Below are 117,853 nucleotides of genomic sequence, written 5' to 3' on the forward strand. Positions count from 1 at the left end.
CAGAGGCTCCACCTACAGTTTCCTAAATTGTTGCAATCAAGTGACAAGTTTGTGAATCTGTTCAAAATATTTCCACCCAAATGATGTCACCGGACTTCCGATTCTGGACTGGGTTTATTTCCAATATAGTGAACTGGCCTTTAAATAATATCTAAAAGATATATAACAAGCTGAGTTGAAGTATTTAAGGTCACTAACACACTGGATAAGAGAGTGTCTGAATGAATAGTGTACATTCCCTTCACTCTAGAATCTTGAAGCGTGCAGTTATTATGTTTTAAAGTCAAAAAGCACAAACAAGGCAGAAGCGAATGGAACAGAAGCATGTTCACCAGGCGGCCTGATTTCAGCAAGGGAATTGTTTCAAATACACCTTCCCTTCGTTGTCCGCACAATGAAAATTAACTCTCAATCTCACTTTGATTGTATGCAGCAGTGCTGTAATAAACTTGTCAAAATAAAACAAAACATTGCAGATGCTGGAGGTTGGAAAACAGGAATTGCTGGAGAAACTCAACAGATCTGGCAGCGTCAATGGAAAGAAAACACAGACTGAGTGACCACTTTGCGTAACACTTAAGTTCTGTCCATAAAAATGATCCTGAGCTTCATTTTGCCTTCCACTTCAGTACACTGCCATGTTCCCTGGCCACCGTCTCTGCCTTGGACTTGCTGCAGTGTCCTGAAGCTCAGAGGAAAAACTAGAAGAACAATTCCTCATTTTCCACTTGGAGACTCTGCAGCCTGTAAAACTCAACATCGAGTTGAACAATTTTAGAGCATGACCATCTCTTTCCTGTCTATTACCCACCCTCCCTAAACACAAGCCTGCGCCTCATTCCTGATGAAGGGCTTCTGCCCGAAACATCGATTCTCCTGCTCCTCGGATGCTGCCTGACCTGCTGCGCTTTTCCAGCACCACATCTTTCAACCCCACACGCAGGCCTATCATGGAATGGGTCCCTTTCTGCACAGCCAACCCATTTTCACCCACTCATAGCCCCCTTATCACCTAACTAGCTTCTCTTTAACTCTGGCTCATTATCAGCAATCCTATAATCCATCTCCCTTTTGCACTCTCTCTCTCTCTCTCTCTCTATCTCTCTCCCCCCACCTCCCCCCACCCTTCTCTCTCTCCCCCTCGTTGGGCTCCCTCTCCATCTTTCTGCTTACTCCTTTCACCTCCCAGCCTCTGTCATCAGCGTAAATACTACATTTGCCTAGTTGTTGTCAGTTCTGATGAAGCATCACTGGGCTCATATCGTTAACTCTGCTTCTCTCCACACATGCTGATATAGTTCCCCCAGCAATTTCTGTTTTTGTATGTTTCTTAAGTTGTTAATCTGTCAGCTCAGTTTTGAAATGTGGAAACTTTCACAAGAATTAAAAATTCAGCAAGATTTCAAATGGTTCATTTCTGTTGAAATAAGACTAACACAGATTGTAACATTTACCTCAAATATATAACCAATGAACAAGACAACTATTTGCTGTTTTTTAATAGATATATGTATGTATGTAAAATGATACATGTACTGCAAATTATTCATATTGACATGTAATTTGTTTAAGTGATTATTGACCATTTGAACTTCAAGTTGGTTTGATTTTGCAGAGCTTAATGAAACGGTTAAGTGTCAATTCCTTATGAGATGTTTCTTTGCTGTTAATTATTGACTGCTGTAACGTAGAAAACAGTAAACACAGGAAATATAATCAGAGAGTCTCCCTCCCGGGTGACTCACTTGTTAAGATCAGTTTCTTATCTTTAAGTTTTTCACACACCTGCACCTTGGCGAAGTTAGCAGTCACTGAGTAAAACTGCGTAGGTGTGGCTGCTAATCCCCAGAGACTTAGTAACTCTCTATGAGTTCAGCACAAGCACTTTACAAAGCAGAATAAATGTTTCACAATCACCGATTATCACCCTGCTCAAAACACACAAAATGCTACATATACGTGACAAGAAATAAAATAAATATTACACCATTCTCCAGAGGCAGAAGTCGTCACTTGTTCGGAGGAAGGGTCACTGGATCCGAAAGGTCAACTCTGATTTCTCTCCACAGATGTTGCCAGACCTGCTGAGCTTTTCCAGCACGTTTTGTTTTTGACTCTGATTTGCGGCAGAAACAGTTCCTTCGGTTTTTCCTCCTTACCCTTGATGTGAAGGATGGTGACTTGCAAAGGAAGCTGGGAGAAAGCAGCAGGGTTTTGAATCCCTCCTGGTGATGGTGATGACAGACAGTGGTGCATGGTCCATTGGGATATCCATGGCTTTCCAAGATGAGTATCAACACAGTCAATTGTGGTTTGTTAACAATAAACCCACAATGCTGGGAATGAGAGAGGAGTGTAGCAATGAAAGATGCTTCTTACTTGTTTTTCAGGATATGGAACTCATAAACAGCCACAGTCCTAACCAGCCAGGAGCAGGACCCTCCCACATAGGGGTGAGGAGCAATATGTTGGGCAGTTGTCCTGGCTCTCTCTGCCCTATTGTGGGCCATTTACTCCTGCAATAAGGCAGCGTGAGGCACTGAGTGAGATAGAAGTGGCTGGTATGGCTGGTATTGCTGGTGGGGAGATGTCCCCACAGTATAGAGGGCACATGGGATTCGTGGTTTGGGGGTTTGGAATGAGTGAGACTGTATAATGGAAGACACTGCATACAATAGTGAAAATGGTGAGCATAGTGGGAGGTGTGTGTAGGAGCAGAGATACAGCAGCTGACAGTGATCCTAAAGGCGAAAGTGAGGTCTGCAGATGCTGGATATCAGAGCTGAAAATGTGTTGCTGGAAAAGCGCAGCAGGTCAGGCAGCATCCAAGGAGCAGGAGATTCGACGTTTCGGGCATAAGCCCTTCTTCAGGAATGAGGAAAGTGTGTCCAGCAGGCTAAGCACTGAAATCCTTGTAGAGGGAGGAAGAGAGCTTCTTCAAGGAAGGCATCCTTGCAAGAGGATTCGCAGTAGGTTAAAATCTTCGAGGAGAAAGTGAGGTTTGCAGATGCTGGAGATCAGAGCTGAAAATGTGTTGCTGGAAAAGCGCAGCAGGTCAAGCAGCATCCAAGAATCCTAAAGGTCAGACCAGTTTAAACACACATTTGCCTTCATCGCTGAATATCATGACCATGTTCTCAACTGCAAGCTGCCTATGAATCCCATCACAAGACATTATCAGAGGCGAAAACAAAACCAGAAATTGCTGGAGAAACTCAACAGGTCTAGCAGCATCTGTGGGGAGAAAGCAGAGCTAATGTTTTGAGTCCAGTGACTCTTTCCTGGATTGGAGACATGAATAGTGTTTTCTCTCCACAGATGCTGCTAGACCTGCTGAGTTTCTGTAGTAATTTCTGCTTCTGTTTCAGATCTCCAGTATCGACCGTTCTTTGTTTAATTTTACATAAGGCTCAAGCTGAGCTTTGACTGAGATGAATAGGTGCACGTCTAATATCGATAACGTGCTTATCCACCATTTAACTCAGGTATTTTAACAAGTAAAAACTTGCACTGAAACAGGAATCTAATGAATATCTTACAAGCATAACAAATATCGTCAACAGTGAAGTATTTTTGAAGAGTTTAACTTGCTGCTCCCAATTTAAATGATAAAGATCTTCCATTAGCAATTATGTGTGTGCACTACATTGTAAGATTAACAACAAAAGACCTTTGCTGCAGGATAGAGCACAGTCATTTCCACTGCTACAACCATTTGGTCGATTACTAATCGATAACTAGGAAGGATCAAGCTTCTGGTTACAATACAACTGATGTCACATAATATTGTTTTGGACTCTAACATACAAATCTCCTATTACAAATTAGGATTTAATTAGGAATAAATTATATAGTGAGAATTATGATCATAGTCTGCTAACATACAACTTGTTTATTATTCAATTGAGATATAAAGCTAATTATGAAATCTGTGCCTCATGGTCAATAAAATATCCTGCCAAAAGACCAAACCAACAATGACACTATTAAATCCCATCTGTTACATTCTGTTATAATATATTTCATAAATTGTTGAGTAACATAAGAGTGAACAGGAATGCACCGTCTGTCATTAGAAGGTCAGAGAAACAACCATTAAAGGAAAGGCTCTTTATAGAGTCTAACACATCGAATGTTCAATGCAAAGACACAGTTAATGTGAGCACTGCCGACAACTCACTGGAGTATTCCATGGGAGAGAGATAAATAAATCATGGGGAAATCCATTACACAGTTTGTTAGATAATAATGGCCCAGGTATTCCAATTAAGTTTAGAAAACCCATTTCTGACCATAATGAGATTAAAAAATTACACATTGACCACTTCCCCGTGGCCATGGTTGGGTCCTGTCACAGGCAGTGTCGGGTCAGGTCGGGGTGGGGTTTGCGCGGAGGGGTGCTCTCAGTTCAGATTGGGGCAGGAGGTGTTAGTTGGGATCTGGTTATGAGATGCCAGATCAGCTCAAATGTTGCTGTGCCGGGTCAGGGTGTAGGTCTATCAGGTCTGGTAGGGTCAGCTGGGGGAACGATTGCTACCGTGGATGGGCAGAGGATGTGTGGATGTTGGGTCCAGTAGGATCGATAGGTTTGAGGGGTCAATGTGAGGCATGACTGGGAAGGGTAAGTAGCAGTTTTTGGGTCAATTTAATTGTTATCCAGGGGCCAGAGAAATTATTTAGTCTTCAAACTCTTGGGGGTAACCATTAAGCTTAATTGAGTTGTAACCTCTCCCAAATTTCTGCTCTCACTGGATACTTTCAGAGCATTTCAGACACATGGGAAACAAAAACAGGAATTACTGGTGAAACTCAGCAGGTCTGGCAGCATCTGTGGAGAGAGAAACAGAGTAAACATCTTGGGTGCAGTGTCTCTTCAGAAGCAGACAGAAATTGCCCAGACAAGTCCCATGGAGACTGCTAGACTAGGGATTCTACAGAACATCAACTTCATAAAGGGCTATTTCCCTTCACTGGCGAGTCGAGGAGCAGAGGGCATAGTCTCAGAATGAAGGGGCACCATTTTAAGACTGAGATGAGGAGAAATTTCTTTTCTCAGAGATTGAGAGTCTTTGGAACACTTTGCCACAGAGAGTTATGAGGGTAGAGCCCTTATGTATATTTAAGATCACTAGATTCTTGATCAGTTGGGGAATCAAGGGGATGGAAAGTGATGTGAGAAATGTCAGATCAGCCATGACCCTATCGGATTAGGGAGCAGATGCAAAGGGTGGGCCCATCAGCTTACACCTGATACTATTTCTTATGGTTGATGATCTAATTACAGTCTACGTTGCTCCATTGGAATAGCTGGGCTCTGGGAATGAAATTGTCCATGAAAATGATTCAGGGGCACATATTGCAATGTCACTTGATTTACATATTCATTGTCTGCCATAAAAGAATGCGTTGGTGTAAGACTGGCTACTGATTAACTATTACTCACCTTTCAGCATTGCCAAAGAATAAAATCACCCCCACAAAATGTTGATCTTTGGGTAGTTTGTACTTCCTGCTCCATGAATTAATAATTTAGTCAGATTTATCCACCTTCAAATTCTGTAAAATCCGATTGAATGATATGTGGTTTGACCCCAGTAATTATGGAAGTGACTATACTTGCACACAGTTTATTGGGAATAATTGCTATTAAGGGAACTCAAATTGAAATGTTCGCAACTAGACAGTATGTTCCAAGCTGGGCACGTTTAAAGGTGTATCCATCCAGAAGTACACTTGGAGACTTTTACTGTCACCCATGACTCTTACATCAGTCACCGATGTTTACCTCTCATTGTCTCCCAATGTGGAATGGAACAGAAATAACTCTTTGGCACTTGTCAGATGACTGATAGCAGGCTTAATCGAAACATCTTCTCTTTGACATTCCTGTCAGAAAAAGCATCCACATGATTCACCTTGAACTACAAAGGTTATTGCTGAAATTCTTTCTCCTACTTTGACCTGAGATAAAGGAAGGCAGATGAAGGAAATACAGGTGAAGCTGCCAGTTGGATCAAGATCAAACTCATACCAGAGAAAGATATTCTGAAAGTTTAAGAGGGCAATTGCACAATGCTAGGCCGACAAACATGAGAATTAAAGGAGGCCATAACTTGAATCAATTACACAAGAAATAAAGTCATAGACCTTTGGAAGGAAATGGGATTAGACAGTTAAAGAGGGTATGGAGATAAATTTGAGTTTTCAGATTTGGCCAACCAGTTTCATCACAGATTTATACTTAAGAAGTCTTCCAAAGCTAAAGCAAACAGCCTGTGAGGGGGGTTTTACACAGTGACTCTGTGAGGGGGGTTTTACACAGTGACTCTGTGATACGTGTTAGATGATCTCTCCCACAGTTGAGGAAATGTTTTGAACATCCTTTCAGGTCTGTTGGTGACATTTTCATGGGCTTGTCAATGAATTGATGGAGCATGAGATGGTTATTTGAATAGAAATAGCCCCATGATGCAACACTGATACACATATATTGCTGCAGCTCCTGACAGCACCCAAATCCCTCCTGCCTCCTACGTTTGACTGATGACTGTAAGCAGCCAATGAGATTTGAATTGTTGAGTGACTGGACGTCCCAGCTGGAGGCCCACAGCTGTGTGACCACAGCACCATTTAACACTCGCTAAGGTCTACCCAAGCCAGACCGCACCTCAGAAAGGGAAGATGCATTCACTCTGAAACAAGCACATTAACTGCTTGTGGATGAGAGAGGGATTGGGAGGAGTAGTGAATTGCTGAAAATGTGTTGCTGGAAAAGCGCAGCAGATCAGGCAGAATCCAAGGAACAGGAGATTGGACATTTCGGGCATAAGCCCTTAATGTTGAATCTCCTGTTCCTTGGATGCTGCCTGACCTGCTGCATTTTTCCAGCAACACATTTTCAGCTCTGATCTCCAGCATCTGCAGTCCTCACTTTCTCCTCAAGGATTAGTGAATTATACTGCAATGGGTTGGTAACATGCTCCGAGGTTCTCTGACATTGCATTGGGTAGGGAAAGGGAGAGGAGAATTATCATGGCCGGTGAATTCCTCTTAACATCTTACCAATTCCAATACTAGCCTCAGATACTGCTCAGTACACCACACCCCATCACTCACTCATTAACAATCTCGACCACTGATGACTCAGACTTTACATTCATCTCAGCTTCAGACATCGCAACCTGCTGCAAACCTCATGGCCACATCCTCCAAGATACATAAGATGATGTTGCTTGATGTATAGAATGTGCAATGAGCTGTGGTTTTGATCTGCACTTTGCCGTTGGTGGCAACGACAGTTCTCAAATACTAGCAAGCTGCTGCAGCCCTCAGGAGCAACTTCCAATCTGAATTCCCACTCTAGCCAGTACCACCGGGCTCGTCTACAGCAAGGGAGCCAGCAAACCAGTTTCCCAGTCAGCTCTTCACCATGTCACCTTGTGCAGAGAAAACATTTTTTTCATTGGTGTGTGAGTTGAGTGCCGAATGCATGAGCCACATGGTCAGTAGATATTTAAAGGGGAGATGATGTTCTCACTAGATTATTAACTCAGAAAGGCAGGTAACAGTCTGCTGACCCAGGTTCAAATCTCATCACAGCACATGGTGGAAGTTGAATTCAATAAAATCTGGAATATAATGGGTGGCATGGTGGCTCAGTGGTTAGCACTGCTGCCTCACAGCACCAGGGACTGAGGTTTGATTCCAGCCTCAGGCAACTGACTGTGTGGAGTTTGCACATTCTCCCCGTGTCTGCGTGGGTTTCCTCCGGGTGCTCCGGTCTCCTCCCACAGTCCAAGGATGTGCAGGTTAGGTGAATTGGCCATGCTAAATTGCCTCATAGTGTTCAGGGAAGGGGAGGCTAGGTGCATTAGTCAGTGGAAATGCAGGGGAATGGGTCTGTGCGGGATTTTGTTCAGAGGGTCGGTATGAACTTGTTGGGCCAAATGATCTGTTTCCTCTCCTATGATTCGGAGAAAGTGAGAACTGGAGATCAGAATCGGGACCATGTTGCTGGAAAAGCACAGCCAGTCAGGCAGCATCCGAGGAGCAGGAGAATCGACATTTCGGGCATAAGCTGATGAAGAGCTTGTGCCTGAATATCAATGCTCCTGCTCCTCGGATACTGCCTAACCGGCTCTGCTTTTCCACACTTTTCAACTTGGATCCTATGATATCCCTTGTTGCCCAGTAGACATCCTTTGCTTTTCCAAGATGACTCAAATCTTGTAGAATAGAATCTGTACCTTGATCTGTAGGACACCGATTAGATGGTGAGTTAGTGAAGCCCCTTCCAGTCCAGTTCAGTTCCAAAGTTCAGTTATTGCCTGCAACTTGTGTCTACTCAATAGTACCAATAAGGAAAACTTCAGTCATTGATAACCACGTTCCCATTAATCCCACTTCTCTCAACCAAAAGCTTATGATTTCTATACCACTACCTATTCCACAGACCCTTAATGACCTTTTTTTGAACCTTTTTATACAAATGGGAAGATGTCGTAAATATTACCTACTTCAATCTAAAAGAGTCAAGAGTGTGTTGCTGGAAAAGCACAGCAGGGCAGGCAGCATCTGAGGAGCAGGAGAATCAATGTTTCAGACATAAGCTCTTCATCAGGCTAGGGGAAGGGCTAATGCCCGAAACGTCAATTCTCCTGCTCCTTGGATGCTGCCTGACCTGTTGCCCTTTTCCAGCCCCACACTCTCGACTCTGATCTCCAGCATCTGCAGTCCTCACTTCCTCCTCCTCGATCTAAAGGAGGTCAGATATGTAACATTTCATTGTCCCGGTCACTGGGTGTCCTTGTTGTCCTCACCCACAGTGGGTGTTATAGCCACAGGTTTCACTGAGGACTACCTTGGTGAAGAGCAGATATGTGATGGACAGTTCCCAACTCAGGTGCAGGGAGGAGCTGTGCTTTCTGAACAGCCTGGGACAATATGATCTCCTCAGAGAGGAAACTGTAGATCATAGCTGGAGGTCAGAGTCGAAAAGTGTGGCACTGGAAAAGCACAGCAGGTCAGGCAGCATCAGGAATTCCTGATGAAGGGTTTATGCCTGAAAGATTGACTCTCCTGCTCCTCAGATGCTGCCTGACCTGCTGGACTTTCCTAGCGCCACACCTTTTGACTCTGATCTCCAGCTGAGAAAGCTCCTCCTCTTCCACCTGCTCCAACAAATTGCCCCGCAATCTGTCACCTCTGCTCATTCTCTACCAGGAAGTGGCAGAGAGCACGTTACTAAACTGGTCACTGAGAGAAACGGGCATATGGGTCACAGGCATTAATTCAAATCCCATTATAGTGCTGGGTGGTTCAAGAACTAAGAGTCCAGGATTGTACCCTTCAGTAATATAAAATTCAGAATGAGAGTGCAAAGTGCAGACCTAAAGCAACCCCAACTATCTTCAGTCAGAAATACTGCGTGAATGATCCACTACAGTCTTCCCTTGAGATCCCCAATCTGTCAATCTCCAGCCAATTCACTCCACAAGTTATGATGATGTGGCTGAGCAAACTTAATCTCTAAAAGATAATGAGCCCCAGCTAATGAGCTAAAGATAAATCCAAAGTTTGTGAGAAGATTTGTAGCTCGGGTGCTTGTTGTTGTGGTTCTGTTCGCCGAGCTGGGAGTTTGTGTTGCAGACGTTTCGTCCCCTTTCTAGGTGACATCCTCAGTGCTTGGGAGCCTCCTGTGAAGCGCTTCTGTGATGTTTCCTCCGGCATTTGTAGTGGTTTGAATCTGCCGCTTCCGGTTGTCAGTTCCAGCTGTCCGCTGCAGTGGTCGGTATATTGGGTCCAGGTCGATGTGCTTATTGATTGAATCTGTGGATGAGTGCCATGCTTCTAGGAATTCCCTGGCTGTTCTCTGTTTCGCTTGCCCTATAATAGTAGTGTTGTCCCAGTCAAATTCATGTTGCTTGTCATCTGAGTGTGTGGCTACTAGGGATAGCTGGTCATGTCGTTTTGTGGCTAGATTAGATTAGATTAGATTAGACTTACAGTGTGGAAACAGGCCCTTCGGCCCAACAAGTCCACACCGACCCGCCGAAGCGCAACCCACCCATACCCCTACATTTACCCCTTACCTAACACTATGGGCAATTTAGCTTGGCCAATTCACCTGACCCGCACATCTTTGTGACTGTGGGAGGAAACCGGAGCACCCGGAGGAAACCCACGCAGACACGGGGAGAACGTGCAAACTCCACACAGTCAGTCGCCTGAGTCGGGAATTGAACCCGGGTCTACAGGCGCTGTGAGGCAGCAGTGCTAACCACTGTGCCACCGTGCTAGTTGGTGTTCATGGATGCGGATCGTTAGCTGTCTTCCTGTTTGTCCTATGTAGTGTTTTGTGCAGTCCTTGCAAGGAATTTTGTACACTACATTGGTTTTGCTCATGCTGGGTATCGGTTCTTCATCCTGGTAAGTTGTTGTCTGAGAGTGGCTGTTGTTTGTGTGCTGTTATGAGTCCTAGTGGTCGCAGTAGTCTGGCTGTCAGTTTGGAAATGCTCCTGACGTATGGGAGTGTGGCCAGTCCTTTGGGTTGCGGCATGTCCTCGTTCCCTTAGGCATCTGTTGATGAAATTGCGTGGGTATCCGTTTTTGGTGAATACATTGTATAGGTGTTCTTCTTCCTCTTTTTGCAGTTCTGGTGTACTGCAGTGTGTTGTGGCCCTTTTGAACAGTGTCTTGATGCAACTTCTTTTGTGTGTGTTGGGGTGGTTGCTTTCATAGTTCAGGACTTGGTCTGTGTGTGTGGCTTTCCTGTATATCTTTGTGGTGAATTCTCCGTTCAGTGTTCTTTGTCCCATCACGTCTAGGAATGGGAGTTGGTTATCCTTTTCTTTCTCTCTCGTGAATCGGATTCCTGTGAGTGTGGCGTTGATGATCCGGTGTGTGTTCTCTATTTCAGTGTTTTTAATGATTACAAAGGTGTCATCCACATATCTGACCCAGAGTTTGGGTTGAATTTGCAGTAAGATTGTTTGCTCTAACCTTTGCATTACGGCTTCTGCTATGAGCCCAAAGATGGGTGAGCCCATGGGTGTGCCGTTGATTTGTTCATATATTTGGTTGTTGAATGTGAAGTGTGTTGTGAGGCACAGGTCCAGTAGTTTGAGTATGCTGTCTTTGTTGATCGGTTCCCCGTCTTGTTGTCTGTTCTGTATGTCCAGCAGGTTGGCTATTGTTTCTCTGGCTAGGGTTTCGTTGATAGAGGTGAACAGTGCCGTTACATCGTACACCCGAGCTACAAATCATCTCTCAAACTTTGAACACCTATGGGCAAGAGACGCTAAGACAAGCCAGGAAATGGGAATCATGTGCCAACCACCTAAGCGCCACATACAAACAACTCCGGGTCCTGCATGAACGCTGAAAGAATCGAATCCTTCCACCATGTGTCAGATACAGACCTCCAGTGAACAACCACAAGCCAGGGACACAGCCAGACAGAACGGATTCAGGATGATACAGGTAATGATTACAGACGCATACAACAGACTACACAAATACAGACAAGAAATTGCACGCCAAAAATTGTTAATTTCAAAAACCACCAATCAGGAATGGACCTGGACCATAGAACAGGCCGTCACCATAGGACAGAACAGGACCACACACTGCAAAAAAATGGCACTAAAAGAAAAAATGGCCAAACTAACACACAACAGAGAGGACACCACAACACACTCCTGAACTGACAGCCAGACTACTGCGACCACTAGGACTCATAACAGCACACAAACCAACAACCACTCTCAGACAACAACTCACCAGGACAAAGGACCCGATACCCAGCATGAGCAAAACCAATGCCGTGTACAAAATCCCATACAAGGACTGCACAAAACACTACATAGGACAGACAGGAAGACAGCTAACGATCCGCATCCATGAACACCAACTAGCCACGAAGCGACGCAACCAGCTATCCTTAGTAGCCACACATGCAGATGACGAGCAACATGAATTTGACTGGGACAACACTACTATTATAGGACAAGCCAAACAGAGAACAGCCAGGGAATTCCTAGAGGCATGGCACTCATCCACAGATTCAATCAATAAGCACATTGATCTGGAGCCAGTATACTGGCCACTGCAGCGGACAGCTGGAACTGACAACCGGAAGCGGCAGATTCAAACCACTACAAATGCCGGAGGAAACATCACAGAAGCGTTTCACAGGAGGTTCCCAAGCACTGAGGATGTCACCTAGACAGGGGACGAAACGTCTGCAACACAAATTCCCAGCTCAGTGAACAGAACCACAGCAATAAAGATAAATCCTTCAGGCGATACAGAGCACTGGTGAGATTGCGTCTGGAGTACCGTGCACCATACTAACAACTTCATTAAGGAAGACCATAAATGTATTGGAAGCAGCTCAGAGGAGGTTTACCAGACTAACAGCTGGAATGGGTAAGTTGCCGACTGAGGAGAAGTTGGACATGTTAGGGTTGTATTTACTGGAGTTTCAAAGTGTAAGAACCAAATAAATTCCTGAAGGGTGTTGACATGGGGGATGTGGAGAGGACTTTTCCTTTAATGGGAGAATTCAGATCAACAGGTCACTCTCTGAAAATCAGGAGCCACCCATTTAAGTCAGAGATTAGACAAAGGTTTTTTTTTCTCAGAAAGGGCTGAGTCTTTGGAATTCACTTCATGGAAAGGTGGTGAAGACAGATTCCTTGAATATTTTAAAGGCAGATGAAGATAGATACTTGTTTAGCAAGGGGAAGAAAGTTTACCATTGGGTAAGCAAGAATGTGGATTTAAAGTTACAGTTAGATCAGCCATGGTTTTAATGAATGAGAGAGTATTAATGGGGGGCTGAATGGCCTTCTGTTACTCATGATTCCCAGGTTCACAATGTACCATCTGCAGATGCACACTAACAATTCCCCAAGCTTCCTCTGGCAGCACCTTTTCAACTACAGCCTGCAAGAACAAGGAGAACCAGTACATGAGAATATCGCCTCTTGAAACTTCCCGTCCAAATCACACACCAAACCAATTTGGAAATATTCCCTTGTTGCTGTATCATTATTATGTCAATGTCCTGGCACTTGCTACTTAGTAGAACTGGGATATTTTTGAACTGCAAGGTCTGCATTGTTCAAGAAGGCAGGTCAACATCACCTTCTCAAAAGAAATCAGGGATGGGTGATAATTGCTGGCAACCACATCCTATAAGTTACTCAAAGAAACATTCTCCCTGTCATGCTGTAATCCAACACTCATGTCTGGGATCTCTGAACAAAGTCTTTCAGTCCTTTAAACCCAGTAATGTAAATAACATTGTCAACTCGAGAAACCACAAAATACTCCTCCAATTACAGCAACAGTCGGAAGAAAGCAATCAACAATTGACCTGAAAGTCTCTTTATGTAGCCTGGTGGTTCCTTGCTCCTGCTGACTCCATGGCCAGTTGTATATATTTAAGAGACAATGTGGGGCATTGAGCTTCCAGCTGGCAATGCTGATTGGTAGTGAACTCATCTCACCTGCCGTTTGATGCCATCGCTCCATCACTCTGCATTATATTACCAACCATTCCTTGTGTGCACTAATGGACCCATTAAAATGGCATGGAACAAGACTGACACCAGCCTCGAAATCATTACCAAGCAATAAAGCACCCCTCACACCAAAACAAACTACCTGGAAGGAAAGCTGAAAGTGTGTTGCTGGAAAAGCGCAGCAGGTCAGGCAGCATCCAAGGAGCAGGAAATTCAACGTTTCGGGCATGAGCCCTTCTTCAGGAAAGAGAACTACCTGGAAGGAGATGAGGCTTGTCACCATAAAGTGAGATATCAGTACTCTGCAATGTTACTTACCTGCTCATTTTATGACAATCTTTCCCTTAATATTTTTATGTTAGAATTCCTTCACAAAGGGCACTCTGTGATGCTTTGTGCTGTGATTTGATTAACTTCTAAACAAATATAATGATGTGTTCAATATTGGTTACAAAGTTTATTATGTCATCAAAAAGCTTGGAATCAGATGTTCTGCAACAACTTAAAGGCTGGGGGTGGGGGTGGTGGTCATTGGGTCTGGCAGTAAATAGAGGAGCCACACAAATTTGGGGATGACATTCCTACTGCTCAAGGTTTGGAAGTATGGCCACCAGTGGTGAAGCTATTACAATCAGGGACACACAATGGGCCGGAAGTTTCTTTATTCACTCACAGGATGGGATTGATTCGAATTACACAAGCATTTATTGCCCATTCCTAAGTTTTTAAGAGTCAGCTACATCACCGTGGGTCTGGAGCCACATGTAGTCCAGACCAGGTAAGGATGACACATTTCCTTCTCTGAAGGATATTAGTGACTCAGATGAGTTTTTTTCCCCAACAATGGATTCATACTTATCATTAGACCCTTAATTCAGATTCCTTATTAAGCTCAAATTGCACCATCTCCCATGGTCAGATTTGAATCTGGGTTCCCAGAACATTAGCTGAGTTTCTAGATTAATAGCCGAGTGATAATACCACTAGGCCATCATCTCCCCATGTGTGTAGACCATGCAGAAGATGACAAAGTTAAGGAAAAATGAAGCCATAGAGGAATTTGAAAACAAGGATGGGAATTGTAAAATGGGAGCCAATGGAAATCAGTGAGCACTTGACAATGGAAGGTGAAGACTTGGTGTGAGCAAGGATATGGATTGCAAATATTTATATAATGTCAAGTTATGGATTTACATTGGAATAGTCCAGAGTTAGCAAACGCGTTAATGAAAGTTTTCACAGTTGATGAGCTGAAGGTGTTAGCATAGAATTGAATAGTATTCATTTCCAGCTGATAGCTTATCTGTTCAATTTGAACTGAAGATCAGATTGGTTTCGGTCTTTCAAAAGTGTCATAATCAATTCATCTCCTACTGCCCACCCCTGCAAATCTTCCACACCAAAATCAAATGTTGCCTAGCAGTCGTTTTATCACAATCATAAAATCCCTACAATATGGAAGCAAGCCATTCGGCCCATCAAGTCTGCACCAACGCACCCCCCTACCTTATCCCTGTATCCCTGCATTTCCCATGGCCAATCCACCTAGCTTGTACATCTTTGGATTGTAGGAGGAAACCAGAGCACCACTGAGCCACCATGCTGCCATTTTGCTCCCTGAGTCAGTGTACATTAAGAGTCCTTAACAACAGGCACTTTATGGTGCTCTTATACTGGGATTTCATTAAATTCTACAGGAATATAATTGATTGCTCAATATCATTTATAGAACAGATGTGCAGAAGTTTTGAAAAGTTCACTCCAATTTCAGGAACAGTTTATTAGTCTAACCCTCTCTATGCTGATTATAATGAAATTGTGTAGATTGACCCATAGGGTAAAAAATGAGGTCTGCAGATGCTGGAGATCAGAGCTGAAAATGTGTTGCTGGTTAAAGCACAGCAGGTCAGGCAGCATCCAAGGAACAGGAAATTCGACGTTTCGGGCATAAGCCCTTCATCAGGAATGAAGGGCTTATGCCCGAAACATCGGATTTCCTATTCCTTGGATGCTGCCTAACCTGCTGTAGATTGACCCATATACAACATTTAATGTGGTCTGACTACTTCCTGAACATTGATTTATAAATCTCTGACTTACTGGCAAATACATACTTTGCTAATTATTTGAAAATTTCCCACTTTATGGGAAAGGGAATTGTAGCAACTGAACGTTATTGTAACCCTGTAATTAATATAAAGCCTTAATGTTACTGTAACCTAGTGTAGGTACTGAAGAAAGCGAGCCATTACAGAAATCGACAAGGTTCTTTCACTAGCAAAGCAAAAAGCAATGCAGCATGGTCATGATAAATGGGTTAATGATGGAGATCCTGCATTTGTTTGAGGATTGTAAAGAAACTCATGGAGCACAGAGGAAAGTTCGACAGAGGTACTTTTCTGCTTATGCTTCTGAACAGTAAAAACATATACATGTGTTTAAAAGTCTTGACATTGCATTTCCATGCATTGAACATTGCTAACACGTGCTTATTCCTCAGTGAGTTTGTGTAGAACCTTTCTGCACTTGTACATATGCAGCTTATAATCATAAATACATTTAAGAGCAAATAGACAATAGACAATAGGTGCAGGAGTAGGCCATTCAGCCCTTCAAGCCTGCACCACCATTCAATGTGATCATGGCTGATCATCCTTACTCAGTATCCTGTTCCTGCCTTATCTCCATAACCCTTGATCCCACTATCCTTGAGGGCTCTATCCAACTCTTTCTTAAATGAATCCAGAGACTGGGCCTCCACTGCCCTCTGGGGCAGAGCATTCCACACAGCCACCACTCTCTGGGTGAAGAAGTTTCTCCTCATCTCTGTCCTCTGGTTCGGCACTCACCCATCAGCGGAAACATGTTTCCTGCTGCCAGAGTGTCCAATCCTTTCATAATCTTATACGTCTCAATCAGATCCCCTCTCAGTCTTCTAAACTCAAGGGTATACAAGCCCAGTCGCTTCAGTCTTTCAGTGTAAGGTAATCCCTCCATTCCAGGAATTGAACTCGTGAACCTACACTGCACTCCCTCAATAGCGAGAATGTCTTTCCTCAAATTTGGAGACCAGAACTGCACACAGTACTCCAGGTGTGGTCTCACCAGGGCCCTGTACAGCTGCAGAAGCACCTCTTTTCATCTATACTCAATCCCTCATGTTATGAAGGCCAGCATGCTATTAGCCTTCTTCACTACCTGCTGTACCTGCATGCTTGCCTTCATTGACTGGTGTACAAGAACACCCAGATCTCTCTGTACTGCCCCTTTACCTAAATTAATTCCATTGAGGTAGTAATCTGCCTTCCTGTTCTTGCCACCAAAGTGGATAACCATACATTTATCCACATTAAACTGCATCTGCCATGCAACTGCCCACTCACCTAACTTATCCAGGTCACCCTGTAATCTCCTAACATCCTCATCACATTTCACCCTGCCACCCAGCTTTGTGTCATCAGCAAATTTGCTAATGTCATTGCTGATACCATCTTCTATATCATTAATATATATTGTAAAAAGCTGTGGTCCCAGCACGGATCCCTGCGGTACCCCACTGGTCACTGCCTGCCATTCCAAAATGGAGCCGTTTATCACTACTCTTTGTTTCCTATCAGCCAACCAACTTTCAATCCAAGTTAGTACTTTGCCCCCAATACCATGCGCCCTATGTTTACTCACTAACCTCCTGTGTGGGACTTTATCAAAAGCTTTCTGAAAGACCAGGTACACTACATCTACTGGATCTCCCTCGTCCATCTTCAGAGTTACATCCTCAAAAAATTCAAGAAGACTAGTCAAGCATGATTTCACCTTCATAAATCCATGCTGACTCTGTCCTATCCTGTTACTACTATCCAGATGTGTCGTAATTTCATCCTTTATAATAGACTCCAGCATCTTTCCGTAAAAAATGAGGTCTGCAGATGCTGGAGATCACAGCTGCAAATGTGTTGCTGGTTAAAGCACAGCAGGCCAGGCAGCATCTCAGGAATAGAGAATTCGACGTTTCGAGCATAAGCCCTTCATCAGGAATAAGAGAGAGTAGCCAAGCAGGCTAAGATAAAAGGTAGGGAGGAGGGACTAGGGGGAGGGGCAATGGAGGTGGGATAGGTGGAAGGAGGTCAAGGTGAGGGTGATAGGCCGGAGTGGGGTGGGGGGCGGAGAGGTCAGGAAGAGGATTGCAGGTTAGGAGGGCGGTGCTGAGTTGAGGGAACCGACTGAGACAAGGTGGGGGGAGGGGAAATGAGGAAACTGGAGAAATCTGAATTCATACCTTGTGGTTGGAGGGTTCCCAGGCAGAAGATGAGGCGCTCCTCCTCCAGCCGTCGTGTTGTTATGTTCTGGCGGTGGAGGAGTCCAAGGACCTGCATGTCCTCGGTGGAGTGGGAGGGAGAGTTAAAGTGTTGGGCCACGGGGTGATTGGGTTGGTTGGTTCGGGCGGCCCGGAGGTGTTCTCTGAAGCGTTCCGCAAGTAAGCAGCCTGTCTCACCAATATAGAGGAGGCCACATCGGGTGCAGCGGATGCAATAGATGATGTGTGTGGAGGTACAGGTGAACTTGTGGCGGATATGGAAGGATCCCTTGGGACCTTGGAGGGTAGTGAGTGTGGAGGTGTGGGCGCAAGTTTTACATTTCCTGCGGTTGCAGGGGAAGGTGCCGGGGGTGGAGGTTGGGTTGGTGGGGGGTGTGGATCTGACGAGGGAGTCACGAAGGGAGTGGTCCTTGCGGAACGCTGATAGGGGAGGGGAGGGAAATATATCCCTGGTGGTGGGGTCCGTTTGGAGGTGGCGGAAATGGCGGCGGATGATACGTTGTATGCGGAGGTTGGTGGGGTGGTAGGTGAGAACCAGTGGGGTTCTGTCTTGGTGGCGGTTGGAGGAGCGGGGCTCAAGGGCAGAGGAGCGGGAAGTGGAGGAGATGCGGTGGAGGGCATCGTCGATCACGTCTGGGGGGAATCTGTGGTCCTTGAAGAAGGAGGCCATCTGGGCTGTGCGGTGTTGGAATTGGTCCTCCTGGGAGCAGATGCGGCGGAGACGAAGGAATTGGGAATATGGGATGGCGTTTTTACAGGGGGCAGGGTGGGAGGAGGTGTAGTCTAGGTAGCTGTGGGAGTCAGTCGGTTTATAATAGATGTCTGTGTTGAGTCGGTCGCCCGAGATAGAGATGGAAAGGTCTAGGAAGGGGAGGGAGGAGTCTGAGACAGTCCAGGTGAATTTCAGGTCGGGATGGAAGGTGTTGGTAAAGTTGATGAACTGTTCAACCTCCTCGTGGGAGCACGAGGCAGCGCCGATACAGTCATCGATGTAGCGGAGGAAAAGGTGGGGGGTGGTGCCAGTGTAGTTGCGGAAGATGGACTGTTCCACATATCCTACGAAGAGGCAGGCATAGCTGGGGCCCATGCGGGTGCCCATGGCAACTCCTTTAGTTTGGAGGAAGTGGGAGACCATGTCCAGCATCTTTCCCACCACTGAGGTCAGACTAACTGGTCTATAATTTCCTGCTTTCTCTCTCCCACCTTTCTTAAAAAGTGGTACAACATTAGCCACCCTCCAATCCTCAGGAACCGACTCCGAATCTATCAAACTCTGGAAAATAATCACCAACGCATCCACGATTTCCCGAGCCACCTCCTTCAGTACCCTGGGATATAGACCATCAGGCCTCGGAGACTTATCAACCTTCAGACCTAACAGTCTCTCCAACACCAAATCCTGGCAAATATAAATTCCCTTAAGTTCAGGTCCTTCAGCCACTGTTACCTCAGGGAGATTGCTTGTGTCTTCCCCAGTGAACACAGATCTGAAGTATCCATTTAATTCTTCTGCCATTTCTTTGTTCCCCGTAATATATTCCCCTGTTTCTGTCTTCAAGGGCCCAATTTTAGTCTTAAAAAAACTTTTACTATCCTCCTTTATATTTTTGGCCAGTTTACCTTTGTACCTCATTTTTTCTCTGCGTATTTCCTTCTTAGTAATCCTCTGTTGTTCTTTAAAAGCTTCCCAGTCCTCTGTTTTCCCACTTATCTTTGCTATGTTGTACTTTTTCTCTTTTAACTTTATATGTTTCTTAATTTCCCTCGTCAGCCACGGCCGCCCATACCTCCTCCTGGGATCTTTCTTCCTTTTTGGAATGAACTGATCCTGCAACTTCCGCATTACACACAGAAATATCCGCCATTGTTCCTCCACAGTCATCCCTGCTAAGGTATTGAACCATTGAACTTTGGCCAGCTCCTCCCTCATAGCTCCATAGTTCCCTTTATTCAACAGAAGTACTGTCACTTCCGACTGTACCCTCTTCCCTCTCAAATTGCAGATTGAAGCTTAATATATTATGGTCACTACTTCCCAATGGCTCCATCACTTCGAGGTCCCTGACCAATTCTGTTTCATTACACAATACCAGATCCAGAATTGCCTTCTCCCTGGTCAGCTCCAACACCAGCTGCTCTAAGAATCCATCTCTGAGGCATTCCATAAAGTCTCTTTCTTGAGGTCCAATACCATCCTGATTCTCCCAGTCTGCCTGCATGTTAAAATCCCCCATAACAACTGTAGTAACATCTTTACCACAGGCCAATTTCAGCTCCTGATTCAACTTACATCCGACATCCAGACTACTGTTTGGGGGCCTGTAGATGACTCCCAAGAGGGTCTTTTACCCTTAGTATTTCGCAGCTCTATCCATACTGACTCTACATCCCCTGACTCTAGGTCCCCCCGCGCAAGGGACAGAATATCCTCCTTTACCAATAAGGCCACCCCACCCCCTCTGCCCGTCAGTCTGTCCTTACAATAGCACGTGTAGCCTTGAATATTCATTTCCCAGGCCCTGTCCACTTGAAGCCATGTCTCAGTTATCCCCACAATATCGTATCTGCCAATTTCCAAAAGAGCCTCAAGCTTATCCATCTTATTTCTAATGCTTCGTGCGTTCATATACAGTACTTTTAATTTGTTACTGCTCTCACCCTTCCCATCAACCCCTATTTTCTGCCTCATTGATACAGTTGTCTTTCTTGCCTTCTCTTGTTCTAACTTTCCCTTCAATTTCCTTTTTAAACATCCAGTTTGTCCCCTTTGCAGGGCAGTCATGTCTTCACCCTCTTCAACTGTGGCGTAATCACTTCACTCAACCTCCTTGTCAAAGACTCCTGAGCTGAAGCCTCACTCTTCAATACAAACTTCCTTAGACCATCTTTTTGTGGCAAGTCTATGGACTCTTAATTTAGGTTAGAGGAGGAGATTAGATTAGATTACTTACAGTGTGGAAACAGGCCCTTCGGCCCAACAAGTCCACACCGCCGAAGCGCAACCCACCCATACCCCTATATTTACCCCTTACCTAACACTACAGGCAATTTAGCGTGGCCAATTCACCTGACCCACACATCTTTGTGACTGTGGGAGGAAACCGGAGCACCCGGAGGAAACCCACGCAGACACGGGGAGAACGTGCAAACTCCACACAGTCAGTCGCCTGAGTCGGGAATTGAACCCGGGTCTCTGGCGCTGTGAGGCAGCAGTGCTAACCACTGTGCCACCGTGCCGCCGGAGGGAGGGAGACCCTACTTTGTAGGACCTGGGGTTTAGAACACACCCACTCTAATAGCAATCACTTACCTTCCCAACCGGCTTTGCGCTCCGCCTGAACTTCCGCCCAGCTCCCGCCGCTCTCTGCTGCGAAAAGAAAATCTGGTCTGGAGCTATGCTTCTGAGGTTATGATGAATTAGGGCTGCCAATTTTGGTTGGAGTGTTGGTCACATGACATTCCAACTACAAGCAATCAGATCACATGACTTCTTACAACCATGACAACTGCTACCAGCTAACAGGTGAGATTCCTATCATTAAGAATTTCTCTTCACCATTTTGTGACAGGGGCTTTTGCCCGTCAAATTCCAAAATTGAGAGAGCCACGAGAGACAAAGGGGCTTTGCAGGTGGACAGGTGACAGGAAATGAAAGTGTTGGAGGGAAGAGTGGAAAGGAATCAGTAGAGATATTGAGGGGCTGGAGACTTGGAGGAACCGCAGCAGGAGGGGAGCAAGAATAGGGGAGGCATAATCAAGAGAATTCACACTCTCAACAAACAGTATTTCAATTCCATCTCAAACATCAAAAACTGTAAGTACAACAAACTTTTATCTACCCACCTCCATAACCAGCACTCCCCAAACATTCCAGAAGATTCCCCTGGCCTCGGAAAATACTCTGACGCCATTAGCCATGCAGCTGCCACCCCCACACTGATTGATGATGTCACTTCTGCCCCCATCATGGCCACTTCCGCCCCTCACAATTCCTCATGCATCACACGCGACATCACTTCCACCTCTCACATCATCGCTGATGCCTCACGCTCAGTGACTTCCGCCCCCACCCCACCCCCCCACCCCCCCCTACTGCCGTGGTCACCACCACTTCCACCCCCACCAGCACCACGCACCTGCATTCTGCTGTCACACCCCCCACAGACCCCACTGTCACTATCCCCACCCCCCAGAACCCTGAGGGGAACACTTCACCTGCTCATGACTCCACCCCCATTCCCCCCACCATCACACCCACTCTAGTTACAGGCTCCGCCCCCACTCCCAGCTCCACACCCACACCAGATCCCAGATCCCAGCTCTGCCGGGTTTTCACCATCCCTCCAGACCTCCCCCTCACTGAGGACAAATGATCAGTCCTCAGCAAAGGACTCACCTTCATCCCCCTCCGTCCATGCATCAATGAATTTAATACACACCGTGACGTCGAACAATTCTTGCGCTGCCTCCACCTCCGAGCTTACTTTCACAATCAGGATCCCCGCCCACCTTCTGAGGACCCCTTTGCCCACCTCCAACACACTGCATCCACCTGGATACCCCGTGCTGGCCTATTACCCACCCTTGACCTCTTCATTTTCAACTGTCGTCGGGATTTAACTGCCTCAACCTGTCTACCCCCTCCCCCACTCCAACCTCTCACCCTCACAACGCGCAGCCCTCCAATCCCTCTGCTCCAATCCCAACCTCAATATCAAGCCAGCTGATAAAAGGGGGCGCAGTGGTAGTCTGGCGCACTGACCTCTACACCGCTGAAGCCAAACGCCAACTCGAGGACACCTCTTCCTACTGCCCCCTCTACCATGACCCCACCCCCCATCACCAAACCATCATCTCCCAGACCATACAGAACCTCATCACCTCAGGAGGTCTCCCACCCACAGCTTCCAACCTCATAGTCTGGGAACCCCGCACTGCCCGGTTCTACCTCCTTCCCAAGATCCACAAGCCTGACCACCCTGGCCGACCCATTGTCTCAGCATGCTCCTGCTCCACTGAACTCATCTCTACCTACCTCGACACTGTCCTATCCCCCCAGTCCAGGAACTCCCCACATACGTTCGAGACACCACCCACGCCCTCCACCTCCTCCAAGTCTTTCGTTTCCCCGGCCCCCAATGCCTCATCTTCACCATGGATATCCAATCCCTCTACACCTCCATCCGCCATGACCAGCACCTCCAAGCCCTCCGTTTTTTCCTCTCCCGACGTCCCCAACAGTACCCTTTCACTGACACTCTCATTCATTTGGCCGAACTGGTCCTCACCCTCAACAATTTCTCCTTTGAATCCTCCCACTTCCTCCAGACCAAAGGGGTAGCCATGGGCACACGTATGGGCCCCAGCTATGCCTGTCTCTTTGTTGGCTACGTAGAACAGTTGATCTTCTGTAATTACACCGGCACCACTCCCCACCTCTTCCTCCGCTACATTGATGACTGCATTGGCGCCACCTCGTGCTCCCATGAGGAGGTTGAGCAATTCATCAACTTCACCAACACATTTCACCCTGACCTTAAATTTACCTGGACCATCTCTGACACCTCCCTCCCCTTCCTGGACCTCTCCATCTCCATTAATGACGACCAACATTTTTTACAAACCCACCGACTCCCACAGCTACATGGATTACACCTCTTCCCACCCTACCTCCTGCAAAAATGCCATCCCGTATTCCCAATTCCTTCGCCTCCGCTATATCTGCTCCCAGGAGGACCAGTTCCACCACAGAACACACCAGATGGCCTCCTTCTTTAGAGACCGCAATTTCCCTTCCCACGTGGTTAAAGATGCCCTCCAATGCATCTCGTCCACATCCCACACCTCTGCCCTCAGACCCCACCCCTCCAACCGTAACAAGGACAGAACACCCCTGGTGCTCACCTTCCACTCTACAAACCTTTGCATAAACCAAATCATCCGCCGACATTTCCGCCACCTCCAAATAGACCCCACCAGCAGGGATATATTTCCCTCCCCACCCCTTTCCGCCTTCCACAAAGACCGTTCCCTCCGTGACTACCTGGTCAGGTCCACGCCCCCCTACAACCCACCCTCCCATCCTGGCACCTTCCCCTGCCCCCGCAGGAATTGCAAAACCTCTTCCTCACCTCTATCCAAGGCCCTAAAGGAGCCTTCCATATCTATCAAAATTTTACCTGCACATCCACTAATATCATTTATTGTATCCGTTGCTCCCGATGTGGTCTCCTCTACATTGGGGAGACTGGGCACCTCCTAGCAGAGCGCTTTAGGGAACATCTCCGGGACACCCGCACCAATCAACCACACCGGCCCGTGGCCCAACATTTCAACTCCCCCTCTCACTCTGCCGAGGACATGGAGGTCCTGGGCCTCCTTCACTGCCGCTCCCTCACCACCAGCTGCCTGAAGGAAGAACGCCTCATCTTCCGCCTCGGAACACTTCAACCCCAGGACATCAATGTGGACTTCAACAGTTTCCTCAATTCCCCTTCCCCCACCTCACCCTAGTTCCAAACTTCCAGCTCAGCACTGTCCCCATGACTTGTCCGGACTTGTCCTACCTGCCTATCTCCTTTTCCACCTATCCACTCCACCCTCTCCTCCCTGACCTATCACCTTTCATCCCCTCCCCCACTCACCCATTGTACTCTATGCTACTTTCTCCCCACCCCCACCCTCCTCTAGCTTATCTCTCCATGCTTCCAGCTCACTGCCTTTATTCCTGATGAAGGGCTTTTGCCCAAAACGTCGATTTCGCTGCACCCTGGATGCTGCCTGAACTGCTGTGCTCTTCCAGCACCACTGATCCAGAATCTGGTTTCCAGCATCTGCAGTCATTGTTTTACATAATCAAGAGAAACCAGTTGTGAGAGGGGTTTGTTAAGCTGAGGGTGGGGAAGGGTGGAAGAACTGTAAGCAGTGACATTGAGGGTGGGGGTTAAGTGGAAAACTGATGAAGCACAAAAGGTTGGAATAGTCAGGAGTATTGAAGGAGGGAGAGGGTGAGGGAAGAATTGAGGACAATGGGAGCATAACGATGTTCTGCAAAGGGCTGGCTCATGGCAGAATCAAAGATAGAAGAAGAAAATACAGCTCCCTGCAGAATTCCACATCCTGCCCCACCATCAAGACTCTGTTTCCTGTTCCAGTCTCTCATTTGATGCACTGCCCTTCAATTGCCCGACTGAAAGCATCTCCATCAAAACACAAAAACAGGAGGTGTCTGCATGTTGGCGCCTGGCTTCATCAAACCCTCATCCAAGGTGGGGGGCACAGTGGTAGTTTGGCGCACCAATCTCTACACCACTGAAGCCAGGCAACAACTCATTATCTCAGCCTGTTCCTGTTCCACTGAACTCATCTCTGCATACCTTAACACAGTCCTGTCCCCCTTAGTCAATGAATTCCTCACCTATGTCACGGACACCACCCACACTCTCCACCTCCATGACTTGCTTTTTCTCAGCTCCCAACACCTTACCTTCACCATTGATAGTCCCTAAATGCCTCTATCCACCATGATGAAGGAATCCAAGTCCTCAGTTTCTTCCTGGAGAAAGTGAGGACTGCAGATGCTGGAGATCAGAGCTGAAAATGTGTTGCTGGAAAAGCGCAGCAGGTCAGGCAGCATCCAAGGAGCAGGAGAATCAACGTTTCGTGCATGAGCCCTTCTTCAGGAATGAGGAAAGTGTGTCCAGCAGGCTGGTCCTCACCCTCAACAACGTCTCCTTCCAATTGTCCCATTTCCTCCAAACCAAATGGGTAGCCATGGGCATACACATGGGCCCCAGCTATGCCTGCCTCTTCATCAGATACATGGAACAGTCCATCTTCCACAGCTACACCGGCACCAACCCCAACTGTTCCTCCAATACATCGATGATTATATCGGTGCTACCTCATTCTCCCACTAACAGGTTGAATAGTTCATGATTTCGTTGCTCGTTGGCTGCTGCCTGAACTGCTGTGCTCTTCCAGCACCACTGATCCTGAATAGTTCATCAACTTCACCAACATGTTCCACCCTGACCTTAATTTCACCTGGACCATCTCAGACACCTTCCCCTTCCTGGACCACTCCATCTCCATCTCTAGCGACCAACTAACCACTGACATCTATTACAAGCCTACCAACTCTCACAGCTACATGGACTACCCCTCCTCCCATCCTACCTCCTGTTAAAACACCATCCCTTATTCCCAATTCCTCTGCCTCTGCCGCATCTGCTCCCAGGAGGACCAATTCCACCACAGAGTGTCCCAGATGGCCTCCTTCTTCAAAGACTGCAACGTCCCTTCTCATGTGATTGACGATGCTCTCCAGCACATTTCATCCACTTTCCACACTTCCACCCTTGAACTCCACCCCTCCCAATGCAACAAGGACAGAATCTCCCTGGTCCTCACCTTCCACCCCACCAACCTCCGCATACATCACATCATCCCCCACCATTTCCGCCACCTACAAACAGACCCCACCTCCAGAGATATATTTCCCTACCCACCCCTAAAGGCGTTCTGGAGACACCACTTCCTCAGTAACTCCATTGTCAGATCCATGCTCACCCCCACCAGCCCCCACCCAACTCCCGGCACTTTCCTCTACCACCACAGGAATGCAAAACCTGCGCCCACACCTCCCTCCTCACCTCCATCTGAGGCCCCAAAGGATCCTTCCACATCCAACAGAAATTTACCTGTATCTCCACAAAGGTCACCTACTGTGTCCGTTGCACTCAATGTTGTCTCCTCTACATCGGGGAGTCAGGACGCTAACTTGTGAATCATTTCAGACGGCATCTCTAGGGCATCTGCACCTACCAACCCCACCGCCCCGTGGCTAAACACTTCAACTCCCCCTCCCACTCTGTCAAGGGCATGCAGGTCCTGGGCCTCCTCCACCACTGGCCTCACCTTCTGCCTTGGGACCCTGCAACCACGTGGGATCAATGTGGATTTTACCAGTTTCCTCATTTCCCCTCCCCCCCATCTTATCCCACTCCCAAGCCTCCAACTCGGCCCCGCCCTCCTGACCTGTCCACCTTTCCCATCTATCCATTCCACCCCACCGACCTACCACTATTACCCCCATTTCCATCTACCTATCACATTCCCAGCTCCCTTCCCCCCAGCCCTACCCCCCTCCCATTCATCTCTCAGCCCCCCCTGACCTGTAAGTCTTATTCCTGATGAAGGGCTGTTGCCCGAAATGTTGATTCTCCTGCTCCTCAGACGCTGCCTGACCTGCTGTGCTTTTCCAGTGCCACACTCTCGACTCCAATCTGATATAGAACTATATTGCCATCTCTTTACTTTTGCTGAGACAAAAATTTGGAATGACCTCTTTAACTGCAGTGTGAGCACACCCTCACCATGTGGTTCAGGAAATTCAGTCAACACCACCGTCTCATCAGCAATTAGAGAATAATAAATACTGGCATTGTCAGTGACACTCAACCCAAGGGAATCATTTTAAAATATTTGATAAATATTTATATTGAAAACCATCTATTGAACTTACAGTGAAGTATAATTATTGGAATTGCTGAGAAAAGTTCTGAGAATTACCATTTACATGATATTCCCTACAGTAAACAAATCCCGTTCCATTGACTGAGAGAGTAAATCCAGTGAATAGTGTAAACCATGCACTACATTTATATAGAAAAGTTTGTCTATTTACAAACAGTTGTGTAATATCCAGTAAATATGTTTTAAAATGAAATGCTGTTTATATATAAGATGTTTTATACTTAAGCATTTATTTTTTTGTTAAATGTCAGAACTTTGACCATACTCTATTCCATAATAATGTCTTCCTTTTGAGTAAGGTCCTTATGGTACATACATACAGGGACAGGGCTAAATCAGTTCAGCAAAATGATCTGCTTCTGTTTTGTATAAGTCAGTATAATAATAAGAGGAATGTCTGTGTGGCGTGGGTAATGGAGAGGAAGGCAGGGAAATATACTGAGAATAGAAAAATCTGGTTTGACGCATCAAGAAAAAATTTTCTCACGTTTCCTCTCAAGCTAGAAATGGTGACTTTAGAATCTTGACATTGGGTATTATTTCACATGTTTGCACCTCATTAAAACCCTAACTCATTTTATTTATACTCCATTTCCAATTCCCCACTCCTTGCCCAGGTACCTGACACATAGACCACAGCGGGCTCGCAGCTGCAGCTCACTCAGTGCTTGCCCTGGGCAGCGTGCACCTGCTCCTGGTCTTCCATACCCACCAGCATTGACAATCCTCTCCACATCACCACATCTGCTCTCAGACCAATTCAGATGCCACTTCCACCCTTCAACACTTTACTTTGGGGTTCAGGGACATCCAGTTGCAATGTTGTGCTCTATGACTCCTGGCTTCCTTACTTGGAGTTTTAGATTAGATTACTTAGATTAGATTACTTACAGTGTGGAAACAGGCCCTTCGGCCCAACAAGTCCACACCAACCCGCCGAAGCGCAACCCACCCGTACCCCTACATTTACCCCTTACCTAACACTACGGGCAATTTAGCATGGCCAATTCACCTGACCCGCACATCTTTGTGACTGTGGGAGGAAACCGGAGCACCCGGAGGAAACCCACGCAGACACAGGGAGAACGTGCAAACTCCACACAGACAGTTGCTCGAGTCGGGAATTGAACCCGGGTCTCAGGCGCTGTGAGGCAGCAGTGCTAACCACTGTGCCACCGTGCCACCCACCAGTTCTCTCACTTCACCACTTAGTCAGAAGCTGCTCGCCTCTCTATATCGGCCTTCGTTTCCTTAGTGTGCACCACTGACTTCAGCACTGACTTCAAGGCTGGAGACCTCCAAGAATTGAATTGATTTTTAACAAAGAGGGAGAAGCAAGGGGGTAATGGTTAGGAACAATAAATAAACACACAGCCCGTGCTTTCGGGAAATGGCTATGTTTGAAAGTTAATGGGAGCAGCAGTTCTTAATGTGGTGACAGGGGACTGCAATCATTCAGGGGTCTCACCACAATAAACCAATGGCTCAATGGATTCGACAAAGGGGGATTGGCCACAGTCAGCTTGGCACTCGCTATAATGAGAGTGGGCCATAGTCATTTGTACAGGTCAGAATAAAGGAGATAGGGCCAGTCAGGAAGCTGATGAGATTATATTCCCTACTGTATGGAAACAGGCCTTTCAGCCCAACAAGTCCACACCGACTCTCCGAAGGGTAACCACCCAGACTCATTCCCCTACATTTACCTGAACACTATGGACAATTTAGCATGGCCAATCCACCCTAACTTTGGACTGTGGGAGGAAACCAGAGTGCTGGAGGAAACCCACACAGACACGGGTAGAACGTGCAAACTCCACACAGTCATTCGCCCCATGTCGGGAATCGAACCCGGGGCCAAGGCGCTTTGAGGCACAGTGGTTAGCGCAGTGGTTAGCGCTGTGCCACCCCTGATAGCAGTCTCTGGAGGTGGGTCAATTTTTCATAGACTGAGTCCAAGGGAGGGGCTGATCATGATGGAAGTGAATGGAAGAGCAGGTAGTGGTCCCTCTTGACCAGGAGGGGTGGTGACACGTTGATGAATGCAGAGGCCAGGAAGAGTTAGTTTGAAATGGGTGGATGTGAGTTGACATATACATGTAACAGTGAGAGCGATAACCAACAGGTAATGCTGAGATATGTGCAATGGCAGATCTAGAGCGAAGGATCTCAAAACCTGGTTCTGCAATTAATAAGCTGCAGACGGGAAGATAGTGTGAGAATCCTCACTCTGAGCTAGGTCAGGCTGGATCCAAGGAATCACACTCAACAGAACACTAACCACAAGTGAGAAAATTACACCTAGAATAAACAGGGGGAATTAAAAAAAATTTTAAAAGAAGGTTACGTAATGATGAACGGCTGGCCAAGTCTACACAGGAAACAGCAGCTGCACATTCACAGCAAACCTCAGAAATCTGACTCCTCCAAAGAGAAAACACAGACATTGTGAAAGCAATTACTTTACTTAGATGGAGTCATGCTATTGGTGTCTGGGTTTAATTTTGAAAATTTCTAGATGGGGCACACGGAAACTAGCCTGTTCATAACCCTAAACCCTAGACCATTCTCTCATTCACATGTAATCTGATAGATGTTCATCCATTACAAAAACTAACATTGCAGGAAAAGCTCAGCAAGTCTGGCGGTATCTGTGGATAGAAATCAGAGTTAGTGTTTCAGGTTGAGTGACCCTTCCACAGAACTGATGGGAGCTAGAAAAATGGTGGTTAAATGTGGGAGATGGTGTGGGGAGAGGGGGTGAGGCATAAATGATGAGTCTGCATAGAGCCCAGAGAGAGAGAAGAACAGTTGGACAGGCAAAGGAGTGGATAGCAATCAGGCTAGGAGGATGAATAACTGGTAATGGAGACTGTTTGTGGCTAACAATGGGTTGTGTATAATGGCGGACTATGTGGTAACAATGCCTGATGTGTGGGGTTGGGGTAAGGACATGGGAGAGCTCAAATCCTCAAGCTAATGAACTCAAGATTGAGTCCTGAAGGTTGCTTGGTCATCGATATTAACCTAATATACAAGATCACATCCACAGAATAGAAACAGACCATTCAACCCATGAGGTTGATATACTCTGCATGGCCTCCTCCAACTCTAATTACCTATTTCGTCTATACCCCAACCTTTCTATTGCTGCCTTCTTAAATATGTATTTATGAAGGTGAGCTGGTGTAATGGTCATGGAACTGGACAACTCAGCCAGAACTCCCAGACTAATGTTCTGAGGTTATGGGTCCAAATACCACATTGTGAAATTTAACTCAATAAAAACTAAAACAGAAAAAAATTAGTCTAATGGTGACCATGTTAACACCGTTGATTGTCACTGATGTCCTTGAAGGAAGGAAGTTTGCCATCCTTACCTTCCATGTGACTCTAGACCCATAGCAATGTGGTCGACTCTTCATTGCTGTCTGAGCAAATTAGGAAATGGCAAAAAATGCTGACCTAGTCAGCATAGAGTCCTACAGTCCTGGAGATGTACAGCATGGAAACAGACCCTTCGGTCCAACCCGTCCATGCCAACCAGATATCCTAACCCAATCTAGTCCCACCTGCCAAGCACGCGGCCCATATCCCTCCACACCCTTCCCATTCGTGTACCCATCCTGATGCCTCTTAAATGTTGCAATTGTACCAGCCTCCACCACATCCTCTGGCAGCTCATTCCACGCACATACCACCCTCTGCATGAAAAATTTGACCCTTAGGTCTCTTTCATATCTTTCCCTTCTCACCCTAAACCTATGCCCTCTAGTTCTGGACTTCCCGACCCCAGGGAAAAGACTTCGCCTATTTACCCTATCCATGCCCTTCATGATTTTGTAAACCTCTATAAGGTCACCCCTCAGCCTCCGACACTCTAGGGAAAACAGCCCCAGCCTGTTCAGCCTCTCCCTGCAGCTTAGATTCTCCAACCCTGGCAACATCCTTGTAAATCTTTTCTGAACCCTTTCAAGTTTCACAACATCTTTCCGATAGGAAGGAGACCAGAATTGCATGCAATATTCCAACAGTGGCCTAACCAATGTCCTGTACAGCAGCAACATGACCTCCCAACTCCTGTACTCAATACTCTGACCAATAAAGGAAAGCATACAAAACGCCTTCTTCGCTATCCTATCTATTTGCGACTCCACTTTGAAGGAGCTATGAAGCTTCACTCCAAGGTCTCTTTGTTCAGCAACACTCCCTAAGACCTTACCATTAAGTGTATAAGTCCTGCTAAGATTTGCTTTCCCAAAATGCAGCACCTCGCATTTATCTGAATTAAACTCCATCTGCCACTTCTCAGCCCATTGGCCCATCTGGTCAAGATCCTGTTGAATTCTAAGGTAACCCTCTTCGCTGTCCACTACACCTCCAATATTGGTGTCATCTGCAACCTTACTAACTGTACCTCTTATGCTCGCATCCAAATCATTTATGTAAATGACAAAAAGTAGAGGACCCAGCACCAATCCGTGTGGCACTCCACTGGTCACCGGCCTCCAGTCTGAAAAACAACCCTCCACCACCACCCTCTGTCTTCTACCTTTGAGCCAGTTCTGCATCCAAATGGCTAATTATCCCTGTATTCCATGAGATCTAACTTTGCTAATCAGTGTCCCATGGGGAACCTTGTCGAACGCCTTACTGAAGTCCACATAGATCACATCTACTGCTCTGCCCTCATCAATCTTCTTTGTTACTTCTTCAAAAAACTCAATCAAGTTTGTGAGACATGATTTCCCATGCACAAAGCCATGTTGACTATCCCTAATCAGTCCTTGCCTTTCCAAATACATGTATGTCCTGTCCCTCAGGATTCCCTCCACCAACTTGCCCACCACCGAGGTCAGGCTCACCGGTCTATAGTTCCCTGGCTTGTCTTTACCGCCCTTCTTAAACAGCGGCACCATGTTTGCCAACCTCCAGTCTTCCGGCAGCTCACCTGTGACTATTAATGATACAAATATCTCAGCAAGAGGCCCAGCAATCACTTCTCTAGCTTCCCACAAGAGTTCACAGTTACACCTTATCAGGTCCTAGGGATTTATCCATCTTTATAACCATTTCAAGACATCCAGTACTTCCTCCTCTGTAATCTGGATTTTTCAAGATGTCACCATCTATTTCCCTACAGTCTATATCTTCCATATCCTTTTCCACAGTAAATACTGGTGCAAAATATTCATTTAGTATCTTCCCCAATTTCTGTGGCTCCACACAAAGGCCGCCTTGCTGATCTTTGAAGGGCTATTCTCTCCCTAGTTACCCTTTTGTCCTTAATATATTTGTTCAAACCCTTTGGATTCTCCTTAATTCTATTTGCCAACACTACCTCATGTCCCCTTTCTGCCCTCCTGATTTCCCTCTTAAGTATACTCCTACCTCCTTTATACTCTTCTAAGGATTCACTCGATCTATCCTGTCTGTACATGACATATGCTTCCTTCTTTTTCTTAACCAAACCCTCAATTTCTTTAGTCATCCAGCATTTCCTATACCTACCAGCCTTTCCTTTCACCCTGACAGGAATATACTTTCTCTGGATTCTTGTTATCTCATTTCTGAAGGCTTCCCATTTTCCAGCCGTCCCTTTACCTGCGAACATCTGCCCCCAATCAACTTTCGAAAGTTCTTGCCTAATACCGTCAAAATTGGCCTTTCTCCAATTTAGAACTTCAACTTTTAGATCTGGTCTATCCTTTTCCATCACGATTTTAAAACAAATAGAATTATGGTCGCTGGCCCCAAAGTGCCCCCCACTGACACCTCAGTCACCTGCCCTCCCTTATTTCCCAAGAGTAGGTCAAGTTTTGCACCTTCTTGAGTACTTCCGTGAAACTAAATCAGATAGAGGAGCAAAAGGATCTGAGAAAAGAGGTACATAACTTGTTAAACGCAGCAGCACACGTTGATGAGGATATTATGAATATAAAGAAGCACAGAGGCTCATTTCTGGAGGAATGGGAGACAACAAAGTAACGAAACCAAATATACCAAAACCTAGTTAGACCACCTTGGGAGGACTCTGCAGCTTTGATTTCAATGTTGCCAAAAGAATATCGAAGCACAAGTGATGGTGCTGAAAAACCTGACAGGATTGTTGAGTTTAAAGAATACTACTTTCAGGAAAGATTGAGCAGCTGTCACTAGAGAGAGAAAACTAAAACATGTAATAAACTGAATCGATTATATCGAAGTGTGGTTGAATCCAAAATGAAGGTAGTCACTAGTAGATTAAAAGATAACTTAGATCTGGTAGATATTTATTTATAATAGACATTTATAAGTATGGAATCCTGCAATGCACAGTGTTGATTAATTTATGGAGAATCGTTCTTTATTTGTTCAATTTGTAAAATTTGTATTAGTGCACAAAAAAACATTCAGCCCAAGCTTATGACCTTCCAATTATTTCTCGTTCCAAAACACAGCCTTGCGTTTTCCAATTGCAACAGCAAAATATTGGAAATGCTGACAATGTGAAATATAAAGAGAAAATGCTGGAAACAATCAGCTGATCAGGAAGTGTAGTCAGAAACTGCGTTAATGTTTCAGGTTGCTGATCGTTTATATGGAATGATTTTTCAACTCCCTGTCAGTGTGGAGATAGTGTAAAGCTAAATAATTCAAATAATTTGAAGTTGCCCCATGCATATTATCTAGTACTGACACAACGGCATACTGTCATGTTATTGATAATGTCTAACAATAAATCACTCATCAGACTGATTAACTCTGTGGGTTAGTTTATTCAAAACACTAAGACACATTATAAGTTAAGAAGACATCGTAGAAAACTGATTGATTTCTGTACTTGTCAGTATTGTCACTACGCTAGTCTCAACTGGGCAGAAACATACTGACACTGACACTAAGATGGGTTGAAGGAAATGTTCCGAACACTGGGAATGTTAACAGGAGAGAAGTGGATATGTCCATGGAGCAACAAACTCACTACAACAATGGCAACAATGACAGTGGCACCTCCACTCCACCACAGTACAGCAGTGGATAGGGAACTGGAGACAACTGTCATTAGAGTTATAGAGATGTACAGCACAGAAACAGATCCTTTGGTCTAACTCATCCATGTCGACCAGATATCCCAACCCAATCTAGTCCCACCTGCATATCCTCCAAACCCTTCCTATGTCTTTTAAATGTTGCGATCACACCAGCCTCCACCACTTCCTCAAGCAGCTCATTCCTCTGTGTGAAAATGGTACCCCTCAGGTCTCTTTTATATCTTTCCCCTCTCACCCTAAACTTATGCCTTCTAATTCCGGACTCCTTCACCCCAGGGAAGAGGCTTTATCTATTTACCCTATGCATGCCCTTCATGATTTCATAAACCTCATTAGGTCACCCTTCAGTCTCCGACGCTCCAGGGAAAACAGCCCCAGCCTGTACAGCCTCTCCCTGTAGCTCAAATCCTCCAACCCTGGTAACATTTGGGTAAATCTTTTCTGAACTCTTTCAAGTTTCACAACATCTTTCCGGTAGGAAGGAGACCAGAATTGCACGCAATATTCCAACAGTGGCGTAACCAATGTCCTGTACAGCCGCAACATGACCTTTCAACTCCTGTACTCAATACTCTGACCAATAAAGGAAAACATACCAAACGCTGCCTTCACTATCCTATCTACCTGCAACTCCACTTTCAAGGAGTTTCACTTTGTCCAGTATAAAAGCTGTACCTGAAATTCCCATTTAACAAGAGTGAGCCGTGTTTGTGTAAAACATATATGGCATCTGTGGGCAACCACACAACTACTTAGCTGATCAGTCTCTGGCAAGCGGATGTGGCAATGTTTAACTCAAATGGCATCACTCAGTGTTGGAAAGGACCATCTAGTGTGACAAAGTCCAGTATCTCTAAAGCTCAGGCTGTTAAAGCAATCTCTCAGTATCCCTTTAACAAATTATTAACACCATCCTTATTGGTCCAGTCGCACGAGCAAGCAGTTGGGTAGGAATGTAATTTTATTACTGCATTGAATGTTTTGTAGTCTGTGCAGAATTTAATTGAACCACCAGGTTTAAACACTAAAATGACTGGAAACCTCCAGCTACTTTGACTAGGTTCAATTTATTTGTTGGCCAACATGTAATGATTTCTGCATTCACCTGGGCATGTTACTCTGGCCCTAAATGATATGGATGATGTTGGATAAGAGAGAATTTTCCTATGTCTTGTATGGTTATCATTGTGCACCTGTCAAGAGAGTGGGGCTGGAAAAGCACAGCAGGTCAGGCAGTATCCGAGGAGCAGGAAAATCGATGTTACAAGCAAAAGCCCTTCCTCAAGAATGAGGCCTCATTTGATTCAAAAGCGTTGATTTTCCTGCTCCTTGGATGCTGCCTGACCTGCTGTGCTTTTCCAGCACCACTCTAATCTTGACTCTAACCTCCAGCATCTGCAGTCCTCAATTTCGCCTACTGTGCACCCTATACTGTTGTTAAAGTCTCCTTTAAACTCTGTCAGTAGGTTTGTTCAGGTTACGTCATTGTTCTGGCTCCAAATATAAAACACATGGTGTCTAATCTCACTAATAGCTAGCTAACCAAATAGTAGAGTACTCATTTTCAGGATTGTTTAGGTTTCTCTATGTCTCATTCTCAATGCCATTTTATCATCCACTGTCTTTACTCTCTGATATACTTACTTTTGCTAATCCTTCCCTCAGTGTGCTACATCTTCAGTATATTTGTTTGATAAGTCCAATTCTTCCTCCGGTGATCCGAGGCGTCAATCAAATAATTTATTTCACCAATCCTTGTGGTTACCCTGAATGGACCTACTGAACTTTACTTTCAATGATCAAACTGCAGTTATCCTGACAACTCCTTCCCTGGTTGAAATGTTCAGGATTTGACACACTTTGTGGTCTATTCCGTCCTGTTCTAGGGTTAGGGTTAGGGTTAGGGTTAGTGTTAGGTGTAGGATTAGGGTTAGGGTTAGGGTTAGGGTTAGGGTTAGGGTTAGTGTTAAGGTTAGGGTTAGGTTTCGGGTTAGGGTTAGGGTTAGGTTTAGGGTTACTGATAGGGTTTAGGGTTAGGGTTAGGTTTAGGGTTAGGATTAGGATTAGGATTAGGTTAGTGTTAGTGTTAGGGTTAGGGTTAGGATTAGGTTTAGGGTTACGGATAGGGTTAGGGTTAGGGTTAGGGTTAGGATTAGGATTAGGTTAGTGTTAGTGTTAGGGTTAGCGTTAGGATTAGGTTTAGGGTTACGGATAGGGTTAGGGTTAGGGTTAGGGTTAGGGTTAGGGTTAGGATTAGGATTAGGTTAGTGTTAGTGTTAGGGTTAGGGTTAGGGTTAGGATTAGGATTAGGTTTAGGGTTACGGATAGGGTTAGGGTTAGGGTTAGGATTAGGATTAGGTTAGTGTTAGTGTTAGGGTTAGCGTTAGGATTAGGTTTAGGGTTACGGATAGGGTTAGGGTTAGGGTTAGGGTTAGGATTAGGATTAGGTTAGTGTTAGTGTTAGGGTTAGGGTTAGGGTTAGGATTAGGTTTAGGGTTACGGATAGGGTTAGCGTTAGGATTAGGTTTAGGGTTACGGATAGGGTTTAGGGTTAGGGTTAGGTTGAGGACTAGGATTAGGATTACGGTTAGGGTTTAGGGTTGGGATTAGGTTCAGGGTTAGGATTAGGGTTAGGATTATGGTTAGGATTAGGGCTAGGGTTAGGATTAGGGCTAGGGTTAGGGTTAGGGTTAGGGTTAGGGTTAGGGTTACTTGGCAGGATCCTATAAGCTGCTTTAGGAACATGGCTGCATTAGCAAATGTGGACGATACATCCATCTGTCCGAAGAATGTTCCTTTGATTAATTTTAGAGGATGTCTTTGCTTAGATGCATTATCTAATTCAAAAGGAAGTCCATTGGGTACCCATTGGGTGAATTTCAGAGTAGAAAATGTGTTGCTGGAAAAGCGCAGCAGGTCAGGCAGCATCCAAGGAGCAGGAGAATCGATGTTTCAGGCATGAGCCCTACTTCAGGCCCGAAACGTCGAATTTCCTGTTCCTTGGATGCTGCCTGACCTGCTGCGCTTTTCCAGCAACACATTTTCAGCTCTGATCTCCAGCATCTGCAGACCTCACTTTCTCCTTGAATCTCAGAGTATCAAACAAAAGAAATACTAGCCCTTTGTCCCAGTTGTGAGTTGATCTTCATGACAACAACCCAAAAATTATCATTCTGAGAGAGTGGAAACATCTTTCTAAAGCTCGTTTTGTTTGTGAGTGGGATGCTGCAGACATTTGCTGAGTTTTGCCCAGACGCTGCTTTCTGTGTTTGCTAAATTTGAACTTCAGGTTCAATTTTTTCGTGCCTTGTGGTTTAGCTGACATGAAAAGGAGGTGATTAATGTACAAAATGGAATGCTGCAATTATTTGAAACTGTCTTGGATGATGAATGACCTGTCGATGAAGCCAGTTGTTGTGAAAAGGTAGCACTTCGCTTGCTAGAAAAATTGGAATGTGCTGCAGCCATTGACCTGTTTGTGGAGAATTCGTGCTGTTGTGTTTCCCTGTAAAGGAGGAGAATTTGAAGGGTTTTCTTAATATGGTGGGTTGAGGTTCTAATGAATGGAAATTAATGACTGCTCAATGGTGTGATTCCAAAGTTGTCATTTAAGGCTTGCAGGGAAAATCAGGAAAATGTTTCTCAGTGTTGAGATCCTGATTTTTTTCACCACACACCAGTGAGTGAATCCTGATGAAGGAGCAGCGCTCCAAAAACTTGTACTTTCAAATAAACCTGTTGGACTATAAGTGGTGTTGTGTGATTTTTAACTTTGATCAGAGAGGGGGAAATTCTGACTAATTAATTAAATGTAATGTTTTAAATGTAACAGTGGCTATCACCCCCATTTATTATCACAATACAATACTGTTATAATAAGCAATTAAGCTACCAATCATTTCCTAAGTAACTTTTAATTTAGATCAATCTAATGTCAAGCAAAGCCTCAGATAAAGCAGCAGAGGGCACTTGTGTTCATTCCTGGAATTTGTAACTCAAGCTTAGTTCCACAATACTGTAGTTGTAAAAATATTTATTTACATAAAGAATGGTTTTATTTGCTCATAGATTGTTAATATTTAACTGATAGAGTTCAGTTTTCAAATGATTTTGCATTTTCTTGGACAGTTTGTTGATAATTATTCTCCTCATTTGTTTAGGATGCTGAATGCAACAATGAGAATTAAGTTTAAGAACGTCATATTCCTGGCTCATGGTGCTGTCTACTTTGACATTTTACCTTCCACAAATAAAATGTTACTATTTAATAAATATTTTATTCCTTACCACTGAATAGTCCTTCTTTTGAAATTTATTGCTGACTTTGAAGCCTCCTCTAACTGATGAACCAAAAGGCGTATCAGACAGAATCTTCCTCCCCACTCCCATGCAGGATTACCAAAACTATTTGAATAATTCTTCCATTATCTCCTGACAAAGAAAGAAAGAACAATACAACACAGGAACAGGCCCTTTGGCAGACCCTGCCTCTCGATTCGCTGCCAAGACAAGTGTCTATCGAGGTGCAGCCTAAATGTTGTGATTGTATCTGCTTCTATTGCTGTTGTATCTGGCAGCACATTCCAGGCACTTATCACCCCTTTATACTTAATGTATCCATAAAACAACTGAGGATTTTCCTTCAGTTAGCCTGCCTGTATCTTTTCATGTCCCACTTCTAGTTTTCCTCTGTCCTCTTTCAGTTCCCTCTAACACATTTGAATTTAAATCATTTATTGCCACATGTATTCAGTATAAACTACAGTGAAAAATGTGCAGTGTTGCCATGGCTTCATTCTCATGAAGTTAAAATAAAATAAAATTTAAAGAAGGATAATTTAAAGAGAGTCTAACATTTCCTTGTCTGCTGCTCCAGACCTCACAGGCCAGCGGACTCTGGAATCATGCTGTCTCTGAAGACACTGTCAGTGCTCCACGTTCCTCAAGGGCTTCTGCTGTGTTCAGGCATTGGCAACTTCCAGAAGCTTCCCTTCCTCTCTGAATCCAATACTGTACATCCCTCAATATCCAGGGGTTACCGGATTTGATGGTCCTGCCCTTTAACTTTATTGGAATTTGTTGGTCCTGTACCCCTACCTTAAATGGGTCTAAGTGTCTGAGGTACATTTACCTGACAGCACGCTCTGGCCAAATCATATCTCATGAAAATTCACCTTTGATCCTTGTCCTTCTCCACACCGATCCGGAATGTAAAGGCACAATGTTGCCCCACTTGCCAGGATTCCTTACCTAGCATTACATTAAGGACCTCCCTCTCCCTCATTGAGACTTCTACAAACCATCTTCAAAAGTGGGAGAAAGTGAGGACTGCAGATGCTGGAGATCAGAGTCAAGAGAGTGGTGCTGGAAAAGCACAGCAGATCAGGCAGCAACCGAGGAGCAGGAGGCTTGTCAGTTTGGACATAAGCCCTTCATCAGGAATTCGGGCTTATGCCCAAAACATTGATTCTCTTGCTCCTCTGATGCTGCCTGACCTGCTGTGCTTTTCCAGCACCACTCTCTGGTGTTCAAAAGTTGCCCTGGCTGCATTTCTTTAAAAATCCTCTAAACTTTTCGCACTATAACAATCACAGTTACTGTTAGAGAAGTTGAAATCCCATTTAATCATGACTCTGTTACTTTTACACTGCCTGGAAATGCTAGCTCCTTTGTACCTTAACTGGCCTGTACAGACTTTATCTTTCTGATTCACTTGTTAGTTCTTCTAATTTTTGCTGCTCCTCTTACTGGTTTAAACATTCTCTCTGGATTGCACTTCCCTGCCAAGCTAATGTAAACCCTCCACAAAAATCCCAAAATACTAATTAACCCTCACCACCAACACACCCCCCCCACCCCTCCCCCCACACTCCCCCTCCCCCCAACCCCCCAACATGGACTCTGCTCCCATTTTGGTTCAGGTGCAACCTGTCCACAGACTAGTATTTGCCCCTGTGTACAGAATCCCGAAGGTGCATTATATTTCCAGCATCCCACACTATCCCTCACTCAGGCAGTGCTTTCTCCAGCCTGGGGTGTGAAGAGTCCTGATCGGCTCATTCTGAGCGACAAAATCACTCCAGGAAGTCCCTGTGCCTGTTGGAGGGGAGAATGGAGGACATGGGAGGTATGGAGAGCCTTCCTGAACAACCTGCCCCAGAGATACCAGGAAGCGTTAAGTACCAGAGATGTAACAGAAAGCTGATTTACATTATTCTATCACATGTAATCAGTGTTTACAACCACCATCAGAAAGAGGCCCTGAACCCATATAGATAACAATAGCATCGAAAACCAATTCCTACAGTTAAATGAGAACTCCCCCGTGATGTACCAGAAAACCCCCTTTCCCACACTGAGCAGATGGACAGTCCCTACCCAGTGTGAATGTGTTGATGTCTCCTATGTTGTGATCATTTCCTAAACCTGCCAATCTTGGCGCTTGACTTCCACATGATTAAAATCTTAATTTTCTGTGTCCCTTGTTCCCACATCCATAAATCCTCCTTTATTTCAGTCACCTCATATCTAACCTATTGATATATCATGGGTATTACATCAATCCCTCACTCCGGTAAGACATGTCACTGCCTCAAGTCCCCTCATCCTAGACCCTTCAATCAATGGGTTTATATTCACTTTGTCATATGTTAGACAGCTCTATCCATTCACTTCATAATCTCAGCTGTTCTAACAGCAACAATCTCAAATTTTTCTGTGCATTTTGTGTATCCTCCTTTCAGGCAGTATCCTGGTGAAGTATAAACATGCACACAACTGTATGAATATTTTATCTACAATATCAGCACCTTAAATTGAGCAAAGATTAATAACATCAGTACAAATGACCCAGAGACCATGGTTTACTCCTTGATGTGAGTCAGAGTATTGTGGTTCTTTGTGAATTTGCTGATGTTTTTGCAAACAGCAAAGCCTTCTCCACAGATGGAGCAGGTGAACAGAGTCTATCCAGCATGAACCTGCTGGTGTGATAACAGTTTGGATGACAGACTGAATTCTTTTCCACACAAGGAGCAAGTGAATGGCCTCCCCCCGGAGTGAAGCTGCCTGTACTATGTTCTTTCCAATCTCTGCTAACGACTACAAAAATCATCTGAAATGTCCCCCTCTGTCTCTGATGGCTGTGGTTTTCTAGACTCCTGCGACACTGCACCTTGGGATGTGTTCGTTATTAGCATTGAACAGCCTTTTGGAGCAGGAGTCCCTGCTAGTTCCTCCAAGTTGGTTTTACAGACCGTCGGTATAATTTGAAGAAAGGCACGGGATTTAACATTTAACCATGAACTAGCATAATTTAAACAGTTTAACTGGTCATTTTCCTGATTGCTGTTGTGGGAATTTACTGTGTGCAAATTGACTCTTGTGACCACAGTTTTTGTTATGGCTGACTCAAATACATTTCCTGTCAAGGGCTTTGGAGATCTTAGCGGTGGATGACTCAGCAATGATGATGGTATTAAATGTCAGAGAGTGAATTTTCTTTTTCCAGTTATAAATGGTCATTCAATTTTCCCCGAAGCCTCAATAGAATGCAAGGACTCAAAAGGAAATTGGAACATGGAGACAGGCCCAACCAGTGTATGTTGGTGTTTGACTTCCACATGATTAAAATCTGAATGTTCTGTGTCCCTTGTTCCCACGTCCATATGTACCCCTTTATTTCTGTTATCTCATGTTTAACCTACTGATATCCCATAGGTATTACTTCAGTCACTAACGCTGGTAATACATGTCACTGTCACAAGACCTCTTCGTTCCTGTGTCCTACAGCTTCTCATCCTAGACTCTTCAATCAATTGGTTTATTTTCACTTTGTCATATTCCTCCTTTATGTTAGACAGCTCTACCCATTCACTCCATAACCTCAGCTGTTCTAACAGTGACAATCTCAAATCATTCTGTGCATTTTGTGTGTCCTCCTTTCAAGCAGTATCCTGGTGAACAAAAAACAGCAAACATTGGAATCACTCAGACCCATGAGGCAACATCTGTGGAGTGAGACAGAGAGAGAGAGACTGGGAGAAAGAGAGAGAGAGAATGTTTCAGGTCAACAACCTTTCATCAGAGTTAGTGAATTTATATTACACCCTTAATTGCTTCAAATTCCAACTGACAGTACATATTGAGGCAAGCCCAAAGCTACACACGAATCCCAGATCTAATTTTATTGAGAATAAGTCAAACACCAGCTTATATTTATATCCCATCTTTATCAGATGAAACTATCCCAAGGTATATCATAAAACCAATACAGGATAAATTATAGCACCAAACTACAATGAGACATTACATCCAACGACCATAAGCTTGATCAAAGAGGAAAGTTTTAAGCGATGTCTCAAAGGACAAAGCCAGAGAACTGAAGGGAGGAAATTCCAGATCTTGGGAGCAACACAACTGAAGGCCTGGCCATTAATAGTGCATCCAGGAATGAGCAACAGACCACAATGAGATAAATACAATATTCCAAAGGGTTATGGAACTGAAAGAAACCAAAGAGGCAGGGAAGAGGAAAGACTACACAAAGATTTGAAAACCAGAATGAGAATGTTGAAATGAAGATGTTGCTTATGTTAGTCAGTGAGTCCAGTTGTGACAGAGGAATGATGCGTGCTGTGAGTTAAGTTTAAAAATGACACAATACCAGGTTATAGTCCAACAGGTTTATTTGGAAGCACTAGTTTTCGAAGCGCTGCTCCTTTATCAGATGGTGCCTGTTGGATTATAACCTGGTGTTGTGTGATTTTTTAACTCTGTGAAACTGAGGACTGCAGATGCTGGCGATTAGAGTTGAGAGTGTGGGGCTGGAAAAGCACAGTAGGTCAGGCAGCAGCCGAGGAGCAGGAGAATCGATGTTTCAGCCAAAACGCCTTCATCGGGAATTCCTGATTGTCCTGCTCCTCGGATGCTGCCTGACCTGACTTTTAACTGTGTCCAACAGTGCAACATCAGCTCCTCCATATCATGGCCGTGAGTTTTGAATAATCTGAAAATTACAAATAGCAGAATATCTGAGACTACCTGGGGCTGTCTTGGAATTGTCAACTGTCGATGCACCAAAAGCAGGGTGAAGGGGTTCAGCAGCGAATGGGCCGAGAGGAGAGTCAGGAGATGATACAAAATGGAAAAAAGCCTTTTTAGCAAAATTACAAATTGTGATGGGAAGCTCAGCTTAATATCAAACATGATATCAATGTCACAGGCAGAAAAGACACAAGTGATAGGTAGAGATCAGAGTTCATTGAACAGACTGTAAAACAATTACTTCTGCATTTCCAATATAAAACTACAAGAAAATTCTGTTCACACAACACTGGGTATCAGCAATGCAGCCTGACCAATGTAGCCTGACCAATGTAGCCTGACCAATTTAGCCTGACCAATGTAGACTGGGCATTTAGCAATAGGTAGAGTGAAGGAGATTGGAGAATCACCAATGCCACCATGTAAAAACTACAACTGGGCTAAACCTGGTAACGTGCAAGTTATAGACAGGGGATGGTGATGGTTCACTGTGCAGGTTATAAACAGGGGATGGTGATGGTGCAGTGTGCAGGTTATAAACAGGGGATGGTGATGGTGCAGTGTGCAGATTATAAACAGGAGATGGTGATGGTGCAGTGTGCAGGTTATAAACAGGAGAAGGTGATGGTGCAGTGTGCAGGTTATAAACAGGAGAAGGTGATGGTGCAGTGTGCAGGTTATAAACAGGGGATGGTGATGGTGCAGTGTGCAGGTTATAAACAGGAGAAGGTGATGGTGCAGTGTGCAGGTTATAAACAGGGGATGGTGATGGTGCAGTGTTCAGGTTATAAACAGGGGATGGCGATGGTGCCCTGTCCAGTTTATAAACAAGGGATGGTGATGGTGCAGTGTGCAGGTTATAAACAGGGGATGGTGATGGTGCAGTGTGCAGGTTATAAACAGGAGAAGGTGATGGTGCAGTGTGCAGGTTATAAACAGGGGATGGTGATGGTGCAGTGTGCAGGTTATAAACAGGAGAAGGTGATGGTGCAGTGTGCAGGTTATAAACAGGGGATGGTGATGGTGCACTGTGCAGGTTATAAACAGGGGATGGTGATGGTGCAGTGTGCAGGTTATAAACAGGAGAAGGTGATGGTGCAGTGTGCAGGTTATAAACAGGGGATGGTGATGGTGCAGTGTTCAGGTTATAAACAGGGGATGGCGATGGTGCCCTGTCCAGTTTATAAACAAGGGATGGTGATGGTGCAGTGTGCAGGTTATAAACAGGAGAAGGTGATGGTGCAGTGTGCAGGTTATAAACAGGGGATGGTGATGGTGCAGTGTTCAGGTTATAAACAGGGGATGGCGATGGTGCAGTGTGCAGGTTATAAACAGGGGATGGCGATGGTGCAGTGTGCAGGTTATATACAGGGGATGGTGATGGTGCACTGTGCAGGGAATAAACAGGGGATGGTGATGGTGCAGTGTGCAGGTTATAAACAGGGGATGGTGATGGTGCAGTGTGCAGGTTATAAACAGGGGATGGTGATGGTGCAGTGTTCAGGTTATAAACAGGGGATGGCGATGGTGCAGTGTGCAGGTTATAAACAGGGGATGGTGATGGTGCAGTGTTCAGGTTATAAACAGGAGATGGTGATGGTGCACTGTGGAGGTTATAAACAGGGGATGGTGATGGTGCAGTGTTCAGGTTATAAACAGGGGATGGTGATGGTGCACTGTGCAGGGAATAAACAGGGGATGGTGATGGTGCAGTGTTCAGGTTATAAACAGGAGATGGTGATGGTGCACTGTGCAGGTTATAAACAGGGGATGGTGATGGTGCAGTGTTCAGGTTATAAACGGGAGATGGTGATGGTGCACTGTGCAGGTTATAAACAGGGGATGGTGATGGTGCAGTGTGCAGGTTATAAACAGGGGATGGTGATGGTGCAGTGTGCAGGTTATAAACAGGGGATGGCGATGGTGCAGTGTGCAGGTTATAAACGGGATGGTGATGGTGCAGTGTGCAGGTTATAAACAGGGGATGGCGATGGTGCAGTGTGCAGGTTATAAACGGGATGGTGATGGTGCACTGTGCAGGTTATAAACAGGGGATGGTGATGGCGCACTGTGCAGGTTATAAACAGGGGATGGTGATGGTGCAGTGTGCAGGTTACAAACAGGGGATGGTGGTGGTGCACTGTGCAGGTTATAAACAGGAGATGGTGGTGGTGCACTGTGCAGGTTATAAACAGGAGATGCTGATGATGCACTGTGCAGGTTATAAACAGGGGATGGTGATGGCGCAGTGTGCAGGTTATAAACCGGGGATGGTGATGGCGCAGTGTGCAAGTTATAAACAGGAGATGATAATGGTGCAGTGTGCAGGTTATAAACAGGAGATGATAATGGTGCAGTGTCCTGGTTATAAACAGGGGATGAAAAAAGAGGTCTGCAGATGCTGGAGATCACAGCTGAAAATGTGTTACTGGTTAAAGCACAGCCTAACCTGCTGTGCACACTCTCCTCATTCCTGACGAAGGGCTTATGCCCGAAACGTCGAATTTCCTATTCCTTGGATGCTGCCTAACCTGCTGTGCTTTAACCAGCAACACATTTTCAGCTATAAACAGGGGATGGTGATGGTGCAGTGTGCAGGTTATAAACAGGAGATGGTGATTGTGCAGTGTGCAGGTTATAAACAGGGGATGGTGATGGTGCAGTGTGCAGGTTATAAACAGGGGATGGTGATGGTGCAGTGTGCAGGTTATAAACAGGAGATAGTGATGGTGCAGTGTGCAGGTTATAAACAGGAGATGGAGATGTTGCACCATGGAGGTTATAAACAGGGGATGGTGCAGTGTGCAGGTTATAAACAGGGGATGGCGATGGTGCAGTGTGCAGGTTATAAACAGGGGATGGTGATGGTGCACTGTGCAGGTTATAAACAGGAGATGGAGATGTTGCACCATGGAGGTTATAAACAGGGGATGGTGATGGTGCAGTGTGCAGGTTATAAACAGGGGATGGCGATGGTGCAGTGTGCAGGTTATAAACAAGGGATGGTGATGCTGCGGTGAGCAGGTTATAAACAGGGGATGGTGATGGTGCAGTGTGCAGGTTATAAACAGGAGATGGTGATGGTGCAGTGTGCAGGTTATAAACAGGGGATGGTGATGGTGCAGTGTGCAGGTTACAAACAGGGGATGGTGATGGTGCACTGTGCAGGTTATAAACAGGAGATGGTGATGGTGCAGTGTGCAGGTTATAAACGGGGATGGTGATGGTGCAGTGTGCAGGTTATAAACAGGAGATGGTGATGGTGCAGTGTGCAGGTAATAAACAGGAGATGGTGATGGTGCAGTGTGCAGGTTATAAACAGGAGATGGTGATGGTGCAGTGTGCAGGTAATAAACAGGAGATGGAGATGTTGCACCATGGAGGTTATAAACAGGGGATGGTGATGGTGCACTGTGCAGGTTATAAACAGGAGATGGTGATGGTGCAGTGTGCAGGTTATAAACAGGGGATGGCGATGGTGCAGTGTGCAGGTTATAAACAGGAGAAGGTGATGGTGCAGTGTGCAGGTTATAAACAGGGGATGGTGATGGTGCACCATGGAGGTTATAAACAGGGGATGGTGCAGCGTGCAGGTTATAAACAGGAGATGATAATGGTGCAGTGTCCTGGTTATAAACAGGGGATGGTGATGGTGCACTGTGCAGGTTATAAACAGGAGATGGAGATGTTGCACCATGGAGGTTATAAACAGGGGATGGTGATGCTGCGGTGTGCAGGTTATAAACAGGGGATGGTGATGGTGCAGTGTGCAGGGAATAAACAGGGGATGGTGATGGTGCACTGTGCAGGTTATAAACAGGAGATGGTGATGGTGCAGTGTGCAGGTTATAAACAGGGGATGGCGATGCTGCGGTGAGCAGGTTATAAACAGGGGATGGTGATGGTGCAGTGTGCAGGTTATAAACAGGGGATGGTGATGGTGCAGTGTGCAGGTTATAAACAGGAGATGGTGATGGTGCACTGTGCAGGTTATAAACAGGAGATGGTGATGGTGCAGTGTGCAGGTTATAAACAGGGGATGGTGATGGTGCACTGTGCAGGTTATAAACAGGGGATGGTGATGCTGCGGTGTGCAGGTTATAAACAGGGGATGGTGATGGTGCAGTGTGCAGGTTATAAACAGGAGATGGTGATGGTGCACTGTGCAGGTTATAAACAGGAGATGGTGATGGTGCAGTGTGCAGGTTATAAACAGGGGATGGTGATGGTGCAGTGTGCAGGTTATAAACAGGAGATGGCGATGGTGCACTGTGCAGGTTATAAACAGGGGATGGTGATGGTGCAGTGTGCAGGTTATAAACAGGAGATGGTGATGGTGCAGTGTGCAGGTTACAAACAGGGGATGGTGATGGTGCACTGTGCAGGTTATAAACAGGAGATGGTGATGGTGCAGTGTGCAGGTTATAAACAGGGGATGGTGTTGGTGCAGTGTGCAGGTTATAAACAGGAGATGGTGATGGTGCAGTGTGCAGGTTATAAACAGGGGATGGTGATGGTGCACTGTGCAGGTTATAAACAGGGGATGGTGATGGTGCCCTGTGCAGGTTATAAACAGGGGATGGCGATGGTGCAGTGAGCAGGTTATAAACAGGGGATGGTGCAGTGTGCAGATTATAAACACGAGATGATGATGGTGCACTGTGCAGGTAATAAACAGGGGATGGTGATGGTGCAGTGTGCAGGTTATAAACAGGGGATGGTGATGGTGCAGTGTGCAGGTAATAAACAGGGGATGGTAGTGGTGCAGTGTGCAGGTTATAAACAGGGGATGGTGATGGTGCACTGTGCAGGTTATAAACAGGGGATGGCGATGGTGCAGTGTGCAGGTTATAAACAGGAGATGGTGATGGTGCAGTGTGCAGGTTATAAACAGGGGATGGTGATGGTGCACTGTGCAGGTTATAAACAGGGGATGGTGATGGTGCAGTGTGCAGGTTATAAACAGGAGATGGTGATGGTGCAGTGTGCAGGTTATAAACAGGGGATGGTGATGGTGCACTGTGCAGGTTATAAACAGGGGATGGCGATGGTGCAGTGTGCAGGTTATAAACAGGAGAAGGTGATGGTGCAGTGTGCAGGTTATAAACAGGGGATGGTGATGGTGCAATGTGCAGGTTATAAACAGGAGATGGCGATGGTGCAGTGTGCAGGTTATAAACAGGAGATGGTGATGGTGCAGTGTGCAGGTTATAAACAGGGGATGGTGATGGTGCAGTGTGCAGGTTATAAACAGGGGATGGTGATGGTGCAGTGTGCAGGTTATCAACAGGGGATGGTGATGGTGCACTGTGCAGGTTATAAACAGGGGATGGTGATGGTGCAGTGTGCAGGTTATAAACAGGGGATGGTGATGTACTGTGTGCAGGTTATAAACAGGGGATGGTGATGGTGCACTGTGCAGGTTATAAACAGGGGATGGTGATGGTGCACTGTGCAGGTTATAAACAGGGGATGGTGATGGTGCAGTGTGCAGGTTATAAACAGGGGATGGTGATGGTGCACTGTGCAGGTAATAAATAGTAGATGATGATGGTGCAGTGTGCCGGTTATAAACAGGGCATGGTGATGCTAACACAAGCGTCCTTTGGAACAGTGAGCTTGCATCACCCGGCACCCTGCTCTAACATTGATGTGAATATAGTAACCAGGATTATCGCTATTACCCTTGATGAAAAATGACCAAGCTGAAAACATTAGTATATTGTGCCATTATCATTTTACTATCCCATCAGCTGTATCATTTGGTAATTTAACTCAGGTGATATCTCCAGATATCTCAAACTATAAAAACAGAAAATGCAATGGCAATCGGATGTAACCCTTTAAAGAGTGGAATCATATTTCTGCACCATTGTTTTTAAAAGCTGTTATTTTATTGCTGTGTTTTACTCAACGAAATCTCTGGAAAATGTCATGCTGATCTTCATATAAATCATCCTATTGTATTTGTATAAAGTTCCTGTACCCAAACAGATCTGTTAATCCATTAAATTATTTTGGGGCTTTTGTTAAAGGAGCAAGCAACTATGGAACAGACATGTGCAAAATCAAATTACTTATATGTTCTTCTTTTTATCTCCCCTGATATGGAGCCAGGCTTTTGAAGTTGATAACATTTTGATTGCTTTTTCATTTAAGTTGACGTGAAGAGTATGTAACAGTGGGGCTCAATATTGTCCCCCTCTGGGCTACCCTGTCCTCTGGAAACTAATTAATTTATTTGGGGAAAATCATTGAAGAATTTGCAACATTATGATCCCATTTGACTCCAATCTCAAACTGTTGTGCCAATTCCTGCACATGCAGCTTCTTCCAAAATGCCTTTTGTTTTTTTATTATTGTGGGAGTATTGAAGCAGTTCCATTTTATGTGCATATATGTGAGCAGAAAATGTGTTGCTGGTTAAAGCACAGCAGGTCAGGCAGCATCCAAGGAACAGGAAATTCAACGTTTCGGGCCAGAGCCCTTCATCAGGAATGAGGAGAGGGTGCCAGGCAGGCTAAGATAAAAGGTAGGGAGGAGGGACTTGGAGGAGGGGCGATGGAGATGTGATAGGTGGAAGGAGGTCAAGGTGAGGGTGATAGGCCGGAGTGGGGTGGGGGCGGAGAGGTCAGGAAGAGGATTGCAGGTTAGGAGGGCGGTGCTGAGTTCAAGGGAATCGACTGAGACAAGGTGGGGGGAGGGGAAATGAGGAAACTGGAGAAATCCGAGTTCATCCCTTGTGGCTGGAGGGTTCCCAGGCGGAAGATGAGGCGCTCCTCCTGAGCAGGCTGGTAGTACTTTTGTTATCTCGTTCCCAATTTATAACTAACATTTTGTTTTGACTGAACATTGCAAAATTAGCTTGTAGCTCCTGTCAGGCAAGTGTCAATGACTGTAAGTGTTCTGGAGCAGCTGCTCTCCCTGATACCTGCTCCATCAGATGAGTAGCATAAGGTTAGACCTGAGCTGGAGTGGAAGCTGAGATATTGACTGTCACGGTTGGTCAGCCTCGATTCTGATGGATGTGGTTGGAAAGTGCCAGTATCGAGTTCTGCCCGAAGCTCCCTGTCAAGTTGATGGTACCTCCACGCTCCCCAGTAATGACAGTCAGCGTCCAGGCTGCCTTGTTCATACACCGGCCATTTCTATGCACACACTTGTCAACGTTTCATCAGAAGAAAGTGAGGTCTGCAGGTGCGGGAGATCAAAGTCGAGAGTGTGGTTGCTGGAAAAGCACACCAGGTCAGGCAGCATCTGAGGAGCAGGAGAATCGATGTTTCAGGCAAGAGCATCTCATCAGCCCTTCATCACTCAATACTCCCACAATAAAAGCCCAAAAGGCATTTTGGCAGAAGCCGCAGGTGCAGGATTTGGCATAACAGTTTGAGATTGGAGTCAAATGGGGATCATAATGTTGCAAATTCCTGGCAATGATTTTCCCCTTCATCGTCATTCCTGGTGAAGGCCTCCAGGCCAAAACATCGATTCTCCTGCTCCTCGGATGCTGCCTGGCCTGCTGTGCTTTTCCAGCAACACACTCTGGCCGATGTTTTATTCGAGGCAGTCCCGATGACCCCCCTTTCTGTGAGCCCTCTGCCCCAGGAGCCTGGTGTGACTGTCTGTCTTGGCTGTAGGATCCTCATGTCTCATGTTCACTTGCTACCCTCCGCAATACCTCAGTCCCAGTTTGTGAGTGTCAGAGTGACTGGCTGCATTTCTTCATCATAAAATCGCTTTTTTCTTCCACCGGACCCTGTTCCTGTGCCATTGCCTGGTCAGGTGTAGTTTTTGGAGAACTGAAAGAGCAGGTACAGTAGGTGCATCATTCCTGATGAAGGGCTCTGGCCCGAAACGTCGAATTTTGTGTTCCTTGGATGCTGCCTGACCTGCTGTGCTTTAACCAGCAACACATTTTCAGCACAGTAGGTGTGTGCTAAGGATAGGACAAGCAGTTTATACTGAGACCATTCACAGCTTATAAATCAAAGATCTTAGGATGAGAGAGAAGTGAGAAAGAGCAAAAGGGATGAACACATCATCATGGAGTCAGACAGCACGGAAACTGTCATACAGTCCAACCAGCCCGTGCCAATCATAATCCCAAACTGAAGTAATCCCACCTGCCTGCTCCTGGCCCATATTCCTCCAAATCTTTCCTAATCATGTGCTTTTCCAAGTGTCTTTTAAACATTGTAATTGTACACACATCCACCACTACCTCAGGAAGTTCATTCCACACGCAAACCACCCTCTGTGTAAATAAATTTGCCTCTTATGTCTTTTAAAATCTCTCTCCTCTCACCTTAAAAATGTGCCCCTAAGGAAATCACAACTATTTTTAATGCTATCTACACCTCTTGTTATTTTATAAACTTCCATAATTAGATTACTTACAGTGTGGAAACAGGACCTTTGGCCCAACAAGTCCACACCAACTCCCCTACACCTAACACTACAGGCAACTTAGCATGGCCAATTCACCCTGACCTGCACAATTTTGGATTGTGGGAGGAAACTCACGCAGACACGGGGAGAATGTGCAAATTCCACACAGAGAGTCACCTGAGGCAGGAATTGAACCCGGGTCTCTGGCGCTGTGAGGCAGCAGTGCTAACCACTGTGCCACTGTGCCACCGACCAATCATTTCAGCCACAACAAAGCATCTCAGATGTGGTTATGGCAAAAATGCATCTCTGCCTGCCCCCCTGCTACCTGCACTTGTGTGTCACCTTGTCCTGTAAGATAGACAAGGAGATCTGTCAATCAGTCTTGGACATGTCGGACATGCTGGCAGAATCTGCAAGCCTTGAGTTGTGTGGGACTTGCAGTAGTGAGGCATGAGTCATTTGTGAAAGATGTTGTTAAGGGGTGAGTGATATGGGTGTGGTGAACTGAACACTGTGTAAGGCTAGTGGTTCTATAGTAACCGGATGGCATTTGTGGATGCATTTATTGACCTTGTCCACTCTTGTGAGACCAGTAAACCTCTTCCTCCAATATATCCAAATCCTTCGATGATACACATCAGCATGGATCAGTTGGTGATCTGTTTCTATTACCTTTGGCTGGATTGCTTGAAGACCTCTCTGTATTAGAGAGGTCTCTCTCCTTCAATCCAACTTTCTTCATCAAGGACTCCTTAGCTGTGTCAGAGAACTAGAAGGTGTACTCTGCCATGTGACAGAACATGAACTGTTCTTGAAGATATGAAGCACCTTTCTAGCCTTCTCCAATCAGACTTTCACCAGCTACTGCACCACAACACACCCACCTCTGGGAAGGTGCAGACTGGATCGATATGTTGAATAAACTTGGGCTGAGCCAATCAACCATTGCACAGCACATTTGGAGCTGTGTTGGTGTCTCTAACTATTGTGTAAATGTGCAGACAGTGTGATATTTCAATGTTGTCTACATGTAAAGGGAAAAGTGCAAGCTAATGCTTCATCATGAGTCCCATGTCAGTTTTTGCCGGTGATCAAATATAGCCTCCATGGTATTTTTCCAATTACAGAAGAGATCAGTAGATTTCAGGGAAATTGCACAATCTGTCTGATTTTGCAGCCATCCTTGAACTATGCTTAAATCGATTGCATGCATAAAGTTGGGTTTGATTTATAAGATGACAGGCTTAATTTCAAAGAAGTTCAAACCCTAATGATCTTTTAAATCTCAGCAATGGTGAGAATGTGGAATTATTAGAAGGGAATCATTTAAAGTAATTTAAGGAAAAACCAGACAAGGGTGGAAGAAGGGAGTAAAAGGTAGATGGGAGATTTCGTTGAGGAAATATGTAATCCAGTAAATTAAAACATGTTCTTAAATGTTGCATATGTTCTATCCCTAATGAGTAATTCAAATGCTTTATATTTATGAGAAAATACTTTTGCAGCTCATACAGCACTTTGAAAGCTAAATCAAGTCATGAAGAGGGTTAACAATATAATTACACTCATATAATGCTGACGATCATTTCTGCATATTTCCAATGGCCAACCTATAAAATATGAGTAAGTGTTTATAACATTTTTATTGCTCTCCAGCTTTATTAAAGGCAAATTCATATTCAGTTCCTTCTCTTTACACTCAAGCTACTGAGCAGATCGTCTCCAAGTTCCTTACATCTGTTTGTTTTTGACAAGACCGACTGTTGAAAGGGTTGTGATCCTGAGAGGATGGGAGAAGCTATGGCTTTGAAAACCGTGAAAAGCCTTTCAATGATTTATTCGTTCTGTCCTGAACATGCCACCAACTGCAATGACACGTCCTGTCTGTTGCCTATTGATAATTTTAACCAGTCTATGAGTCTTATTTTAAGTACTGTGCTGACAATCCTGTTGGCGCTGGTGATGTTTTCCATGGGTTGTAATGTCGAAGCCAAAAAGCTCTGGGGTCATATTAAGAAGCCGTGGGGAATATGCGTGGGCTTTCTTTGTCAGTTCGGCATTATGCCCCTGATTGCCTTTCTGTTGTCAACGGCCTTTCGAATACACCCTGTCCAAGCTGTGGCAGTATTAATAATGGGATGTTGTCCAGGTGGAACAGGTTCCAACATTATGACTTACTGGTTGGACGGAGACATGGATCTTAGGTAAGTTGATAATTTCTCTCTAATATTATCTCAGATTGTTTTCCAACATGCTCCTGAGTAAGCTACTACATTAGGGTGGCACAGTGGTTCAGTGGTTAGCACTGCTGCCTCGCAGTACCAAGGTATCCCTAGTTCAATTCCAGCCTTGGGCGACTGTCTGGGTGGAGTTTGCACATTCTCCCTGTGTCTGTATGGGTTTCCTCCCACAGTGATGAATTGGCCATGCTAAATTGCCCATAGTGTTAGGTGTATCAGTCAGAGGGAAATGGGTCTGGGTGGGTTACTCTTCAGAGGGTTGGTGTGGACTTGTTGGGCTGAAGGGCCTGTTTCCACACTGTAGGGAATCTAATTCTTAACTCGATATTCTAGCAAACTATTACATGCAGTTAACACATTTCTGTTTTCCGTATGTTATTGCCATCTAACATAAGCTTGTTGCTTCTGGAGGATTTCTACAATAATAGAAATTGTTACTAATAAGAAAACTGCTATAAAATATAAATTGATTCATTGGGTAGCTTCTCTATTGTCCTGGTCACACATTGATGATGTTTGAAAAGGTGAAAATTGTTAACAATATAGATCACAAAGTGTTTTTTACCCAAGGGAACCCCTAGCTCATTCGTCAAGCAGTGCTACCTCCCTCTGTGTCAGTCAGTCTGTGACCCCCCCCTCAGTGTTACCCCCTCCCTCTGTGTCAGCCAGTCTGTGACCCCCCCTCAGTGCTACCCCCTACCTCTGTGTCAGCCAGTCTGTGACCCCCCCCTCAGTGCTACCTCCCTCTGTGTCAGCCAGTCTGTGACCCCCCCTCAGTGTTACCCCCTACCTTTGTGTCAGCCAGTCTGTGACCCCCCCCCTCAGTGCTACCTCCCTCTGTGTCAGCCAGTCTGTGACCCCCCCCTCAGTCATTGCAAACGGCTGAGAATCACTAACTGGTGACTGTAGGACACCTCAATCAGCAATGCCACATGTATCAGGTATAGTTTATATACTTCCACATGTAGGAGTTATACATACTTCATCAGTGTTAAAAATCACACAACACCAGGTTATAGTCCAACAGGTTTATTTGGAAACACTAGCTTTCAGACCACTGCTCCTTCACCAGGTAGTTGTGGAGCAGGATCATAGGGCACAGAATTTATACAAAAGGTCTTAGTATCATGCAATTGAAAAGATGTATTGAACAAACCTAAATTGTTGTTAAGTCTTTCATCTTTTAGAATAGGCTGCTGGTTTCCGTCCATTAATATGTAAATCCTAGAATTTACTTCCAGTCTTATTCTTGAGATAATTTAAGATTGTATAAAGAAAAGTGACATCTCAGCTCAGACCATACATTAAAGGTATGAGGTTAGAGTCTGTCTGTATCCCAGTCTGTATCTCTGTCAAAACACTGATAACCAGACACCTCCTGCCCTGGACACCCCCATAATATTATATATATACATACAATATCATCATATAATATTTACAGTATCATTCCAAATGGAAAATTAGGATATAAAGAGACTATTCGGCTCATCATGTCTGCATTGTGGGAGGAAACCCACACAATCACAGGCAGAATGTGCAATTGTGTAGGTTAGGTGCATTAGTCAGGGGTAAATGTAGAGTAATAGGGTAGGGGTCAGGGTCACTGTGGACTTATTCAATCAAATGGCCGGTTTTCACACTGCAGGGATTCTATGAACATGGAAATGCCACACAGTCACCCAAGACTGGGGTTGAACCCAGATTCCTGGTACTAGGAGGTGGCAGTGTTAACCACTCTGACACCCTTTTAATTGGTTAATTATACTCAGCAGTAAGATGTATTTTGTAGCAATGTGCTGTAAAAGTAAAAGTTAAACGATCAGAATTTCACTGTTAGCTGTCTGTCTGAACTCTGTGTCATTTCAGAAGCAGCTTTCTGTTCTTTTCCTGTCCTCAGACCCTGCCACCCAATGGTGCTCCACACTCTTCATATCCATACCCTCACAGTGTTAACTCTATTCTGTATTTTACACCATCCACATTATCAATTTTTTTCTAGCAGGGGTCACTGAATGACAGGGAACAGTTGCAAACTAAATCCAAATATAATTGGAAGAAAGTAAGGACTGGCAGATGCTGGAGACCAGGGTCGAGGGTGTGGTGCTGGAAAAGCACAGCAGGTCAAGCAGCATCCAAGGAGCAGAATAATTAATATTTCGAGCATAAGCTCTTCATCAGGAAGTTCTGGGATTAATGAACTGATCCCTGCAACCCATCCTGATGAAGGGCTCTTGCTTGAAACGTAAATTCTCCTGCTCCTCAGATACTGCCTGACCTTCTGTGCTTTTCCAGCACCACACTCTCAACTCCAAATATAATTGGTCATTTCTGAAGTAAATAGAAATGGACAGGTATATTTTGATCAGCGTTCCTACAACTGTGTGTCTTTAAATCTAATTCTAAGATCATGATTATGTATGAATTTTATTCTTATATGTGGCCTAGCCAACCCTCTCCCCAGGAGATGGGCTTATCATAGAGTCATGGAAACAAACCCTTCGGTCCAACCAGTCCATGCCAAACATAATCCCAAACTGAACTAGTCCCACCTAATCACATTACAATCAAGACACATTTGAAAAGTTTGTGTTTTAGAAACGGTGTTCCCAATTCATCAATCGCGTTAGGGGAGAATTTGATTGAACAAAACGTGTTATAGCAGAACAACCTGCATTTGTTCCTATTAAATTTCAATTACCACCTGTCTACGCAACTTCAGACATGAATTGTTTCCATTGCTCTCCGTATTTTAACCCAAATGTGTATCATTGAAACAAAAGACACGTACCACAATGAAATGTCTAAACTGTTATTAATGATGTTTTTTGGTAAGTCAAACTTGTGCAATAATTGGAGTGTTTTACATCATTAGGAGCTATCGGCCAATGGTGATATTTGATGAAGTGGCCTCTGGAATTATAGAAAATTTAAAGCAGAGAACCTTATAGAGGTTTGTAAAATTGTGAGGGGTATGGCTAGGGTAAATAGCCAAGGTTTTTTCCTAGGGTGGGGGAATCCAAAACTAGAGGGCATTAAGCTGAGAGGGGAAAAGAATTAAAAGGGACCTAAGGGGCAATGTTTTCATGCAGAGGGTGGTGTGTGTGTGGAATGAGCTGCCAGAGGAAATGGTGGAGGCTGGTTCAATTATAACATTTAAAAGGCATTTGGATGGGTATATGAACAGGAAGGGTTTGGAGGGATATGGGCTGGGTGCTGGCAGATGGAACTAGATTAGGTTGGGATATCTGGTCAGCATGGACGAGTTGGATCGAAGGGTTTGTTTCCATGCTGTACATCTCTATGACTCTATGACTGAATGTTGAAGGCAGCCTAAGATCGAGCTGCTGATCTAATCCCCCTTTTTTTGGCATTTACCCAATAGTCCCACAGGCTGCATTTCCCGAGGGGCATGTCAATACATCTAAGTTACATTTCTAACATGATCAATATTCAAATGTACTGAGTAACATGAATGAAATGTAAACACCATCACTATTTAAAATCTGTGACGACTCAACAAGTTGGATATAAAATGAAGGGGACTCGGGGGCTGTGGTGAATGGCAGGAGAGTGGACATGAGGAATGTCAGATTAGCCATGATCCTATTGAATGGCGGAGCCATCTTGAAGGGCCAAATGGCCTACTCCTGTTCCTATTTCCTTTGGTCTTAAAACGAGTCAAATTGACCTTGGATAATAACACAAAATGGGTGATAACATGTCAGCAACTGTTCTCAATGCCAACTTTAAGAACATTTAAACGGTCAATGGATAGACAAATGGAAAAAAACCTAATAGTGTAGGTTAGATAGGCTTCAGATTGGTCTCACAGGGTGGCGTAACATCGAGGGCCGAAGGGCCTGTACTGTGTTGCAACGTTCTACGTTCTATGTTCTAAAATGAAATCAGATATGGTGCAAAACAAGGTCACCCAAACTACTATCGCCCAGTTTGTTCTGTCAATTTCAACTTCAGAGAGTGTCTCAATTTTGTTCGGAAAGTATTGATAGCAATTACCATGTTCAGTGAAAAATTATGTGCCGCATCAATTTAAATACCACCAAATACTGCTTCTCCATAGATTGGTTGATACTTCTTTATTATTTTCCTGTTTTTTATTTAAAATTAATATCAACAGTTACATCCTAATAATTACATTAATCAATGCATTAGAAACATCACCCAGACAAAGTTAAATAAATGATTACCTGCTATGACCTGTGGAATACTTTATTATCGAAAATAGCCTGTTTGCAAATTATTTAGAGCAGAAAATGTAAAGAATTGGCAATTGGATATTGCAAGCAAATTGACTTTCCAAAGGCAATTATTTGGTGAAGTATTATCTAGTGTATCCTTCAGTTATTTCCCATTATTTACAACGTCAAAACACAATCTTTCGATTGGAGCTTTGACTGGTTTAACCTTCATTTAATTAGCAAATTCAAACTGAAAACCGCACTTGATCAATGCAACAGATTTAAGTTCTTCTCTGCTGATATACTAACAATATAACTTTAAGGACATTCCATTGTTATATTAAAATATTTTTGCTTTCAGCATAAGTATGACGACATGCTCGACAGTGCTGGGGATGGGAATGATGCCTCTTTGCCTTTTCATCTACACTAAAACCTGGGTGGACACAGATTTTGTCCAGATTCCTTACGACAGCATAGGTAATTTCTGAACACCAAATTTCATAAGAATGGTCAGACTTTGTTTTAACATGTTCACTTATAGGAATTGAATAAAGCTGACATTTCCATATCCTAGGTATTACCTTGGCAAGCCTTCTCATTCCTGTTGCAGTTGGGGTTTATACGAACTACAGGTGGCCACAAAAGGCCAAGCTCATATTGAAGGTAAGTGACTTCCAACAATTGTGAAACAAGAACATTTTGTGGAGCCTACAATTCCTCTGGGTCTTCTTTGAATGATTTGCTAACGTTTTAGAAGAACACCAGGTGAACTGGTGGAAATGCTGTCAGTGTGATACAACTGTAAAGTTTTGCTGTAAATTCTGTGCCTTACAATCTTATTCTCCACAACCACCTGATGAAGGAGCGTCGCTCCGAAAACTAGTGCTTCCAAATAAACCTGTTGGACCATAACCTGGTGTTGTGTGATTTTTAACTTTGTACACCCCAGTCCAACACCAGCACCTCCAAGTCATTTTATATATTTGAAATGTTTGGGTTTTTCTTTAGAAAAGTTGTTTTATTTCAGAATAGATTACATCTATATTCACCACATGAATCTGTGTCATTGTTTAATATAAAATATTTAAAAGTTATTTGATCTTAGTGTTCTTTGTGTCATGTGTATGTGTGTCATTAAAGTTCTTTAATACTGTCTGAGCACCCTGATGTCATAATTCCAGCTACACAATGAGAATGCCCAGTTGAATGACACTCACTCCTGCCATCGAGCAGAAAGGTGGTAGGTACAGTTACTCTGATTAACTCGTCCTACATTACAGCTGTTTGAGCAGCACGGTGGCTCAGCAGTTAGCACCACTATCTCATAGTACCAGGGGCCCAGATTCAATTCCATCCTGGGGTGCCTGTCTATGTGGAGTTTTCCCATTCTTCCTGTGTCTGTATGGGTTTCCTCTGGGTGCTCCAGTTCTCTCCCACAGTCCAAACATGTGTGGACTAAATGAGTTGACCATGCTAAACTGTCCATAATGTGCAGGCTGGATGGATTAGCCACAGTAAATGCAGGGTTGCCTGGGTGGGATGCCCTTCAGCGGATTTTGAGTGGAGCCCCCTTAAACTAGTTTTGTTGTGTTAAAGCTCTGTGCAGGAAATCTCAATGTAATTCCGTTTGTAGATCATTAATCTCAGGCTCATCCTTTTAGGTGCCATATTATAATTTCATTTTCTTCAATATTTCAGTGAATTTTATTTTAGTCTTTTACTAAAAGTGTCCTTAAATATTACAATGAACTCTCTAAACTGGAAGATGAGAATTTCATTTACTGAAGTAACCTGTTTATATGCTCACATCATTAATTGAATCACGGTGGCTCAGTGGTTAGCACTGCTGCCTCACAGCACCAGGGACCTGGGGTCCATTCTACCCTCAGGTGGCTGTCTGTGTGGGTTTGCTCCGGTATCCTCCCGCACTCTAACGATGTGCAGGTTCGGTGGATTGGCCATGGGAAATTGTTCCATACTGTTGGGTGGGTTAGCCATGGGAAATGCAGAGTTACAGGGGTAGAGGAGTGGGTCTGGATTGTATGCTTGTCAAAGGGTTGGTGTGGACTCAATGGGCTGAATGGTCTGCTAACACACTGTAAGGATTCTACATTCATCAAAATTGTCTTTTACAGAAAGAGTAGCTGATAACTAGTGGGTGGACTAGATAGCTGCGTAATTTGAATTTTTATTGTCTACATAAAGCCAGTTTGGTTTTTTTTGATACACGGACCTAGCAGTCTGACGCTGAGAGTGAAATGTGTACACTGCTTTCCCTGCTGTTGCAGGGTGGACAAACACAGCCACCAACCTTCAATGCATTTCCTGAACCAATGTGATCGACCAAAGAACAAAGGAAAGGCTGAGAAGGGTGAATAAGTGGGGAAATTCAATGTTATGAAAGACATTTGATACAGAGAGAGAAATATTTTCGTGTGAGAAAAAATATAGGAAGAGAAAGAAAAAAAAGACAGAATTTATGATTTAGAAAATCTCAAACAATTCATTCTGAAGGACCAAACTCCACAACTCTTTTTAAACATTCTGGGCAGGGGAATTCGCTGGCTGGTATTAAAATTATTATATTGTTACAAGGATACTTACATTAGTAATTGTTGGATTTCATGTTCGATGACAAGGTTGTTGCTAAATTCTTCAGCAAATAAACTTAATGTCAAGAAATTTGTGGGGAGGTTAAGGATGGTATGTTACTTTTGTGAAGCTAGCCATGAAGTGATGCAAATTGTCTGAAATTGTGATGATTCACAAGTCATGGGTACCTCTCACTTGCCCCAAATTGCAGCTGCTTTGCATATTAATAAAAAAAGCTTTTCTTGTATATGTGTTTTTTCTCAGAACTACCTACAGTGCTTGGGTGGATTCACTGCACTTGTCCTTTTTGTTGGTATCAGTCTAACTTACTGACACCCTATAGGGAAGAATGGTCGCACAATTACTTCAGCAGAAGCTGAGCTCAATATTAATGGTTACATCTCACTTGTTAGTTATGTGACATATGAAACTCAATACTGGTACTGATCCTGCCCATCAGTGATGCTTCTAACTCAGACTTGTTCTCAATATGATACAATATTCAGAAACAATTCTTCATTCTTAAAAACTTGTGTTTTTTATTGCTTTATATTGGATGGAGATTGTGTGGGTACTTGATGGAAATACATTTTCAGAGCTAAGAGGGTGGAGATTGAGTGGAACGGGACAAGCCGGTCTATGGAGAGTGTGCATGGATTTGATGGGCTGAAAGGCCTCCTTATGTGCTTTGGTGAATCTGACTCTGTCATTTTAATATAACCCTTTCACCTAGATTGGATCTATCACTGGAGCGTTCCTTATAGTTGCTACAGCTGTAACTGGAGCTCTGCTGTACAAAGGTTCCTGGGCTACCTCACCTTACCTGTGGATCATTGGGACAATCTATCCAGCTATTGGATATGCACTCGGATTTATTTTAGCTCGTATTGCTGGCCAGCCTTGGTTCAGGTAAAACTTTTTGTGAAGTCCTGAATGAAATGTAGTCACTGCTGTAAATTATACTTTATCAGAGAGGAAAAACAAAACTAGACACAGCTGGAAGGACAGGAACATGTAAGAATGCAGTTTGAGATTAAGAGAAAAACAGGTGTTAGAACCACAACAGGTGGATCCACACAGATCAGACCCAATTTTAATTCTGTCTCGGTGAATGAGTTTTGAATGAGTAAAATTTCTGCTGAAGCATCAGTGGTGGTTGGATGATGTAACAATTATCTCAGACAACTAATGGCCATAAGCATTTTGGAGAATACGTGGGTGAGATGTGAAACTTGTTGGCACTTGTCTGCTGGGAACTGTGCGTGCCCCTTGAATGCCCAACATGCCATCTTTAGCCCTCTTACCTTCACGTGGGCGAATTGTTCTAGAAGCCACATTGCTGAGTACATTGCTCATGTACTGTCAGCTTCTGCCAGATGTAAGCAGGAAGGCAGATAATGAAGTCACACAGGATGCATACTGATTTAATGACAGCGGTTTCACTTCCATGTTCAAAATGCCCACTAACACAGTTCCTTAGTGTTGTGTCCCTGAACTATATAACCAATGTCACAACTGATGATAGCAAGTGTCCCATACATCTTCTTAACCCTCCCAGCCATGTGCTCTGCCAACTTCAGTAATCTTTGAATAATTACTCCAAGGTCCCTTTGTTCATCCAAGCTACCCAGTGTCCTGTCATTCAATAAATACTCCCTCATCTTGGTGCTTCTTCCAATGCACATCACCTCACACTTACCAAGGTTAAATACCATCTGTCACTGGTCTGCCCACCTCAGCAATTCACCTACATTTTCATACAATCAACAACCATCTTCTTCATTATTATTCACTCTACCAATCTTGGCATCACATGCAAATTTGCTTAACAATCCCCCACATTTTCATCAATGTCATTTAGATTACCTACAGTGTGGAAACAGCCCCATCAGCCCAACAAGTCCACACCGACGCGCAACCCACCCAGACCCATTCCCCTACACTTACCCCTTCACCTAACACTACAGCCAATTTAGCATGGCCAATTCACCTAACCTGCACATTTTTAGACTGTGGGAGAAAACCGGAGCACCCGGTGGAAACCCACACAGACACGGGGAGAACGTGCAAACTCCACACAGTCAGTCGCCAGAGGCAGGAATTGAACCTGGGTCCCTGGCGCTGTGAGGCAGCAGTGCTAACCACTGTGCCACCGTGCCACCGATTTATGTATACAACAAACACGAAGGGTCCCATCGCTGGACACTGGCCTCCACTCACTCAAACAGCCTTCTAGCACAACTCTTTGTTTCCTATTACTAAGCCAGTTTCTGATCCATCTTGCTAAATTTCCCTCATTTCCACCTGCTTTAACCTTCTCAGTCAATCTCCCATGTGGAACTTTGTCAAAAGTTTTGCTAAAATCCATATAATCTACATCAACTGAACTGCCCTCCTCCACAAACTTGATCACATTTTTAAAAAATTGTACCCGATTTCTTAGACAGACCTCCCTTTCACAAAGTCATGCTATCCCTAATTAACTCACTTGTCTGTCATTTCCTGGTTCATCTCTACCATCTCCCTTAAAATGTGGAACCACCCTAGCCACTCTCCAGTCCTCTGGCACCTCCCTGTGGCTAGAGAGGAATTTACAATGTGTGTCAGAGCCCCTGCAATTCCCTGCCTCACATCCCATGGCAGTCTGGGATTAAATTCACCTAAACCAAGGAATTTGTCTGTTTTTAAGCTTGACAGAACTTCCAATATCTCCCCATTTCCTATGTCAAACTGCACAGGTTCCTCACAGTCCCTTTTCCTGAACTCCATATCTATGTTCAACTCTCTTAGAGAGAAGACTGAAGAGAAGTTTTCATTCAATACCCTTCCAATATCCTGCTGCATCACACACAGGTTTCCTCCTTAGTCCCTAATGGGCTTTACTCATTCCCTGGTTAACCTCTTCCCTTTAATATATTTATATAAGTTGGTCTTGTTACTTGTTTTGTGAAGTTACAAATCAAGAAAAATATTATAACTTTCTCCATAGGTGCACTCTTAAAATTCATTCCCACAAGGAAGAAAAACTATTTTAAAAAAAGGTAATTTTTGGAAATGAATATACTGGTTGCGCTGGATCTCCATTTTGAAATACTCAAGGCTAGTCGAACCAGTATGTTTCATTCACCAGTTTCACTGGTTTTATTTCCTGGGTGACAGGATGTAACCATCATTGGCTCAGCCATCATTTATTGCCAATCCCAAATTACCGTTGAAGGTAATGGTCAGCTGTTTTCTTGAACCACTGCAACACCTACAATACTGCTCAGAAGGGAATACAGGATCTTGACCCAGCATCAATAAAGGAACAGTAATATAGTTCGGATGGCATGTGGTTCGGGGGAGAGCTTGCAGGGGCTGATGTTCCCACGTACCCACTGTCCTGGCCCTTCTAGATGGTAGAGGTCACATGTTTAGAAGGTGCTAAGGAGCCTTGATGAATTGTTGCAATGCACCTTGTAGATGATACACACTGTTACAAGTTGTGGAGGGAGGTAATATTAAAGGTGAAGTGCGAAAGACACTCTCTTGGATAGCAATCTCAAATTTTCTTGGGAGTTGCATTCGACCGGTCAGTGCTTGGATGAGATCTCAAATACTTTACTTATTGCAGATTTTGCATTTTAGTAGTTTGTGTCAATTATTTTCAGACGCAGGTTAGTAATAAGACACAATTACCAATTAACACCATGGAGTAAAACATTTTCCAGTTTTTAGAACATCTTGTTAAGTTACATCCCTCTAATAAAGTCTTCAGTCAACCTTGCTGAAAGTAAGTTGGCTAGATGACTGGTTTGCAATGCAGAGTGATGCCCACCACTTGGGTCAATCCCATACTGGCTGAGCGTACCATGAAGGACTCTCCTCAACATCTGTCCTCTCCCAGGCATGGTGACCCTCAGGTTAAACTAGTCCTGATTGGGGTTGTTTCTAATGAGAGAGCAGCAACGTGCCCGACTCTACATTGCCCTCTGCGCAATGTGGGAAACGCAATAAATGCTGGATCAGCCAGTGACATTCACACCCCACGAATGAATTAAAATAAAATTCTTAGAGTCATAGAGGCATAGAGATGTACGGCACGGAAACAGACCCTTCGGTCCAACCCATCCATGCCAACCAGATATCCCAACCCAATCTCGTCCCACCTGCCAGCACCCGGCCCATATCCCTCCAAACCCTTCCTATTCATATAACCCATCCAAATGCGTCTTAAATATTGTAATTGTACCAGCCTCCACCACTTCCTCTGGCAGCTCATTCCATACATGTCCCACCCTCTGCATGAAAAAGTTGCTCCTTAGGTCTCTTTTATATCTTTCCCCTCTCACCCTAAACCGATGCCTTCTAGTTCTGGACTCCCCAACCCGAGGGAAAAGACTTTGTTTATTTATCCTATCCATGCCCCTCATAATTTTGTAAACTTCTATAAAATCACCCCTCAGCCTCCAACGCTCCAAGGAAAACAGCCCCAGTCTGTTCGGCCTCTCCTGTAGCTCAAATCCTCCAACCCTGGCAACATCCTTGTACATCTTTTCTGAACCCTTTCAAGTTTCACAACATCTTCCTGAAATGAAGGAGACCAGAATTGCACGCAATATTCCAACAGTAGCCGAACCAATGTCCTGTACAGCCGCAACTTCACCTCCCAACTCCTGTACTCAATACTCTGACCAATAAAGGAAAGCATACCAAACGCCTTCTTCACTATCCTATCTACCTGCGACTCCAATTTCAAGGAGCTATGAACCTGCACTTCAAGGTCTCTTTGTTCAGCAACACTCCCTAGGACCTTACCATTAAGTGTATAAGTCCTACTAAGATTTACCTTCCCAAAATGCAGCACCTCGTATTTATCTGAATTAAACTCCATCTGCCACTTCTCAGCCCATTGGCCCATCTGGTCCAGATCGTGTTGTAATCTGAGGTAGCCCTCTTTGCTATCCACTACACCTCCAATTTTGGTGTCATCTGCAAACTTACTAACTGTACCTCTTATGCTTGCATCCAAAACATTTATGTAAATGACAAAACATAGAGGACCCAACACCGATCCTTGTGGCACTCCACTGGTCACAGGCCTCCAGTCTGAAAAAACAACTCTCCACCACCACCCTCTGTCTTCTACCTTTGAGCCAGTTCTGTATCCAAATGGCTAGTTCTCCCTGTATTACATGAGATCTAACCTTGCTAATCAGTCTCCCATGGGGAACCTTGTCAAAGGCCCTACTGGCGTCCATTCTACTGCTCTGCCCTCATCAATCCTCTTTGTTACCTCTTCAAAAAACTCAATCAAGTTTGTGAGACATGATTTCCCACGCACAAAGCCATGTTGACTATCCCTAATCAGTTGCTGGAAAAGCGCAGCAGGTCAGGCAGCATCCAAAGAGCAGGACAATCGACGTTTCGGGCATGAGCCCATGAAGGGCTCATGCCTGAAACATCGATTCTCCTGCTCTTTGGATGCTGCCTGACCTGCTGCGCTTTTCCAGCAACACATTTTTCAGCTCTGATCTCCAGCATCTGCACTCCTCACTTTCTCCTATCCCTAATCAGTCCTTGCCTTTCCAAATACATTTACGTCCTGTCCCTCAGGATTCCCTCCAACAACTTGCCCACCACCGAGGTCAGGCTCACTGGTCTATTGTTCCCTAACTTGTCCTTACCACCCTTCTTAAACAGTGGCACCACGTTTGCCAACTCCATCTTCTGGCACCTCACCTGTAACTATCAATGATACGAATATCTCAGCAAGAGGCCCAGCAATCACCTCTCTAGCTTCCCACAGAGTTCTCGGGTACACCTGATCAGGTCCTGAGGATTTATCCACCTTTATCCACTTCAAGACATCCAGCACTTCCTCCTCTGTAATCTTTAACTTTACAGGTTATTTCCCTTTGCGGCAGAGGCCATAGTCTCAGGATATGGGATCAGACATTTAAGATACAGATGAGGAGGAATTTCTTTTCTCGGGGGTTAGTGTATTTGTAGAATTCTTTGCCACTGTGGGCTGTAGAGGCTGTGTCGTTAAGAATATTCAAGGCTAAGATAGACAGATTTTTAATCAGTAAGGGAACCACAGTAATGAGGAAAAGGCAGAAAACTAGAGATGAGGTAACTGATCCACCATGATCTCAGTGAAGGCAGAACACTTGCAATGGACTGAATGGCCTCCTTCTACTCCTATATCTTATGGCCTCATGACTTCAATTTACATTTAACAAAATGAATAGACAGTAAACAAATTTACACGTAGTTGAAATGAAAGATTTTCCAAAGGAATCTAACAATCTAACCTAATCATCCACCACACTTTACAAATCACACAACACCAGGTTATTTGGAAGTACAGTATTAGCTTTTGGGGCGCTCCTCCTTCATTAGGCAGCACTCCAAAATCTGATACTTCCAAATAAACCTGGTGTTGTGAGAGTTTTAACTTTGTCCATTCCAGTCCAACACCGGCTCCTCCACATCATGACCACAATCTAAGGTGGCAAAGTTCTTTGCACATTTCGTTGATTTATGGATTCAGAACAATGCTAGGTATCGCAAAGGCTCAGTTGATCTTTAACTCACCAATGCAACTTTATGTTACAGATGTCGTACTGTAGCTGTAGAGACTGGCGCACAGAATACTCAACTCTGCACAACCATTGTCCAACTTTCCTTTTCACCTGAACAGCTTGTGCTCATGTTCACGTTTCCACTGATCTACAGTGTTTTTCAAATAGCATTTGCTGCTATAATGATTGGATGTAAGTGTTTTATTCTACTTTTGACTTTAAACGGACCATTGGATAAAATTAAAATATATCAGAGAGAGGAATATTATACCTTTCAGCATGTAGTTAGAAATGATGATGCAGAAGTGATGAGTTTAATTTCCCATTTGGAAATGTACTGGATAAGCCAAAACTTTGCGGACCAAAGACCCAATTGAACTAGTACCATTTGTTTTTGCACAGAGGGTAATTCAGTTACAAAAGGAAGATTTAAATTAATAAAGCACAATGCAATGGCAGACAGCAGCTTCAGAATGAGGGTAAAAGTGAAGGTAAACCGCATGTTATTGATAAAAAGCAAGAACTGATCTTGAGCAGTTGGAGATACAGACTTTAAAATCACAGGAAGGTGTACAGATTCTAAGCATTCAATGAAATGGGAAAATATTGATTTATATAAAGGTGGGAAGTGCAGCTCTCAAAGCTCTTGCCATAAATACAAAGAAACTCAGAAATACAGTGAAGAAAACGCAGATGCCTGTTAGACAGGGAGGTTCCAAGTTCATGGGTATCACAGATGACCGAGTTTAGCAAAGACACAGGTTGGGTAAATATGCAGGAATACAGATTACTCCGTATAGATGAAAAATTACAATTTGGAGATAGTGTGGCCTTTTGAAAAAGAGAATTTGATACCAGTACAAAGTTTTGGGGTCATTTTAATTTTAATTGTAAAATATAAGTCACTTACTAAATGAGAGAGCCATTCTAAAAATTTACTAACCAAAAAAAAAACTATAGAGGCTGGAAATCTGAAACTGTGGAAAGAAAACAAAGTTAATGTTTCCAGACGTGAAACTTAGCTCCACAAATGCTGCCAAACCTGCCCAATTTCTGTATCAATTTACTGGTGTTGATTAGTTATAGGACACTTTTCCAAGTACAACTGTGTTTCCACAAGCTTTACTCAAGTTTTTATCATAACAACATAAAAGAGATAATACATAATAAAAGCAGGGGTTTCCAGTCAATCTGTTTCAGGATGCCAATCCATAATACTGTGAAATGGCAACAAAGGCTTAGGGGCACAAAGGACAGCAGAGCAAATCAGTTGTGATCCTTATTGAAAGGCACTGAGGACCCAAATAGACTACCAGTGCTCCTACTTATTGTATATTTCATATTCCTTGGAGAGTAGACAGAGGAAATAGACATAATTTATTCAAATTTTCATAATAAATACAGTGAATAAGAGTCATGAAACAAGTGGCAGAATCGACTATAAGTTAGAAGGCAGAAAGAGGAAGATCGGACTAAGAGGGAGGGATTATTATGGCAAGAGATATTCCACGTGGATGTGTGCTGAATTCACTGCTGTTCACAATTTATACTCAGGGTTTTGGGCCTTCAAACCAAGGACACAGTACTTAAATTTGTCAATGAAACCAAACTGGGACCATGGATGGATATGGAGAAAGACTAAGAAATTATGGGAGACCATTAATAAACTTCCAGAAAGGATACAGATACATATGAGGATGTACATGTTGCTAAGAATAGCAAAGTAATATTGGTGCAAGTGGAGATGGGGTACGAATATATAAGTTGCATCAACAATAGCAAGGCCATAAACGTGCAAACCAAACACTGAGTTTTATCTTGAGTGAATCAAAATGGAAAAGTAGCAACATTTTGCTAAATCAGATATTTTTAATATATGTAAAACTGCATGAAAATTTTAAATATTGATACTCAAAAGTTTAAAGAAAAATTAAGTTAACATTCAGGTACAGCTAGCAGTTAGGAAAACCAATGGCATATTGGCCTTTATTGCAAGGGGATTTGAGCACAGGAATAATGTTTTTTTAGAAATGTTTAGAGTTTTAGTGAAACCATATCTGGAATATTGGGCACAGTTTTGATTTCTGATATCAAAGGAAGCATTACAGGTAATACAGTGAAGGATCACTAGATTGGCTCCTGGGATGACTGGGCTGAGATTGTGAGAAAATGGCACCAAACTCTTTGGTACACAAAAACGAGAGAGAATTTCATTGAAACCTACATTATTCTCAAGGCACCGGACAGGGCAGATGCTGATGTAGCTTATGCTGGTTTTGGAAATCCAGAGAACAAGGACGGTCGTTACAGACTAAGATGTGAAGTTGTTTCTTACTCATGCAGTAGAGACTTTTAGAACTGTCTACCTCAGAGAGCGGATGCTCCATCACTGAGTAAATTGAAGGCATAACTAAATGGATTTTTGGTTTCCCAGGGATATGGAAAGCAAACAAGTGGAGTTGGTGCATATCAGCCAGGATCATTGATTGGCAAAGCAAGCGTGAGGGGCCACAGGGCCTATATCTACTTATGTCCTTAAGTTTTGCTGCAAGAAGGTGATAAAGGAAACCTTTGAACGATTGAAAACTGATTGACACGTGTTAGAAAGCATTTCTGACAGCAAGAAAGAAGTTGCATTTTTGGAGCAGGTGGCAATCTAATAAAAATACAGAATTTGCACATGACGTGAAGGCTAAGCACCAGACCGAGATGGAATTCTATGATATACTTAAAGCAATTGATATACTTAATGAGGTCACATTCTTGTTACCTTGTGGGGATGATTACAGTTTTGTGTGGCTTAGAAATGAAAGAGAGTTAACTTCACTCATGATAAAACAAAAGGGCATATGTTGTCAGAAATCCAAAGGCCAGTAGGTCTCTCATTTGTTATAGATAGGTATGAGGGCTGAAGTGCAAGAAATGGGTCTGACATGACAGATTACACTATAAACACACTGATTTTCAGTTTCCATGACTATACATCCTAGTACTCTGCTTCCTGTAAAGACTAATTCAACCTATTTCTTCATCTCTGTCACATCTGTTCCGATTATGTCAATTTTTACAAAGGTGCCTCCAAAATGTCCACCTTCTTCTTCAACTTAGGATTCCTCACCAGTGTTAACAGGGCCCTCAGCTGTATCCAACCCATTTCCTGTACTTAAATCCTCATCCCCTCTCTTCCTTCCCACAACAGCAGTAGGGTCAACTGGTCCTCACTTACCAACCCACCAACATCCAGAGCATCATTAGCCGTCATTTCTGCAACCTCCAGCAGCATTCCACCACCACTTATTTCCCTTCCAAACCTTGGCAGCCTTCTGTAAGGGCCTGTCCCCTCTGAGACACCTTGGACCACTCCCCACAGCACCTTCCCCTGCTTCCAAGTGAAGCAGCGATTTACCTACACTGCATTTGATCTAGTTAACTGTATTTGCTGCTCATAATGTGGTCTCCTCTGCACTGGGGAGATGAAACGCAGACTGGGAAACTGCTTTGCAGACACATACATTCTGTGCACAAGGACATTCTTGAGCTTCCTCCTGCCTGTCACTTTAACACACCATCATGTCCCTGGCCAACATCTGTGTCTTGGACTGGCTGCAGTGCTCCAGCGAAGCCGGAAGAACAGCATCTCGTTTTCCGATTGGGGACTCAGCCTTCAGGACTAAACGGCAAATTCAATAATTTTTGCCCCCCAACACCTTTTCCTCTGTCCTTACCCCAACCCCCACACACCAGGCCTTGTCATCACATGGGCTGCCACCTCAACCATTCTATTGTCAGCTACAAATAGTCCTCATTAGCTGCTATTCATTCTTCCACATTGACCTTTACCCATTCCTTTGTCTGCCCCAGTGTTGTTCTATCTCTAGACTTCGTTTCCAGCAATCAATTAGACCCCTCCCCCCCCCCCAATATTGAATAAATATCACCTCTTCACATCTACTATCATTTCTGAGGGTCACTGGTTCTGAAACGTTAACTCTGCTTCCTCACCACAGATACTGCCAGACCCAGTGAGCTTTCCCAGGAATTTCTGTTTTTGTTTCTCATTTCCAATGTAGATAAACTGAATGGCAAAGATATTTTCCCAAGAGTAGGGGAATTCAAAACTAGAGGACATATTTTTATGATCAGAGGTGAAAGATTTAAAAAGGAACGGAGAGGTAATTGTTTCCACAAAGAGTGGTTCGTATGTGCAATGAACTTCCAGAGGAAGTGATAGATGCAGATACGGTTACAAAATTTAAAAGACATTTGGATAAGTACATGAATAGGAAAGTTTTAGAGGGATATGGGCCAGGAGCAGGCAGGTGGGACCAGTTTAGTTTGGGAAAATTGGTCAGCATGGATGAGTTGGAGCGAAGGGTCTGCCTCCCTGCTGTATGACTCAGAACAAAGAAAATTTACAGCCCAAGAGAATAGACAATAGGTGCAGGAGTAGGCCATTCTGCCCTTCAAGCCTTCATGGCTGATCATCCTTAATCAGTATCCTGTTCCTGCCTTATCTCCATAACCCTTGATTCCACTATCTTTGAGAGCTCTATCCAACTCTTTCTTAAATGAATCCAGAAACTGGGCCTCCACTGCCCTCTGGGGCAGAGCATTCCACACAGCCACCACTCTCTGGGTGAAGAAGTTTATCCTCATCTCAGTCCTAAATAGTCTACCCCATATTTTTAAGCTGTGTCCTCTGGTTCGGCACTCACTCATCAGCAGAAACATGTTTCCTGCCTCCAGAGTGTCCATCCTTTAATAATCTCATATGTCTCAATCAGATCCCCTCTCAGTCTTCTAAACTCAAGGGTATACAAGCCCAGTCGCTTCAGTCTTTCAGTGTAAGGTAATCCTGCCATTCCAGGAATTAACCTCGTGAACCTACGCTGCACTCCCTCAATAGCCAGAATGTCTTTCCTCAAATTTGGAGACCAGAACTGCACACAATATTCCAGGTGTGGTCTCACCTGGGCCTTGTACAGTTGTAGAAGAACCTCTTTGCTTCTACACTCAATCTCTCTTGTTATGAAGGCCAGCATGCTATTAGCCTTCTTCACTACCTGCTGTACCTGCATGCTTACCTTCATTGACTGGTGTACAAGAACACCCAGATCTCTCTGTACTACCCCTTTACCTAAATTGATTCCATTGAGGTAGTAATCTGCCTTCCTGTTCTTGCCACCAAAGTGGATAACCATACATTTATCCACATTAAACCGCATCTGCCATGCATCTGACCACTCACCTAACCTGTCCAGTCACCCTGTAATCTCCTAACATCCTCATTACATTTCACCCTGCCACCCAGCTTAATATCATTAGCACAAACTTCATCATTATATTCGAATCACCAGGCAAACAGGAATTAGAAGCAAATGTTTTAGCATGTGCAAGCCCTTTCCTCTTTAACTCTTGGATCTGTGTTTGAATCGATAGATGATATCCCTACTTTAAGCCTCTTTAGATAAGACTATCTCAACAGAGATTAAGCTTTCTCATATACTGCCTGATCGTCAAACCCCCTGCTACAGCTCAGAACAATTTCCATGAGGAGCAATTAGCTCAGTTCCCTGGCCTAGTCCCTCCCTGAAAGTTTACCATTATTTTGGGTCTAGTCTCTTGCCCATCCACCATTTCATTCACAGCATCTACTATTCCTTCAGGCATTTTTGCTTTACATTATGGCAGATCCAAACCCAATCTCTCTGCCTCCCCTCCTTTATTAAACACTTCTAAAACCCAGTTGGTTGAATAAATATTTGGTTTCTGCTCAAGTGGTATGGTATTTACTGATGTGTGTGAAATCTATTGGGCCATTTTTATACGCTGAATGTGCTAAATAAATGCAGAGTTGTAATATACTTACTAAGATTATAAATATTAGCATAAATAAAGTCTTATTTTTATGTATTACTCAGGTTACCAACTCTACAAACGACATTTCAAGAGCACCACAGATGATTCTTCAGAATGTGCAAATGATGAAGAAAAAGCTAACCCTGTTAATGCTTTTACAAATGGAGGATTTCACACAGATGAGAAATTACCAGGTGATGGTTTAACAAATGACACCCCCCATTTGAAAGAAAAATGCCAAAATGGCATTTTGAAGGGAGGGCTCTCAACAGAAGAGAAGCCACCAGGTAGTGTCTTAGACATAAGTACCAACTTGTGAAGATTTTGATCATCCTGATCATATTTTTGTTGTTGAGGCCATTTGGGATTCACTGTTATGAATGTTAAGGGCAGTGTTTTATTTTCGAAAGAACTTAAAACAAAACCTGAACACATTAATCATGGGTTATTAATACCATGCCCTCTTTTATGTAACTTCCCTTTCTAATGTTACATCCTAGAGAGAAAAATACAGCTGGAATTGCCCACCCTTCCCTACCCCACAATTTTCAATGCAGGTGTTTTACAGAATTTGCTTTTCTTTATTTTGGCTGTAGGCCATTACTAGCCAGGCCATCAAAACTGTAGTCAAACAATTAAATGCAGCAAAGGGCTCCAATTCCCAAATTATTTCCATTCCTGATCAGTCATGTCTGCTCACTTCCATTACTCTACATGCATTGGTATAATAGCGTAGAAAACAGAAAAAAGTCACTCAAGTATAATGAGTGAGCGTGAACGAGAAAGGAAAGCAGATAAAAGGAAAAAGACAAATGAACAAGAAAAGTGGCTGCTACCTTTACAGTTATTAGTATCCTGAGATGATAGCTATGCATGTTTTACGAGACTAAAAGTGATTCTGCAGGACACAGCTAAAAAATGTTTGCGAATTGTTCATTATTGTGATGAAGGTGAATGTAGTTCCATCAGCAATATTTTACCAGATACTAGCAGATGATTATAACTACCTGCTACCTTTTATATGTCTTTTGAAAAATTGCATGCAGTTATGAAAACTTAATGTATCAAATTTTTGCATATTTATTATGAAAACAATACATTATGGCATTACATGATTATTACCTGTACTGTAATTTTTGAATGTTGGACCAAATGATAGGAAAGGGAAATAAAAGCGCTTTGATAAAACAGCTACTGATTTCATGGCATGTAGCAAGAAAATGTAAGCTCCCCACTCCTAAAGTAAAGAAAGTACAATGTGCTAATCTAACGTTAGACCAGTACTGAAACAAAACTACGTTGTCAAGGTTAATTATAACTGTCAAGAGTTTGTACACTTTGGAGCTTAGCATTTATCTAGGAGGTATTATTACAATGCTGCTTTTGTTACTCAGCCTCGTCAAGTTGCAAAAATGTAATACTGCAATGTAATAAATTCAAATAAAGTTGAAAGTATGTGGAAAAACCAAGTTGTGATACATTGTGTGTGACAAAACTATTTTGAAATAGCAATAAAAAGCTGCTGGTATTTTAAGTATATCAATAAGAATACAAAATATCAAAAACGTTGATTTTGGAAACTGAAGCTAAGTTGCAAGAGGTGACTCACAAAAGGACAAGTTCTAATCAGGAGTGAAAGTATTTTCAGACATAACACCCAACTTGTAAAAATGTAGCAAATGAGTAAAACTTATAACAGTAATTGCAAAATTCAGCTGATAAATGCAAACCTGAAAACCTGGAGAAAGATTGTTTGTGCAACCACACCCAATACTCACTCATTATGGATGGGAAAAACAGAACCACGTCTTTTCTCCTTCCTTTCATTAAACCCAGTTTTCTGGTAAAGTTATTCAAATTGAAGAGTCAAAAATGCAACATATAAATTAAACATTCTATTTCCAAAAACATGAACAGAAATGCACATTTAGTTTGCTTCCAGTTACTTTATATTGTCAAATCTTCCACTTACAGCGATTTTTAAATTTGAAAGAACTATATACCAATTGATGCAAAAATGGCATCAATATCATCATCCGTATTTGGCACAATTGCAGAACCTCCTCCTCTCAAAGAATCAAGGGGAAGTGCCAGAGTTTTCCCATTCTGATGCAAACCACTGTTTCCAAGTTTAGTGTGCAAATCTCCAGTAACACACTGTCTCTTTATAGCAGTTTGTGTGTCAAATGCAAACCGTGAAATAGTTTTAAATGTCCTTTTGCTTCCTTCTTTTGTGTGAAGTCTACTGCTTCTCAGTTTCTTCTTGAGCAAGGAGCCTTTTCTTCTGTACAATTTTGAACGTCTGATCTTACAGTTTTGAAGAGGGAACACTGAAGTTTTCCAATATTTAAATATATCACCTTGATGCAATTTTCCCTGAGATCTTTTAATGAGATATCTGGAGACAGACATTTTTATCAAATTGATCTTCTTTGGGAAACTATATTTTATAAGGAAAAAGAATACAGGCAGTTAACAATCTATATGATTTGGCAACAAGATGAAAAATCTCATTCTTTTTACTAGCTCAAAATATTAAATGCAATAAATTAGATGCCGAGATTGTGCAAAGATGAAAAATATTTATTTTAGTACCAGATGCTCTGTTGGTTTTCTGAATTGATTTTAGACCTTTTCTCATTATTTTCCTTCTCCTCCTGAAGACAATATTTCTGTGCTGGGTACATTGACGTCTCAATGCTAAATCAGCATAATTAGTCACTCATCATTTGAGAAGAGGTGCGAAGTATGACCAGCTGACTAGTCAGCCTGGTTATATCTGATCCAACAAACAAATTTTCAAGAAGGAACTTGCATTTTTACAGCGCTTTTCTCAATCTCAAGATATTGCAAAAGCATTTAATGGCCAATTAAGTATTTCCTGAGGCTTGTGAATGGCATAAATTCGGGAATGAATCAGATGGGTTGAATGGCCTGCTTTCATTTTTTAAGCAGTATGTGAGTCAGGATGGTTGCTGACATGTGAAATGGAAAATGCATACTAGTGCTATGGTAACTCTGTGAGGCAGGAGACAGTGATTAAAGGCTACAGCACCCCAATTAGGCATTGCAGGAAGATGTAGAGACTGATTCCAAAGTTGCACATCTCAACTCAAACAAAGTTATGCATAGTTTACTTTTATTTGCATCAATACCTGTACAGAAACTTCCTTATTGTTTTGATTATATAAAACAAGCCACAACTACAGACCAAATGCTGGAGTAATGACCAGATTACATGTAATTTTTTTATTGTTTTCATACAGTGTTTTACACAATTTGCTTTTCTTTATTTTGGCTGTTGACTATTACTACCCAGGCCATCAAAACTGTAATCAAACTGCAGCTGGATGCTTTACCACAAGCCATTATGACCATTAGAATTTGATTTGCTTCTTTACTAAGCTCCCCCTCTTTACTTCACATACCTGTAACCATGAGTTTCCACCATTCTAAGTCTGCGACACCGGAGAAACTGATTTCCAAAATAGCACGTTTCATGTTTTAGTTTTTGGTGTCGAAACCAACGGAACATTGTCTGGAGCTCCCAACACAATGCACTGAAAGTCTGTGTTGCACCAATTCTCCTCACAAACTCATCCAAAGGAAACAGTTGCTTACTTTTCTGCAATCTTCTGCAGTTAAAGTTCTTTAGAGACTTCTGTCCAGTCAAGAAAAACAAAGCTAGTTTTAAAATGAATGTAGATTAATAGGGAAACATACTTTTACTCAGTACTAAAAGCAAAACACTGCACATGCTGGTAAGCCAAATGGAACTGGTCAGCAGCTGGAGAGAGAGCAAGGGCAGAGAGAGAATAATGGGAATAAAGCATTAATAAGAGTTATAAACACATACTGACCTCAGGATTGTTGTGACTCTGAACTTGCACAGACTTAATTTCAAATCCCAACTGAAGTCCAGTTTCTTCAACAGAAGAAAATACATTACAATTCAAAACAAATTGTATTTTTGAAACATTAACATTTGTAGAACACATATAATATTACTACATGTCATTGTGGGAAAAATACAGTTTAGACTATTAAATATTATATGGCAAATCAACAGATTAACTTACTGCAATAAACATCACACAAATACTCACCAATCTCACGATGGCCTTGCTCAGGGGGTCCGATATCTGAAATCTGATCTGTTTTAGAGGTGATGCTATCAGTCATTTTATTTTCTTTAAATATTGTATTTTGATCATCCTCCAATAATAAAGGTTCGGTCTCCGCGAACAATTTATCAAGTAAGCCAGAGTTATCTGAAAGCAATCCACTCATCTGACTTGAAACACTTGACAGGTTCATTTGTGTGAAATTGCAATAGGAAAGACCAAGCCATTGCCTGACGCTAACAGGGAAGGAAAACTCCTTCACGTAGGACATATCTTGAATTTTAGTTACCTCATTCAGTAACAGGAACAGCTTATCATATAAAAGTTCTAGGCTTAAAACAATACTTCTAAACATTATCCTAGAAAGAAAAAAAAAGTGAAATTTCAGTTATTTTTCTAAAAATGACAGTGAATGTAAGTATGGCTTCAACAAACTAAATTTTCACTTACCATAGTCTGCTAAGCAATCCTGTAACTACGACATTTAGGACTATAAATTCTTTACAATGAAGATATTGAATAGTCAAACTATCATGTATTAGAATTAAGGAAACCCAACAGTCCAGAATATTTTTAATAAGCATCAGACCAAGACTAAAATGGGTGCCATCTTTATGCAATTGAATGCGGCATTTTGAAGATAAACATGTTGGATACATTATTTCAAAAGGCTTCTTCGACCAGCAAATCAAGTTAGAAGTGCTCCATAAGGAAATTTCCCAAACTGCATCCTTTCAGGAACAGTGATTTCCACCAGTATCCTCCATTCTATCACAGGCATGGATTCAGCTTCCACATGTACAACTCATAACATCCAGTCTTGCCCTCATTTCTACTGATAACTTTAATTCACACTTCGTGTCAAATTGCTTGCTCAGTAACCACTCTTGGCTGAATTTCAAATTCTAGAGAACTAAGCCAACATTTTTGAACTTGGTCACCAATTTCATAGTCGAGTGTGTGGTGTTGGAAAAGCACAGCAGGTCAGGTAGGATCCGAGTAGCAGGAGAATTAACGTTTCAGTCATAAGCTCTTCATCAGGAATGAGGTTTGTGGGCTAGGGGACTAAGAGAAATATGGGGGGGGGAAAAGATAGCTGAGATACCCCAAAGACTTACTATTGCTGATTTTGAGATGGTTTGTAACACTGCTGTTCAAATGCCAACTCAGCTTCTAATCAACAAAACTTTTTTTTGTAGTGCACAGAAGATTCATTGAAAAACAGCCTTTTAAACTTTGTGCTGTTCAGCATTTGAAGCATCAACACACAACAAACTAGTGTGCAGTTTGTATAGAAACTTCCCTGTTTCTGCACAACTAAAGAAAGAATATTGCTTCTCAGCCAATATTTTCTCATAAAGTGACTTTCATCCCAACACTATCCAACTCTTTCTCTATCTCAGCCAATCTATACTAAAGCTCCAATTTAAGCTTTACCATCTCATATCAATTACTCTATTCTCATCTGGGCCAGTCTTCTTTGCACCATGAATGTTTGCCACCTTTTCCCTAAGCCACATAAATTTACTTTCATTGCTGAATTAGGCAGCATTCAAAGTCTCAAACTTGGAATTCGTCCTTCTAGTTTAAATTCATACAATACATTTTGTTTTATCCTTCGCTTGACCATAAACCTCTATTTTCCTTTCCATCGATTGTAAACACTGGCAACAATGCTTATAACTGCTGGGATTCTAGATTAGAGTGGTGCTGGCGAAGCACAGCAGGTCAGGCAGCATCCGAGGAGCAGGAAAAATCGACATTTTGGGCAAAAGCCCTTCATCAGGAGCTTTTGCCCGAAATGTCGATTTTCCTGCTCCTTGGATGCTGCCTGATCTGCTGTGCTTTTCCAGCACCACACTAATCTAGAATCTGGTTTCCAGCACCTGCAGCCCTTGTTTTTACCTTATAACTGCTGGGAGCCCATTGCATAATCATCCTTCATAATCACTATCCTTTAGCTTTTCATCTCTTTTTGAATCCTCTGTAAAAATGAATTGAATAATTTTATCTAAGAAATTATAACCAGTTGCTGTTCAAACATCGAGAGAATAGAAACAAAAGGATTTTTCTGCAGCACAATTTAACTACTTAATAAATTGAAAGTAGGAATTAAACATTTTCTTGGAAGAACACTCCGATTTTAATATTAAAGTATTCAAAACTCAAACATGGTCTCTCAGCCAATAGCAAAATTAAACCATGTCCATCATCTCACTTAAATGGAAGAATGCTAACAAGAGGTGGAGTGAGGGCTTTGGGAAGAAGAGAGGTGAGATGCTGAAACACCAATGTAACTAATTGCCATTCAAGCATAATGTTTTGTTGGACCAATGTTGAAACATTGTACCTATCTATAATGTCTGGCTATGACTAGAAATACATTTTAAAAAATACAAAGAGAACATTTGTCGAGACATTTCAAATAATGTAACTTAAAATAGCATTGACTAAAATGGTCTTCCACAATTTCAGCCATTTGACCTGAAAATGCATTAAAAATAATGCACAGAAAAATCCTACGGCACAATTCAGATGCCTCAGCATCCGTTTCAGAACGGCTGTCAATTTTAGCTGTATACAGTACACAATTAGAGAGTGAAACAAAATACATTCAACCAAAAAGAAAGAGCAATCAGTACAAGTAGTATGATTTTTATTGTACTTGACATGTTATAAACATCCTCTAATAATTCAGTATCCGTTGCTAACTTAGAAATATAGAAGACAGTAGCAAAAAAAGGCCAATTAACCCTCTGCCATTCAATATGTTCATGGCTGATCATCGAGCTCGATATCCTCATCCTATACTGCCCCCAGATCCCTTGATCTATTTAGCCACAAGAGCTTTTTCTACCTTCTGTTTGACAACACAATGTTGTGGCCTGAAACACTGTGGCAGCAAATTCCACAGACACACCACTTTCTGGATAAAGAAATTTCTCTTCATCTCAGTCCTGAAAGGGTTCCCATTATCCTTAAAGTATGACCCCTAGTTCTGGACTCCCCTACCAGTGGGAACATCCTTTCTGCATCTGTCTAGAACTTATTAGAATTTTACAGGTTTCAGTGAGATCCCCACTTATCCTTCTAAACTCCAGTGAACACAGTCCTAACTGATAGAATCACTCCTCATCCTGCATCCCACAAATCAATTCGGTAAACTTTCAGTGCACTCCTTCCACAGTGAGAACATCCTTCCTCAAATAAGGACACCAAAACTGCACACAGCATACCATGTGTGGCCTCCCCAATACTCCATGTAACTGCAGCAAGACATCCTTGTTCTTGTACTTGGAAGTTTCTTTCTACAAAGGCTAACATACAGTTTGTCTTCTTTACTGCCTATTGCAACTGCATGTTTACTTTCAGCAACTGGTGAACAAGGACACCCAAGTCTCGGACATTTTGCTCTCTCAATTTACAGCCATTGGAGTAATAATCTGACTTTCTTTTTTTGCAATCAAAGTGGACAACCTTACATTTATTCACATTATACTTCATCTGCCATACCTTTAATCCACTCTCTCAACCTGTTCAAATCACACTAAAGCATCTCTACCTCCTCCTCACAGCTTACCCTTCCATACATCTCAAAATTTGCAGATGACACAAAGTTGTAGCATTTAGTTCCCTCATCAAAGTCATTAACATATATAATGAACAGTTGGGTCCTGGTACTGATCTCTGTAGTACCCCACAAGTCACTGTCTGCCATTCAGAAAAGGACCCATTTATTCCTACTGTTTCCTGTCTACCAACCAATCTTTATCCATCTCAATATAATATCACAATTCCAACTGTTTTAATTTTCCAGATTAACCTCTTATGTGGGATTTTGTCAAAAGCCTTCTGAAAGTCCAAATAAACTGCATCTACTGGTCCCTCAATCAACTCTACTAGATGCATTCTCAAAGAATGAGTAGATTTGTCAAGAAGGATTTTCCTTCTGTAAATCCTCTCTCATTGTTACGACTTCTACCACTTATTTTTTAAAAAAAGGTACTCTGTTGTAAAGTCCTTGATTACGGACTCTAGTATCTTTCTACTACTGACATCAGACTCCCTAGTCTATAATTCCCTGATTTATCTCCATTTCATTTTTAAATAGCGGGGTTACATTAGCTACCCTCCAATCTGTTGGAATTGAGTCAGAGTAGAGAATCTTGAAAGATGACCATCAATGCTTCCAGTATTTCCATGGTCACTTCCTTAAATACTCAGGGATGTAGATCATCAGGCTCTGGGTATTTATTAGCCTTTAATCCCATCAATTTCTCCAATACCTCTTCCTTAAATACAGATTTGCTTCAGTTCCTCCCTCTCACTAAACCCCTCGCTCCTCATCATTAGTTATGTCCTACTTTGTGAAGACCGAAGTGAAGTATGAATTTGGTTTGTTAGCCATTTTTGTTCCCCATTATAAATTTCCCTGTTTCGAATTGTAAGAAACCCACATTGGTTTTCACCAATCTTGTTCTCTTTACATATTTACAGAAAGCTCAGCAATCAGTAATTAAGCTCCCCGCAGGGCTTATTCTCATACTTGAATTTCTCCTTAATTCAATCCCTTAGTTCTCCTTTGCTGACTTCTGAAATGTTCCCAATCCTCAAATCTATTGCTTTTACTTGCCAAATTGTATGCCTCTTTTTTTTTTACATCTAATACTCATTTCCTTCATGAGGCACAGTTTGGCCACTGTTATCTTTGCACTGTGGTGCTAGACAGGAATAAAGAATTTTTGTATTTCATCCATTCGTTCTCCGAATGTTTGTCATTGTCTATCAACTATTACCCCTTTCAGTAACATTTCTCCATCCATCATAGCTAACTCAGCCTCATACCATCATAGTTTTTCTAATTAGGATTCAGGATACTAATCTCAGAATCAATTACCTCACACCCATTCTTAATAAAGAATTCTATCATATTATGGCTATTTATTCCCAAGGGAGTGTCTCACATCTACATTACTAAACATTCTTTTTACATTGCATAATATCCCATCTAAGATGGCCTGTTCTTTAGTTGGCTCCTCAATATATTAGCCCTGAAAATCATCCTGCATACACTCTTGGAATTCATCCTTTTTTATATCGTGACTAATTTGATTTGCCCAATCTATTTGCAGATTAAAGTCAACCATAAATACAGATGCTTTGATTTCCTGTTTCGTGTCATTCCCAACATCAAAGTCTGGTGGTCTCTATACCAGCCCTACTACCTTAGAAAATTGTATGCAGCTCTTGTGCTAATGATAAGGTTTGAAGATGGTTTACATTACAAATACTGATCCTATTACAATATAAGCAAATTTCAGATCGAGATTCATTATGAAAATGCACACAGTGCAATATAACTACACTTAAAGGATACAGAAATGCTTTGCAGCACATTTCCATCAGACGCAGCATCAACTTACAGCCCCCCAACACTTTCAGCGACATCCACTCCAGGACTGGTTGGCTGGGAATATATTTTGTCTTACCAGTCTGTACCTCAGACATGCTGTTAAATTTTTGAAGAAGATCAAAGTCACAATATGAAATTCATAAGTAATAGGAGGAATAGATAGACCGTGTATTGTGCCTGCTCAATAAGATCATGAACTACTGATTTTCTTGCTTGTCCACTATTCACTAGCACTCAATGTTCTGAGGCACATCAACTTTAAATATAATCAAAGATAAAACCTCTGGATTAGAGAATTCCAAAAAATCAAGTCTGCTTGAGCGAATTTCCCAAAGTTCTAAATGATTCGCCCAAGACTATGACCCTCGGTTTTATATTTCTCTAGAGGAAATAGCCCTTTAATGTTTGTCCCAAAGGCTTCTTTGGAATCTGCTTCAATGAGATCACTGTTAAATTCAATTTACTCAGTTTCTCATTCTCATGATTTTTTTAAGATTAGATTAGATTACTTAGTGTGGAAACAGGCCCTTCGACCTAACAAGTTCACACTGACCCACTGAAGCGCAACCCACCCAGACCCATTCCCTATGTTTACCTCTTCGCCTAAACACCACGGACAATTTAGCATGGCCAAGCACCCGGAGGAAACCACACAGACAAGGGGAGAATGTGCAAACTCTACACAGTCAGTCGCCTGAGGCAGGAATTGAACCCGGGTCTCTGGCGCTGTGAGGCAGCAGTGCTAACCACTGTGCCAACGTGCCGCCAACAGCAGTTACTGTGGAAAAGGATATGGAAGATATAGACTGTAGGGAAATAGATGGTGACATCTTGCAAAATGTCCAGATTACAAAGGAGAAAGTGCTGGATGTCTTGACACGCATAAGAGTGGATACATCCCCAGGGCCTGATCAGGTGTACCAGAGAACTCTGTGGGAAGCTAGAGACGTGATCGCTGGGCCTCTTGCAGAGATATTTGTATCGATAGTCACAGGTGAGATGCCAGAAGACTGGAGTTTGGCAAACATGGTGCCACTGTTTAAGAAGGGTGGTAAAGACAAGCCAGGGAACTATAGACCGGTAAGCCTGACCTCGGTGGTGGGCAAGTTGTTGGAGGGAATCCTGAGGGACAGGATGTAGATGTATTTGGAAAGGCAAGGACTGATTAGGGATAGTCAACATGGCTTTGTGCGTGGGAAATCATGTCTCACAAACTTGATTGAGTTTTTTGAAGTAACAAAGAGGATTGATGAGGGCAGAGCAGAAGATGTGATCTATGTGGACTTCAGTAAGACATTCGACAAAGTTCCCCATAGGAGACTGATTAGCAAGGTTAGATCTCATGGAATACAGGGAGAACTAGCCATTTGGATACAGAACTGGCTCAAAGGTAGAAGACAGAGGGTGGTGGTGCAGGGTTGTTCTTCAGACTGGAGGCCTGTGACCAGTGAAGTGGCACAGGATCGGTGCTGGGTCCTCTACTTTTTTGTCATTTACATAAATGTTTTGGATGCGAGCATAAGAGGTACAGTTAGTAAGTTTGCAGATGACACCAAAATTGGAGGTATAGTGGATAGCAAAGAGGGCTAACTCAGGTTACAACAGGACCTGGACCAGATGGGCCAATGGGCTGAGAAGTGGCAGATGGAGTTTAATTCAGATAAATGTGAGGTGCTTGCATTTTGGGAAAGCAAATCTTAGCAGGACTTACACACTAAATGGTAAGGTCCTAGGGAGTGTTGCTGAACAAAGAGACCTTGGAGAGCAGGTTCATATCTCCTTGAAAGTGGAGTCGCAGGAGATAGGATAGTGAAGGAGGCGTTTGGTATGCTTTCCTTTATTGGTCAGAGTACGGAGTACAGGAGTTGGGAGGTCATGTTGCAGCTGTACAGGACATTGGTTAGGCCACTTCTGGAATATTGCGTGCAATTCTGGTCTCCTTCCTATTGGAAAGATGTTGTAAAACTTGAAAGGGTTCAGAGAAGATTAACAAGGATGTTGCCAGAGTTGGAGGATCTGAGCTACAGGGAGAGGCTGAACAGGCTGGGGCTGTTTTCCCTGGAGCGTTGAAGGCTGAGGGGTGACCTTATAGAGGTTTACAAAATTATGAGGGGCATGAATAGGATAAATAGATAAGTTCTTTTCCCTGGGGTTGGGGAGTCCAGAACTAGAGGACAAAGGTTTAGGGTGAGAGGGGAAAGATATAACAGAGACCTAAGGGGCAACTTTTTCATACAGAGAGTGGGGCATGTATGGAATGAGCTGCCAGAGGATGTGGTGGAGGCTGGTACAATTGCAACATTTAAGAGGCATTTGGATGGGTATATGAATAGGAAGGGTTTGGAGGGATATGGGCCGGGTGCTGGCAGGTGGGTCTAGATTGGGAAGTTAGGGAGGAAATTGCTGGGTCCCTAGTATAAATACCTGTATCACCTATAACTATGGGTGGAGTACCGGTGGACTGGAGGGTGCCTAATGTCGTGCCTTTATTTAAGAAAGGCTGTAAGGAGAAGCCTGGGAACTACCGACTTGGGAGTCTGACATCAGTGGCCAGTAAGTTGTTGGAGGTGAAAGAAAGGAGTCAAATGCATTTGGAGGAAGGAAGGAATGATTAGGGATAATCAGCATGGTTTTGGGGGAGGGAAATCGTGTCTCACAAACATGATTTTATTTTTGTGAAGAAATAACCAAAACGAATTGACGAGGGCAGAACAGTAGATCTTGTTTACTTGGATTTTAGTAAAGCCAGTGGTGAGGTTCCGCATAGTAGACTAGTAAAGTTAGCTCACATGGGATTCAGAGTGAGCTTGCCAATTGGGTATAAAATTGGCACGATGGTCGGTCACAGAGGGTGGTGGAGGAGGGTTGTTGTTTTGGAGTGGAGTGGAGTGGAGGTCTGTGACCAGCAGTATTGCACAGGGATTGGCAATTTGTCATTTATACAGATGATCCGGATGAGAATATAGGAGGCATGGTTAGTAAGATTGCAAATGACACCAAAATTAATCTATAATGGGCAGCGAAGAAGTTTATCTAAGATTACAAAGAGATTTTGATCACTGATTCAATGGGCTGAGGAGTAGTAGATGTAGTTTAAAGGTAAGCCGGGACATTTTTTACTGGAGCATAGGTGGTTGAGGGGAAACCTTAGAGGTTTACAAGGTCATGAGGAGAATCGATAACATGAATATCAAGGGTCTTTTACCCAAGGTGGGGGTATTCAAAACTAGGGGTATATTTTCAAGGAAAGAGGAGAAGGACTTAAAAAGGATACTAGGACAACTTTTTACACAAGATGGTTTGTGTGTAGAATGAACTGCCAGAGGAAGTGGGCACGGTGGTACAGTGGTTAGCACTGCTGCCTCACAGCGCCAGGGACCTGGGTTCAATTCCCGCCTCAGACGACTGACTGTGTGGAGTTTGCACATTCTCCCCGTGTCTGCATGGGTTTCCTCCGGGTGCTCCGGTTTCCTCCCACAGTCCAAAAATGTGCGGGTTAGGTGAATTGGCCATGCTAAATTGCCCATAGTGTTAGGTAAGGGGTATATGTAGGGGTATGGGTGGGTTGCGCTTCGGCGGGTTGGTGTGGACTTGTTGGGCCGAAGGGTCTGTTTCCACACTGTAAGTAATCTAATCTAAAAGTAATCTAATCTAAAAGGAAGTGGAGGATGCAGGTATAGTTACAATGCTTAAAAGACATTTGGATAAGTTCATGAATAGGAAAGGTTTGAAGGGATCTGGGCAAAATGTAGGCAGATGGGACTTGTTTTGTTTGTGAGCATGGTCAGCATGGACTAGAGTCATAGAGATGTACGGCACAGAAAAAGATCCTTCAGTCCAACTCGCCCATGCCGACCAGATATCCCAACCTCATCTAGTCCCACTTGCCAGGACCCAGCCCGGATCCCTCCAAACCCTTCCTATTCATATACTCATCCAGATACCTTTTAAATGTTGCAATTGTACGCGCCTCCACCACTTCCTCTGGCAGCTCATTCCAAATACACGCCCCACCCTCTGCATGAAAAAGTTGCCCCTGTTATATCTTTTCTCTCACCCTAAACCTATGCACTCCAGTTCTGGACTCCCCGACCCCAGGGAAAAGACTTTGTCTATTTATCCTATCCATGCCTGTTGTGATTTTAGAAACTTCTATAAGGTCACCACTCAGCCTCTGACGCTCTAGGAAAAACAGCCCCAGCCTATTCAACCTTTCCCTATTGCTCAAATCCTCCAACCCTAGCAGTATCCTTGTAAATCTTTTCTGAACCCTTTCACGTTTCACAACATTTTTCCGATAGGAAGGAGACCAGAATTGCATGCAATATTCCAAAAGTGGCTTATCCAATGTCCTGTACAGCTGGAATATGACCTCCCAACTCCTGTAATCAGTACTGACTAATAAAGGAAAGCATACCAAATGCCTTCTTCACTATCCTATCTACTTGGAAGCACTAGCTTTCAGAGTGACAATCCTTCACCTGATGAAGGAGTTTTGCTCCGAAAGCTAGTGCTTCCAATTAAATCTGTTGGACTATAACCTGGTGTTGTAAGAGTTTTAACTTTGTACACCCAAGTCCAACACCAGCATCTCCAAATCGTGACTCCTATCTACTTGCAACTCTACTTTCAAGGAGCTATGAACCTGCACTGCAAGGTCTCTTTGTTCAGCAACACTCCCTAGGACCTTACCATTAAATGTGTAAGTCCTACTAATATTTGCTTTCCCAAAATGCAGCATCTCGAAATCATTCTAAATTAAACTCCATCTGCCACACAGCCCATCTGATCAAGACTCTTTGCTGTCCACTACACCCCTAATTTTGGTGTCATCTGCAAACTTACATCCATAACATTTATATAAATGATGAAAAGTAGTGGGCCCAGCACAGATTCCTGTGGGTCTCTACTGGTCACAGGCCTTCAGACTGAAAAACAACCCTCCATCACCACCCTCTGTCTTCTACCTTTGAGCCAGTTCTGTATCCAAATAGCTAGCTCTTCCCATATTCCATGAGATCTAACCTTGCTAACCAGTCTCCCATGGGGAACCTTGTCGAATGCCTTACTGAAGTCCATATAGATCACATCTACCGCTCTGCCCTCCTCAATTCTCTGTTACCTCTTCAAAAATCTCAATCAAGTTCATGCGACATGACTTCCCACACACAAAACCACAGACTATCCCTAAATCAGTACTTGCCTTTCCAAATACGTGCACATGCTGTCCCTCAGGATTCCTTCCAACAACTTGCCCACCAATTACATCTGGCTCACCAGACTTGTCAGTTCCCTGGCTTGTCATTACTGCCTTTCTTAATTACTGGCACCACTTTAGCTAAACTCCAGTCTTCTGGCACCTCACCTGTGACTATCAATGATACAAATATCTCAGGAAGGGGCCCAGCAATCACTTCTCTAGTTTCCCACATTGTTCTAGGGTACACCTGATCAGGTCCTGATAATTTATCCACTTTTATACATTGGATCAAAGGGTCTGTTTCCATGCTGTAAGGCTGTATAACTCTATATGCAAGTATCTCCTGGTGTCAACATTTTCAAGTTTCAAGCCTTTAATAAAAAAATCCTTTTTATTATGATGACGACAAAAGTGATTAACATATCACATTCCACCCTCTGCCTTGTTGCCCACTCCTGGCATACTTTTCCATTACATCACAGCTACATTTTAAACTAGCTTTATATTGTAAGCAAACTTGGATCCAGTCTCTTTTTCTAAGCCACTAATCATTGATAAGAAACTTGTAATGTTTTTTGTGACCCTCCACTCGTTATAGCTGTCAGCTTGAAACAGCCTCATTTATTCCTCCACTGTTATCCACCCATTAATTCTCCATCCTTTCCAACATATAGTCTCAGTCCACAAACCATCATTTTGCCTCTTAACCTCTTCTGTGAAATCTTCTAGAATGCCTTTGAGCAATTCAAATATATGATGTCTACTAATTTCCCTGTGTCTATCCTATGTTATAACCTTAATAGACTGGAATAGCTTTTACAAACAATTTACCTTTCATAAAACCGTAACTGCTCAATTATATCATAATGTGTCAAGTGCATTGTTAAGACTCCCTTAATAGATTTTAGCATTTCCCAATATCCAATTAATGTCAAACTAACTGGCTTTCGTTTTTTTTTTATTGTTTCACGCTCTCTCATATAGGCCTAAAATTGCAGAATAACACATTTCAATTTTGCTTCACAAATTACCTTGGACACAATTCAATCAGATCTTGAATCGAACCTTCAAGTTGCATATTGTGCAAACGCTTCACACATTGTTCAACCTAAAAATATGAATAAAATAGTGAGTTTTGAGAATATTTGTAACTCAGGTTGAGGTTCTGGATGTAGGTTTGCTCACTGAGCTGGAAGGTTCGTTTCCAGACGTTTTGTCACCATACTAGGTAATATATTCAGTGAACTTCCAGACAAAGCACTGCTGATGTTTCCTGCTTTCTATTTAAATGTTTGGGTTTCTTTAGGTTGGTGATGTCATTTCTGGTTCTTTTTCTCAGGGGGTGGCAAATGGGTCCAAGTCATTGTGAAAGTCAATAAACCATAGGCAATGACATAACCAACCCAGAGAAACGCAAACATATAAATACAAAGCAGGAAATATCAGCAGTGCTTCATCTGAAGGCTCACTGACGATGTTACCTAGTGTGGTGACGAAACGTCAAAAAAAAGAACCTTCCAGCTCAGTGAGCAAACCTACATCCATATTAATAAAATAAATAACTTCAAATGAACAGAAACAATGTAACTTACATTTGGATTAAATACACAAATGACAACAAACTGCATCAATTTCAAAACTAAGTTTATACACTGTTCCATCACTTCCCTTCACACCCACACTAAACATTTAATTTAATAATGCGAACAAACAAGCACTCGATTAACATACAATTGATTTTATTAAAGCGTAAGATTTAATTTTAACACAAATACTAACCTGTTTCAATGCACAGTAAGGTTTGTGCTGACGTAACCGGTTATGGAAAATATATAACAGAGAACCCAAGATATCAAGTTCTGTTGTAAGAAGTTTATTATTTAATGCTTTTAAGGTATTTTCACAGGCTGCCACAAGGTCTTGTATGTATCCATCTAAAATAAAAGAAGGCGAATTCTATCATTTATATTTGCTTGATTCTAATCCATATGAATCAAACCAAAGAGACATAACTTTCATTTAAAGAAAACACTCCATTCTAAGAATAAGGATTAAACCAAAACAAAAAGGACTTTCTCCAGTTTACCAAATGGTTTCACTATAAAAATATTCTGGCCAACTAAATTACTGAACACTAAATATCCCAAAGTATCCAGAGGACATTAAATTGTCACTTACACTTAAGCTCCAAATTTGAATACCATGAGGAAATACAGTATAAGGAATGCTTTCTTGGGCATACTATCTAATGGATCAATCTATAGCTTCCTTTCCCAAGGGACATTCAGAAAAACCTACGCCAAGAATTTTGACTGCATTGCAAACCATCTATGCATACTATATTACCTAAGCTGTTTTTAATGGAAATTTTCTACAGGCCGTCTACAAAACTGTAGCTGTTTTAGTTATTGAGGTTTAGAGATAGGAACAGGAGTAGCCCACTCATCCCCTTGAGTCTGTTCCACTATTCAGTGAGATCATGGTGGATCAGTGTCCTAACACTTTATACCTGCCTTTGGCCCATCCCTTAATAACTTGGTTTAACAAAAGTCTCTCTCAGATTTAAAATTAACAACTGATGAAACAGCCACTGTCTTTGTAGAAGAGAGTTCCAAATATCTAACATCCTCTTTATAGAAGTGCTTCCTAACATCTCCCCTGAACAGTCTGGCTCAAACTCTCAGACCATGTCCATTATTTCTATAGAATCCCCAACTAGGGGAAAAAGGGTACATAAAGAAACTATCCTTTCCTGTTAATACAGCATGGAAACAGACACTTTGGTCCAATCAGTCCCCGCCTACCATGTTTCCTATGTTGGTTTACCCCTTAAATTTGTATTCTTGCGCAAGGTCCTGATGAAAGTAAGACAATGTTAAACAAAATATTTTCTCCATAATATGTCCGCTACAACCATGACTTGTATATTAGGAGATAGCAGAATGCAATTACTGGTTTTAACACTGAATTTACATTGTAAAGTTCTTAAAATGGGTATTTATTGAAACCTACAATTTGTTAAATGTGTACACTATGGGCAAATGCCAAACCTTTTACCAAAACAGTTCGTCAGATTCCTGTCTAGACTTGGATAGAATGTGCAGTGAAAATTACCTTGCACTGACAAAATCAATGGCAAAACTGGCAAAAACAGAGTTCCACGGTTAAACAGTTTTATCTATGGCATCATGTAATATTTTACCCGTAGCAGGTATGATTCCAATACTTGCAACAGGATAAATGATTTCATGTTTTGAATATCACTGACAATGAGGTTGAGGAAACACCAAATAAAGAGGAACCGTACTTTTTATTTCACTTTTGTTTTTTTTTATTTCTAAAAATAACAAAACATTTCAAGTCTCATGTCTGTCATCTGCAAGGTGTTAGAAAGGATTCTGAGGGATAGGATTTATGACCATCTGGAAGAGCATGGCTTGATTAAATGCAGTCAACACGGCTTTGTGAGGGGCAGGTCATGCCTCTCAAACCTTATAGAGTTCTTTGAGCATGTGACTGGAAAAGGTGATGAGGGTCGAGCTGTGGATATGGCGTATATGGACTTCAGCAAGGCATTTGATAAGGTTCCCCATGGTAGACTCATTCAGAAGATCAGGAGGAATGGGATACAGGGCAACTTAGCTGTCTGGATACAGAATTGGCTGGCCAACAGAAGACAGCGAGTGGTAGTAGAAGGAACATATTCTGCCTGGAAGTCTGTGGTGAATGGTGTTCCACAGGGCTCTGTCCTTGGGCCTCTACTGTTTGTAATTTTTATTAATGACTTGGATGAGGGGATTGAAGGATGGGTCAGCATGATTGCAGACGACACAAAGGTTGGAGGTGTCGTTGACAAAAAAAGAGGGCTGTTGTAGGCTGCAGCGGGACATTGACAGGATGCAGCGATGGACTGAGGTGGCAGATGGAGTTCAACCTGGATAAATGTGAGGTGATGCATTTTGGAAGGTCGAATTTGAAAGCTGAGTACAGGATTAAGGATAGAATTCTTGGCAGCATGGAGGAACAGAGGGATCTTGGTGTGCAGGCACATAGATCCCTTAAAATGGCCACCCAAATGGACAGGGTTGTTCAAAAAGCATATGGTGTTTTGGCTTTCATTAACAGGGGGATTGAGTTTAAGAGTCGTGAGATCTTGTTGCAGTTCTATAAAAATTTGGTTAGACCGCACTTGGAATACTGCATCCAGTTCTGGTCGCCCTATTATAGAAAAGATGTGGATGCTGTTGAGAGGGTTCAGAGGTGGTTTACCAGGATGCTGCCTGGACTGGAGGGCTTAAAATGTGTTGCTGGAAAAGTGCAGAAGGTCAGGCAGCATCCAAGGAACAGGAAATTTGATGTTTCGGGCATAGGCCCTTCATCAGGAATCCTGGACTGGAGGGCATATCTTATGAAGAGAGGTTGACTGAGCTCGGACGTTTTTCATTGGAGAAAAGGAAGAGAGGGGACCTAATTGAAGTATACAAGATAATGAGAGGCATAGATAAAGTCGATAGCCAGAGACTATTTCCCAGGACAGAAATGACTAACATGAGGGGTCATAGTTTTAAGCTGGTTGGAGGAAAATATAGAGGGGATGTCAGAGGCGGATTCTTTGCTCAGAGTTGCGAGAGCACGGAATGCGTTGCCTGCAGCAGTTGTGGAAGCAAGGTCATTGGGGACATTTAAGAGACTGCTGGACATGCATACGGTCATAGAAATTTGAGGGTGCATACGTGAGGATCAGTGGTCAGCACAACATCGTGGGCTGAAGGGCCTGTTCTGTGCTGTACTGTTCTATTTTCTATTTCAACTGATGAAAGGTTTGATGCAGAGTTCAGTGAGGAACTTTGCAAAGCAAACATGCCATTACAGGTCATGACATCTTCAGTTTTCTTCTGAGAAAAAAATGGAAATGTTACTCCATAACTGTTTTTGTTCCCTATAACTGTATAGAAAATATAAACTATTTGTTTGGAACATAGATCACACAGGTACACAGTCTGGGATCAATATTTGTCACTAATAACTTGATCTATTTAGTCACAGCTACAAAAAGCTACTGCAATTGTTTATCTTCTTGTTCCCATTCCCTCTGAAGAACCTCAAGGGCCCATTTCAGTTCCTCAACAATGTAATTCATAGTATATTCTTGGCCATATCATCCATGAACAAGTGAGATTCTATGTGTTCTGTAATGACTCAAGTCATATCTAACCACCATCTCACACCTCCTCCAGTATCCTCGAATTGTCATAATGATGAGCAGCAGAGTAGCCACGCAAATAAAAATTTCCGACAGTAGAATATATGGGAGAATAATGTCATTGATTTGAGTCCACAATACAAACGTCATCCTCTACCTACTGACTCTATAGCTGCGTTTCTACTCATTCGTGAGATAGGCTTTGCCGGCTGGGCCAATGTTTGTTGTTCATCCCCAATTGCCCAGAAAACTATTAAGACATTACCGTGGGTCTGGAGTCATATGCAGGCTCGACCAGGTAAGGGCAACAGATTTCTTCCTTGAAAAGACATTATTGAACTAGTTGAGTTTTTACAACGACTGATAATGGTTGCATAGTCTAAATTAGAGTGGTGCTGGAAAAGCACAACAGGTCAGGCAGCATCCAAGGAGCAGGACTTTTCCAGCACCACTTTAATCTAGACTCTGATTTCCAGCATCTGCAGTCCTCACTTTTGCCTAATGGTTGCATAGTTACTACGCAGCTAGTTTTTAACTCCATGTTTTTCTGTTTTAAAACATGAATTCAAATTTTGCCATCTGCTATGCAGAATTTGAACCCATTTCCCAACAGAATTAGCCTGGGTTTCTGGATTACAATTCCAGTGACAACCATGACATCCTACGATCGATTCCAAGTTTCTGATCCTATAATCTTCACTCTCATCAAGACCATCCACTTCCCCTAAATATAGTTTTCCCAGATTTTAGCTCATCACCTCCAGATTTACCTACTCAGATACCCTTCTGGTTGGCTTCCCATCAATTCGATAACAAACTTTGACTCATTCAAAACACTCATACTAAAATCCTCCTCTGTCACGAGTCCTGTTCACTTGTCTGCAATCTGATCTACATTGATCTGGGATTTTTGGATCCTGGTCCAGAAATACCTGGAGTTCAATAATCTCCTCTGTGGTCTCAGCCCCTCTTTAGCTGTGTAATCTGTTCCAGCATTACGACTCTACATTCCTCCAACGCTGACTTAATGCACACAAAGATTTTAGTTCATTCATCACTTATAGCCATGTTTATGCTTTGGACCTTACTTTCAAGATGCTCATTAGACTCTTTTTGGGATGGTGAAACTTGATGATGTTAAATTGCACCAGATAATGGTTTTTGATAAGCACTTGGGATCTGTACTTCATTGAAAATACTATATAAATACAAGTTGTCATTCTTGAATCGAAAAACAGATATTGCCCAGGACACTAGCTGCTTTCCACAATTACTTTCAAAATAATGCCACTGTAGCTAAGCCAATATTCATTGGGAGTATAGGTCTTGTTTATGTTCAAAATCTTGAACCACAGGCTTTCCTCAGGTGAGTGCGGTAACAATTCAGCCAACATAGCTGAGACAAATACAAATAAAAGAAAAAAGCTGAAATCAGATTGAAAACAGGAAATGTTGCAATGCTCAGATCATGCAGCATCCATAGAAAACACACAGATATTGCCTGACTTACTAGCAGCAGGATTTAGAATTAAATTTGGTAAAGAAAAAATCGTTGGAATAAAAGTGGAGTATTAGAGAGATGAGAAAGAAAAAAATATATTTAAATTTTAAAAGTCTTTATAGCAGTTTACGACCTGTAGGGACGAAATTCCAATTTCAGATGTTTCCTTTCTGGCCTAGAGAAGCTAAGTCCTGTTGCAGGTCATAAGGAGGGTACTTTGAAGCAGCAGCCCTAATTCCTAAAAGCATTCCTAATTGGGAATCAGCATGAAATTCAGCATTTTCTTAAATCTTCCAGGTAGGTTAAAATTGAGATGCCAACTTCAGTTTGAATTGTAGGGAGGTGTAAATAAATCATCCAGTTATTTGTAGTGAATAAAAACATTATGCACGTCAACAGGTGTACTGCATGGAACCAGACCCTTCAGTCCAACTCGTCCACACTGACCAGATATCCTAAATAAATCTAGTCCCATTTGCCAGCATTTCAGGCATATCCCTTCAACCCTTCCTATTCATATACCAATCCAGCTGCCTTTTAAATGTTATAAGTTTACCAGCCTCCATCACAACCTCTGGCAGCTCATTCCATACACGTACCACACTCTGCATGAAAGTTTTCTCTAAGGTCTCTTTTATATCTTTCCCCTCTCACCCTAAACCTATGCCCTCTAGTTCTGGACTCCTCGATCCCAGGGAAAAGACTTTGCCTATTTACCATATCTATGCCCCTCATGGTTTTGTAAACCTCTATAAGGTCACCCCTCAGCCTCCGACGCTCCAGGGAGAACAGCCCCAGCCTGTTCAGTCTCTCCCTGTAGCTCAGACCTTCCAACCCTGGCAACATCCTTGTAAATCTTTTCTGAACCCTTTCAAGTTTCACAACATCTTTCTGATAGGAAGGAGGCCAGAACTGTACACTGTAACATGCTACTACTGAGACAGAAAATTCCCATCCTTATCTGTTCCCCCTCCCCCCAAAAAATATAGTTTTCTAGCTCATTATGCAGGGCAGAAGGCAACATTGATGCCATCATCAAATATCACCCACTATTTATTCCTCCAAAAGTGATCGCAGAATTGCTGAGCATTTAAGAAAGCTGAACACGTGTTATGTAAAACATTCACGATTACAGTAAAACGGAGGTCACTGAGGGAGGGAGAGAAAGATAGAGTGACAGGAGGACACATTACCCACGGAAAATAAAAACTGAATAAAATCAAACCGAGTGGGTCTCTACCCACGGGGTTTGCAAGAGTCACAGGATTTGAGATGTTAACTGGGTTTCCTCCCCCTGCCATTGCTGCCAGACCTGAACACCTCCAGTATTTTCTGCTTTTAAGGCCCTAAAAGATGTTTCGCTGCAGAAGCGAAGCTATCACACGCGGGACATTCACACGGTTCCAACTTTCCCCATTCCGGTGACCCGGTCAAAGGTTTCCGAGTTAACGTGGGAATAACTGACTGACTGAGTGAGTGAGCGAGCGAGCACTGGGCTGCACACTCTGACCGTTGGGCGGGAAGCTCGTGTCGCTGCGGCTACCTGTGTGCGGCCAGCGGCACGCGGGCGGCGCGGCCACGCTGCAGCACGAGCCCGGCCGTGGAATGTGCACCGCGTTCCAATCACCGGCCGCCATCTTCCAGCTGAGAAAGGCCCCGCCTCCTGCCCTCCTCCACTGTCCCATCAGAGCTAGGCCCCGCCTCCTACCTTCCTCCGCGCGGGCAGCCTCTCGCCTTCTATCGTCATCTTCCACAAGACAAGGTCCCGCCTTCTAGCGTTGTCTTCCACGAGTCAAGGCCCCGCCTCCTGCCCTCCTCCGCTGTCTCCCACCAGAGCTAAGCCCCGCCTCCTACCTTCCTTCACTGTCCCATCAGAGCTAAGCCCCGCCTCCTACCTTCCTCCGCGCGGCAGCCTCTCGCCTTCTATCGTCATCTTCCACAAGACAAGGTCCCGCCTCCCCTTCCACGAGTCAAGGCCCCGCCTCCTGCCCGCCTCCTCTGTCTCCCACCAGAGCAAGGCCCTGCCTCTCGCCCTCTATCGTCATGTTCCACAAGTCAAGGCCCCTCCTCCTCTGTCTCCCACCAGAGCAAGGCCCCGCCTCTCGCCCTCTAGCGTCATCTTCCACAAGTCAAGGCCCCTCCTCCTCTGTCTCCCACCAGAGCAAGGCCCCGCCTCTCGCCCTCTATCGTCATCTTCCACAAGTCAAGGCCCCTCCTCCTCTGTCTCCCACCAGAGCAAGGCCCCGCCTCTCGCCCTCTAGCGTCATCTTCCCCGAGACAAGGCCCGGCCTCCCAGCCTCGCGCCCTCCTGGCCGCCTCCGCGCGGGCGGCCTCCCTGAGGGCGGGATGACAGTCTAACTCGCACTGACAGCCAGGTACAGTACTGCAGCCGTCTCCTTAACTTCACCCCACACTGCCCTAGAACGGCCTTTGTACCGAAATTATTCAGTTAAGGGTGTGATTTCCTGGTGGCGGTTAATAGACGCTGAAGAAAATACTAGGCTGACGGTGAAAATACAATCACCATTTGTGAGGGCACACCTGGTGGAAAAAGACACTCAGTCTGGCCCAGTGGGCTTTACATGTAAATTAAATCAGTTAAAAAAATAGGTGATTCATTCTTCCTGGTTAATAAATGTTCAAAAACCTGTGATGTGGGGAAAATCGTGTGTAAGAGCACTTCGGGGTATATTAAATAAAAATCTCCATCTACTCCCCTCTGATGGTCTACATAGCCACCACTGGGCTCTGTACATTAAATTATTTCAGGTGGAAACATGGGTGATTTACTGATAGTGGTTAATAGAAGAAAAAGTATCACAGGTGCTGGGGGGAAAAAGTTCAGTTGTGCGTGACTGCATTTCTAGATATTTTTAAAAATTCAATTGTTATAAAATCACGAGGGGCATGGATAGACAAAGTCTTTTCCCTGGGTCGGGAAGTCCAGAACTAGAGGGCATAGGTTTACGAGGGGAAAGATATTAAAGAGACCCAACGGGCAACTTTTTCATGCAGAGGGTGGCATGAGTATGGAATGAACTGCCAGAGGAAGTGGTGGAGGCTGGTACAATTATAACATTTAAACAGCACCTGGATGTGTATAAGGAAGGGTTTGGAGGGATATGGGCCAAGTCCTGGCAAATAGGACTAGATTGGGTTAGGATACCTGGTTGGCATGGACGAGTTGGACTGAAGGGTCTGCTTCTGTGCTGTACATCTCTATGATTCTATGACTCTTAACTCTTCTGGTCTCTAGAAAAAAGATGGATAACATTCTGATGCGGTTCAAAGAAAGCCTCGAGGACAGAGGGGTCCAACAATGCTGGAAGTGACCAAACAAAATAGTGGTCGAGGAGAAGTCGAAGACAAGTCAGGACTACCTTCACACAAACCAGTTTATCCAAAGTGTAGCACCTCAATTTGGCAATAAAAACAATACTGCAATTGCTGGAGAACGGAAGCACAAAATGCTGGAAAAACTCAGCAAGTCTGGCAGCATCTGTGAAGAGACAAAAATAGTTAATATTGAGTCTGAAATGATTCTTCTTTTAGAACTAAGCTATGTAGCTCAACCTTGGCTGTCAATCTTTATATTTCTTATTCTCTGTACTTTCTATGTTTGAAATTCTGAAGACCTCAAGATATGGAACGAGTAATATCTAATCCAATTTCTGGGTACATCCACATCTCTGCTGGCATCAGCATTTCAACATGGAGATCGAATGGATCAGGCCGAGTAGGGGTGGAATGGGCCTACTGAGTTGCAATGCGTGGGCCCGGCTTGAACCAGTGCCCCCGCCCGGTCCTGTTCCAGCTGCAGAGCCACAAGGAGAGGCAGATGCTCTTAGAAGCTTCCAGAAATCTAGGTAAGATCCCCGAGCCATGATTTACAAAGGATCCAAGATTATGCAATTCCAGGATTTCTCCCCAGGTTTGGTCTGAAAGAGGAAGGCGTTTGACAAAGCAAAGAAGCGTTGAGGGGACTTAAACATCCACTACTCCCTGCGCTACCCAGCGGTGCTACGTTTTAGCCATGAAGGGTCCATGCACAACTTCGGATTGCCAGAGAAGGCCAAGGAATTTCTGGACTCTCTTAGATAAATTGTAAGAGTTAATTCGAGTGGTGAATGATGTTGTTCTGACCTACCCCCCACCCCGGTTCATCCCTTTTTTTTCCCCTTTTATTACCTTACTGTTTAATATTATCTCCAAGAGGAGTTTATTTATTTGTTCTTCACTTAGTGATTCCCCCTTTTTTTTATATATATATATGCCAGGTGGTCTAGTTAATGTAGGTGGGGGAGGTGGTTACCTTATCCTATTTTATCTCTGTCTTTAATAGCAGGGCTGTTTTCCCCTGTTATTTTGTATTACTATATTTAATTATTATTTGTTGAGACTGTAATTTTATAGTTATATATGTTCATGCATGGCATTAACATTACCAAATATATGTAGGTGTTGGTGTAAGTGGGGGGGGTGGTTTAGGGTACTCACTGTTAACTTTATCTCTGTAGTATATTTGAATTTTCTTTATTTTATCGTGGAGTGCCTGGGTCAAGGTTGGGGCACTGGTTGGTAGAGGATATGATGGGCGTTCGGAAAGGAAGTGATGCCCCCTGGGAACAAGGGGGAAAATCTCCGTTTAAAAATGTTTTATATTTTTTCTATTTAGAAATAGTTTTTTTATTATACAGGAGCGCCTCGACTTACGAACTTAATCCGTTCCAGGACCCAGTTCGGGAACCGAAACAATGTTCCCATCGTTCAGATATTTCCGGAGTCTTTTCTCTTTTTTATCTCTTGGAGGTTGGTGATGCCACAAGAAAACGATCCAGAGAAACTTGTTTTTTTCTTTGTTGCAGAATTTGGAACAATTTAAAATGTTCACTGCTCTGTTGGTCACAGTTTTGTTAGGGTGACGCCTCTATACAAAAGCCTGCATTTCAATCCATTTGCTACAAATGTCTTTGATTTGAACACTTGATACACCTTCCCTCTCTTCTTCCTCCTCTCCAGAATGCTCCTGCTGCATAACCTTCACCTGCTCCTGTTGCAATTCAACAAGATCTTCTGTGCTGGGTTCTTGTCTGTGGTCCTCCACCAGCTCCACCACATCATCCTCGTTGACCTCCAAGCCCATATTTTGGCCCAGGGTCACAATCTCATTCACTACATTTACTGATGTCTCCTCCTCTAACCCCTCAAAGTCTCTCTCAGGTACACAATCTGGGCAAAGTTTCCTTCAGGCCGACTGCAACGTACGGAAAGAGACCTCGTTCCATGCCTTATCAATAAGGCTTATGCAGTGGAGGATATTGAAGTGGTCCTTCCAGTACTGACCAAGGTCAAATCTGTGTCGTTGGTGACCTGGAAACACCTGGCAAACACAGCCTTCGTATATAATGTTTTGAAATTTGCAATGACATGCTGGTCCATGGGTTGGATGAGAGGAGTGGTATTGAGAGGAAGGAACTTTACTTTTATGAAATCGTATTCAATGTCCAAGTCTTCTTCCAAATTTGGAGGATGGGCAGGAGCATTGTCCATTACTAGATGACATTTAAGTGGCAAATTATTTTTTTCAAGGTATTCCTTGACAGCTGGTGCAAAAACTTCCGTCAACCATTCCATAAAAATCATTTGCGTGACCCAAGCCTTGCTATTCGTCCTCCACATTACCGGGAGTTTAGCCTTCAACACATTATTGCATTTAAAAACGCGAGGATTTTCAGAGTGGTAGACTAACAGAGGCTTAATCTTGCAATCCCCACTTGCATTCGCACACAATAAAAGTGTATACCTGTCCTTCATTGGTCTGTGGCCCGGTAGTGCCTTCTCCTCTTGGGTTATGTAGGTTCTTTTGGGAATTTTTTTCCAGAAAAGTCCAGTTTCATCACAGTTAAAACCTTTTTGTGAGCCATAACCTTCATCTTTGACAAACTTATTGAATTCCTTCAGAAAGTTCTCTGCTGCCTTTTTGTCCGAACTAGCCGCTTCTCCATGCCTTACAACACTATGGATTCCAGTTTTTTATTAGATTACTTACAGTATGGAAACAGGCCCTTCGGCCCAACAAGTCCACACCGACCTGCCGAAGCGCAACCCATCCCCCTACATTTACCCCTTCACCTGACACTATGGGCAATTTAGCGTGGCCATTTCACCTAACCTGTACATTTTTGGACTGTGGGAGGAAACCGGAGCACCCGGAGGAAACCCACGCAGACAAGGGGAGAATGTGCAAACTCCACACAGTCAGTCGCCTGAGGCAGGAATTGAACCCTGGTCTCTGGCGCTGTGAGGCAGCAGTGCTAACCACCGTGCCATCCACGTCGACGAAATTTATCAAACGAGCCTCTGCTGGCTTTAAATTCTTCAATGCTAGCAGTGCTTGTACTCGGCGGTTTCGCCAACAAATCACGGTGTATGTGTAGAGCCTTCTCGCAGATTATAGTCTTGTTAATACGATCTCCAGCAAGCTCTTTTTGATTTATCCAAACTAATAATAATTTTTCAATTAAATAGCTTCGTTTAAATAGCCACTCCTTTAGCTACGTCAGCTGCCTTTAGTGCCTCTTTCTTCTTTAGGATAGTACAGATAGTCGATTTCGCCATGTCGTACTGCATAGCGAGATCAAATACGCGAGCACCATTTTCGTGTTTAGCTATTATTTCCTTCTTCGTTTCCACAGTAATACATTTAGGCTTCTTAACACCACTATCATTACCACTTTTCACTTTCTTGGGAGCCATAATGAGGACTAATTTAATGCAAAAAAAACCAAAAAAAAGCATAAGAATGCTTGGACGTAGCAACAAACGATGTTCACAGCGCGCGACTAACTGAATGAGATCTCGCGGGGCCTGAGAGCTTTTGCGTTCAAAGCACTCGTAGCAAAGCAGAACAATGACAGTGAAACCACAGGCTTTTTGCGTTCGTACCTTCGTTCGTACCTTGAATTTCGTACGTATGTTGAAGCAAAATTTTACGTACAATCCTGTTCGTAAACCGATGTGTTCGTGAACAGGGTCATTCGTATGTCGAGGCCCTACTGTATTGATGTGAGTGTATTAAAGAACCTCTACTTTTGTGAATTTTATATGTTCTATTCTTGGATGTTTGGATGGGTCTTCTTCTCACGAGGGGTCTCAGACTTGCCTGGACAATTATGGTTACTCATTCAATTAAATGATGCACCTGGAATGTCAAGGGGAGTAATTCACCAATCAAAAGGAAGAAAATATTATCAAACCTCAAGAAAGAAAGGGTTGATATAGCTCTCCTACAGGAGACACATTTATTGGATAAAGAACACTTGAAATTATGACAGAGTGGATTTGATCAGGCCTTCTTTTCTTCCTTCAGCTCAAAAAGTTGGGGAGTTGTCATCCTTATTTGGAAGAATCTCCCTCTCAAAATCCTAAATCAGATAAAAGACAAATCTGGACGATATGTTCTAATTAAAGCCCTTAAAAATGGAGAGGAATATGGGATCTTAAATCAGTATTGTCCCCTGGCACATCCTTTTAAATTTATAACGGAAGCCTTCTCAAAATTGATGGCTCTCGGTGCTCATCATACGATTAAAGTCTCCCCCTGTAATTATATTATGGATCCGGAAATAGATAGGATTCCCAAGAGTACTGCAGGAGCATCCCCCAGATCCAGACAATTGGTGGATTTGAACAAAGAATTAGGATTAGTAGATGTATGGAGATGCCTTCACTCACAGGCAGAGACTTTTCTTTTCACTCCAATCCACATAAATGTCATATCAGAATTGATATGTTTTTTGCCCCCTCGATTTTTTAAAAATTCCATATCATCCTGTAAAATAGGCAGTATAACAATTTCTGATCATGCTGCTGTATATATGGAAATCAAAGTGAGGAACAATGAGACACCCCACCAACCTGGCATTGGCGTATGGATTCCTTCCTGATGAAAGATAGTAAATTTGTAAAGTACTTCTCTCAAGAATTTAAAACTTTTTTTGGAAATTAATTCAGGTATGGCTAGCAACCCATCAGTGATGTGGTAGACCATCAAAGCTTACGCGCAAGGTTTGATCATTCATACTCATTCTCCCTTTAATTTTTTCTGGGTCACCAACAGCGTCTACTTGAAGCTTGCTGAAAAGCAGCTGAAACAGCATGTGCTGACAGACCTTCTATTATCAAATTACAAAGGATTACAGCCCTTAGGACAGCTCTGAATACCACGCTTACCCAAATGGCTGAGAGGGAAATATTATTTGCAAAACAAAGGTTATATGAATTTGGCGATAAACCTGGTAGATATTTAGCATTTCTTGCAAAGAGAAAAAAGGTCCCTCAAACTATCATGTCTAACAAGGAAATTGCGGGTACTCTGACTCATGACCACAAAAGGATTAACGCAATCTTCAGAAAATTTTACTCTGATTTATATAAGTCGCAGGATTGTGAAGATAGAGCTAGGAGGATGCAGTCATTTTTTAATAACCTGACCTTTCCGGACCTAACCCCAGAACAGGTATCGGTTCTGAGTGTTCCCTTAACAAGCCAAGAAATACTTGACGCAATCAGGCAACTTCAGAGCGGTAAGGCATCTGGCCCAGATGGCTTTCAAGCTGAATTCTACAAAGAATTTACAGGAATACTGCCTGGCCCACTTATGGACATGTATAACTACTCATACAGTCAGGGCTGTCTCCCGCCTATTCTCAGAAAAGGAAAGGACACAGAAGATTGCGTGCCATACAGACCAATATCCTTGCTAAATGTAGATTTTAAAATCCTTTCTAAAACGTTAGTATTGAGGCTAGAAAGGGTATTGCCACACATCATAAAGGAGCATCAGACGGGGTTTATTAAGGGCCGTAGATCATCCAATAATGACAGAAGGGTTTTGAATGTGATTCAAGCCAGCCATCAGGGAAAGATACCAGGAGTAGTAGTCTCGTTAGACGCGGAAAAGGCATTCGACAGGGTTGAATGGTCTTACCTGTTTTACACATTGGAAAGGTTTGGCGTTGGAAAGTGTTTGCCAAATGGGTCTCAACACTGTATAATGATCCCAAAGCAGTTGTGATTACCAATGGACTAGATTTGGATAGCTTCAGTGTGGGTAGGGGCTGCCGTCAGGAATGTCCTCTCTCACCATTGCTATTTATGCTAAAAATCGAGCCACTAGCAGAAGCTATACAGGCTGACCCTAATATAACTGCCCCGAGGATTGGTACAGGTAAACATAAAATTACCCTTTATGCAGATGATCTTCTCCTATTCCTCAGTAATCCCCTGATGTCTGTGCCTCGCTTAATCCAAGTTATTAATATATTTAGTGCATTTTCAGGCTATAAAATTAATTTTTGAAAATCGGAGGCTATGCCAATGGGTGGCCTTGCTAGTATATCCCACCTATTAGACGGATCCCACTTTCCCTTTCGGTGGTCCCTGGAGGGTTTCTTATATTTAGACATTTTTATCACCCCAGTATTTGGCCAACTATACAAGGCTAACTTTGTGCATTTACTGGAGAGGATGGGGAGATCTTCCAATTTTCTGGTTAGGCAGAATAGCACTCATTCAAATGAATGTCCTGTCCCGTCTCCTATACCCGATGAGAGTGCTTCCAGTCATGCTGCTGAGGTTGGCACTACGCAAATTGTATGGCTGGCTGGGTTCCTTTATCTGGAATCATAGACGGCCCCTCATTAAGCTGAGGAAGCTACAGCTTCCACAGGCAAGGGGAGGATTGGATTTCCCAGATTTTAGGAAATATCAGTTAAGTTCCCTATTAAACTACATAGTCGATTGGGTCTTGTCTGACCCGCAATCAATCTGGCTGGACATCGAGGCTTCTCAAGTAAAATGCCCACTTATTAACTTCTTATTTTCAGACAAGAGGAAAACCATTATGGACCACTGTAAAAACCCTATAATACTAAATACTATTAAAGCTTGGAATATAATGCAGCAAAATGAGGGCATTTCACATAAAACATCCCCCTATGCTCTGATAGTGGGGGCATGGGGGTTTCAACTAGGACTTACAGATGCCACATTCAAACTCTGGAGATCCAGGGGAATCCTGTTTAGGGGATCTGTTTAAGGGGTCCTGATGGCTTTTGAACAGCTGCATCAGAAATTTGGATTACCTAATGGTGATCTCTTTTGATATTTCCAAATTTGAGATTACATACAGAAGAAGACTATGCTATTAGATAGTCTTTATAAATCAGATAGAGAACGTAGAGTGTTATGGCCAACAGGGGTACCTTCGGTCAGCACTCTTTATCATTTATTACATGATGAAGTATCAGGAGATATGGACAATCTGCTTAAAACATGGGATCAGGATTTGGGGCTGGAAATCTCCAAAGAAATGTGGATTGACATTTGGGAAAATGCCAGAAAAATCTCCATCTGCAACAGAACCCAGGCCATTCAGTTGAAGATACTTCACAGGGATGATATAGCACCGAACCGATTGGCAAAATTTAAGGCAGGAGCATCTTCAATGTGTCCCAAATGTAAAACAGAGGTGGGCACTCTTGTATACTGCTTATGGACTTGTCATAAGATCTGTAAATATTGGACTAAAGTAGCAAATGGCCTGACAGAAATCTTGGGAACGGAAATTAGAGTAGATCCAGTATCTCTCCTTTTGGGCTTTTTGTGCTTGCCTTCCCTGGATGAGCACGGGAAGAGACTATTTTCCATTCTCTCTCTCTGTGCAAGGAAAAATATTTTGGTAAACTGGGTGGCTGAGGGCCCCCCTGGACTTTCGAATTGGCACAGAATAATCATTGAATATATTCCCCTTGACTTCCTTACAAATACGGTGCACCAAAAGACCGAATTATTCCATAAAATATGGCAGCCCTTCTTGAATTACACAGATACAGATATTTTGGCCATTCAATCAAGGGCTTTTATCTAATTGAGACAACGACCCTGGCTGGTCTGGGGCCCCTTGGGAGAGGAATCCCGCATGAATACGGGTTTTGTTACGATCTGATGTTAGCACATTCCAAGCATGTATCTCACTACTCAATTTCTGTGTTATCGTCATTTTTTCTTTTCTTGAGTAATGTAAGAGATTCAATCATGCTCTCTGGTTAGCTGTAGGTTAGTTTTTTTTTACATAGTAGTTAGTTGAGTTTTGTCTTTTTTTTCTTTTCAGTATCTCTTGTTTGACAGATTTTGGCTATAATTTATTTAAGATTTAATTGTATATCAATGTTTATACTTGGATTTTTTTATTTGTAAACTTGTAAAAACACGTTAAATTTTCTATAAAAAAATTAAGATTCATTAGATTAGGTTACTTAACACCTGGTTTCATAAGTTACATTGCTTGTTGATGTACCAATGAGAAATTAAGTTATGCCGTTTTTGTTCTTAATAAATGTTCCGTTTCCATAAAAAAAATCAATCTATCTCTGTCTTAAATATGCTCACCAACCTGACTTCCACACCCTGTGGGGCAATGAATTCCAATGATTCACCACTCACTGGCTGAAGAAATTTCTCCTTATCTCGGATCTAAAGGGTGCCCTCGGGTCCTCTCCTACCAACAGAAACATCTTCCTAATGTCCAATCAATCCAGGCTGTCAGTATTGTTTAAGTTTCAATTAAAACCCCCCTCATACTATTAAACTCCATTGAGTATAGATCCAGAGCTCTCAGATGTTCCTTATATGTTAACCTTTTCATTCACTGAATCATTCTTGTGACCCTCCTGTGGGCTTACTCCTGGGCAAGTACATCCTTCCTGGGGTATGGGGCCCAAAATTGCTCACAACGTTGTAAATATGGTCTGACCAGAGTCTTATAAAGCCTAAGAAGTACATCTAGGCTTTTATGTTCTCGTCCTTTCAAAACAAATGCCAACATTGTATTTGACTTTCTAACTGACTCAATCTGCAAGTTTACCTGAAAAATCCTGGAATAGGTCTCCCAAGTCACCTTTTTTTCACTCGCGAGTTTTGTGAAGATCTGTAGTTCTGGTTGAGGTTCTGGATGTAGGTTTGCTCACTGAGCTGGAAGGTTTATTTTCAGATGTTTCATCACCACACTAGGTAACATCTTCAGTGAACCTCTGGACAAAGCACTGTTGATGTTTCCTGCTTTCTATTTACATGTTTGGGTTTCCTTGAGTTGGTGATGTCATTTCCGGCAGTGATGTCATTTCCGGTGGCAATGTCATTTCCTGTTCTTTTTCTCAAGGGGTGGTAAATGGGGTCCAAGTCAATGTATTTACTGATAGAGTTCCGGTTGGAATGCCATGTTTCTAGGAATTCTCGTGTGTGTCACCAATCTAAAAAGCAACAGTGATAGGGGACAGCCCTGTCAACTTGTTCTGAAAATATTAAAATTGCTTGACCGCACACCATTTGTGAGAACCACGGCAAAAGGGTCACTGTTACCCATCTAATAAAGGCTTCACCCAAGCCAAACTGCTCTAAAAAAGGTATGGCCATTCCACCTGATCAAATGCCTTCTCTGCATCTAGCAATATCACTAATCCTTGACCACATTGCTGTGGACATGCTTAGATCAGATTGAGTAACCTCCTGACATTATTAGATGAACTACGACCCTTTATAAAGTCAATCTGGTCCTCTTCAATAATGGAAGGCAACACAGTTTCTAGCCTTAGTGCATGAGTCTTGCATAGGATTTTGAAATCAACATTCAAACGTGAGATGGGCCTATAGGAAGCACAGTCCTTTATGGCCTTCCCTTTTTTAAGATTAAGAGATATTGGCCTTTCTCAAGGACGGCAGGAGGTGGTCATGACTGTACGAATTATCAAACATGCTGAGCATCAGTCCTGTTAATATGTTTATAAATTCTTTATAAAATTCACTAGGAAGTCCGTCAGGACCAGGCACCTTTCCGTTCTGAGCTGCTTCACAGCCTCCTGCACCTCTTGCACTGATAATGGGTCAATAAGGAAAGACTCTTGTTCAGGGATTACACCCTGGAGATCCAGATTTGTGAAAAAAAACTCCATTCTAACCTGCCCATCCTCACAACTTCCAGACTGATATAATTTGGAGTTACAGGTTAGGTTTCCAGGCACTTTCCCTGATCAAGGTGATGGCTTGAAGGGCATCCTTTTCCTGGCAAGCTACTCTGTTTATCACCATGCTCAAACAACCTTTGTTTCGCAAAAGTAAGCTCTTTTTTAGCTGTCATGTGATCATGGAGTTCAGTGTGGACTGAAGCGTTATGATCTTCTGAAGCTTAGCCAGTGAGGGCCTATCAATGTATGCCTTCTCTGCTGCCTTCACCCATGTTTCAAGCAGCCATTGCTGCTCACCCTTCTGCTGCTTCTTACTGGCAGGGTAGGAAATATCTAATCCTCTGGCATAAGCTTTAGGGTTTCCAGAGAATGGATGGATTACTGGCCGAGCCTGAATTAATGTCTAGGAAAGCCCTGAATTCATTGGAGAAATACTCAACAAACTTACCATCCTTAAGGATGAAGGGTATCCATTTGCCAGTGTCCCAAAGCTGCTATATCCTTACTCTTGACCAGTAAGTACAATGGAGCATGATCAGAGATAGTAATATTGTCATCTGTACAGGATGCCACTGAGTCCAAAAGAGAGCAATCTTGGTGTGACACCTGTGCAGGTTGGAGACAAACACAAAATCCCTGCCTGTAGGGTGGAGATGCCTCCAGATATTGTCCAACTCTAGTTTAACATACAAATCCACTAATAGGTATAGTTAGTAAGTTTGCAGATGACACCAAAATTGGAGGTATAGTGGACAACGAAGAAGGTTACCTCAGATTACAACAGAATCTTGAGCAGTAGGGCCAATGGGCTGAGGAGTGGCAGATGGAGTTTAATTTCGATAAATGTGAGGTGCTGCATTCTGGGAAAGTAAATCAGAGCAGGACTTATACACTTAATGGTAAGGTCCCAGGGAGTGTTGCTGAACAAAGAGACCTTGGAGTGCAGGTTCATAGCTCCTTGAAAGTGGAGTCGCAGGATAGCGAAGGCGACGTTTGGTATGCTTTCCTTTATTGGTCAGAGTATTGAGTACAGGAGTTGGGAGGTCATGCTGCAGCTGAACAGGAAGTTGGTTAGGCCTTGGAATATTGCATGCAATTCTGGTCTCGCTGCTATAGGAAGGATGTTGTGAAACTTGAAAGGGTTCAGAAAAGATTTGCAAGGTTGCTGTCAGGGTTGGAGGGTTTGAGCTATAGGGATAGGCTGAATAAGCTGGGGTTGCTTTCCCTGGAGCGTGAGAGGCTGAGGGGTAACCTTACAGAGGCTTATAAAATCATGAGAGGCATGGGTAGGATAAATAGACAAAGTCTTTTCCCTGGGGTGGGGGAGTCCAGAACTAGAGGGCATAGGTTTAAGGTGAGAGGGGTAAGATATATAAGAGACCTAAGGGCCAAAAGTTTTCACGCAGAGGGTGCTGCGTATATGTAATGAGCTGCCAGAGGATGTGATGGAGGCTAGTACAAATACAACATTTCAAAGGCATCTGGATGGCTATATGAATAGGAAGGGTTTGGAGGAATATGGGCCGTGTCCTGGCAGGTGGGACTAGATTGGGTTGGGATATCTGGTCGGCACGGACGGGTTGGACTGAAGTGTCTGTTTCCATGCTGTACATCTCTATGACTGTATGACTCTAATTGCTTAGATTGTAAAGAGGTATCAGGGGCCTTGGGAAATCTGTCTACCTTGGGATCCATAAGACAATTAAAATCCGCCCCTATGATAATATGCTGAGATGTAAAACTAATATGTTTAGACAATGCATCCACCGGGAGTTTGAGGGGGTGGGGCGAGGGACAGTAAACATTTAAAATACTGTATTCTTCTCCATTTATCAAAGCTTTAAGAATTCAAACTTCCTGATGTGTCTTTAACACACTCTAGTAACCTAAATGAATAATTCCTCCTAACAAGTACGACCCCGACTCCTAGTATTAAAGGATGAGAAATAAACCTGATCATACCCATTCTGCTGCAATTTCAAATATTCCCTATTATCCAAGTGCATCTCCTGAGAGTACCTTTTTCTCTTGACTGGTGAGTGACTCATCTTAATATTTCCAGGTACACCATTTAATCACATCACTGGCCATAACATTCTGTCGCAACATTTAGAGAAGAACTCTAATTACAAATTGCTGAGCCACAATGAAAGAAAATCCACAGAACATAAAAACTACACAAACTAAAACAGCTACAACTAACAAACCTACAAAATTTCCAAAAACTATGTACATCAAAAACCAAAAAGCAAAACCGCATATAAAATGCCAATGGCACTAGCGGGTTTTGAGAAGATTTATAGCTCAGGTTGAGGTTCTGGATGCAAGTTTGCTCACTGAGCTGGAAGGTTCGTTTTTAGACATTTTGTCACCATACTAGGTAACATCATCAGTTAGCCTCCAGTGAAGCACTGGTGTTAGTGACCCCCTTTCCATTTATGTGTTTAGGTTTCCTTGAGTTGGTAATGTCATTTCCTGAGGTGATGTCATTTCCTGTTTTTTTTCTCAGAGGGTGGTAAATGGGGTCCAAATCGATGTGTTTGTTGATAGAGTTCCAGTTGGAATGCCATGCTTCTAGAATTCTCAGGTGTGTTTCTGTTTGGCTTGCCCTAGGATGGATGTGTTGTCCCAGTCAAAGTGATGTCATTCCTCATCTGAATGTAAGAATACATGGGTCATGTCTTTTTGTGGCTAGTTGATGTTCATGTATCCTGTTGGCTAGTTTTCTGCCTATTTGTCTAATGCAGTATTTTTTACAGTTCTTGCAAGGTATTTTGTAAATGACATTAGTTTTGCTTATTGTCTGTATGGGGTCTTTCAAATTCATTAGCTGCTGTTTTAATGTGTTGGTGGGTTTGTGGGCTACCAGGATGCCAAAAGGTCTGAGTAGTCTGGCAGTGATTTCTGAGATGTCTTTGATGTAGGGGAGAGTGGCACTGAATAGGAGAATTTACCTCCCGCTCAGAGGAGGCGCCTACACACCCCAAAACCCTATTTCCTGCCTTGTTGCCAATATGGCAATCAGGGAATTTAAATACCAAAATGGGCTTAAACTGCCCTTAGATGGGGATCTAGATATTCCAACCACCTTCTTAACTCCTCCTGTTAGGGCCACATTACAAACACAAGTAGAAAACGAAAGGCGAAAAAAAATGGCAATGTGAACAAAGGAGTTAAAAGTGATTACCCCACCCACTCCCGGTATAGCTTAACTTAGAAGCTAAAAGTAAATACTGTATCCATCCCTGAGTATAATTTAACACAGATAATTACCAACAAAAAAGGAAACCCAATCCTTTGCTTTTAATTTTATTTTCCTACTGTTTTATAATTATTTACATTTTCCATGACATTCTAATTTTATAATGAGGTTTGAGCCTAATTTTAAAGTGTGTTTAAACTTGTTTGCAATGTAATTATTTAATGGCATGTATAAGTGAATATTTTAATAATAAAGTTGCCCATAGAGAAATCCAATGTATAAATTGCATTAACATTTCGTTTAAATGGTCAGACATTGTTAATTAAGTCAAATTAATTTCTCAATCAACGATTGAGTTTAAAAAAATCCTGTCCAATATTTGGCGTTGGAAATTTCGAATTATTCACATCCATACTACAAGTTAGATACAATCATTTACTCACTTGCATCTATGACAACTACACCAATCTTATTTTTCTTGAACCGTTTCATGAATCCATGAAAGCACCTCAGTGTTAATCTCAGCCATGATATCTTCACTTGTTCTTCCTTTCACTTCCATTCCATGGTTAGCTCCTTCTACCCAATGTACTTTGACAGTCACTGGCATTTGGTTCAGTATGCCTTCCAATACATCCTACAGATACCAATAATTGTAAACTCATAATTAGATACAGATACTATCTCAATATATTAGTCTAATGGGTATAATAATACAGTAAATCAAATTAGCATATCACATTGAAACCTGCATTCTGATTACTTACTGAAACATTCCTATCATTGCTTCTCTTTTCAGTATAAAAATTACTTTATAAAATACTTAATCTGCAGCAATTCAGTTCTCTCAATTACTAAGCATCCTTCATTTTTCAGATTACTATTAGTAATGACACTTGTATCCCCAGACAAATCTCATGTTAAGGCACTGAACCTGCTCCTGGTATTAAATTTACCTTTTAATGGCACGATGTAAAATGTCACAAAACATTGTGGATAATAGAGAAAGGAAGGATAATTAAACTTTATGACTATTTAAAAAGCTGGATCAACTTATGTTATTCACTCTCAGACGTTGATCAATCTGATTTAAGCACATTTGATTCAGTTATATTTTCATTGAAACTATATCGCTATCAAATTAGTCCACAGCAGTCCATTAACATCCTCACTACTTCTATTAGTCAGGAAAATTATTTCACTGTAACTCACTTTCTCACACATTTCATCTGCTGATCCAGAAATTAGAAAGACTGGGTGACGTAACAGAAGCAGATCTTCTGTTCGGAGTTTACTCTGCTGCTTCGGTGGGTGCAGTGGGTATGACAGGCAAATGAGACCTTGCACAAGTTCTTCATTCGGGCTGTTCTTACACTGCCTGACAATACAGGCAGCAGCTCTACACCCCATGGATCGACCTAGAAAACAACGATTGTTTACATATATGTATCACTGATGATTACAATTTTTGAAGAAAACAACTTTTCATACACATTCAATTCAATGTAGAAATTGCTAATGATAACAATGTTAATGACAAGGAAACTTCGCTTACCCCCTAGAAACCAGCTTTTTACTTCATAATCTGTTGACGATTTCAGATATTCCTGCAATAATTGTTGTTGAGAAACAAGTTATAATGTAGAATAGCAATTCATGGTAAGGGAAAAATGTTTTTTCTAAAGACTTAAGTGAGTCGCCCAATAGTTCATTGTATAGTGGAGACATGCAAACTCCAAATGCTCCAGAATTGATCAACAATCTGTACTTAATTAGCCATTCTAAACCTGAGTAGTTGTGACATCCTTGGATTCGGGAGGAAATCTCAATCAGTGCTTCCATTCTTGCTCATTTCTTGTGACCAGTGCAACATATGTGGGCATTGCATGAAAGCAGCAATGGGTTAGTCACCCCACAATTGCTGATCTGCTGACCTCGATTGTCAAAGTGCACATTTGAATATGGAATGGTAGAATATGATTCTGGAGCCCCTGAAAAGCACCTAAGATTGGATTAATATTGTTAATATTGTAAAGGGAGGAGGGAGAAATGATAAAACAAGGGTCCAAACATTGGAGTTTTATTAACAAATACTTAATCTTACCATCACTGCCCTGTAGGCTCTAATTCTGTAGTCTAGATTGAGGCCTTTGCATGTGAATCTCACACATAGGATCCCATTAGATGCAAGGAATTTCGACATAGATACTAGTTGATGGAAATTCATGTCACCACCTGCCCCATGGGTGAGAATTACTCCACAGGTGAAAGGCACATTTGGTACTGTATAGATTGCATTCAGAACTTTTTCACCAAATGGTATTTTAAATTGAACCTAAAAAAGATCCAGAACATAAATTTCTTTTGACATACTAACACACAATATCTTTTATAGTGCACTAAATCATGTAACATGCAAACAACTTATTTTTAAAATGATGCATTTATTGTTTTTGAATTAAAAGCAAGATCACAAAACTTGATTTACTTTTAGTAAAGAGAAATGAAAGAAGATATTTTTAGCAAGATGTCTTTTGTATAGAGTCCGAAAACATCATGGATTCCTATTTAACTTCAGCAGGAAGACTTAGAAGGTGGTCTTTCCTCACTGCGCCTTAGGAGCAGCTGCTCAAAGCTTTAATGCATCCCTCAGCACATAGTCCTGGACCTTAGAATGTGACAGTCTGCAACACTCGGTCAAAATCAACTCCTTGCTCTGGAAGACCAAAACATTTCAGGCAGACCAGAGAAGGTCTTTCACTGAGTTGATGGTTTTCCAGACGCAGTCAATGTTTCTCTTGGTGCAAAGTCAATGTTTGTCTCAATGCAAGTCCTGGGGAACAATTCGTAAAGCAGAGTCCTGCATCACAGAGCTGCTCTGAACAAAAATCACTGCACTTTACCCCAGGATTCCCTGCAAAGACACATTCCAGAATGTGTGACAGTCACTATCCTGCCCACAGCCCCCCTGCAGCCGCTTCGAGGACAACTTGCAGTGGAGTAGAGAGTCCATGCATACATGAAGTGCCCTTCTCACCAGCAACTAAGCCATGTCTTGGTGCTTGTTGGAAAATTCTGGTGATGAGGCATTCCGAGAAATGATTTTGACATTTTTTTTAACTTTGACATGCACTGGAACTGAGAGCAAGGCAGTGTCCAATCCCTTCCTGCTCTGAGTCTCTCTCTCTCTCTCTGTCTCCCCAAGTCATGTCATTGTGATCTTCACTTGTTAGATTATTGAAGGTCGGAAGTCAGACCACACCAGGTTATAGACCAAAAAATTTATTTGAAATCACAAGCCTGAAAAAGGGTCAACACTTCAAAAGCTTGTGATTTAAAATAAACCTGTTGGACTATAACCTGATGTTGGGATTAGAGTGGTGCTGGAAAAGCACAGCAGGTCAGGCAGCATCCAAGGAGCAGGAAAATTGACGTTTCGGGCCGGAGCCCTTCATCAGGAATTAGATTAGATTAGATTAGATTACTTACAGTGTAGAAACAGGCTCTTCGGCCCAACAAGTCCACACCGACCCGCTGAAGCGCAACCTACCCATACCCCTACATTTACCTCTTCACCTAACACTACGGGCAATTTAGCATGGCCAATTCACCTGACCCGCACATCTTTGGACTGTGGGAGGAAACCAGAGCACCCAGAGGAAACCCACACAGACACGGGGAGAACGTGCAAACTCCACACAGTCAGTCGCCTGAGGGAGTGAGGCTGGTAGACTCTGGGGTGGTCTCGGGAGGGTCCCAGAGACAATCAGCCAGAGACAATTTTTGATGAAGGGCTTATGCCTGAAACATCAATTTTCCTGCTCCTTGGATGCTGCCTGACCTGCTGCGCTTTTTCAGCACCACTCTAATCTTGACTCTGATCTCCATCATCTGCAGTCCTCACTTTCAGCTATAACCTAACATTGTCCGACTTCAGACATTTTTCACTCCAGTCCAATACCAGCACCTCCACATCATAGATTATTGAAATAAAATAAGCTAGTTGCTTGAGGGGGGAGAAATCAATTCCCAATAAATCATCTGCCTTCTTTGCAAGACAGTTTAAATTTGTCCCCTTCAGGGTCACCACAACACACTAGCTGGGCTTTGGGCCGTCAGAACTGCTGCACCTCTTCAGTGGGAGTTGCTGTGTGTGTGGGCGGTGTGAGGGCCTGATTATGTAGCTTGTGTTCATGTGTGGACAGGGAGGAGGGGGTCCATGATAGAAGTGGGAGAGGATTCTGCTCCTGTATTTTCTGAGCAAATTCCATGAATTGGAGTGACATTGATGAAGCAATGGATTTGTGGATACATAAAATAACATTTTTACAAAGTACTTTGAAAAAATTAATATTAATGATATTATATTTTGACCTATAATCAATGGATTTTATTAATTACATACTAAATGTAAGAATGGTTTTGGTGGCGTTTGGTTTGAAGTATCAATGTGGGGTTGCATTGGAAAGTAATTGGAGGGGCACTGTTTAAAGGACTCCTAAAACCCTATTTTAATTACCAAAAGCTGAGAAACCACCAGGACTACTTTACAGACCACAATATTGATTCATACTTTTATCTATAACTGGCCAAATCTAATACGGTAGGTTTCAACGCTCGCTAGTTAAATTGAGTACTATGAATGTGCTTGGCTGGGGACAGTTCATTAAGTTCCGGTCTTCAATCGCCAGCTGCATCATTTTACAGACACAACGCTGGCAGCGGCTGTTTGGGGTTTGCAAACGAGCAATTGGAGCACATTAAATATTAAAACTGAAACCCCGATAAGAAATAATGTGATCACCCAACCCCAGTTCAGTTCACAACTTCCGAATAACCCACAGCAGAAAAATAACATAGCAGTAGTTCGACATATTCAGAATTTGTTGAAAACAATTAAGAAACACACCGTTTCGATTAAAGCAAAATCCTTCAACTTCTGCATGGTCAATTAATTCAGCTCTGCTGTTAGTACCACCTCCACGCGAAGCATCACATGAACTGTTGCTCTATCATTCGCCAACTCAGATGCCACTCATTGATCAACTTAAATAAGTCAATTGTCAACCACATCTAGTATGTAAACAGTATTATTCATTTTCATCCACTTCCAACTTGTTAATAATGCAGAAAAAAAATAAACAATTTAAATTAAACATTTTGCAGATTCGTTTAAAGTTGCTGTAAAAGTTTCAAACTTCGATTCCTCGCTAGGCCTAAACTATTCTTGAGAGTGGGCGGTGATCTGCTTTCTTGAACTGCTCCAGTCGGTGAACTGCTCCTGAAGAAGGACTTATGCCCGAAACGTCGAATTTCCTGTTCCTTGGATGCTGCCTGACCTGCTGCGCTTTTCCAGCAACACATTTTCAGCTCTGATCTCCAGCATCTGCAGACCTCACTTCTCCTGCTCCAGTCAATGTTGTGTAGGTACAAATACGTCCGTAAGGTTGTGAGCGAGGCAGTTACAAAGTTTTGATCCAGATTCTGGGTATTTGAATCTGTGTTTCAGTAATTCTTCTAAGTTTTTTTATGGAAAAATTGTTTTACTTTACTTTTATTGCTTTGTCATATCTGTAGAATTGTCTAATAGAATGATCATGCTTGCCAAAACTTAGCAATCAATATGTTCATTAGATGGCAGAAATGATATGTACTATTGATAAAACAAACTTGCAGTAGTTTGAAAACAGATTTGAAGTGTTAAGACAAGAAATAAGAAAAGGAGTCAGCTGTTCAGCCCCTCTAGCCTGCTCCGCCATTCAAAAGGCTGATCCAATATTCCTCATGTCCCCTGGCCTGCAGAATCATCAGCTATGATCACACTCTGACCAAGCCAGAACGGCTTCGAGTTCTGCATTCCAACGGCCCTGCCAAACAAACCTCCTGTGTACTCTCAAAGCATGGTCACAATCTGTAACCTAAAGTGGGTCTCTAACAGTGTGCTCCAGTTTACTCTTTTTAAATAATCTTCGAGACTAAACTGCCCCTGTTTTATCAGAGTTGACGTATCAAAGGATGCAGGGAAGGAAGAGAACCCAGGTTTGGTTTCTACACTGTGACCATGTGTTGATTATGCTCTGCCATCTGCTATTTTCTTTTAACCCACAGTCAACCTACTAAAAATCCCTCATTTTACACCAACTTTGCCCTCTTCCTTTCAGTAAATCACCTCAACAGATGTCCGTGAAGGTTAAAGACATTAATGTTGTATTGACCCAACTTGGCACAATTTCACATTTAATCCCTTATTGGCATCCTATGCAGAGCTATACATCATTCATGCACCGTGGAAAATCATGTCTCATTAACTTGATTGAGTTTTTTGAAGAAGTAATGAAGAGGATTGATGAGGGTAGAGCAGTGGACGTGATCTATATGGACTTCAGGAAGGCATTCGACAAGGTGCTCATGGAAGAGTGGTTAGCAAGGTTAGATCCCATGGAATGCTGAACTGCTTGAAGGTAGAAGACAGAGGGTGGTGGTGGAGGGTTGGTTTTTAGACTGGAGGCTTGTGACCAGTGGAGTGCCACAAGGATCAGTGCTAGATCCACTGCTTTTCATCATTTATATAAATGATTTGGATGTGAGCTTAGGAGGTTTAGTTAGTAAGTTTGCAGATACCAAAATTAGAGATGTAGTGGACAGCAAAGAAAGTTACCTCTGATTACAACGGGATCTTGATCAGATGAGCCAATAGGCTGAGGAGTGGGATGGTTTGTAATTTAGATATATGAGGTGCTGCATTTGGGAAAGACACGGTGGCACAGTGGTTAGCACTGCTGCCTCACAGCACCAGAGACCCGGGTTCAATTCCCGCCTCAGGCGACTGACTGTGTGGAGTTTGCACATTCTCCCCGTGTCTGCATGGGTTTCCTCCG

The 117,853-nt window shown here is 43.0% G+C and overlaps 3 protein-coding genes and 1 long non-coding RNA gene across 4 annotated transcripts; 2 read left to right on the forward strand and 2 right to left on the reverse strand.

Annotated features, from left to right (window-relative positions):
- Positions 1-53,663: 53,663 nt before the first annotated feature.
- On the forward strand, positions 53,664-73,629 carry slc10a2 (solute carrier family 10 member 2). Its single transcript, XM_060826426.1, has 6 exons — positions 53,664-54,055; positions 58,652-58,770; positions 58,868-58,956; positions 61,619-61,794; positions 67,486-67,643; positions 73,373-73,629. The coding sequence occupies exons 1-6, from the start codon at positions 53,682-53,684 to the stop codon at positions 73,627-73,629; spliced, it is 1,173 nt and encodes a 390-aa protein (XP_060682409.1). The 5' UTR covers positions 53,664-53,681.
- Positions 73,630-74,420: 791 nt separating this feature from the next.
- nepro (nucleolus and neural progenitor protein) lies at positions 74,421-96,427 on the reverse strand. The gene is made up of 9 exons (XM_060826449.1): positions 96,295-96,427; positions 89,827-89,981; positions 89,079-89,155; positions 82,812-82,943; positions 77,885-77,962; positions 77,417-77,793; positions 77,171-77,235; positions 76,739-76,971; positions 74,421-75,750 (listed from the first exon to the last, which is right to left on the reverse strand). The coding sequence occupies exons 1-9, from the start codon at positions 96,386-96,388 to the stop codon at positions 75,306-75,308; spliced, it is 1,656 nt and encodes a 551-aa protein (XP_060682432.1). The 5' UTR covers positions 96,389-96,427; the 3' UTR covers positions 74,421-75,305.
- A 594-nt stretch (positions 96,428-97,021) lies between these two features.
- On the forward strand, positions 97,022-101,958 carry LOC132816342 (uncharacterized). The gene is made up of 2 exons (XR_009644791.1): positions 97,022-97,126; positions 98,008-101,958. It is a non-coding gene; the product is annotated as an uncharacterized LOC132816342 (long non-coding RNA).
- Positions 101,959-111,267: 9,309 nt separating this feature from the next.
- tex30 (testis expressed 30) lies at positions 111,268-115,958 on the reverse strand. Its single transcript, XM_060826450.1, has 5 exons — positions 115,885-115,958; positions 113,080-113,310; positions 112,531-112,582; positions 112,188-112,393; positions 111,268-111,612 (listed from the first exon to the last, which is right to left on the reverse strand). Exons 1-5 carry the CDS (start codon positions 115,918-115,920, stop codon positions 111,445-111,447), a joined length of 693 nt encoding a protein of 230 aa, XP_060682433.1. The 5' UTR covers positions 115,921-115,958; the 3' UTR covers positions 111,268-111,444.
- Between the last annotated feature and the right edge of the window lie 1,895 nt (positions 115,959-117,853).

The sequence above is a fragment of the Hemiscyllium ocellatum genome, chromosome 6 (genome assembly GCF_020745735.1).
Source record: "Hemiscyllium ocellatum isolate sHemOce1 chromosome 6, sHemOce1.pat.X.cur, whole genome shotgun sequence".
Classification (NCBI taxonomy): domain Eukaryota; kingdom Metazoa; phylum Chordata; class Chondrichthyes; order Orectolobiformes; family Hemiscylliidae; genus Hemiscyllium; species Hemiscyllium ocellatum.

Excerpts from the sequence above, each read along its gene's own strand:
- slc10a2 (XM_060826426.1), top strand. The coding sequence starts at position 53,682 with ATGATTTATTCGTTCTGTCCTGAACATGCCACCAACTGCAATGACACG. Across the intron at positions 58,957-61,618 it reads AGGCCAAGCTCATATTGAAG|ATTGGATCTATCACTGGAGC; the intron begins GTAAGTGACTTC and ends CCTTTCACCTAG. Across the intron at positions 61,795-67,485 it reads GCTGGCCAGCCTTGGTTCAG|ATGTCGTACTGTAGCTGTAG; the intron begins GTAAAACTTTTT and ends TTTATGTTACAG.
- tex30 (XM_060826450.1), bottom strand. The coding sequence starts at position 115,920 with ATGCAGAAGTTGAAGGATTTTGCTTTAATCGAAACG. Across the intron at positions 113,311-115,884 it reads ATTTTGCTTTAATCGAAACG|GTTCAATTTAAAATACCATT; the intron begins GTGTGTTTCTTA and ends GATCTTTTTTAG. Across the intron at positions 111,613-112,187 it reads CAGATGAAATGTGTGAGAAA|GATGTATTGGAAGGCATACT; the intron begins GTGAGTTACAGT and ends TGGTATCTGTAG.
- nepro (XM_060826449.1), bottom strand. The coding sequence starts at position 96,388 with ATGGCGGCCGGTGATTGGAACGCGGTGCACATTCCACGGCCGGGCTCG. Across the intron at positions 89,156-89,826 it reads CTTACTGTGCATTGAAACAG|GTTGAACAATGTGTGAAGCG; the intron begins GTTAGTATTTGT and ends TCATATTTTTAG. Across the intron at positions 77,794-77,884 it reads GGATTGCTTAGCAGACTATG|GATAATGTTTAGAAGTATTG; the intron begins GTAAGTGAAAAT and ends TTTTCTTTCTAG.